Here is a 110,557-nt window from a genome sequence, read left to right as displayed (position 1 = left end):
GCATTGTTTGGTGTAGGTTTCGCGCACCGCATCCAAGATTTTCGGGAGGTCGTGCCTTACCAGTTCAAAAATTCTCGGAGCCGCTATGCACGTTGACTATCCTCTGGAACATTCGGTATGCGGGCCAACTTCAGAGAAACCTGTGAGTGTCGGGGTATGCATGCCGAATTTGTCGGCGAGCACATCTCGCAGGTCACCACTTGGTCCTCAGTTAGGTCGGCAAGCCCTCGAGAGATCATGCCTCGCGTCGAGGTCACTTTCGCTGATGGCGAGGTGCTACAAGTCGACCTAAGTTGTGGTCGAGGCCACCAAGTCAACGATAAAGGCAGGTCGTCAGGTCGGGGCAAAGACGAACTACAGTTTGGGACTCCAAATCATCGCTTACATGGCATCTGGGTGTCGTTCAGCTGTTTCGGGATTCCATGTGTCATGAGGTTACTGGAGGGCCAAATCCACCCTCATCAATAACAGGCGTTTCAAAATGCCCTTTCATTTTATTTTAAATATATTAAAGTTTACATTAAATTTTAAATCAAATAAAAACAAGGGATAAAGGTTTAAAGGCTTTCTTATTCAAAATATTTAACGCCATTGGTGGGGAAAGACCAGCTAAATCACACCGGATATATTATTGTAAGGCTTTGACTTTGGACTAAGGATCTCTACTTTTTTTTATTCTGCTCCCTTTATTCATTTTCAGGATGTGGAAATTATGAAAGGGGAGGAGTAATTTAGTTTCTGTAATATATCTGAATCAACCCAAAAAATTAGGTGTTTTTGTTAGTGTAAATCAAATATTGTTGAACACTTTTCCATTGTCAATTATTATTCAAGGTTTGAAAATTGTTTATGATGTCAAAAGTTAAATCTGGGAAGAAAAATGGTGGGGATACTAGTAGCAGGAACTTGAGGTGTGGAATAGGGCCCTTTATCTCTACAAAAATTCTTCAAAGGGTATAATTTCGAACTCCAAAGGTAGACCCAAATCTATTGGAAATATCCATGTCCTAAAGCCAAAACCTAGGTTCCTCAAGGAAGACTTGTCTTACCAGAACAAGGACTCGTGTAGAAGGACAGAAGTCTCCATGGGATTGGTAGCCCTTGAAAGTTTTATCACACATTTGGAATTGTAGATTCAATTTCTCTTTGTAAGTACATTGGGTTTTGCCAAATTTTAACGTCAGTGTATGTGTTCACTAGAAGACAAGGGGGGTTGGGTTGCAAATACACAACTAGGGTTTTCAAAGAGACCATTGATTTTGAAGATACATTGACACACAAGGTTCTGTCTATGGTAGCCATAATTAGGGGTGTCCATGAAAAACCGAAAAACTGAACCAAACTAAGAAAACCGAACCGGCCGGTTTGGTTTCAGTTTCAAACTTTTGAAAAATCGAAGGATCAGTTTGGTTTTTAGTTAACCTACAAAATAATCGACGGTTAACCGAACCGATCGGTATATATTTTTATGTATATTTTATATATATTTTTAATATATGCCACATATTTTTTATGTATTATATATAAATATATATTCATTATATATATAAATATATACTTATATTATATTTATAATGATCTATTTATAAATATACTACATATATTATATATTTCTCAAATATTTATAATATATTATATATCATTTATTATTCATAATATAATACTATACATATATTTGTATAATATATATTATAAATATAAAAAAAATTGAAAAACCGAAGAACCGAACCGATTAAAAACCAAAATCGACAGACTGGTTAACCAATAGTATCGGTTCGGTTTCAATTTGGAGAATTGGAAAAATCAGTACCACCAGTTTGGTTTATAAAAAAGTGCCATGGTTCGGTTAACCAAATCGTGGACACCCCTAGCCATAACGGGCCTCACCATTCAAACAAGTATTAAGTGCAACATTTTTTGCTTCATGCTTCCATCAGTGACTTGGTGGTACGCAGTGCTCAGGCATGTAGTTTTCGTTGGTTCATTTCAGATATGTTCAGTTCCTTGTAGAAAGCTTTGAATGAAAGAAGAAACCCTTATCTCTTATTTTTTTATTGGTGTATATTTCGTCTCAAGCATTCTGTTCTAGATCAATGGTATGCGATGTTCAGGCATGCAGTTTTCTATTGGTTTGTTTCATGCCCATTCGTTGAGAAAAGCTTTCAGCAAAAGAGGAAGAGAAAATTTTAAAATAATTTTTAATAAAGAAAAAAAAAATAGAATGTGAAGATGTTTTGAACCGTTAATTCTACTCGTATATAAAAGATTCGTTCATGTTATAATACTGATGTGGCACCTTCTGATTTGATGTATCCGAACGCGTTATAAATAATTACGCATGCCCATTTGACAACAAAAGAATTTATATTTGTTAGTTTTGTTAATACCTTTAATGGATCATTATTTGCTAATTTGACACCATCTTCTGCAATGACCTCTCACTGCATCTTTCTAAGATGATGAGCTATTCGCTGCGATGACCTCTGACTGCATCAAGTCATTTGGCAGACTACCAATTCAATGTATTCAAGGGTTTTTATCGTTCACTCCACTTTAAAAATCTGAGCCTCACCGTACCAGTGGGATGAATGCTGCCCATAGATTAATGTCAAATCCTCGGCCAGGATGAGGTTTATAAGGGGACTAATAATAGATTAGGAGGGGCTGTAATTTCAATTCTGACTTCACATCTACGTATCCCAGTAATTTCAAACAATGTATTTTTTTTTTTTTGTTGCCTTAGGTGCATGTATCTATCTTCTTAGGCAGCAAAATCTGAGTTATTCTCTTCACGGGCTTGATTCATGAATATTAGCTCAGTTAAATTCAGATCTTAACCGTTAAAGTTTAGACATACTTTCAATTATCAATTGTCTTTTACCGAGTTAAAATGATAATTATTAACCTCTTTTTGGCTGTATATTTTCATCTTTTTTTTTGTTTTATCCAAAAGAGGAACAAAGAAGAAAAAGAGAACCCAACTCCTTTACTTGGTAATTTTAGCTGTCTCTGATTAGACCTAACTAATGATTGGAGAAGATACTCATTTACCCGTATCATTTTCCTAACAGGGTACCTAGACGACCCAACATATTCTGGAAAGCAGAAAGCAGCTATCATCATAGCAGTGTTAAGGAGCAGACAGATATGATGTCTAGACTCGAGAGTCAAGAAGGGTAAGTCCCCATTTGTTGAAAAAATTATAATAGAAAGAGAAAAATAAAATGAGGCTTTTTTTCTAAGCCAACCATGACCATGTGGCCACTGGCAGGCCAGTCCTTACTCTTTGATCAAATAGTGGATGCCATACTTAGACCATGTGATCGTTTGATTGTTTCTTCTAACAAACGCCATTCTTTGGTTAAATGCCACCTTCGTTTGAGGGATTCGTGAGAGTTGTGGATGATGGTGTTTCATCACCCCCTCAACTTCCATTGCATTAGGAAACCATAACATGATCAGCACAACTCTTTGTTGATACAATCTTGATGAACTGCACAACAATCAAATATTGCCATCCTTCCGATTTCGACGGAAAAGAAAAGGAGGGGGGGGTTATAGTCTGGCGCAAAACTCAAGACATGCATCTCGTGAAGTTGAGAAAAGATGAATGAACCATGAAAATGAAGTATTGGATTCTTCGCCCTCGAGACGTAGCGGGACCCCTGAAAATGAAAAGACAGGTGACCCACATATTTGCTTGTAATAGTGCTTCTTGTATCGCCGTGGATGATTACATACACATCATGATCGGAGAAAGACTTTTCATTTGTCCTTTTTTCTTTGATAAATATTTCACTTGTCTGATCTATCGACGAGGTCTTGTGTGTGGTTGTGTCACATGTCTCCATGGTCCAGGTCACAAGTAGATCAAAATTAAACCAAGAATGTTATAGGTGCTATGCTAAAGCGTAACGCATCATATTACTATAAACAAATGATTTACTGAATTACAGCATTGCCATTATGCTCAAAATGAAAATCCAACCATATAATAAAAAGCAAAAACGAAACATCAGAACCCACAACTACAGGAACTACTCATGAGATAGACAGGAGAAAAAGAGGACGGACCCAAAAGAAAAAGAAGATACATAGACCCTATAGCAAGCAAGCTTTTGTAGAACATCTGGGGCAAGCCATGTGCAAAAAGTATCATAAAAGCAATATAACGATGCATTGCTCAAACCCACTCCTTTTCCCCATCTCTCTACTATTCACTTTTTTATTCTCTTTGTGGTCTAAATGACCGGGTCAAGGACTAAAGCTCGGCCGATCTGCAAAACCTCTGACTTCAGTTCTATCTAACATGTGGGTTTTCTCTTCTACTTTATGTTATTATTATTATAAATTTGCTTTGGCTTTATTGATTACTATTGAGCTTGGTAAGGTAACCAGTAATTTTCAACTCTTCTTTATTTACTCCTTTTCATACAGAAATTATCCGTACTTTTGGTGGATTTTGGCTATAACTATAGACAACCCATTTGAGAATTCTGCACTTTGGTTGTCGACGTGAAATGGGTCTCACCGGTGAGCTTGTTAGGAGTGTTTTCTCTAAGAGTCGGTCTGTGAGTGGGCATAATGGCAATGTGCGTTAGTTTTACTTTTGTTTATTGGTTTTCATGAAACTACTCTGGTCTGGATTTTGATAGTTGAATTTTTCTGTTGTTTGTCAATGTCGGTGGTGGAGGCACTTCGCTCTCTTTGATGGTGTTGTCCAGTTTTTGTTTCCTGAGCATTAAGTGCTGGCATTTCATGTATTTTTATGGTTTTTTTAGTTCAGTTGGAATTGTTATTTTCGGGATTGCTTTGTTCTTGGATTAGTTACTATGGGACATGTTTTTGGCTTCTCGAGAAACTTACCATCACATTTCTGGTTCTGAATTTGATACAACCAGGTAAGAAGTAATGGGGTGGATAAGAGAAGATGGAGTTCTGTCAGATCCTATCTATGTGGGGACGAATTTAACTCAGTCCAAGCTGAGGAAGATTCAGCTTCCAGTCGGAGTTCTGAGGCCACTGTTACACAGCCCGTAGCAGAAGACTTGAAGGAAACAGCAGAAATTCAAAGTGGAACGAAGGAAGAAGTAACCAACGAAAAGCAGAACTTACCTGCTAAAGTTTTGAGCAAAGAGGATGCAGCAATTCTAATCCAGTCGGCATTCAGACGCTTTCTGGTTGATACATGCTCTGTTACAAATAATTCCCACACTTAGTTATTTTCTCAGATTTCTTTGAAAAATAGGAAATTTTGATACATTTTAGTTTAGGATTCCGAAATAAAACTTAATGAATATAGCATTTGAGTTTTCCAATACTTTACACACATACTGAATTTTTTCCTCAGAGAAAGATCAAGATGTTGGAGTTTCATAACAATTGAAGTTGCCATGATGGAAAAAAGGAAATTTATGAACGAGATATTTTATTATGTTAATGCTCAAAAGCTTCGGTTTCCACATAATCTTACTTTTCTTCGTCTTTTTCTATTTTTATTTCTGAAGATATTTAAGTGTATGTGTGTGATGAATTTCAGGCTAGGCGTCAAGATGGAGAAATGAAGCAAATAGATGAGAGGGAGACAGTCCAAGGAATGGAGAGTCCAAGTAGGGAGTCCATGGGTACATCAGTTCTAGTTCAAACAGGAAATTCTGTCGAAGTTCTTAGAGTCCAGGGGAATAGGATGGCTGTTCAACACCGAGTGCAGCAGAAATTCCGTACTCAGGTCTCCAAGCTGAAGGTAATCGATCAACAGTTTAGCATTCTTATGCTCCAGCTATTAAATATAAATAGCCACAAGGAGTAGATTGTCCGTATCGTTTCAGTACTGGATAACTAACTGTAACTCTTCGAAACTCAGCGAAGTTCCAATTGGTAGAGAGATTAACGAGACCTAGAAACGTGAGATGGTTGCAGAGACACCAAAGCACATAGATTTGAATATGGAATCTTTAACCAAGAAGGGTATTCCATGATAAGATTGTTACTTGCTACTTGAATATCATAGTGGATTTCATGATGATGGTTTGTGAAAGCCGAATTAATGTTCTTTGAAGAATACCAAGGACTGAAGGACAAACCAGGGCGGTTAACCTTGTCTAACAATGGCTCAAGATAATGTAGAATATAATAAAGTTATGATAAGATGGCCAATAAAATATTGTTCTTATAGTATATACAAGGTTTTAACTTTGTATGAATACTCTCATGAAGTGCCTATTCTACACCCAACAAATTGTTCTAGTTTTTTTGTAAATAGAAAGAAACAAACTATTATCAAGGGGTATGACTAATTAGTTATACATGGAAGCACATTAAATGTGTAAAATCATATTCCTATTAATATTTATAATGTCATATGGAAAATTGAATTTTCTTGCTGCAGTATTTGGTCATTTTAGTTATTTGATTCAAAACCCAACTTGAAGCAGAGACAACTTGGATGAGATGTACAACCATACCATCTGAATTCATTTTAAGCATTAGTTCTGCAGATATTCAACTCAAAACATATCTTGTAGCCCATGAATTCTGCAGGAAGATTGGGATGATAGCACAGTGAGCAGCAACATGTCAAAATTGAGGATACAAAACAGACAAGAAGCACTTACCAGACGTGAAAGAGCTCTAGCTTATGCGTTCTCTCAACAGGTATGGATGTAACATTTGTATAAAATGAGCATAGATAAGGTTATCAAGATTCTGAAATAATTAAAGTTTTTTTTTTCTAATTTGTTAATAGCTAAGGATTTGTTCAAAGAAAAAGGCAGCCTATTCTGACACCACAGAACCCAACATGGGCTGGAGCTGGCTAGAACGATGGATGGCAACTCGTCAGACAGATTGTTCCTTGATCGAAGTTCGTACGAGCAAGCGCTTCGACCCAATTAACATTGGTCAAAGATGTCTCATTATTAAGAAAAATTTTGATATAGCAGGAGAAGAGAAAGAAAGTTGTGGATCTAATGAGGTACCTGTTGGGATTGATAGTTTCACTATGACTGCACCAAATAGATACAAACCTCTTAAGAACAGTATGAAGGCTACAAGAAGTGTGTCACGAAGAAAAACTGTGCCAAGCTACCAATATGCATCACAATTTACCAAGGTCAATTCCTCCCATTCCTGCTATTCTCAATTATCCAAGTATCAGTACTTGAAATAACTGAAACAGTTCCATAAAAATTGGTAAAATCCAGATTTACTTCCAATTTACCCAATCATAAAAACTTGAACCAGAGGGGGAGTGACAATGCTCCAGACATGTTATGCACTCGAGTCTTGGTTTGTTCTGCTTTATGAAGCAGAGATTTGGTAGCCACATGGGATGAAATCATTTCATCTTAGTTTTCTTTGATACTTAAATGCAAAAGTTCATCTTCTAAATTGTACCCATAGAATGTTTGACAAAACTGAGACGAGTTCATATCATGAAATCCCGAAGTAACTTCATTTGTTGGCATTCCATTAATGAAATCCTGAAGTAACTTCTTTTTTTATTGATGTCCAGGGAATTAAACCACTTTTTTTTTTATCAATAGAATGAAGCCACTTTTATGTTAGTGTAAAATTTTCATTCCTTCGTGCCCATAAATGTGGAATTTGATTATTTCCTCGTGGAGAAAACTTAAGTGGTGTTGATTATCTGACAAAAGAAAGTACTACAACTCAACTGAGTTTCTTTATCTTTCTGAGTTATCCACGTTTCTTTTGTAGAACTTGTTATCTCAACATTAATCTCATTGAATTTTCTGATCATGTCTATTTTCATTCAATTTTGCCGCAGGTTAGCAAGAAAGGCTCTTTTAAGGAAGCTGAGAAAGATAAGAAAAATAAACAAATGCAGCCACAAAGCACAGAAAAGTGAAGTGGAAATATGCTCCATCGAAGGCAACATCTGTTCCACTGATCATGGCTTCAAGTGAGGTCTTTGAATCAGAAGACATGAGTTTCCAATTTCCTCTTTGTTGGTAATCTACTAATCTATTTCAGCTTCAAACAGACATATGATGCAAGTTGTCCTAGCATGCAAAGTGCAAAGTGCAGACTCTAAGGCCTCGGTTAATAACACTTTTCAGTGGTCTGGTGTCTGAAAAACTTGCTTTTCAGACACCAAACTGTGCGAGAAAATCAATATGAAATCTTTTTTTTCATATCTGAAGTGTGTAAAAGACATAAATGCCCTCAAAGAAATTTTAATATTACATGCTTTTGTCCTTCATGTAACTCGAACCAAACCCTCATTACGACCTACGAAGCTCCACTACCACCACCACTGCTGCACTCTCTCTCTCTCCTGTATTCCCGCCATTGCCGCTGCAACTTGTTAATAGGTGGTCATGCAATATTTAGCCAAATCCAACTCAACCTAGCCCTACCCAACTTAGTTTGAGCTTGGAGCCAAGTCCAACAATGAGCAAACCCACATCGGTTAGCTCCAAGGTTTAAAGTATCGATACGTATCAGCCCTTATCAACCGATATGTATCGTTCCAGGACCCCTCCGATGCACCCCTACAGTGGGTGTACCGGAGGTCGGACTGGTTCAAGAGGTAGAGGAGACCTAAACTGCCCCCCTGAACCGGTTGCGAAAAAATTAAAAAAAAAAAAGCAATAAAGATGTATCAATTCGCCCGATACGCCCCTACCGGCGTATTGAGTGTATCGATATTTTGAACATTGATTAGCTCAGCCACACCACACCTGGGGCATGCCTGAATTAGAAACAATGGAAATTCTTTTGAGCTAAAAGTCTAAAATTACCCGAACCCAACCACAACCTCCGATCAGTGAGATTCTCTTTGTTGCTCTTGGCTTGGATGCAGACCGCTGCTACAGTAAAACAAAGAACGAAGAACAGAGGACGGTAAAAAACAGAAATTCATACCTTGTCGTCTTTCCTTCTCGCTCATACAAATTATGAGTAAGCAAAACATACATTATTAAACTAGCAAGGGAAGTGTAACAATCATTTGAAATCAGAATTGGAATGGTCTATTCCCAGTCTATTTGGTTCAGACAGGAATGAAAATGAAAATTAAAATAAGCATGAATGGGAGTGGCAGGAAATGGTCATACCCTCAAATGGGGGAATGCCATTCCAGCAGGAATGGGAGTGAGATTCCAATTCTGCCCAACCAAACAGTTGGAATTGGAATAACCCATTCCAACTCCGATTACAAACCCCTATTCTTGCAAACCAAACAAGGCCTAAGTGTCGAGTGTTATGAGAACCCACTTGATCCATCATCAGCAATGTCTATGCCATTGTCCGTGACAGTACTTGCCTCGTGTGGACAACCTCTAGAAACATTGCTTAAACTTAAAGTGCACCTCTGATGGATGACTTTATACATTGCTTAAGGTGCACCTCTGTGGGGTAAACCTTAGCTGCTTGGGAAAAGACAGCAACCTAGGCTGCTTTGGAGCATCTTATGTATGACATGACCATGGCTGTGGGGAATAAAGAGAAAATGAACTGTTGCTTTACAGTTGAGTGACTGTACCAAGGTATTGAAGATATCTTCACGTTCCTTTGGAGCTTGCAAGTAATCCCCTATGAAGAAATGGTGAACACTCTCAATGGCATAGCATAAATTGTTCAGAGCCTAAATAAGATGGACAAAACATTATATTTTTAACCGACTCAAATATGCAGGTAATTGGATTTTGATCAGATCAAAAATGTTTATAGTTAGATAATTTGTTCTCAAATTGCTGAAATAAAAGCGCCTCCGACAGCAGTCCACAAATGTCAATTATCAACATTTGAGCCCGAACATTTCACCATAACTTCTTCAAGTGATTGAAGGTTTCACAGAGTTCAAATGGGGTTTTTGACAACTTCTCCTATTTGCATGAGTTGATGAGGGTCACTTCTGTGTAAAAAACGGAAATTGGAAGCTTGCTGTAAGTCCAATTCTGGGGCATACGGTCTATAATTGTCTTTTTGCATAAAGAGAAAGATTTGCCAGGAGAAACTACAACACGAGATCCAGATTTGGGTATCAAATTCACCAGAAAAACAATCACAGCATTGACTGAAGAAGCTAACAATATGACAACGAAAACTAGCGATCTACGAACCTAAATTTCAAGGATAGAAAAAGGTTTCACATGGAGAAGAAAAAATGAAAGAGGACAAGTAGTGGAAACTCAAACCAACCGCCATAGGATAAACAAACCCTAGTTTCATATGCCAAATACCAACCCCGAATCCAACCTTACCTCTTACCCCCGATATCGTATAATTAAGGTGTTCAACATAAAGACAGACAAAATTCTAATAAAGCGGAGAAGAAAAATAGCGTAACTCCTAAGTAGAGCAAAGGGAGAAATTTATGAAACCCAAGCATAGAAACGATACTGGACTGGATCAATTTGCTATTACTTCCATTCCATTTCACCCAGGAAACTTTCATTCGTTGTCATCTGATATCTCGTCTGTGAAAAAAATATCTGATACTACAATATCCAATTCATCCTTATAAGTGTAAGAAAGAAAGCATATAAACTCTAGATGGTAATTCCAAAACCTAGATCTTGTCGATGTCCTCGTCCTCAAACTCGATATAATCGTCAACGGCTCCATCTTCCTCCTCGTCGAGGCCGGCGGCGATACCTTCGTTAAGACGGGTGCTATCCGGGAGTTCTCCGTAGGCCTTCAAGAGCCTGGCTTCATCGGGCATGTACTTGAGGATGACATCCGCCTTGTCGTCCTGATAATCACGGAGACCGACGAGTATGATGTCGCCAGCGGCGATCCAAACCTTCTTATGCATCTTGCCCCGGATGTGGCAGAGACGCTTGGTGCCGTCTATGCACATGGCTTCGCAACGGCCGTTCCCGAGCATACGAAGGACTTGCGCATACTCCTGCCCGTCTTCCTTGAAGACGAGCTCTCGCTTCTCGTCATCTGCTTCGTTCTTTCCCCTCTTCCTGTTCTTACCTCCCTTACCCTTGTTCTTCGGCATGTCAAAGAAGACCGGTTGCAGAAACCCTAACCCTAGCTTCGACTTTCTTTAGTAGATTTTCTCTGGTTTCTAATGTCTAGTTGCTTCCCTCCCGCGGGCTTCTCTTTCTATGTGGACTGCTAAGCTCGATTGTTAGGGGAACAAGACTTGCACGGTTGCACCCCCGAACCCGATGAGGTTCCGTTTCTCTTTCTCTTAAATAGCGAAGCCTCTTCCCTCTTAAAAATTCGACTAAGGGGCCCCTTGCCCATTTGGTTCGTGGGAATAGGGGTGTGGAATTGGAATTCAAATGGGTCCGACTGGAAATTTCGATTCAAACGGTTTGATTGGACTAATTTGGAATCCCACTCTTATTGTTCATGGAATGGCTATTTCCTACATTCTAAAATTACCCCCTTCTCATCAACTTTAGGGGTGGCAATTTTCCCGACGTGTACCTGGGCTCCCCTACCTAATGGGGTCAAGGATGGGGGTACCTTGGCGGGGTTGGGGTCGGGAATGGGGCTATTCTTGAATCCCCAATCGGGGATGGGGATGAGGACGAGGAGAGAGAAGAGATTAAAACTTAAAATAGTAAATAGTATAATAATTATTATTCATTTTTTTAAACGATTAAAACTTAAAAAATAGTAAAATACTAAAACCCTCGATAGTAAAACACAAAACACTTTGACAAAGAGAGGAGAGAACTTTGTCTCTTAACCTTCGTCAGTGACTTTGTCTCTGAACCTTCATTGGCGACTCTATCTTTGAACCTTTGTCTTCTACTCTTCCTTCGTCTTTGTTGCCAGTTGCCGATTTGCTGACCGTCGTCTTGTCGTTGTCGCCACTCACCCATCGGACAGAGGATATACTCGAGTGATATAGAGAGAGCTACTCAAAGAAGAGTCGTTGTTGCCACTCGCCAACCGTCATTGTTTCAACCTTCGTCTACCATCGCCGAGTCGCCATCGCCCATCGAACTCTCTCTCATCGCCGACCTCAACTCTCACAATGTTTCTCTCTCTCTCTCTCTCTCTCTCTCTCTCTAGTGTGCATACATATCTCATCAGGGATTCAGGTCTCTGATGGGGAATTCATCCATATTGGGGTCAGGGATGGAGGGGATCCCTATTGGGGATCGGGGACAAGGATGGGGGGTGATTTGAGGGTTGGGTTCGGGGTGAGGGGATGAGGAATGTAATCCCTACCCTAAACCCGCACCGTTGCCATTCCTAATCAACTTTACTCACTTAACCATTAGCCTACTGGGTCACTAATAGGTTGGTTAATCCAATAAAGGGCTATTTAAGTTGAGTTCAACTAAGTCATATATCTAATGGGTAACCATTAACTTTAACTATATCAAGATTTCCACTTTCCTCTCCCCCTCCCTCTATCTCCCTCTCTCTCTCTCTCGATCAAGCATATTTCATATAGATTACTTGGCACAGTAAATAGAAAGAATCGATTATGGGGTTGTTTGGCACTGTTGCTGTTTCCTGGAGCAACAACGCCACATCGAAAAAAATTATGCTCCAGGAAATGGGCATTTGTTTGGAACCATTTTTCCATAAAAAATGGTGCTCCAAGCCACACCTCGGAAATCATATCCAATGGGTAACCATTAACTTAATTGTATCAAGATTTCTGCTTTCCTCTCCCTCTCTCTCTCTCTCTCTCTCTCTCTCTCTCTCTCTCTATCAAGCATATTTCATATAGATTACTTGCCACAGTAAATAGAAAGAATCGATTATGGGGCTGTTTGGCACTGTTATTGTTTCCTGGAGCAACAATGCCACATCGAAAAAAATGATGCTCAGGAAACAGGCATTTGTTTGGAATTGTTTTTCCATAAAAAATGGTGCTCCAAGCCACACCTTGGAAATCAGGAAGCCATGGCTTGGAGCAACGCCAAATTTGGCACTTCTTGGAGCTGTAGCTCATTGCTGCCAACAGGCCAATGATGTGGCACTGATGTTGTATTGGATAATAGGTACCAATGTTGAAAACATTTCCTGGAGCAATGGTACCAATCATAAAAAGTTGTTGCTCTAGGAAACGTCCCACCTGACAGCAATGATTCCAAACAAAAATCGATGGGGGCGGATTTGGCCCTCGAGTGAAATTGTGACACCTGTCACCTCATGCAAACCAAGTGCAGCCTCTTGACAACTGGGCAGCTTGGGAAGCTCGGGCAGCTCGGTAGAGCTTGCCACAGCTTGCCACTTACAGACAGCTCGGCATGGCTCGCCACAGGTAGCTTGGCAGAGCTCGGCATAGCTCGGGGAGCTCGGTATAGCTAGGGGCAGCTCGGCATAGGCAGCTTGCCACAGGCAGCTAGCCACTCCGTAGGCAGCCTAGCGTCTTATGAAGAGCTTGCCACTTAGGGGCAGCTCGGCACTTACAGGTAGCTCGGCATAAGCAACTCGCCACAGGCAACTGGCCACTCCGCAGGCAGCCTGGCGTCTTACGAAGAGCTCGCCACTTAGGGGCAGCTCGACACTTACAGGTAGCTCGGCGTATCGCAGGAAGATCTCCTACCTGACAACCGTACCTGATAGATTCGGAGGCCTGAGCCCACGTCTCTTGCTAGGCGGCACCGTGCCTGCCAGTCCAGAGAGTTGTCCCTTGACTGGCAGAGCCATACTCTACAGTAGCCGCCACCTTAGCTCTGGCAGTAACGGTTGCGGTAGAGAGACAGAAGTTGTTACGCCTGACTTGACAGAGGCTATTACGCCTGATTTGACAGGACACCACTATATAAGGACTCTGACCCCCAAAGACAAGGGGGAGAGAAGAAAAAATGGAGGTAATCCTTGCTCTCTAGCTCTCTCATTTCTCTCCAAGCTCCATACAATCAGAATGCTAACTTAGGCATCGGAGAGTCCCCGCTGGGAAAATACCCCCGGGTCCTCTGATTCAGTTCTCGCAAGTCCCTCAGCTCCCGCCGTCTACAAAGGAGAGGAGATCACCTCATGCAGAGGGCAGTTGGGTTGCGCTACACTAGGGAGCTCGTCACCAAGTAGCTCTCCACCAGGGAGCTCGTCACCAGGTAGCTCTCTACCAGGGAGCTCGTCACCAAGTAGCTCTCCACCAGGGAGCTCGTCACCAAGTAGCTCACCACCAGGGAGCTCGTCACTAGGTAGCTCTCCACCAGGGAGCTCGTCACCAGGTAGCTCGCCACCAGGGAGCTCCATCATCCTTTGAGTCACAGGCCACCTGGGAGCAGGTCAAATAACGAGGTACTTAGCCAAAAAATTGGTACATCACAAAAAAATTGGTACGTGACCAGAAACGGTTACATAAATTGGCGTCGTCTGTGGGAACACACCATAGAAAACTAAGTTCTCATCCTACAAAAGCTAAGTTCTCATCTTACAAAAGCTTAGTCCTCTTCTCCTAGAAAGCTAAGTCCTCACTTTTTAGAAATTGAAGCTCTCGCTCTATAGTTTACATTTTTTATGAACTCAAAGACTTTCAGGGAGCTAACAGACTAAGTAACTTTACTTTCAATTCGGATAAAGCCTCATCAGTCCTCTTCGCAAGGTCCCCCCCTACAAAGATGAGCTCTTCGTGGCTTCCGTGGGAGATGGTAGCCAACAGACTACATAGGCGCCCTTACCGGTCGAGCCTTCCAAGGCTCCCGTGTGAACTGGCAACCTAAAGTTAGTAGTGCTGCCCCCGAAGGTCAAGCTCCTAGTAGCTTCTTGTAGGAGTGGGTGACCGGCATTACGAATCTGATGCAGCACAATCATAGCTCTAAGGCACCCACCTGGTCAGCTCGGCACCATACAGGTAGCTCGGCACCTTATAGGTAGCTCGGCACCTAGTCAGCTCGGCACCTTACAGGTAGCTCGGCACCTCACAGGCAGCTCAACACTGGTCAACTCGGCACCTCACTGGTAGCTCAGCACCTAGTTAGTTTGGCACCTCATAGGCAAAGCCTACGGCCGCATTACTACTAAAGACCCAGTTGCCTCTTTGGCACGAGCAAAGTCAAAGAAGAGTGAACTACGAGTCGCTCCCAAAGCCTACGGGCCACATTACTACTTAAGACCCAATCATCTCTTTGGCACAAGCAAAGTCAAAGAAGAGTGAACTACGAGTTGCTCCCAAATCCTACGAGCAACATTACTACTTAAGACCTAGTCACCTCTTCGGCATGGGCAAAGTCAAGAAGAGTAGAATACGAGTCGCTCCCAAAGCCTACGGTTCACACTATTGCTGAATACCCAATCGCTTCCTCAGCATGAGCAAAATCAGCAAAAGTGAACTATAAGTTTCCCCCAGAGCCTAAGGGCTACACTACTGAACTGGCAGAGATGTCCTCACCTTACAGGCATCTCGCCATTGGCAGGCAGCTCGCCACATACAGGCAGCTCCCAAAGCCTAAGGAATTGGATCAACACTTACTAGCTCGTCGACTTACGGGCCAAAAGAAGAAAACTACTCCCTTCGCTGAGTTACTCTCAGCTCGGGAGTGGGGCATAAATGATAAGGGCGGATTTGGCTCTCCAGTGAAATTGTGACACCTGTGTCACCTCATGCAAACCAAGTGCGGCCTCTTGACAACTAGGCAACTCGGGAAGCTCAGGCAGCTTGGCAGAGCTTGCCACAACTTGCCACTTACAGACAGCTCGGCAGAGCTCGCCACAAGCAGCTCAGCATAGCTTGGGGAGCTCAGTATAGCTAGGGGCAGCTCAACATAGGAAGCTCGCCACAGGCAGCTGGCCACTCTGCAGGTAGCCTGGCATCTTACGAAGAGCTTGCCACTTAGGGGCAGCTCGGCACTTACAGGTAGCTTGGCATAGGCAGCTGGCCACTCCACAGGCAGCCTGGCGTCTTACGAAGAGCTCACCACTTAGGGGCAGCTAGGCACTTACAGGTAGCTCGGCATAGGTAGCTCGGCACTTAGGGGCATCTCGGCATATCACAGGAATATCTCCTGCCTGACAACCATATCTGACAGATTCGGAGGCCTGCGCCCACATCTCTCGCTAGGCGGCGGCGTGCCTGCCAGTCCTGAGAGTTGTCCCTTGACTGGCAGAGCCGTACTCTATAGCAGTCACTTGCACCCACCACCTCAGCTCTGGTAGTAACGGTTGCGACTGAGAGACAGAGGTAGTTACACCTGACTTGACAGAGGTTGTTACGCTTGATTTGATAGGACACCACTATATAAGGACTCCAACCCCCAAAGACAAGGGGGAGAGAATGAAAAAATGGAGGTAATCCTTGCTCTCTAGCTCTCTCATTTCTCTCCAAGCTCCCTACAATCAGAATGCTAACTTAGGCATCAGAGAGTCCCCGCCGGGAAAATACCTCGGGTCCTCTAATTCAATTCTCGTAGGTCCCTCATGCAGAGGACAATCGAGTTGCGCTACACCAGGGAGCTCGTCACCAAGTAGCTCTCCACCAGGGAGCTCGTCACTAGGTAGCTCTTCACCAAGGAGCTCGTAACCAAGTAGCTCTCCACTAAGGAGCTCATCACCAAGTAGCTCACCACCAGGGAGCTCGTCACCAGGTAGCTCTCCACCAGGGAGCTTGTCACCAGGTAGCTCGCCACTAGGGAGCTCCATCATCCTCTGAGTCACAGGCCACCTTGGAGCAGGTCAAATGACGATGTACTTAGCCAAAAAATTGGTACATCACAAAAAAATTGGTACGTGACCAGAAACGGTCACATCAAAAATAAAGGCATCGTTTTCTCATAAAATGGTGCTCCAAGCCACACATCAGCAGAGAAAACGGTGCTGCAACTACAATATCGATGACAAACATATACTATAGTGTTAAAGATTTTATCGATATTTCATATAGAATACTTGCCTTAGTAAATAGAAAGAATCGATTATAGTGTTAAAGATTACATCGATGTTTGCCTGTTTGGATATGATCACTTGCTTGGTTGCTTAACTTGGTTTTATCTATGTAATAACATTGAGGGTGGGTTTTGTTTTTTTTTCTGTTTAGTTGGAGAAATTGAGTTGCAAGGAAGAAGGTTTGGAGGGGAATTAGGTTTCTGTTTTGGTTTAAATAAATTGGGATGGAAGGATTACGAGAATTGAAGATATTCTAGATAATTAGAATTCAGAAGGTAGTATGAGAACATAAACATAGAATGGAAATTATCATTCAATGCTTTCCAAACCCAAAGTATAGAACTATTGCAAAACTGGAACTGAGAAACGCAATATGAGAATGTGTTGTTGTTGAGTCATGCCACATGGTCAGTCTCCTTAAAACTGCATTTGTCCCCTATAGTGCAGCCCGATGAATGCAAATCGGTTTACAAAATGAAACAGTCCACAGGCTTCTGGTAAGCATGCATTCTTAGTCACCCAAACAAACATAGAAGTGTCCTATCACAAAGAGAGATTTCTCTTCATAATAGTGTGCAAGGCACCTGTTCGAAGAGACACACGAAGGCAAAAACAAAGAGACAATAAAATGAGATGTTTTAAAAAACAAAAGTTAAATTGAAATGGCCGGTAAGGAAACCAAATGGTCAAAGATTAAAAATGTTATAATGTGGTGTGTGTGTGTGTGTTTGTGTGTACACACGAACATGCCCATGCACCCGCACCCATGCCCTGACCTGACCTGGCTCGAGGCAGGGTGGCTCAACGTGCACGTGTGTGAAAAGCACCCCCACCCAAAGAGGAGGGATGTTAGATTCTTGAAAATTTGAATTTCCCTCCAACAATCTCCTACAAGATTCAAAATTACAGGAATGACCGGATACCCTGAGCATTAAGGTGAAAGAAGTATTCATGATGATATCCTTTGGACTTCAATCAACATTTAGGTGTGACAAATTATGTTATAGAGTGTGGGTATAGTCGCACTCTTTCAACATTTCCTCTTTATAGTAACTAACCAATCTACCATCCAACCTAACTCACCAATTTCTTAGTAGTTCTTTTGTTTTAGAACATTTCGGCCTTTTTCCCCTCTTGGGATCATGTGCGTTTTAGATAGTCAGGTCTTAGAATTCTCATAAAAACGGCCACACTTCACATTCACTTAGGTCAGTTACTTAGTGTGCACTAAACACACTATTCTAAACTGATTAAGATTTTTACACTTAACCTCCTCAACTTGTAGTGAGCACTATCTTAGTTCAACATCTGTAGTGGGGTACAAACTGATAGTGCTTTCCCAAATCATCTAGTGACTCATTCTTACCCATTCAACCTAATTCCAGAGATCTCTTTTCACATAGGTTGGGTGTCCATCACTAATGACTTATGTAATGGGCTTCAGCCCCATTCCAACTAATACCTCCTAAACCATTTTAGAAGCTTGTGGTTTAGTCAAAAAATCTACAAGGTTCTTTTTAGACCTTAAAAAATCCAAAGCAAATGTTCATTCACTAAGGCATTGTCTTACCAAATTGTCTTAGTCGGATGTGCCTTCATTTACCATTGTAAGTTTTATTATTGGCTCTGGCTATCACAATGGAGAGATATAGATGGAACTAGCCGAGGCCAAAGTGGTATATTTGCTAGTAAGTTCCTTAACCACTCTAACTTGGACCCTACTATCTTTTGAATTTGAAATCCAATTCACATCAGTAAAGCCTTTTAAAACAGGAGGAAAACCTGAACAATGCAAACCATAGTTCATAGCTCCTTTAAATATTTTAATAATCTTACTAGAGCTTCTCAGTATTCATATCTAGGATTATGAGTATGCTGACTTAAGGCTCGTTTGGCGTGTCTTTTCACACGGCCTTTTAGTTGTTTACAAGGCAGGTAGACCGATTTTCAGTCTATTTCCATTTGGTTCGTAGAAGATCTAGCCGTCAAAAGCCAGAGCACCGAAAAGACGCGAGAAACCCATTTTGGGAAGATTCAAGTGAAGCTTTCACATCTTTCACATTTTATTCTCGCGTGGAAAGACACAAAAAGACATGTGTATGCCAAACTAGCTTTGGGTTGCTCAATCTTCATGCAAAAGCTCAATGCGTCTTTTGACTATCAAACTACTAGAAGATTTTTCCAAAAAGACTTGCCAAATGGGCCCTTAGTTTTTCAACAATTATTGCTATATTCGATCTTGTGTAGTTATTAAGTAGGACACAGTTCCAATTACATACTCCTTTTGTGAAACATGTTCTCCTACATGTTTTTTTTAAGTGAATACTACAGTCAAGTGTTATCTTAACAGGTTTATAGTCATAATGTCCAAACTTTTTAAGTATATTTTCTACATTGTGATTGAGAGAGGATAAAATTTTCTTGTTATTTATGGATTTTAATCCCTAAGATTACATTAGCCTTACCCATGTTTTTACTGTCAAATTTGGACATTTAGAATTGTTTTGTTTCTTTCACTATATCTAAACTTGTTCACATTATCAACGTATCATCAATATGCAAGTAGATCATATCTCCTTTATCATCTACAAACTTGTTGTAAACACATCTATCATAATCATTTATGCTATACACATTTGTAACTAACACTATCAAAATTTTCATGCCATTTGTTTGGGAACTTGTTGTAAGCCATATAAAGACTTAATTAGTTTACATACTTTGTTCTCTTGTCTTGGTACTATAAAGCCTTCAGGTTGCTTAATATAAATTTCTTCTCCTAATTCTCCATTTAAGAAACTTGTTTTTACATCCATTTGATAAACCACAAGTTGTATATGGATGCTATAGCAAAAAAGACTCCAATTGTAATTAACCTTTCTATTGGTGAATATGTGTTAAATAAATAAATAAATATATATATATATATATATATATATATATATATATATATATATATATATATATATATATATATATATATATTTTTGTGTGTAACCTTTAGCAACCAATCTAGCCTTAAATTTACCTATTATGCCATATGGCTTTAATTTCTTCTTAAATATCTATTCACAACCTAGTGCTTTATTTCCAAGAGGGAGATCCACAAGTTCCCAAGTGCGATTAGTGATTAAAGAATTTATTTTGCTTTTTATGGCTTCTTTCCATAATCCTTCATTAGGGGAGGTTACTATTTCTTGATATATTATTGGGCCTTTGTCCACCAAAAATATGAACATTCCATTACCCAATTTTGCTTATTTCCTTTGTTTTTTATTTCTCCTTAAATCTGATTCTTAATTCCTATTCTTGGTTTTTATTGGACTTAGGGTGGTTCCTTATTTATTACTTCCATTTTCATGAGAAAATATATTCAAAGAATTTTGCACCTCAAGACTCAATTATGTTGTATTCCACAACATTTTCTATTGTTATAATATGTTCAATTTTGTTTTAATATAATAATAGATAGATAATAAAACAATTAAATTTGTTATCATTTTAAGCAGCATTATATCCAAATTGATCCGAAATTCAAAGATTTGATAATCGAATCGGATGCTGATGTAACTAGACCCGATCCGATCCGATTACAGTTCTATAGAAAACATCGGATCGGATTCGAATTCGCAATCAGATAATTGGATACCGTTTGCAGCCCTAGTTTTCTATCACCTTTACTGGAAAGACAGATACAAACCATCGATGTCTTGTAAGCAACAATTTTTTTTCCTTCTGCTCGGATAAATCCAAAGTGTCCCTCTTCTATCTCCCTGAATCCAATTCCAGGCCGATGGCTTCTGCACTTCTGTAAAATTCTTCGTAATCTGGGTTTCTACTATCCATGGCACCTTCTACTTTGTTCTTTATAAGCGTCTTACTACTCGTTCCTGTAATTGCACAAGTGCAATCCAATGATGAAGGCTTCGTTTCCGCAGTCATCTCTCAGAAGGGTCTTGATTTTGCCAAGGATATATTGATAGAGAAAGCAATTGCATCCTTAACACCTCTTAACTTGCCCCGAATCCAGAAGACTATGAAAATCCCTTTTGTAGGAAATATTCAGCTAGCCCTATCGAACATCACGATCTATCGGGTCGATGTTTCTACGTCGACCGTCAAGCCCGGCGACACGGGTGTAGCAATTGTTGCCTCAGGTGCCACCGCTAATTTAAGTATGAACTGGTATTATTCTTACAGTACTTGGCTCATCCCTCTCGTTATCTCAGATAAAGGTCACGCCTCTGTTGAGGTATACCCCGATTAGGCTTTTCACTTTCTCCCATCCTTCAATATTTATTTAATATGACTGGTTTTGATTTTACTAGCTTCTAGTCCAAGCTTTTAGATTTCAGTTCTGATTGTTTTGTAAAATTTTGTATTTTTAATGCTTATGTTTCATGCAAGGAATTGGACTCATGTGATTGGGAACTGCTGGGTTCAAATTAAACTCATCCCTTTGTTTCACATCTCACCTCAACTGCTAAGATAGGTAGTGAATTAGGGAAGTTTTGACTAGAAATTACAGACAATGGGTGAATGTTGGGCTATCAAACACGGTGCCGTGTTTGGAAGAAAAAATAGCACTGAGCGAATTGTAATTTGCCGAGTCAACATAGAACTGCCAGTTTATCTCAGCTCCTACTGCCTTGCAGAAGTCCTATATGGAAGGAGAATTCCAAGAAATAAACAAAAACACACCTGAGGTGGCTTACTTCTTTAACCCTCCAAAAGATCATTGTCAATCGCTCTGCATGGCATGAATAGAGGGATTCTAACTGGATTTATTCACAAAGCTAGAATTCTTAGTTCACTTTTGATTGGCGGAAATCTCAGTACCTTGCAATTTCTTAAACTCCTATAACTGGTCCTCATTGTGGGACCCGTGATATCCAGTTGCCAGTATCTAATGATTCAAAACCACAAGTTCCATATCCTTGTATGCCCCCTCATTAGCAAACTTGAATGTTATGCTGTTTAACTTCTTTGAACTAGCACTACCAGGCGTACGTTTTATAGTTCTGTACAGCCACTAGTCAAGGCCTGCCAGTGATTGATTCTTGTTGAAATCTACATCTGTTAAGCAGTATTTTTGTATATAATGGTTCAATTTTAACTGAATTTGCCTGATTCACTAGTTGCGGTTATAGCTTTTATTCTAGGTTACCTGATTCATCATTCAGGATTGTGACTAACAGGATTTGGCTTCAATGAAGCCAATAGCTTTGGAGAAACTCATCAGCCTGCTACTGCTTGGGAAACAAGCAAGCCCCGTCTTAGATTCTGGACTTCTCTTGCAACAGAAATGTGCCCTAGGAGAACATTAGAGGGAAAAGAATCACACTGTATATCATAGCACACAATTGTCCCCAGGGACCGAAATATTAAGTATTGTCTGTGCACCTAAAAATCTTAACACATTTATACTCTCATTTTTTTTAACTTAATTGCTAATTTAATGTATTTCACTTTTAAACTTTATTGCATTAAATAACATGGATTGAAATTTAACACTTGTGTGAACATGGGTACTTCTATAATCCAATTGCAAATGTCATTAGATGGGACATGAATATCATTACGTTTTTTTAAGTTGTCCATGTACTTAATTCAGTTTTTCTGAAGTCTGTGTATTTCTTTCCTCCTATATGTTTATCTGCTCATCTTCAGTGTATCTTTCAACAAAGGGAAATTGACGAGTGCTGCTTATGGGTAAGGTTGAAGGCATGGAAGTGGGGCTTACTTTAGGCTTGGAGAACCAAGAAGGAAAACTAAAGCTATCTCTCATGGAATGTGGTTGTTATGTGAAAGATATTTCTATAACTTTGGATGGTGGAGCATCTTGGCTTTACCAAGGGTAAGAAATCTTCTTAGCATTAATCTCTCTCTCTCTCTCTCTCTCTCTCTCTCTCTATCTCACTCCTTCTCATTCCAATGCACAGACATATAAATAAAAAGATAAGTTATATATAACTATTTAATAAAATAAAGTTGTTTTAAAATTAACTGAAAATTTCTAAAAGTATCACAAGGCTGCCTGTTGAAATGCCAGGAATTACATATAGGCATGCCTTCACGCACACACGCATATAGACCACACAATATCATAAATGCACAGGCATTTCCATGTTGACTGCTAATTAGTTATAATTTTTCTTGTCCAACTTTCTAAGGTTTCTTTCTTTCTGTTCTACCTAAGTTGACTATGCCTTTGTTAAGCATGCAACGGAAATGGTGAGCAGGAGGTGACAAGGCATATCTTTTATTGATTTGTTCCAGATAAACACATACATACAGAGGCATTTCCTAATAAATCATCTTATTGATTTGTTATACTACTAAAATAATTGACTATGCATTGAGGTATTTTTTGATCAGCAATGCATTAAGGTATTTATTCTAATAATTATAATGTTTTAGGGGCCTGCCTTGATGTTGACAGAGCAAGGGGAAAAGGGAGCTTGATGCTTGAGTTGTACTATATTATTACCCTAACTGTGGGGTAATAGATCTTGTATTTAATAAAAGATTTTCAAATCTGTTAATGATAGAAAAATACAATGTTTGAACTTTGAAGGCTTAGCTTCTTTGTTCCATGAATAGACATTCTTACAATGTTATATATTGGAGTTCTAAGGGTTTCTTAGATGTTATCTCATCTTATCAGTGAAATCCAGTGACTTGATTACAGAATCTATGTACATCTTATTTGTCAAGGTCAGCAAATGGCAAGGCATATATGTTAGCCAAATTGTGGAGGGGGTTTTATAGGAATGCTATGTATTCTGGATGATCATGGTCTCTATTAGCTTTTCTTGCATATTCTTTTTATTCTCTCTTCCTTTTCCATTGAATTTTTTATTATTTTATCAAAAGAGAAAATTGTAAATATGATTTTCTTTTGCATAATATTTATAAGATTATGGATGTGCAATCCATCCAACAGAGTTAAAATTTCCCAATTTTATTTGCAGCACCTTGTTGCTGACCTTTCTGAAACTAGCAGCAGATTTACATTCTTATCTCTCATGCCAAACATTAATTTGTGCTGCATCTTTCAAGTTACATGAGCTGAGAAAGCATTAGATCAGCATGTGTTATTTCCATTCAATTAAATGATCTTGTACTTTCTTGTCTGTGATTATTTGGCTGAAATGGGAGGCATTTTTTACACTATTATGTTTCCTTTCTGTCCATGGACTTTATACCTTTTCTCTTGCTGATGCATAATGCATTGTACGACTGTTTTATATAATCCTCTTATTTTCCAGATTTGTGGATGCCTTTGAAGAACAAATAAGTTCTGCAGTGCAAAACACTATTACCAAAAAGATCAAAGAGGGGGTTTTGGAGCTTGATTCCTTATTGAATACTCTTCCCAAAGAAATACCAGTGGATGAGATCACCACTTTGAATGTCACATTCGTTAATGATCCTTTGTTAAGTAATTCATCCATTGAATTTGAGATTGATGGATTGTTCATGGCAGCAGATGAGGTTGTAAATCCCAGCTATTATCATAAGAATTCAAAATCTCCAGCTTCCTGCAAAGATCCCCCTAAGATGCTTGAGATTTCATTAGATGAAGCAGTATTTAACTCTGCATCAGATGCATACTTCAATGTAAGTTTTTTCATGTATTATTATGAATTTCTCTTTTATATTTGATTGTGGTCAAACAGAACTCCTTAGTATCTCTCTCTGGGTCTGATGGGAAGACTGCTATAGTCTTATGGCTGGTATTTGCTACGCATTTAAAGCTAGCTGTTGTCAGTGACTTTATTATGGATAAATATCTCTTGGGAGATCTAAGGAATGCAGAAAAATAAATATTCCCATTTTAGTCATGCCTGACTGCCTTCAAAAGCAGTCTCCATGATTTAATTGAGAAACTCTGAAGGTGAAAGCTCAAGTTGAATGGGATCAAGACAGTTGTCTTTGGAGACTGCTGTTTTTGACTTTTTGTGGCTTCAAGTTCCCTGTGGAATTAGTCTCAGGTGGTGAACTAATACTAATCCCAATGAATTGTTTGGGTGCATCATTCAAGGTCTAATCTGGCCAGCCTAGGAATTAATCTTGCCAATCTAGGTTAGATGAATCTGTAATTAAATCAGCACTGGAAGCATTATGTTAATAATTCTTCTTTTTTTTTCATCAGGCAGATTTTATGCACTGGATTGTCGACAAGGTACCAGATCAGTATCTTTTAAACACTGCTGGCTGGAAATACATTGTTCCTCAATTGTACAAGAAGTACCCAAATGATGACATGAATCTGAATATATCTGTATCTTCTCCCCCAGTGATAAGGATATCACCTCATAATATTGATGCTACCATTTATTCAGATATGACAATTGATGTTTTGGATGCTAATGAAACAATACCAGTTGCATGCATCTCAGTGGTAAGCTGGAAGTTTGATATATTTGTTACTATTTTCTATTCAATCCATTGCCTTTTCTTTATTAGCTACTTTGTTTGTGATTATTGTTATTTTTATTCATTTAAGCTGTTGCTGTGCCCAAAATCCAAGGTTAAATGCAAACTGATAGTGGTTATCTAATGAAGATAAAAATTAGTCGACCTAAAATATTTAGTTTGTTTAATAATTATAAATAGAAAATGTAACATTGTTATGTATTTTGAGTTGAAAGATAACTTTAGGGATAACGTGGATCACAAACCAGTTTGTATGGAAACCAAGGAAACTCTTTCCAGACACTCATTCAGCATAAAGTATTTTTAATCTGTGTCACATTTTATGGTAAGTAGATATTCCATAACTAATAACCATTAAACAGTAGATTTCCTTATTGGAAAAACAATTGCCTTTGCTTCTTTAATGTGTTACTTTCAGGTCCAACTTTCCCAACCAACATCTACTAGTAACATTTGGTAGGAACTAGAAGTAAAATCTAGTTAGGTTTGGGTTTAGCCTTTATGAAATTCTAAGACATAGCAGAAGAGGACCTCTAAACTCCCAGTTAAAAGGCTGATTAGATACTCCACTTAATTTATGGTGTTCTAACATAATCAGCAGGCTATTTTTGAATGTTCAGCTACTACCTCTTGCTTTGCAAAAAACCTAGTTTTATCACATAAGGTTTCTTCTTAGTGAATAAGCTTCACTCTCTTCTTCTTTCCCCCTTCCCGTTTATGGGGAAAACTTTTTCATATTGTGCAAACTGGAATTAATGTTTTGTTACTGCATTATTAATGATAAAGCTACTCCTTGAAACAGGTAGTTAGCACATCAGTTTCCTTGGAAATCATAGGGAACAATTTGGCGGGTAATGTTGGATTGAATGACTTTTCTCTCTCATTGAAGTGGAGCAAAATTGGTAACTTCCACATGTACTTAATTCAGGTATCATGATGCATTCGGCCTTGTGTTAGTGCAATTTCACATCAGCAAAATTCTCGTGGTTTTTTCATTCATGTAAGTTATTTAATGCATCGGTCAGAATGACATCCTCATTTGATAGGAAACTGAGATTGTCCTCGTGATAGTGGTTAAATGCGAACCGTAGGGCTATGGTCCCATGACCCTTGGTATATTTCTAAAGAATTGCATCAATTCCATAGATCAAAAGTTTCAATCTAGCAATTTGTGCCCAAATAGGGAAGTCATGCCCTCATGACTCGTGGTACATTTCTAATGTGTCAGACAAAGTTCATGGACTTTGAGTTAAACTCTCTGTGTCACTCCATTGGACACAGTATGATGTCCAATTTTTTTTCTTTCCAAAAAAAGCTTCAGGCCATGACATGCTGGCTTGAGCGTTCCAGCGTCCGCTGAATCAGAGAAATCGCAGTGTCGTTTTCTGTGTTTCCTGTCATACTTGATGGAAGTCAACCAATGACTAGTTATTTTGTATTTCTCTTTGAAAAGTGGACAAGTTTGCTCAATGGTTTGTGCAACAAATGGTCCTAGACTCTTTCATGTTGGGTGTACGTGGTGGCCAAAAAATGAGTTCCACATTTTGAATATCACCCAACTGGTTTTGGACCTTTTGGTGGTTGTCTCCTCCACTCCTTTTGTTTACTGACATTTTAATTTTAAATTTCTGCAGTCAGTGATGTGGACGTTACTCAAAACAGTATTCTTGCCCTATGTGAACTTACGCCTGAAGAGAGGATTTCCCTTGCCTATTCTTCGTGGCTTCAACCTTCAAGATGCTAACATTCTTTGCACCAATTCACGAATAATTGTTTGCAGTGATGTGGCTTTTTCAGGTTTATACTATCCTAAATGATTTCTTCGATATGAATAGATATGTCATATCCTTTGTAATAGGGGTGTAAATGCTGTAAATTTGTGATATAAATAGGGAAAGAAACAAGATTCCTCACTCCAGTTGATTCGCGTTAGCCAAGCAATTCCTTTGTTGTTTAATCTAACGGGTGCGACTGTTGATGTATTATAATGTTTGTAAGGGCGGAAACTGCGAAACATGGTTATCATTGTTTTATTTGAAATAATAATGTGTACTCTGTACCATTTATAAAATTGAGGATGGTGACAAAGTTTCGTTAAAAAGCCTGATTTTTATTTTTCATTTTTACTCTTTATTTATTATATTTTATATTATAAAATAATAATAATAAGACTGTGGAACTTACTCCTTGCCTTGTTCAAATCTGCTTCCCAAACCCTTCTTATTCTCTCGACTCACGGCCTAATGCTTGTGCAACCTTGTACTCTTATCGAATCGTCTCAGGCACCGATGACCGTTCCAGTAGATGCATTGGAGGTACGAACCCAACCCTCTCATCTCATATCTCTCTCTCACATCATTTATTTTCTAACTTTTTTTTTTTCCCAATACAAAACACAGACGGAAGGATCACCGGAGACCACCCGATCCGATCAAAACCATTCCAAATTATCTAACTCCTTGTTCATCTCTTCCAAAATCTTACACTCGATGACCTTCCATTCCCAGAATGCTTTCTCCATTAGAAATAGTAGATCTTTAGCCAATGCCAATCCATAGAAAATATTCAAAGTAGGCTTTTGATTCTTGTCAAGAACATCACTAAAGTCACCGCAATCCTATTGAATAAACCTCAACAGGGAAAGACTCACGCACGTTGTGGCTGATAAAAGTTAAAGCCAATAGAGTAGCTTACTGATGTTTCACAACAGAAACACCTATCCTGCATAGCGAAGCAAGGAGACATCTGATGTTGCCCGTATCCGTGATGGGAACTTCTGCACAACCTGATTGTTGGGTCTTGCTGTATTGAAGCTCTCTTTCACCTGTCGGTTGTGGTGGATCTATAGCCCGATTGAAGTAATTGGATGGAAAATCGCTTTTACAGCTCGAACAATGAAGTGGGAGCTAGATTTTAGTGCCTGAAGCTATATTTCCCAGCATCTACTATCCACCTGGTAGACTGATGTTGCCATTCAAGCTCACAACTTCGGCTGAAAATCCTGGTTCCCTCGATTAAGAGAATAGTGGTGACGAACAAAAATCCATCTTGCCTAGTTTGATAGCAAAACCACCCAGAAGAACAATAGTTGCCCTGATAAAAGCTAAGTCTCCCACTCCATTGGCCGATTTTTCAAGAGTTGCAAGGCGAAGGATAAATAGTGTCAGCTTCTTTTCAGGCACAAGGTTAGCTGAAGAAGCGGAGCTGGAATTGCTGCTCCCTGGTCTTCCAACTGGGCTATGGTCCATCCTGTCAGAGCAGATTTTGAGGAGTTTCTCTAGTTGTGCAAAAACTTACCAACAGAGATGTATGGAAACCATAAGAAATGGTATCAGATCAAGTGCTTCTGCAAGAGATGAGAGAGAGATTTGATAGTTGCAAGCTGAATTACGAAAGAGAAAGACAGTAGATTCATTTCATTGCTCTACTAGTTGTATGAATTGGGTAAGGGTTGGGTGGTCACTGGTGATCCTTCCGTCTTTGTTTTGTATTGAAAAAGAATTAAAAATAAAAGATGAGAGAGAGATGAGATGAGAGGGTCGTGTTCGTACCTCCTGTATATCTGCTGGAACCATAGTCGGTGCCGGAGATGATCGAATCGGAAGAATGCAGGGTTGCACAGGCACCAAGCCGTGAGTCGAGAGAATAAACAATGCGGAGCTAACAGGACGAGCTAATGGCCATCCCATTAGCTCCACATGTGCTGAGGGGAGAATGCATGTGGAAGGACAGTTGGCGGCCTAGGCCGTGGGGTGCAGATTAAAACTCGTCTGATCTTTTCCCAAAGCACCTACTTGACGAACCACTTCATTGATTAGATCCAACACGTGCCAAGTATCAAATGGTTTGGCAAAACCACAAATTTGAATTGAAGGGAGGAATGTATTTTTTTCATTATTGTGAACATCCCATTAAAATTGAGTGTCACTTCATGGCTGAGAGAGGAGTTGCCACCCATCAACAACTTGAACAAGGGAGTAATGGGCCTCCCTAATTTGAGAAACATAAAAGAAGAAAAAACTCTCAATACAAGACAAAGACATGATTCTAGGCACCAAAGGGAGGGGGAGGAAGGTGTTAGGCACCCCTCTCCTTTTGTTATCTTGTGAATGATAACATACCATTAAGTGCTTCTTAGGTCCAACGAAAGTCTTACAATGATAGGGACATTCTTTCATGAGACTTATATCCCCTCCTCTTCCTCTTTCCGGGTATGGGAGGTTCTTAGATGAGCAAAGGGGGAGTTGACTACACAACCACCCCTTTTTTTATCCAAAGCCTCCCATATTCTTATTTGAAGAGGGAGAAGGATTGAATACCAAGGAGCTTGTCTCCCATGGACAGCCCTTCACAGTGGATTAAAGCATGACGTGAGTTAAAGAACATGAGAAAGAACGAATAATAGTAATGCCAATATTAAAAAAAACATAAACCCTACACGAAAAGATCATAAGATAACTAAAAACTATGCACAAAAGACTTAAAAACACAAAAAGAAAAACAAATATTCGACCTAGCCTTATTTACCCAACATTAAGTACAATCATGCACTCAATACTAATACTCAACCAAGAATTCTTGAAAATTCATCAACCCAAAATAAAAGAAATCTAAGGTAATGGAAATATGGATTAAAGCCATTAATTTCAAGCATTTTTCCATGGGAAAACAATAAAAAAAAGGGAAAAGAAAAAACAAAGAAAAATATCATTAGAAAAGTTAGAACCTTGACTGTAAATTATTTTGGAGAGGTTGAGGACGATTACCTCTATGTGCGGCCCTTCTTCCTTTCTGCCAAGGGGGTTATAGGAAAGAATTTGATGGCCGAAAGTAATGGAGAACACCTAGTGCGGTTGACAGTAGATAGGATGGAGAGCTGTGCTGAACTCGTTCAATGCAGGGGGCTGCAAATCCGAACTGGACCTCCATTTGTTGTTTCTTGTTGTTTTGAATTGTTTCCTAAGCCGGAACCTAGTGTGGAAGCTCCAGCTTTTGGGTGTTGCTTCTTTCTCTTGTACCTAAATGTTGAATGGAGGTTGGAGGAAGATGAGAAGGGGGGGGGGGTTCTATGGTTAGGCTTCTTTTGTAAGAAGATGAGAGGAAGATGGGGGAGAGGTTTTAGTTCAGGTGAGTAGAGACATTTGGGAGAGAGGGAAATGAGAATGAACGTGGGGATTTCGGTGGTGGAGAGGAATGGAGGAAGAGAGGACGTGAGAGAGAGAGATGAGGAAGAAGATTAGAGGAAGATTTCGGTGGTGATAGGGCTAAGAGAGATGGGAGTTCGGTAATGGAGAGCTTGAGGGAGAAGAGGGTGTGTGAGAGGGAGAGAAGAGAGCTTGTGGGAGAGAAGGTGCGAGAGAATGGAGAGAGTATTAGAGAGAATGGCACTTGGTTCGTTCGTTCATGGAGGGAGGAGGTGGAAAGGAGAGGAGGAAGGAGAGGACCGTTCGTGTTTTTTTTAGAGAATCAATTCGGTTTTGTTTTTTGGTCTTAGGTTTTTCTTCTTTTTTTTCTTTTCTTAGGTTTTCCTTTAGGACCAAATGGGTTAGGCTATTTTGGTTCGGTTGGGACTATATTAGTTGGGTTAGGACCGAATGGAGAGTGATGGAGGGTGATTTGGCCCGACCTCGTAGCAGGGGTACACGTGAGTGTGGCCTTGTTCAAGCGATGACTCAGCGTGACAGCACAGCAGGCACAGCCGCAACTCCTAGCAAGTGCCAGCTAGGAGTGACCGGATTGTACACCATCATTTGGCGTCGTCTGTGGGAAACGCTTCTAAAAGCCTTCCTCTAAACCTTCACAGTTCTTTCTTCTCTGAAAACTCAGCACTCATGGCTTTCTCAAGCAATATCGGACACAACATGGAGATGGGTAACGCCAGGGAACAACCCCTGGTTCCCACGGTCTGCATTGGGCAGTTCACCATTCCCCTCTCGGTGGACGGAGTCCCCGGCCTGAACATGCCGTGAGCAACGGTGCCTGTGGGTGTTCCCCTTCCACCCTCTGTTGAAACGACCTTTGTTGAACCGACTGTCATCCCTCTGGCGACCATCCAGAACCAGCTCAACGATTTGATGCAGTGCATGTGGGCCATGCAAGACCAAGTGCAGCAACACCAGCTTTACCAGCAGCAAGTGTTGCACCACGTCTCCCAGTACCACTACCAGCAACAATTCCCTCAGTGTCCTCGGCACCCAGCCTTACAGCAAGCTAGGTCTCGCTGCCAGGATGAATGCCCTTCTCGCCAAGAAGAAGCCTCTCAAAAACCCCATAAGAGCCAAGCCTCCTCCCGCGGCAGACAAGAAAGACCGACCACCTCGGTCTCACTGTGGGCGGCCAGGATGGGAGGACCCCAGCTTGCCAGATCTACATCACCTCGACAGTCAAAGTTCGAAACCCCGCTTTTGGAGAACCAGTTTGAGATCCTGGCTGCAGACTCCAAGCAGGATCCCTCTGTCCGCAGCCATCACCAGTGGCCCAAGCTACTTCCTGCACAAACCATTCCTGACAGCACAGAGGTGAGCAACACAAATGTGGAGCCCACCAGGAAGCAGAGACGCCGCCGCCGAGCTCGCCAATCTGCCACCCACAACCTGCCCGAGCTCGGAGGCAAAGAAGAGGTAAGCTCGGGTGAAGTCAAGGCTCCCCTCCTTTCAGTTTCATCCCCCTCTGTCTCCCGAGCTCCTGGCGGTTCCAATGCCTAAAGACTTCAACCCCCCCCCCCCTCTCGACAAGTATAACGGGTCGTTTGACCCAAATGACCACGTGGATGCCTTTCAGTCGCAGATGCACCTGGCGAGAGCCAGTGAGTCGTGCATGTGCATGGCTTTCTCCACCACTTTCAGAGGAGTAGCCCGCACGTGGTACCGGAACCTGGCACTTGGATCGATAAGAAGTTGGGCACAGTTTGCGCAGGCCTTCACGTCCCACTTTGTCACCAGCAAGCAGTGCCCGCAAACTAAAGAAAGCCTCCTCAACATATTACAGAGAGAGGGAGAGTCTATCCGGGGCTATATCAAGCGGTTCAACGATGCATGCATGTAGATACCGCGCCTGGACCCCACCGTATGCCTCGCAGCAGCCAAGAAGGGCGTGACACATAAAGAGTTCAAATGGCATATGGTCATCAACCAACCGACGACCATAACTGAATTCCTTAAGCTCGCGGACAGGCTTATAGCCACGGAGGAAGAGATCAACCAGAAGGGCGAGGGCACGCCCGAGAAGAGGAAAAGAGAAGGAGAGCTTTCCAGCCAAGGGGACAACCAAAAGAAAAAGGATGCAGCTCAGGGGGCAAAGTCGGGTCAGCCATTCCGAACTCCCGTAGCGAACTGAACTGATTACCCCCCACTGAATGCGAAGCAGGCCGAAATCTTGATGGCAATCAAGGATGCCCCGTACGTGAAGTGGCCACCCCACCTGAGGGGGAATCCTAATGAAAGAAATAAGAACTTGTATTGTAGTTTTCACAGAGATCACGGTCACAGTACCGAAAATTGTAAGAACCTCCGCGATGAGATAGAGGAGTTCATCCGTCATGAATATTTAAGGAACTTTGTACAAAATAATAATAATGATAATAATAAAACAGGTCGGCGAGGGGAGCACAGTAAGGACGCTCCCGAGTCCAGCAGCAGGCCAGCCGAATAGTAGCAGAAGCAGTCTCCGGAAGAGAGACCGGTTCGGGGCACCATCCATGTGATAGTGGGAGGCTCGATCGTCGCGGGTTGTACTTCCGCAGCAGCTCGGTCGTCAGTTCGTGAAGCTGCCCGGGAAGAACAGAATCCTCTGAAGCGGTCGAAGACAGAAGAATCAATTTTCTTCACAGAAGACGATGCGTGAGGGGTCCACTACCCCCACGACGACACGCTTGTGATAAAGCTAAGGATCAATGACTTTGAGGTCAGGTGTGTACTTGTTGACTCAGGCAGCTCGACAGATATTCTCTTCAAAGCCGCGTTCGACTAGCTTCAGTTGCAGGGAAGTGGCTTGAGGCCCGCGAACACTCCTTTGGTGGGCTTCAACGGAGAAGAGGTCAGGCCCCTTGGGAAAGTAACAGTACCAGTGGAATTTGACACATGGCCCTGCATAGTCAGACTCAACCATGACTTTCTGGTGGTCGCGACCCCCTTTCCATACAATGCCATAATAGGATGGCCGATCACCCATGTCCTACGGGCGGTGGTCTCCACTTATCATTTGGCAATGTAGTTCCCTACAGACTTTGGTGTGGGGGTAGTGCGGGGTGACCAGCTCGAGTCCCGCAAGTGCTATGTTGCCGCCTTGAAGGGAAAGACCAAGGTGGCTGACGACCTCGAACTCGAGCGGCCTACAGAGCAAGGCGAAGAACGAGCTGCGCCCACAGAAGAAACAGTCGTTGTCCTGACTTCGGCAGCAGATCCAGCTCGGACGCTTTAGATCGGTGCTTCCATCCAGGAACCTCTACGATCCGAACTGGTAAGTTTCTTACTTCAAGATTTAGATATTTTTGCATGGTTCGCGACAGAGATGCCCGATATAGACCCTGACCTTATAACTCACAAGCTCAATACTGATCCTATAGTTAGGCCCGTTAGACAGAAGAAACACAACCTAGCCCCAGAGCGGTGAAAAGCGGTTGACAAGGAGGTCGCAAAGCTCCTCGCAGCTGACTTCATAAGAGAAGTCCATTACCCGAGCTGGGTAGCCAACCCCGTTATAGTGAAGAAGGCTAACGGCAAGTGGCACATGTGCATCGACTACACCGACCTAAACCGAGCCTGCCCAAAAGACTGTTTCCCGCTCCCCAGAATCGACCGCTTGGTGGACGCGACCTCAGGGCACGAGTTGCTAAGTTTCTTAGATGCCTATTCGGGCCATAACCAAATCAAGATGGACCCGACGGATGAAGAAAATACCGCCTTCATCACAGAGTTCGATCTATACTGTTACAAGGTTATGCCCTTCGAGTTGAAAAACGCAAGGGCGACCTTTCAAAGGCTTGTAAATAAATTGTTCGAGCCATTAATTAGCAGAAAAGTAGAATGTTATATAGACAACATGGTCGTTAAAACCCAATTTTCGCATGAATTAATTCAAGATTTGCATTCAGTTTTTCAAATTTTGCTTAAGTTTAACATGAAGTTGAATCCAAACAAGTGTGTGTTCGGTGTTACCTCAGGTAAATTCCTAGGGTACACCGTTAACCGGCGCGACTCCAAACAATAGGTAAATTCAAATTTTGCGTAAGTTTAATATGAAGTTGAGTCCAAACAATTGTGTCTTCGGTGTTATCTGCAGCGAGTCCCAACTCGTGGTCAACCAGGTCACTGGCGAGTACGAAGGTCGTGAGCCAACCATGGTTGCCTACTTAGCCAAAGTCAGAGAGGCCCTGCTCAATTTTCAGTCATACTTCATCAGGCAAATCCCTAGGTCGGAGAATGCTGAGGCCGGCGCCTTGTCTAGATTAGCCAGCACCAGCGACATCACCATGAGAACCGTGTAGATAGAGGACCTACCTTGGCCTAGCATTCTAGGGGGCAGAGGAGGTCGCTCTCGTCGTTCAAGCATAGCTGAGCTGGACTGACCCGCTCACGAGCTTTTTGCTACACGGGACCTTCCCTATAGATCGCAATGTAGCTAGAAGGGTGCAGCATTAGGTAGCCAAATACGTCATGATAGACGAACGGCTATATCGGAGATCCTACCTATGTTGCTTGTGACCCACAGAAGCCGAGCTCATACTCCGCGACACTCATGAGGGTCTATGCGGCAGACACTTGGGGGGCAGAGCCCTCGCCCAAAAGGCACTTCGACAGGGGTATGCCAGAAGCATACCCCTATCATTAAGCTCGTTAGAAAATGTGACAATTGCTAGAAGCATGCCAATATTCACCACCAACCTGCTGCCAACCTCAAGTATCTCACCAGCCCGTTGCCTTTCGCACAATGGGGCATTGACATACTTGGACCGTTCCCGCCAGCAATAGGCCAGAGGAAATTCTTAGTAGTAGTAGTGGATTACTTCACCAAGTGGGTAGAAGCCGAACCACTTGTAACGATCACAGCCCAGAACGTCCAAAACTTCTTTTGGAAAAACATAGTGTGCCGCTTCGGGTTACCTCAGGTACTAATTTCTGACAACGGCAAGCAGTTCGAGGACATCAAATTCTAGAACTGGTGTCAAGATATGGAAATCTGACAGAATTTTACTTCAGTCACACACCCTCAAGCAAACAGTCAAGCAAAAGTCACAAACAAAGCCATCCTCCACGGACTGAAAGCACGTTTGGACCAAACTAAAGGATTGTGGGCAGACGAGCTACCTAGTGTTCTATGGGCTTACCGAACCACAGAGAAGACCACCACGGAAGAAACTCCCTTCAACCTCACCTACGGCATTGAGGCAGTTATCCCCGCAGAGATCGAAGTACCTACGCTGTGACTGGAAGCATACAGTGACCAGACGAACAAAGATGAGTTGTGTACCAACCTTGATCTACTCGACGAAGTAAGGGACCTCACGTACGTCAGGACCGCAGCTTACCAGCAGAGAGTAGCTCAGTACTATAATGCCAGGGTCAAGAAGTGGAACCTCCGCGTCAGTGACCTGGTCCTTCGTAAAGTTATGGTACATGAGCCCGGCGCTAGCAAGCTCGGGTCCAACTGGAAAGGACCTTACCGAGTGAAACGAGTGCTCGAGGAAGGAACATACAAGCTCGAGACCCTCAAAGGGAAATAAGTACCTCGGGCATGGAATATTATCAACTTAAGACAATACTATATGTAACAACTGAGTAGGCTACGAGCCACTCCCCGAGCCTAAGGGCCAAAATGCCGAGCTAACATGGTCTCGGCATTATAAGACCCTGTTGCCTCTTCGGCACAAGCGGACTCCAGGAGAACAGACTGTAAGCCGCTCTTCCAGCCTAAGGGCTAAGACGCTGGGCTAATGAAAGACCTCGGCACCATATAAAGCCTAGTCACCTCATCGGCATAGGCTAAGTACTTGTAATTCCTAAGGCGCAGGCGATTCGGGCATGAACCTTGTGATGTATAGCCCGCCCCAAGTGCAGACAGGTCGGGCATGTACCCTACTATGTTACTCACCTCGGTGTGCATAAGGCTACCCCTACTAAGTATTGGAATACGGTTCGGGGTCACGACAGTTGAGGAACCCTCACTTCGGGTAATTAGCCTGATAGCCTAACAGTTCAGAATAAAATAACCACTTCAGCAAGTAAAGGAAATTACACAAGTGCTTAGCAAAGTAAACTTCTCATTATGAAAATTTCATTACAAAAGTTTTGGTACAAAAAAGCAAAAACGAGAAGACTAAGCTTGTAAATACAGGGACCGAGCTATTTTGGAGGCTTGTTGTCTTTGCCAGGGACCTCCTCGAGCAGTAACTAGGCCAACAGCCTCTACTTCATTGTCGGCGCCTTCGTCCTTAGAGCCTGGATCATCCGCCAACTGACGCACTATGTCATCAGTGATCCGGGAAGTGGTGATTGCGCTTGTGTCCAGATCGGGGTAGAGGTGCCTGATCAGCCACCGACTGAGCTTGAAGCCCTTGCAGTAGGCCTCGATCATCATGTCATCAAACTTCGACGACTGGACGTAATCAATAACAGCCTGCACCTTGGTCTCCTGGAGGGAGTCCTCGAAGATTTCTTTCTCCTTGATGTCATCTCGGAGGAACTCCACCTCGTGCTCTAGCTTTCCTTTGGCCTCCTTAAGGCCCTGCACCTCAAGCTTCAAGGCATCCCAGTTTGCCCTGAGCCTATCCTGATCTACCCTGAGGCCGTCCCAATCTACCTTGAGACTGTCTACCTCGAGCCTTAAAGCTTCCTGGCCGACCTTGAACATGCTCACTTCGGCCCTCAGTCTATCCTTGTCTCGGGCCAGCTCATTCTTCTCCGCCAATAGCACCTCAATAAAGCTCTTCTTAGCTGAGGCGTCGTTCTGAAGGTGGTGGATCTGACCCCGAGCTGCCCTCAGTTCAGTTTGGACTTCACGGGATGACTTCTCTGCTTCCAGAGCCTGTCTCAGGTGCCGATCGGACTAGAAGGTCAAGGCACGCACGGCGGAGTTCAGCTACAAGAAGGCAAGACCAGTTAGTAAAAAAAAAGAAAGAAAGAGAAGAAGAAGAAAGAGAGAGAGGGGGAGAATCTTTCACAAGGAACTCACCACCATGGTATGAGAAGCAGCCCGGGCACCGAATTGACCAGGAGTGAGATCAGCCCATTCTGTGACCTCCTCCGAGTACGCGGCCTCCTTGCTCTTTTGGAGACTACACCGAGGGTTCAGAATACTTTCACCCCCTAACTCTCCAAGCTAGACGCAGTCATCTCTGCCGCATGGGCGGACTCCTTGGAAGCCTCAGCGGCGGCATCCACAGGGCAGGCCCCGGCTGAAGCCCCAACAAGGCGTGCCTCAGGAGCGACTTCTATAGCACCTCTGGCAACTGTCTCGGCAGGCTCAGTGGTGAGCCCTATCGCTGTCTTAGGTCCCTGGGGCATCGTGTCCTCCTCCAGATCGATGACGGGCTGAACACCAGGGAGCTTGGGCTCTATAATCGGAGCCTGTGAAGGCTGAGCCTCGGTAGAGGCCGACGGAGACTCAACGCGTGCCTTCTTGGCCCTTCACTTCTTTCTCTTCATTTGGCGAAATAACCTCTGGCCGTCAATCTTCTCCGCCTCCATGGGACCTATAGTGAAGTTCAACGTTAGTAATCCCGAAGTAAATATGTGGACAAAAAGCTGAAGTGAAGGAAAACCTACCCGGGCTCAAGCCAGCTTGGATGAGCTTCTCCTCGGCTGTGAAGTCTTTGTAATTTAACCTGAGCTGAGCCAGCAACTAGAGTGCCTTCTTGGTATTCCCATCTAGGATGACACCAGGGTCTTGAACGGCCACCCTCCAGTCAGTAGGGGAGGGCCACCCCGTGCTGCTCCAAACTATGAAGTAGTCCCGCTTCCAGGTTGGGACTTTACTCGGGAGCTTGTGCATGAGTTTGAAACCCGGGCGGGGAGACAGATAGTAACATCGTCTGTGCCCGGGGAGAGTGCCCGAAGCACTCTTCTTTATGGCCAAGGTTGTACTGATAACGTCCAGGTCAATGGAAAGAGATCGGTCAAAACAAGGGAAAATGGTCCCCACCACATTCTGTAAGGAGTTCGGGTGAAGTTGGTCCAAAGTGAAGTTAAAGTGCACCAGCACCTCAACAATCACGGGGTGAAGAGGAAGTCAGAGTCCGGCTATCAAATGTTCCCTGAAGACCACGATCTCGTCAGGACCGTGCTCCCATTGGAAGTTGCTGGTAGGAAGATTGTATGAATATTGCCCAGGGAGGTTGAACCTCTGTATGAGGTCCTCGAGCCTCTCTCGGGTCATGGTGGAAGGGCCAAACTGATCTGGCACCCAACCTCGGTGGGAGGTGGATGCCAGTTGACCCGAAGCCGCCCGTACATCAGACGGCTAGGCGGTAGAGGAGCCACCCTAAGCCGAGGTACCCACCTCGGGCTCGTCAATAAGACTATTTACGCTAGACGACATTATGAGACAAGAAGGGAAGGATATTCGGAAAAGAAAGAGGAGCTTGGGGACTCACCACAGGAAACGCGAACTAACTAGAGGAACAAACCGAGCTAGAAGACCCAAGCTAGAAACCTTAGACGCGAGCTCAACTCTGACACTAGAGACTTTTTGGCGAAGAAATGGCCAAGGGACCCCAATATTTATAGCTGTTGTGCCCGAGCATTAACGGTCACAATCAAGGCGATCCAATGGCTTTCAGAAAAACCGGCCATGGGTTCCTCGAGGTAAAATCAGTTTAGCGTGTTTTTTTCGCGTCCGCAAAGTCCAAACCGCATGACGTCCGCGCGTAAGTTAAACGTGACCCGGGTTCCTTTTGACTGAGCCAAGAACTAGACCGGTCCAGCTGGGCGAAACGCGTGACGAAGTAGCATGAGTGCCGAAGCCAAATCCACCCGGCGCAACATGAACTCCCCACGCTGGGTCAACATCGCCAGGGCAAGGAGTGGGGGGCAATTGATGGAGGGTGATTTGGCTGACCTCATAGCACGGATACACGTGGGCGTGGCCATGTTCAAGTGATGACTCAGCGTGACAATACAGCAAGCACAGCCGCAACTTGATGGGAAAGTCGCACCGAGTTCAGTCTGACAACTCCGCAGGATAGACTACTCACCGGGAGCCACCTAGCCCATGCCTCCCCCCGGAGCTAAGGCACCCCGAGCTGCCTCCGAGCTCGGGGCCCCCTGACCTCTCCTAATATCCGAGCCCCACCAGTGGATCTCAGGCCACTCCCTGATAGGAACACACCTACCCGCCTCTAAATGCCCCGAGGTGAAGACACCCCAGGTCAGATAGCTCGGCATAGCTTGCCACAGGCAGCTCGCCACTTACGGGATAGCCCGACACAGGGTAACTCGTGAAAGAATAGTTCAACATATTGCAAGAAGATCTCCTGCTCGACCACCATACCCGACAAATCTGGGGACAATAGCCATCCCTCGTCAGACAGCGTTGTGCCTTCCACCTTTAGAGGGTGCCTTACACCTGACAGGCACGTACCCTGCAATAACGGCCCTACGCGTGCCACCTCAGCTCTGCCTGTAACGGCTGCGGCCGGCTAACAGTGGCGGTTATACCTACCCTGTTAGAGGCCAGTGGGCCTGATGCAACGAAATTCTGTTATAAGGAGCCTATTCTCAAAGAACAAGGTATTATCTATCGCTCGTGCTATCTGCACTCTTAGCCTTCACCTTCTCCTTGCTTCTTCCACAGAATACTAACTTAAGCGTCGGAGTGTTCCCGCCAGGCAAGCCCCTGGGGATTCTTCTTCTTCTTCATCTCAGGTACCCTTCGAGAGCCACGCAAGGGCCAGCTAGGAGTGGCCGGATTGCGCACCATCAGAGAGCGTTTAGTTTAGGGTTCGGTTAGGTTTGATCGAATTGGAGAGGGCTAGGTTTAGTTTGGTTAGGGTTTAAGTGTGAGAGATTAGGGTTTTGGGCTTGGTTTTCAAAAGAAATGGACAGCTAGGATGGTTTGATCCTAATCTAAAGGGTGGGGGCTTCCTAGATTTTTTCTTTCTTTTTTTTTTCTCTCACATTATTCTCTTTCCTTTTGACCTCTTTTTTTTTTTTTTTGATTAATCACCCATAACTTTCCCCTTTGCCCTTTTTTTTCCCAAAGTATTGGTTGCGGGACTTGATTCTGCGTCAATGTTGGAGCAACCCAGCTAACACACCAACGAGCCTGCCTTCGGTTGGTCTTTTGACCGAATTTCAGGCAAGGAGACAATTTCCCTCAAAAGGCCCACCTTGTTTCCTTATTAATGGCCCAAAAGGGGGAGTTTTAAATTTCAATTTAAATTTTGAATTTGAGGGGGGAATGGAGAGGTAGCGGCTAGGGTTTTAAATTTAGGGTTTTGGGATGTCGAAGTGATGGTTAGGCCGATCCTATGGTGGTGAAGCAAGGGGACTCAAATCTAGGGCTATGATTGATTCTAGATTTAGTAAGAGCTTTATGTGATTTCCAGAAATGTTGAAGGACTTAAATGAAAAAACAGAAGGGATTTTTTTGCAATGAGAGGGCAAGTCTAAGGGGTGTAATGTATAGGATTCAAGGGCTGAGATTAAAACTCATGATGTTAGGGTTTATCTCAAACAACAAGATCACACGAATTGGGATCTTTGTAGATAGAGGGGTAAAATGGGGAATTTTGTAATAAGATTTTTCAAGGGGGTTTTAAGGTGTCCAAAAAGGGTAATGATGGGGTTTGATGGCCTCGGGGTGTGTGTTAGAGTGAGAAATCATGATTCAGAGAGTGTCGAGTAATAGGGGGCGTCGAATCAGGATTTTTCTTGATGACAGGGTAAAATGGTCATTTTGGGTCTAAAATGGAAGGGGGTTTATCCAGGTGTTTAGGAATGTGATGGCATGGTCTAGGTGTATCGGAGGGTGTATTGAAATGTAGATCTTGAAATAGGAGGGTAGCGACCAATGAGAGCCCTCGATTTGAAATCTTTATAGATGAGGGTTAAAATGGTCATTTTAAGGTCTGACATTTGTTGGGTTGTCAACCAAGGGGCTTTGATGGGGTTTAATGGTGTTAGATGATGCACGCTAATGGATATTTTGAAATTGGAGAGTATCAGGCAACAAGGATTGTTTATTTGGAATCTTTTTAAATAAATGGTAAAATGGTCATTTTAAGGTCTAAAATGCAATGGATCGTCAATCAGGAGGTTTTGATGGGGTTTTGATAGGGTTTGAGTGTCTTGGGGAAGGTATCGTGATGGAAATCTTGGACTTGAAGAGTGGCGGCCAATAAAGATTGTCGGTTTGGAATCTTTTTGGATGAGGGTTAAAATGGTCTAAAATGGTCATTTTAAGGTATGAAATTTGGTTGAGGGTCAATCGGGGGTTTGATGGAGGTTTTAGGAAGATTTGTATGTCTCGAGGGGGTTGTCATGATGGAGATCTAAGATTTTGAGAATAGCGAGCGACGAGAATAATTGATTTAAAATCTTTTTATATCGGGGGTAAAATTGGTATTCTTTGGCTGAAATTTGGTGGGTGGTTAATCAAGTGGTTGGTGATGGTTTTGGTAAGGTTTGGGTGCCTTGGGAAGTATCGTGATGAAGATTCATAATTTCGAGTGTGGCAGCCAATAAGGATCATCGGTTAGAAATCTTTTTGAATGAAGGGCAAAATGGGTATTTTAAAGTCTGAAATTGGATGGATGGTTGATCAAGAAGTTGATGGTGGTTTTATTATAGTTTAAGGGGTCTTAGAGGGAGTGTCTCGATGAAGATCTTGGATTTTGAGAGGTGACCGATAAGAATAATCAGTTTAGAATCTTTTTGGATAAAGGGCAAAATAGGGCAAAATAGTCATTTTTGGTCTGAAATCTAGTGGATGGTCAATCAGGGATCTAATTAAGGTTTTAAGAATATTTGAGTGTCTCGAGGAGTTGTCATGATAGAGATATAAGATTTTAAGAGTGGTAACCGATAAGAATAGACGATTTAGAGGGGTAAAATGGTCATTTTTGGATCTAAAATCTGGTGAATGGTCGATCAGGGGTCTGATGGAGGTTTTAGGAAGATTTGAGTGTCTTAAGGGAGCTATCGTGATGGAAATCTAAGATTTTGAAAGTAATGATGAGAATAGTCGATTTGGAGTCTTTTAAAACAAGGAACTAAATGGGTATTTTGGATTTGGAATTCAATAGGTGGTTGATTGGCATATTGATGGAGGTATGGTGAGGTTTGGGTGCACTAAGGGTGGTGTTGTGATGGATATCTATGATTTGGAAGGTAATGTGTGATGAAAATTGTGGATTTGGAATCTTTCTAGATGAATGACAAAATGGGTATTTTTTATTCTAAAACTTGTTGGATGGGCATCCTAGGGTCCCTAGAGTCTAATGAAAGTGTCTAATGGCTTTAGAGGCATGAGAATAATGAGGATCTAGATTATTAGTGTTTCGGCTAACGAGGGGGGCTTAAAATGCAATCTTGGTTTGATGAATGGGTAAATAAGGGAATTTTTAGTTGGATTTTGGTGGAATGACATGGATTTGAATTATGAGGCTGTTGGGAGGGTTTGATCATGTCAGGGATGTGTGGATCATAGGTTTTTGGTTTGAGAAGTGTCATAGTGTTAGATGTGTTGAAATTGAATCTCTAATGGATGAATGGTGAAATGAAGGGATTTAGGGCTAAATTTGGTGTGATTGGATGATAAACAGCTTTGTTTCATGTGATAGAGTTTGATCAGGTAGCGGGTGTTGTGGTGTGGCATAATCGGGATATATTCTAAAGATGGTGGTAAGGTTTGATCGAACATTTAGAGTGTGAGAAATGGGTTAGAGAGAAGATCAGGCAAAAATTGGGTGTTGACAATCATGGAACAATCAATTAGATGACTAAATGAAGCATTTTTTGGTTTTCTCCCTTTTTTTTCGATTGTCTTTGTTAACGTAATTAGTTGTATTGGATCAGGAAATGCTTTCAGGTTCATTATATTGATTCATTTTAGAGTGTTTTTTTCTCAACGATTATTGGGCTAATCCGGTAATCTGACACCCTACCAATGTAATTTGCAGTACAAGAAAAGGCCAATAGGTTCCATGCAACTTGGGACCACTCCAAGACACAAAAAGCTTGGATGACGTCATTGATCCAACCAAGTAATCAATTACCGAGTTAGTGCCAGCATAAAACTTCTATCTTAGTTCGAAATTACCAAGTTAGCATTAAATCGTGATTTTCGAATTTTTTTTCTCAGTTAGGACTTTCTTTTTGAAGAATTTTAATAGGATTCTATTATGGAGTATTTTCATAGATTAGGAAACTTTCTTGTAGGATCCATAAGGGTGTAAGTCTATATAAAGGCTAGCTATGACAAAGCTATGGCAATTTTGATGTTTGATTTTCTCTTAAGTATTTAGTGAAGAGTTATTATTCCTATTTATTTTGGCTTTAGTTCTTTTCTTTGAAGCTTTTCTGGACGTGGTTTGTTTTCGTATTGCGCCATTTGGTATCAAAGCTCAAGTTTGATCATTCTTTGGATTATGGCTCCTAAGAAGAAACAAGTGGCTCACATCATGGAGCAGGAATTCAACAACAAAACACAAGAAGGGTCGCAAAGTTGAGAAGACAAGTCAACACTTGCTCAAGAGTTGAAATCAGTGTGTTCCCATTCGGAAACATGGGACAATGACTCTGACACAAGTATCTCCACGTGTTCCTTTTCATCATCAAGGCAGGAAACCAGGTTGGTTGTAGTTGCGGGTGGTGACCAAAGACAGTGGAAAGTGGATCTCAAGGTTGAGATCCCGAAATTCCATGGAGGTATGACCCCAGAAGAATTCATTGATTGACTTTTCGAGTCTTCGTGGTGGAAGAAGTTCTTGAATTCAATGAAGTTCCAAAAAATAAGATTGTATCATTAATAACCACTCGGTTTAGAGGGTGAGCAATAGCATGGTGGCATCAATTGAAGATTATGCGACAGAAAAGAGGCACGGAAAAGATTAAGACATGGGAGAAACTCAAGGTAAAGATGAGGTCAGAATTTCTACCCCATAATTATATTCATTTACTTTATAAAGAATTGCAAAATCTAAGGCAAGGAACCGATACAGTAGATGAATATACAAAGAAGTTTTATCTATTAGTAGTCCGGATTGAGTTAGCTAAAACTGAAGACCAATTGGTGGCTAGGTATATAGGTGGGTTGAAACCAAATATTTGGATGTATTAGACCTACTTGACTATTATGATGTTTCTATGCATGGCACACCAACATGCTTTAACCATAGAAAGACAAAGCAATCGACCTAAACAATTGGGTCGAACCCAAACGAATGTGGCCAAACCGCCCCCACATAATAATCCCACTCCACTTTTAAATTCAACCACTCAGCCACGGTCTCGTGGGCTAAACCAAAACCAAGGTTGTGGACCTAATCAAAATTAGGTTGGTTCACTTGGGATAAAGTATTTTAAGTGTGGTGAACCAGACCATAAATCTATTGATTGCTCAAGGGGTGATAAAAGAAAAGGGACAATGTTTGTAGAAGACGAGTGAACCCCAAATGGAAGCATTTGACTATTCAAACCCACCTGTGTTTGACTCTTATAATGAATAAACCTTAGAGGGAGAACTGGTGTATAGGGATGTGGGAGAGGCCTTGGTGATGCAATGATCATTCCTAACTCCTAGGGATGAATCGTTGGATTGGCTAAGAAATAATATCTTCCACAATACATGTATTATTGGTGGGAATGTAACAAGCCTTATAATTGATAGTGGGAGTTGTGAGAATATTATAGTAGAAGTAGTCGTCTGCAAGTTGAACCTAAAAACTCAACAACACCCTCACCCTTACAAGTTTGCATGGCTAAAAAGAAAGAATGAGATCTCAATCATACAATGGTGTCTAGTAAGCTTTTTTATTGGTAGTAATTGTAGTGATCATGTGTGGTATGATGTTGTATGCATGGATGCTTGCCATTTGCTACTTGGGCGCCCGTGGTAATTTGACTGCCACGTAGTCTATGACTAAATTCACAAATGCCTCTTTGTCATTACTGAATTCTCAAATTCCTTAAAAGAAATGGGTGTTTTTATGCTTTAATTGACAAAGGGCTTGATCTGAAAGGTATAGAGGTTCTAGAAGAGGTGAGACCTTTACTTGATGAATTTAGTGATGTATTTCCTGAGGACTTACCTGCAAGATTACCACCATTAAGGGATATCCAACATTACATAAATTTAACATCGGGTGCTAGTCTCCCCAACAAGGCCCATTATAGAATGAGTCTCATTGAACATGAGGAGTTATAAAAGCAAGTAGATGAACTGATTGCTAAGGGGTTCATATGAGATAGCATGAGCTCATGCGTAATTCCCGATTTGTTAGTGCCAAAGAAGGATGGCACTTAGAGGATGTGCGTGACAGCTAGGCAATTAATTAGATAACCATCAAATACCGGTTTCATCATGTCTTATTCCTTGAGTATGCCATCTCAAGAGAAGGAGTTTCTATAGACCGAGAGAATGTTCGTACCATTGAGTGGCCTATCCCCAAAACACTTACTGAAGTGCGAAGTTTCCATGGCACCATACACAGATTGTATGAAGACCAATATCAATTTTGCGTTCAATACTAAAGCAAAAAGGGCCTTCATTGAGATTAATGCACGATTGACAGTTGCACCCGTGCTAGTCCTTCCCAAATTCGAGCAACCCTTTGAGGTTGATTGTGATGCCTCTAAGGTTGGAATCGGTGTTGTTTTCAATCAAGGTGGTCAGCCCATAGCCTACTATAGTGAGAAATTAAATGGATCATACTTCAACTACTCAACTTATGATGTAGAATTCTATGCCGTGGTGCAAGCGCTTCGGTGTTTGCGACATTATCTCATCAATGAAGAATTCATCTTATATTCAGATCATGAGGCATTTAAGCATATTGGGGGCCAACATAAGTTGAATGCAAAGCATGCTAAATGGGCAACATACCTCCAAGAATATTCGTTTGCATTGAAACATAAGTCGGGTGTGCACAACCAAGTTGCAGATGCACTTAGCCGAAGGAAAGCCTTATAATCCACATTCCAAGCACAGATGTCAGGGTTTGATACTTTCTATGAATTATTTTTCACTGACCCTTATTTTGTTGGTACCATGGAGGATGTGCAATTAGGTAGTAGGACATACTTTGTGGCATATGATGGCTTCCTATTCAAGGGAACCCACCTATATATACCTGATTGCTCATGGTGGTTGAAAATTGTCAAAGAGCTGCACAATGAAGGACATTTTGGGTGAGACAAAATAATTCAATTTGTCTCAACAAGTTACTATTACCTATTGGCCCAAGATGACGAGAGACATCAGGAGGTTTGTGGAATGTTGTCATATATGCCAAGTCTCTAAGGGGACAATAACCAATTCTGGATTATACATGCCCCTCCCAATTCCTAAAGGACCTTGGGTAGATATATCTGTGGATTTTGTTCTCGGGTTGCCACGTACCCAGTGACAAGTAGATTCTATAATGGTGGTCATAGACCATTTTTCAAAAATAGCTCACTTCATGGCATGTAGGAAGATAATAGTTGCCTTACTTATTGTTGGTTTATTCTTCAAGGAGATTGTCAAACTTCATGGCTTGCCATCTTCATTACAATTCAGTAGTTCATTTCCCAAATGGATGGTAAAATAGAAGTAGCCAATAGGAGTTTGGGAAATCTTTTGAGAACCCTTACATCTAGCAATGAACGACAATGGAATCTCTTATTAACACAAGTTAAACTCGCCTACAATAGGTCAAAAAACAAGAACATGGGATACAACCCATTTGAGGTAGAATATGGAGCCAATCTTATAGCGTTCTTGATCTTGCTACTAGTACTTAGCCAGGCCTAATTCATGACAAGGCTGATGATATGGTGCAGAAGCTTAAGAACCTCCAGAAAGAAGTCCACAACAAGATGGAGGTAGCTAATTCTAAGTACAAATAACATGTTGATGGAAAAAATGAGGAAAGTAGTATTTGATGCGGGAGACTACATTTGGGCCATTTTAACAGAGAACTGTATACCGATTGGGCAATGTGGAAAACTGGCACCAATGATGGTTGGACCAAGTGAGATAGTTGAAGTCATCAATGAGAATGCTTATAGACTAAAGCTACCCATCCATATACATACCCATGATGTCTTCAATGTCAAACACTTGGTACTATATGTCGACAATCATTCAAATGATGATTTTAATCCGATGATGGATTCTCTCCAACTCGAGGAGGATGATGCAATACAAAGAAGGCCAATAATTTACATGCAAGTTGGGACCACTCCAAGACACACAAGAAGCTTGGATGATGTCATTGATCCAACCAAGTAATCAATTATTGAGTTAGCGCCAGCACAAAACTTCTATCTTAGTTCGAAATTACCAAGTTGGCATTAGATCATGATTTTCAAATTTTTTCTCAATTAGGACTTTCTTTTTGAAGAATTTTAGTATGATTCTATTATGGAGTGTTTTCATAGATTAAGAAACCTTCTTGTAGGAGCCATAAGGGTGTAAGTCTATATAAAGGCCAACTAGGACAAAGCTATGATAGTTTTGATGTTTGATTTTCTCTTAAGTATTCAATGAAGAGTTGTTCTTCCTATTTATTTTGGCTTTAGTTCTTTTCTTTGAAGCTTCTCTGAACATGGTTTGTTTCCGTACTATGCCAGTAGGGCCATAGGGGTTTGGTCATTTGGAATGCATTTTGTTGGCTGGAGATTTAGACTAAATTAAATGGTTGTTTGATTCGAATTCAAATATAAATGAATCAGGATCAACCTATATCCAGACGCTAGCCGTTATATATGCAAATACCGGCCCCACCATTGACAAGTAGAATGGTAGGAGGAAAAAGGCCAAATGTCACCATTCACACGTGGAGCGAAGACATTAATTCTAAAACCCCAGTTCTTTCCTTTAAACCCCTCTTTGCATAGTGTATATCTTATCCATTCCCCCTACTTTACAATAGAAAGGAGGAAGCAAAAATTGTCTCTCTCTTATCCTACACACCTTTCTCCTCAAAATAAAGAAAACAATATAAGTTACAAAAAAAAAAACAAAGGAATACACAAAAATATAGAAAATCATAAAAATTTATATACCATATTAAAAAAAATGAGAATGTTGCAATTGGTTTGGTCAAAACACCCTAATTTTACTTTCCAACTTTACCCTCAACTTTTTATTTTTCCCATTGTATTTATTGTCATTGAAAAATAATTATGAAAAACATAAAATGAAGAAAACAATATAAATTACAAAAAAAAGAAAAGAAATACATAGAAAAATTACAAAAAATATAGAAAATCATAGAAATTTCCGCACCATACTAAAAAATGAGAATGTTGCAATTGGTTTGGTCAAAACACCCTGATTTTACTTTCCAACTTTACCCTTAACTTTTTTATTTTTCCCATTGTATATAAGCCATTGCAAAATCATTATGAAAAAACACATAAAATGAAGAAAATAATATAAATTACAAAAAAAACAAAGAAAATAGAGAAATTTTACAAAAAAAAATATAGAAAATCGTAAAAATTGAAGAAAAAACATAAATTACCAAAAACAAAGAAAAACCATAAATTACAGAAAAAATGAACAAAAGTTATAGAATAAAATAAAAGTTTATATCTACTACCATATATAAAAAAAATGAGAATGGTTCAATTAGTGTGGTCGAAAGACCTTGATTTTTCATACTAATTCTACCCCTTAGTTTTTTGGTTATTCCGACATATCCCAATTCTATATGAGGGTGCATGATAGTTGTTGGCAAAAAAAACCATTGGCTTTTCTAAAAGAAATTGAGTGGGTTAGGTACTTAGGTTTGGGTTGAGCTTTAACCCAACCCACTTGACCCATCAACCCACTAATGACCCATTTTGGATTCGACCCAAACCTAACATAACCGAACCCATTAATTTTTCACATAATACATAAATTCTAGAAAATATGACCATAAAAAATGCATAATATATAAATAAAGATATAAAATGTAGAAAAAAAACATAAATTAAAGAAACTAATATAAATTAACAAAAACAAAGAAATACGCAGAAAATTTACAAAAAATGTAGAAAATCATAAAAATGATGAAAAATAACAAAAACTAAAAAAACAAAGAAAACTATACATTATAGAAAAATGAAAATATAGAAATTTTATTCCATAGTCCCTAGACATGTTTGTCAATTAGGCCCAGGTCTTATAAGGGCATTTGGCCACTAGGACTATATGTTGTCATGTGTGTGGTTGTTAAATAGGGCCTACAACTCATGCCCTTAACCGTATGCAACACTGTGACACATTATGAATTGTTCGAGTGTTTTATTCTTGAACAAATGTGCGGAGGTGCTTAACATGCCTAGAAGGTGTTTGCATACATGTTACTTTATTAGTTGGTTGATAAATTTTGCTTTCAACTAATTTCTTTATCTCCTCTTAGTTAAAAAGTAAGAAGAAAATGTTTTTAGGATTAAATGTAAGTTATTTAATAGTCATTTTAGATAATGGTTTCTGCTATTCAATGGTTACTTGTGTAAATTAACATAATAGCTTTATTTACTTCTGACCATTAATAGTAATTATTTTATAGGTTTTAGGTTATTACAAAAGATAGGATATCATTTAAGAGTGGCATCTCCTATTCTCCATAGATTTTGTGTTTCATTGAGATGAATTGTATGTATATATAATGTTGTTGAATGTAATTTTATCATTAATTTGGTGCATTAATTTTCAATCTAATGCATTTGCAACCAACATTATATGCATATTATAAAATTTAGATCTTGACATTTTGTAAGGATAGTCTTTTTTATGTATTATATAATTGTCTTAGGACTTGAATGGTATGTGAACTTTCATCTATGCCCATGATATAAAAGCATAGTCAAACATCACCAATAATATCAAATACCCCATGCATCACATGGGCCATTCCAGTAGTAATAATAACAAAAACTTTTGTATCTTAACAAAGAAAACTTCTTCAAGAGGTGGTTAAATGACAACTAGTTGTGTGATTCACCATGTAGATGTGGCTATCACTTGGAACCTGGTGTTGAAGGTGAAACTATGCATTGTAGGTACAAACTCATTGGCTACTTTCTTAAGGCTGTGTTTGTTAGTAAAATTAGGGGTGTTCATTAAAAACCAAAAAGTTTAACTGAACCGACAAATTTGAACAAAAAATTCCAGTTAACTGAACCAATAGGTTTGGTTTCAACTCAGTATGTTAAAAAATTTGAAGGTATTGGCTTGGTTTTGGTTAATTAATATGAATTATGTATTATATATATATAATTTATATTTTATATTATTTATATATCATAAATAAATAAATAAATAGATATGCATTATATATAGATATATTTATTTATAGTATATATTATAAATATAAAAAAACCAAAGAACGACCAATCAAAAACCAAACCGATCAATCAGTTAACCATTGGTTTTGGTTTGATTTTGATTCACGGTTTTTTAAAAATTGGTTGTATCAGTTCAGTTTGGAAAATAGGCCCACAGTTAGGTTGGGCACCCCTACGTAAAACGAAACTCATTTCTATTGGCGTTTGGAAGTTTGAATGGGAACAAGCTTTTGTGGCCTGCATGCTGATGGTCATCTAACTGATATGGTAGTGGTAAGCATCACATTTGAAAAGGTTCCAACGGTTCACTAAAATATTAAACTCATGGCATTGAACTCCATCGATTGAGTTCTACATCGATCAAGTTTACACCGAAAACAAATGCAGCCTTAGCCAATTTCAGTACATGTATGTTTTTTACTTGGGAGAAGGCCGAAAGGGGAAAGGCGCACTCCAGCAAAAGGAAAATTAAAAGTTTCCTGGAAATCCATTATCATATTCCTGGCAGAAGTATGTATGAGAGTAGAAGTACTAATGGTGGAGGAATCAAAATGAAGAACAGGAAACCACAGGAGATCTAACTGCAAACAACAACAATAGGCAAGCCTTTTACAAATAGTAGCTTCCTGCTTGTGATGGTTTCAACCCACATATTTAACTCACAATCTAAAATGCTTGCAGGACAAATTTGCATTTCCAGAATAAAACAGCAATAGAAATTTGCTCAAAGAGAAGTCGGAACAATTTTGCCCGAGCAGGTCCCAAATCCTACGTTGTAGCCATTCCCCTGCATTTGATTCAATTTCCAAGAGTTACACATCAAGAAGGAAAAAAATGTTAATGCATTACTTTAAGATATTTATATTCCATTTAACCATATAAGATACTAGAGATATGAAGATTCCATAAATGTGTTGCATAAGTATGGGGATGTGTGGATCACCAGTTCATGGAATAAGGGTGGTTTTGCTAGATTAAACACTCCAGATGTTAACAGAGAAAGAAACAGAAGAAGAAAAAAAAGAAGAGAGGAGTTCTTTCAATTGATAACCCAAAATAGCTACATTGTCTGCCAGTTAAACATGCACTACTGCTAAATCAGAATTCAAGCTTCAAAAAAGGCCATGGAAAAAAAATGCCAAAGGTTAGGACCATATCTAGTCTACCTCTTCCAAGACCCCTCATATAGCTGGGAGCCTGGGACCAACATTGGGTAATGGCCTTTTTGTTTCTACCCCTTGCATGATCAAATATAGACCCTTTTTCTTTTTTCTTTTCTTTTTTTGGGGTGGGGGGGTAAATTCAAATTTAGAGTTTACTTTTCTATGCACAAAAAGAAATGAAGGAGAAGGATTTGGCAGATGAGGCTGTGGTTGGAAGTCTCACAACTTAAATGGTCAAGAATGCATGCAATGCTGAGAGGAAGCTAATTCATTGTGCATGTTTCCATGATTCACGAAGAATATAATCACATCAAATTCCAAGAAAAACAGAAAAAGATAAATGTTAGGAAGAACCTTGCAATAGCCGGTAAGAATGACTTCATCACCATCTTCTAAAAACTTGCGAGTTAAACCATTTAGAGAAAGTGGCTTTTGCCCATTCCATGTTAACTCTAGCAGACATCCGAGGGATTCTGGTTCCTGTAAGAAAATTAAATGGTTGCATAGAACAATCAAACAGCATAAGGAAAACGTTCCACAGGGTAAAGAAGTATGATAAGATACAATTATACAGAATTGAACTACATCTACTATGCTCCCTAATATTCCATTTTACATAATAAATGTAAATCCATACAGGTCCACTTATGGTTCCTGTTCCAAGAATATCCCCAGGCCTGAGGTTGCAACCATTGATTGTGTGATGTGCAAGTTGTTGAGTCACTGTCCAATATCTAATTCACAAGATAGAAGAGTTAGAGATGTTGTGCTTGATATGACTCTAGCACAGTTTAAATCAAAATAATACATGAACTATGAAATTAGATGTTGTACTTCTTGTAGGAATATGATTGACCAATTAGCAGAATATATGAAAGAATGCAGTTCAACAGTATAATTTTCTTTCAGTACTTTAAGAATAAATAAACTTATATGGATGGTTGAGCAAGGCCCATTAGATATCTCTTTCCTATATGGACAGTAAGGTGATGACAGATAAAAATACCGAGTATAAGGAGCTTATATGGCCAACATCAGCATAGAGTACACCTATACCAACCTAAATGCATCACTAATGATTTCTAATCAAATGGGTGGTTGGTCCATGTCCAACTGATATAGTCATATGTAATAAAGCAATGTAAAATTAAAGTTCAGATAAAGCTAGAGTATGTTTAATCTCAAACTCCTTACAGGTGTTTGAAGTTACTCTTGGTTACAATTGATGAATGCTCCTGTCCAGCAGGCTTTATCCAAACCTGTCAGCACAAAGCAATATAACCATCACAGTTCATTAAGGTAAAAGCTAGAGCATTATATTAGAAATGTGAAAATATTTTTATTGGATAGTCCAGACGGGCCTGAACCTAATAAGGTCTATCATACTGATTACTAAAATTGCAAGAAAATAAGCCTAAAATCTTGATTAATGACAGAGGGAAAGGATGAGTAATCAAGTATAAGAATACACAGAAGCAGCTATACACTACCTCTAGAGAAATGTCATAGTTCTTGGATTTCTTTTCAGCCAAGTATGGCAATGGATGGGGTTCCTGCAATTTATAGCAGTTTACTTAAATAGAAGGAATCCAATGGAAGAATATAAGGCTATAATTTTAATGGTTTTGGGTACTGAAATAACTAAGTGATGAATTACTTGTTTGGGTGCATCACAGGCGAAAGGTTCCAGAGCATCTAGAGTCACAATCCAAGGAGATATTGTTGTACCTGCAAGCATCCGAGATGGATAGGTTTTCAGCCCTCAAAATCAAAGATAGAAAACACAAAAGTAACTAAGTAATGCAAGAGCGTAGGCCCTAACCCTGACATATCCTAGCTTTCTATAGAATGTAATGGAACTCAAACAAAAAGTTGAAATTAGATTCTCACCAAAACTCTTCCCTAGAAAAGGACCAAGTGGCACGTATTCCCATGCCTGGATATCCCTAGCTGCCAAAACCAACAAATAACCAGTAAATTATTCATAATTAAGCATAACAAGTAATTTCCATCTGTAATAACAAAAATAGTAATTACCACTCCAGTCATTCATCAGTACAAGACCAAAGATATGATCTGCTGCCTCATTAACATCCACAGGTTTTCCCAATTGGTTTCCTGGACCAACAACAACAGCCTGTAACCAAGATAAGAATGAAAATTAAAAAAAAAAAAAAAGAAAGAAAAAGTAGGAAATGCCTCTCTAATCAATTGAATTTCTAGATGGTGGCATTGACAGCATAAAATGAGTCTTTAATTGAACCATGAAAGAACTGGAATTAACTGAGGTTCTGCCGCTCTTATACAGCTATGTATTTGTATTCACATATAAAAAAGAAATCAAGCAAGAATATCTTTCACCAAATAAAAATCTAACCATTTCTAGCTCAAAATCCAGCTTCTGTGAAGGTCCAAAATATGGTGGAGAATTGCCAATAGGATGACCTTGACCTCTGACAAAAGATAAAGAATAATATGATATGAAAAACTCTAAGATGAGCAACTAAAATATACAGAAATTAGTTCAACAAACCACATATTTTAATATGATGGATGATTAACGGTATGAAACTACCAGATAACCAGGTCCAAAAAAGGTTCCTAACTTGTTAGAAAACTTGGGATTTCAATCTCTACCTTGAAAGTAAATGGCTATGCAAAGTAGGAAGCTGAGAATTTCTTAGTTATACCATGCATATTAACTCTATCGATTATCAAAATGGTCCTAAACTAATCAGATAATTGATATGATTGGGAAGCTATTATAGTTTGTTTTATTTAGTAAACGGTCTTTCAGTGTGACCCGATGCTTGAAAGATTAGAAATTCAAGGCCAACTCCTAAGTAGTGAAATATCTAAAGAAAACTTTCATACCTTGGTCTGATAATATCAGTTTCTGAGATAACAATTGATGATGCACGTCCATGATATGCAATGGGGAGATGGAAACTGAAAAGCATAGACTAAGATTATCAACTAATAGGAAAATTAGATTCAGATATGATGAATAGAAGTTCAATGGTAAAAAAGAGTAGTGAACAAGACATGGAATAGCTGCAAAATTCAGATCTATATGGAAGTAAAACAATCAATTTCTTGTTTTTATTTTCCATCTTAACAATTTCGACAGAGCTTTATGCACCCTACATCATTGGCGAATGCTGATGTATCCAGGAAACTACTTGTCACAATTGAAGGTGCTATAGAACATTATGTAAAAAAAAATTACTACCCTTGGTCGGTCTTATCAATACTAACTGCATAAACTACATACTTCTTTACCATTCCAATTATGATACATTTCATTTTTTTTTTTTGAAAATGATACATTTCAAAATAATTCAATGACTCGTGATCAGGAAATCAAAATAAAACTGTAAAAGAAACAAGCACTCCCCAATACCATTAGGTATAAATGATTGAACAGCTAAATTATAATGCACTTGTATAACTTTTTCAGCTAGGGGTGCAACTTGGGCAGGCTTGGGTTAGTTAGGCTTTGACAAAATTTGAATGGGCCTGGCCCGAAGACCTGAGCCCAATGCAGTGTAAAATGCTTAGGCCAACCCGAGTTGCACCCCTATTTTCAGCTATACTTCTGCATCCTTGTGTAGCAACCATTTGTATATTCATCACTGCCAATGGACCATTCATCATCCCATCTCCCCTGTCTGTTCCACGGAGAAAATAAGGAAAACGGAAAAAGAAAATTTGGGGCGGATGATTGAGTAAGCAACCTTATGACAATTGCACAACATGATATAATCACACCACGCAAATCATCCCCATTAATTATTTGAGAGAACGAATCATTCATATTTCTCATATAAGCTTCAAAAGCAGAGATTACCAGTTCAGTGGAATTGGATTCTTTGGTCCAAGAAAAATGGTTCCACAATTCTTCGCATGATGCATGGAGCAAAAGAAGTCTGTATAATCTCCTATGACAGTAGGCAGAAGCATTTCCACCTTGTTCTGTTCATCATAGTACAACAAAACATGAATAGCTTACAAAATTAAATGGTAGATTCAGAGGATTGGAGTTAGCAAACCATTGGAAAAAGCGCTTTCTCCCTTAAACTGCCATTGTCACGTAATGTTGGCTCATCAGCTGCATTGGAGAATACTTGCTAATAAATTAACTGTTACAGTATGAGTTTCTACACAAGAATCTTTGAACAATCCAGGTATTTCCCTTTAGTTGCCCGTGACAAACTCCAACGTTCCATTGTCAGTTTCATGTGGATCGTGACAAAATTTCAGTTTAATATTTGGGTATCAGGTAAAAGTTGTAGCTTTACAGATAGTCTTAAACAATGGGAAATTCCTAATTGGGGTGCAAATCATTGAATCAGAGAAAAAAGAGGACAATAGCCTCTGTGTGTGTGTGGAGGGGGGGGGGGGGGGGGGATAACTTGAGCTTTGGATGCAAATAAAGGGGAGACCCATAGCCTTTGCATTTCTATTTAACAAATAGAAAGATAAAACGTACAGGACAATAGCCTTTGGATTGTCGCGCGAGCCTCCTTCCACGCAGGTCGTCCCATCCCCACGAACTTGTTTAGAGAAGGCTGGTCGCATGGCATAATGCGCGTTAATATTCTAAATCACATCTGAAAAAATTCGAAATTTTGACCAAAAAAAGAACGGTACATAGTACAATTTTTTTTTATGAACAGAGACGCAAAAGAAGTGATCAGTAGTATCAGAGAACAGTAGTAAAGAGAAAGCTACAGTGGAGGAAGACACTTCATTTGTATACCCAGACCATTATCGAACTAGAAAATCTGCATGGTTGTTAGAGACTTAAGAGAATCACTAATTCTGTGCTGCTAACCACCGCATAACTCCACTAAATGTAAATTAAAAAAAAAAAAAAAAGCTTGCAACCGGAATAAGCGAAGGAAACTAAGGGTCCGTTTGGTTTACAGTCGGAATCTGAATTAAAATCTCTTACAATTGGAATTATAATAGTCTATTCCATAGTCTGATTGGTTCAGACAGGCGGCCAGGAATCAGAATGGGAATTGGAATGGGATTACATTCCCGGAATGTCATTCCACCAAGAACGGAAGGCCCATTCCTATTTCGATTCCAGACCTCTATTGCCTCGAATCAACGGGCCCTAAAGTTAGACGAACCTGAAGGAAGCAATCGGAGTTCTTGAGGATCGGTCCGTCGAAAAGACCAGCATTAGCGATGGCGGAAAGATCGAACACGAAGTCACCGATGGCGACGGCGGGACGAGCTTCTCCGCGATGGTGGGGCTTGAAAACGCCGTAGGGAAGATTTTGGATTGGGAAATGCGAGTCAGGATGAACGTCAATGAATGATTTAAGCGCCATTACTTGTTGAAGTCGAAGTTATCAGTTCTGAAGCAGCTTGGAATTGGATTAAGCCACGAGGTTTGAGTGTCGACTATGGAGTTTTATCGGGGCAGAGCCGAATTTGTAGTAGACATTCGTCAGGAAGAGACAAAGAGCCTGGTGACCCGGAATTTGAAAAAGGGTTAGTCTCAAATGTGGCAACTTGCATGAGGTATTGAGGTAGTTAGAGGTAAACGCATGGTTAGTTGTCATCTACTCTTCCAACGTTAGACGATGACCATGACCAGCTTGTGCTTTTTCCCACGTGGCTAAATGATACCAAATAGTAATAGTACGATTAGTGAATGACACGTATTAAATACGGACTAACTAAATGCGCGTATAATTAGTTTGGAGTTTATTAATCAATTATCAAAAATTAAATTAAAAAAAAAAGTAATATGGATCTTGGACTCTTGTATTCTGACCTATTTTATTTGAAACTCACTACTAATGTAAGTTTTTTTAATTTGATTTAAGATATTAAACGAGATTTTATTAGTAAATAATAACCCACTTTATTTGGTATTTACTATTTATCTAATAAATTTATTTTGAGTTATTTCTTTTTAAATGTTAAATTAGGCTGCTTACTTAAAAGTTAAATCAAGTTTACAATTAATAAAATATTTTCTTTATTAATAACGATCATAATTCTAACTATTAATGAGTATTGACAATAATTGTAAACTTCAAACTAAATTAAGTAATAATATACTCTTATTATGTATGTACTTAATCTGTATATATTAAGTAAATAATTTGTTATAATTAATTTCTTTGGTTAATTAATGAAATAATAATTGCTTTTATAATAATAGTATTAATTATAATAATAGCATTAATTATAATTACTTATAATAATAATAATAATAATGTAAATAATAAACACTAATTGTATATGTATAAAATAATTAATATAAATATAAAATGATTATATCCCAATTAATAATTAACATTACTAAAATACTTATTAATTAACATTCCGAAGTAATAATTATCATTATTATAAATAAGGAATTAATTATCAGTAAGTAATTATAATCAGTAATTAATTTTTATCAGAAATCATTATTATTAGTAATAATTAATTATAATTATTGATAATAATAATATAATTAATTATTTCATGTAACTGTGTGAATTATAATTTCTGGTAATAATTCTAATGTAAATAATTAACATTATATATTTATTTTCAAAATAATTAATATGATTTAATATAAATATAAATGATTAATTTTGAATTATTAATTACCATTATGAAAATCATTAATTAATTATTATTTTGAATTAATAATGAGCAATATTATCAGTAGTTAAGTATTAGCAGTAATTATTATAAGAAATATTATCAATGAGTTATTATTATTAGTAATTAATACCTGGAATTAATTAATTAGAAGTCATTAGTTATTATTAGTACCCATCTCTTTCAAAAAGTTGACTCATCATCATCGTCATCATCAATGACAACTTGATAAATACATAATTTGATAAAAATACGTGAATATCATTAATTTATTTTCTTATCTTCCGGAAAACTGAATAAGAGAAAAATAAAAGGGTTAGCATTGCACATGAAAAATTATTTGGATTTTGCAAAAAAAAATATTGAACATAAAAAACCAATTATTCAAAAATAAGGTCGTTAACTAAAGAGTAATTAAAATTATTCAATAACTAATAACTTTAAGAAATTAAAATTAATAATTAATTATCCATCCGAATTAAAAAAGGTAATGTCAACAAATAATTTTAAGTAATTAAAATTTTTTAATAATAATCAGTATTATTAATAGATTAATAATATATTAATAATTACAAAATGAATAATAATAATAATAATAATAATATTATTATTATTATTATTATTATTATTATAATTATGACTAGCACCATGTCGTAACAAATGTTGGGCCCACACGGCACGACCCAAGTGCAACCGACAAATAGTGCGAGCCGTCTCGGGCCGGTCTTCCCTCTGTTGGGATATTTTGGGGGTCGTGTCGTAGAGGCACATCCAATGGGATTTAGTTTCGTGGATTTTGGAATGGGGAAAAATCATCCAATGGGATTTTGATTCCCATCGACCAACTCTCCCATGTTCTTTTTCAAGATTTAGGTGGGACCCATAGTAAAATGCCTTTCCCTTGGGTATCACTTACTTGGGAAAGTGTTACCCTTCTCCCACTTGGAAAGTTAAAGTGAGGAATAAATGCTCAAAATATAATATATCAAAAATGCCCATTAAAAAAATATAATTCAAAAAGCATGGACTTGGACCCAAGGGTAAAAATGACAAGACAGGAAAATTAACCACTTGCCTAGGAAAGTGGGTGAGGCAAAATAACATAAGGAAGTTGAAAAGTCACATTTACTCAGATAAATTTAACAAAAAAAAAAAGGGTAAATACACTTACCTAGGTAAATGTTTCCTAGGAAGCACTTACCCGGGTAAATGACCTCTTTCTAAATGAGCAAGGCCTAAGTATTAACACTTTCTCCAAACGATTGAATGGTTACCCGTGCCTGAAACACAATCTTCATGTTGTATTCCAATTCCATTAGGCTGTTTGGTTGCAGTGCAATTTTATTTGCACTAGTACAAATGCATGAGTGTGCAAATTAAAAAAAAAATGCAAATTCTTGTTTTGGGTTTTTTTTTATTCTGCTTCATGTCTTAATTGACTTCATTTTTAATGCAATCAAACAAAATAAGCTAAAATTTGAAACAAAAATAGGTCAAAATTTACACTCAAATTATTTGCACTGCCATAGTGCAAATTTAATTGCATTGCAACCAAACGTAGCCTTAGGGATTATCCCAATAACCGATGCAAAGAGCATTAATGGCTTAACGCCCAATGACACCAAATTATCTTTGGCGATAATTGATAACCTAACATGGTTTTTAAAACCGACCCGGTGACCAAACCGGTCAAGGTCCAGTTACCGGTTCGAACAGTCTGACCGTTTAACCCAAACGGTTGGCCCGTTCTGACAAAAAAATAAAAAAATTTGAAAATTTGAAAAACGGTCAAAACCATTCGAATGGTTTGAACAGTTAACCAACCGGTCCAACAGTTTGTTGACCAAAATCAATGATTTTGGGGAAAAACAGAACCGGTTAGGTGACCGGTTCCCGTTTTTCCAGTCCGGTCCAGTTTTGAAAACCATGCTTATTTATTTATTTGATGGCATAGATAACCCACCTCTCTTAAGCAGTTAATATATGATGTAAGTATGTAAGACATTTAACTATATGCGCAAACCATTAAAATACAGTGTTGTAGTTGTAGTATAAATCTGATAAAGGTCATCACTAGTTAAAAGATTTGATTAAAGAAAAAAAAGAAAGAGGTCTGGATACAACTATGAATACATCGATTTGAAGCCTTCTGCTAAAGCAACCACCTTAGTAGACAACTTTGGTTGCAGTTTCGACACAGCTTCACGAATGTCCTATAATTGACAAAGGCATCTGTTAGATTTTTTGATGGAAGAGCAAGGTGGAAAATTCGTCCAGTCCTATGCTAAAAGCACAGAGTGTTGGTTTCATGGAGGAGCTACACCATTCAAAAAGACCCACTTCCTGAGATTCCAATTACCAATCCTCTCGAATGAAAGCAACCACCCAAACTTTCGTTACAGATTGGGGGCAACAAATACGCCCAATAGACATTTGCGAAAGTTTGGGAACATCTGATCAGGTTGACAATTGGACATGGGATCCATCAAAATGGTGGGCCATTCCTTTGCATATGACTGACTATACAGGGTATGTCACAGCCAATGCATTGGCATAATATCAACAACTAAGAAAGGAAACCTAGATTTCTCCATCTGAAAAAGGCAATAGTTATTGAGGACTTGGTTCATTACCTCAATTTTGTACCGGGAAGAGAAGTGAGTGAGCAAAATTACTTTGTTCCGGATCCATTGAGCATTTTCAATAATCTACATCATTAACAACCCCATGTTTCAGAATAACAGAAAAACTAACATGATGAAAAAAGTTGCGGTTAGATGGGTTCTGCAATTAGAAGTTCTCCAACTTGAACAGAAAAAAAAATGGCATTGAGCTGCTCTTCCTTCTATTATGCACACGGCACACATTTTGGGGTTGAGACTGAGTGACCAACCATAAGGTAGATATGGTGACTAAGAACTCAGGGTTGACAATTCTTTTTATAACCCCTTAAATCATGGGGTCTCAAACAACTTTTCTGTGTGCCACATGCTGGAGGAGTCCAGAAGACACCACCTTCCAGTCTTCCACAAGTTTTCTCTCCAGTTTATAGGTCCATAAAATGCACCTGTATGAAGGCAGGCTAATCAAGTATATGCATAAAAAAAGATAATTAAAGTTCTTTTCATTCAATGTTTCATGGACCTCAAACAAGTGAGTATGGCCATGCTGTCGTGCATGCTCAATGCTGATCTCTTCATCTAGGAAAGTTGCCTGTCAAAAGATAAGCACCATCATAAAAAATGTGGATTGAGTAGCACCAATTGAAAAAAAAAAAATAGTGTATTGAGTAGTTCATCAATGGGAAATAACAAGTTTGAATTCAGACATCTCAAAGACACTGGCTTGGTCACATATTAGATGCATTCCTAGACTTTAGATAGATAGCAGCTCATTTTACGGTCTATTTCCTTCTACTCAACTGGTTTCCATGGACTTTGTAACCTTCATAACACCATCTTATTCCAAGCAGAACCATCTAAATACGTGAAATAAACTGTAAAGCTCAATGGACTTTTAGCTTTCTTGTGTTCAGCTTCTGAAACACTGTTTCATGCTGAAATGTTTACAAATCTGTAAGTAATGCATGTAGAATTTTGATCTGACAAAAACTTGGGATCACCCAATACCCTGTCCTGTGGGAAGTTCATATAGTCTATCAATGGAAAGCTGTTTACATAGCACATATGCAAGATTATAACTTAATATCATAAAACAATTATATGACTATTACATGAATTACCTTCTTATGGTTGACTGCAAGAAGTATAGCAATACTCCACAGTACTAAAATTAAACTTGGATATACTCTTGGTGTAACTTTTTACTAAAGTCAGTATCCATAAATACCTGCTTTTAAGGTGTACAGCCCAGAACATAATTGATAGCTGCACATGTGGTTTTACATATTAATACTGAATTAACCATACTTTCACCAAGTTACATTGCATAGATGAGGTAGGCATCTTCTATTCCCCATCAATATTCTAATGCATTAAACAGAATGCAACTTGATATTTAGGTAAGACTAGCTTGAGCCACCATAGGAGCTTGTTGTGATCTTCTGGACCTTTTCCAATTCTTTTACTGATTAACCACATTAATGTGCCTCTTGTTCCTACATGGATGGAACTGCACAATTGCAATGCTTATGTTCTAGCTAGTTTTGTCTTTTCAGGTGTATATTTATGGTTGTCAAATTGAACACTCTTTGCCCAAGAAGATTATATATAGTTTTGCAGGAAAAAGAAAAAATAACAAAGTTGCCAAGCTGCTACCTCAGTTATAAGAATTTTTGCTCTCAGGGCATCAGCATTTCGTGGTTCAAGCATAAAATCAGATGTCGTATCACCCGTAAATGCCACCTCTGGAGACAATATGGTGTCTGTAATCTAACAAGGAAGTTCAAAGTCAAATAAGTCATAAAACCACATGATTAAACCCTAACAAATTATCCCTTTCTATCCTTCAATATAAAGCAAAATAGGTTGGTTCAGTGCTAAAGTTTGTAAAATTACAGACCTCGACACCAGAGTTTTTCAACTTCTCAATTTGTTTTCCTTTTAAATGAGCATACTTCTTCTTCAGCTTCTTCCTAATTGAGTATATGACATATCCCTGAACAGGCCAACAAATTGCATAGTGGATTCAGGGCAATCCCAGGTTTAAACACTTGGTAAATAGTAAAAACCATATGGTATAAATTCCAAACCAAAGTTTAATCTAATTGAAGAAATTACCTGGCTGGGTATGACATGGTGTGTTCTAAATGGTCTTACAACAAGATCGTTCCGTAATTCATATGTTTCCCCTGAAGTTGAACTGTAAAATGAAGCTTGAGAATGAAAAGAAACAGGAAATACAAACCAATAAAAAGAACCACATACCCACATCCAACGCCACCAAATCGAGTTTCAACTCCACTTGACTCATGGCCCTGTGAATGTCAAATAGCTTCTCCACGTCCTCTTTTATACATGGAGGCACAAATACTGTGGGAGGCTTCAAGCTATAGAGGCCACGAGTAGCAACATACATTGGAAGCCCGCCCTGCAGTGAATTTGATGTAAAATCCATTAGATTTTCAACTTGAACTGAACCACAACAGAATAAAGAGATATTTAGGAACTTGGTTTAATCCGAAATCCAAAGAATATATGAAAGTTAGCACATGCATATCTGTAAGAATTTACATGAAGAAGGGTGAAAAAGCTTACAATATGATCAAGATGAGCGTGGGTTATAAAGAGGAAATCCTGATGAACAGCCCTGGAAGGGCACCTTCCAATGTCGAAAGCGGCGTTTAATCTAGGAATTACGATACACGTCTCGTGCCCTCCAACAGAAATCCCCTCGATTAAGTACCCCTCAAGGTCGACGCCTCTGCGGTTAACCTCAGCTCTAGCCTTTCTGTATTCCTCTTCTTCAATTGCTCTGTCGATAGCAGAGAGGAAGCCAGAACCTTTGAAGGCACACAAACCCCGGCCATGACCACTTACTGAAATTTTCTGGCCTAATCTTTGAAACGAAGGGAAAGGGAATTTTCGGGAGGGTTCCGATGCGGGTTCGTGCAGTGGCAGTAGCGAAGGCATGTTTGAGGTCGCAATGCTCAAAGAAAACCGCATTTTCTTTTTCTAGATAAGGTTTTACACCAAAAAAGACCGAATAAAACAGAACCGCGGAGAAGTAGAGATTAGAGAGAGTTGCAGTTACAGACTTACAGTGTATGGCGTGTAAGGAGGTTGTGTGCGCGGAAGAAGGTGAGGTTTTGAAAGACAGGAACAGTTCCAGACTTCCCGAGTTACTGTTATCAATGGAGTTAGAAGTTAGAACCACGGAATCCTTGCAATATAAGCACTCGGGCAGGTGTGTTTTATTTTTTAAAGGTCATTTACTAAAACACCCATAGGTTTATTAAAACCTATGGGTTTTACTAAAATTCTCCCTATAATTTCCAACTATTTACTTAATCCACTTCTGTCCATAATCTTTTATATTAGTGATAGGGAAAATTTCAGCTTAGTACCCTATAGTTTGGGTTTAGTGGCATTTTGGTCTCTAAATTTTAAAATGCAATAATTTAGTATTTGAATTTTTAAAACGTGTTAATCTAGTATCTACCATTAACCTGCCATTAAGTGCTATATGAAAAGACACAAATACCCTTCAAGTGTCATTTAATTCTCTTTATCAACCATCTAAATATTAACAAAAAATGAACGGTCCCAAATCCTTGTTTCTTCTGTTCCAGAAAGTTGGGGTCACCAGAATGTCCATTGTGAATGGTTTATAAAGAAAATTAGATGACACTCAAATGGTATTTGTGTATTTTCAAATGTCACTTAACGGTTGGTTGATAGATACTGAATTGATACATTTTGAAAGTTCGAATACTGAGTTGTCACATTTTAAAGTTTAGAGACCAAAGTGGCACTAGGCCCACAGTAGGTATTAATGGGGATCCCTTATTGAATAAGGTCAAAATTATCAATTTTCACTTCAATCTAATTAAAGGTTAAGTGAGGGCCTCTCTCTCTCCTTCCCCTTTTACAACTCGTCTCAAATCTACCGAGTATCTGAGAGGTCTCACATTTGAGATCTGAGAGATACTCAGATCCACCGTCGTTGGTCAGAGCAAGGGTTTGTAAACCCTTATAGAGAGAAAGGGTCAGAGCAAGGGTGGCCTCAGCTCCTCCTTTCTCGTTCTAGCAGTCACCCTCTTCTCCCTTTCTCTCTCTTCCTCTCCTTTCTTTCTCACTTCTGTTAATCCGACAAGCTTTGCTCTACCATTTTCAGGAAAAGCAGTCTGTCTCTTGGTGGCTTTATCGCTGCATCCCGTATGGTAAAAAAACAAATATTCACATCTCTTACATTCATCTACTATTTAATGGCGAAATTGCTTACCATAAGAACATACCCTAGCTTAATCTTTTCCTCATGGCGCATAGTCTTTGCATTGACAGTAGTTACTGATTGAGCAGCAACGACGACACCTCCTGATGATATATTATCCCCTTGTGGCTCTCAATTCTAGTGCTTGGATTGCAGCAACGTCATTCTTATCGACCGGAATACCTCTCATTGTTACTGTCGTTGCTTTGAGTGCTTCCCCAATTGTTTTTCGGTCATGTTTGAATTGCCCCACCACCTGTAAGAGTAGCTTCTACTCGTTATTGGATCAAGTACAAAGACGTATTCTTAGTTTCCAGGGAACTTGTAGCCGAACCCGTCTCACCTCAAGATGTAGCCAAGGTGTAGTTGGTACTTGGTCAAACCCAAAAAGGCAAATTGGCCTCTATAATGTTGACGCAGTGTAGAAGCACTAAACTGGGCTGGCTATGCAAGCACTGGGCGAATTGTCTTTATTAGCTTGGAAATAACAATATTTATAATACATCTGGAAATTGTAGAATAACTAGGAAAGAAAATTTGTAATTGATCTAAATATCTCAATCTTGTAGCTAGGATCAAACTCTCCTTGATGTTGCCTTGCTTGGATCGAAATCTTCCACTATCTGATCTCCTTGGATCTTATCCATGCATGGGTTATCCTAATCTTAGTATAAATCTTGGATTATCTTGAACTCTTGGTTTCTTGGATTATCTTGAATTCTTAAATTCTTGAATTATCTTAGACTCTTGAGTTCTTGACTTATCTTGAATTCTTTCTTCGTATGGACTATCGCCCATATGGTGAGATGGGCCTCCATCAAATGCAATCAGTGGTGGCACACAATGAGAGAGTTGGTCATGTTGGTCACCATGATGCCACTGATATCACCGCTAATCCTCTATAATGTACACTGTGTTGGAGGTTTGCTTCCAAAAAATGGTGAATCAATAACTCAGTTGCAAAATTTGAGAGGGTGTTGCTTACGGGTTGAGCTTAAAGTGGCCACTAGGCGTGCTGCTCATCACCAACTCATGGTCCCTCTCCCAGTCGTGGTGCCCTGAGCTCCGATTTGAAACTCTATAGCATCATTGACTTACGAACCGCCTGATGAACACGGAGAAGCCAAATGGAGTTTCCAACAAACCATTCCAATAAGACAGGGGAAACCATTTCGGTGATACAAGAGCCTTCCCATGCCTCCGACTACGGAAGCATGTGTTGCCCAAGCCTTCCCATGCCTCCGATTTCTGTTGGAGGGCACGAGACGTGTATCGTAATTCCTAGATTAAACGCCGCTTTCGACATTGGAAGGTGCCCTTCCAGGGCTGTTCATCAGGATTTCCTCTTTATAACCCACGCTCATCTTGATCATATTGTAAGCTTTTTCACCCTTCTTCATGTAAATTCTTACAGATATGCATGTGCTAACTTTCATATATTCTTTGGATTTCGGATTAAACCAAGTTCCTAAATATCTCTTTATTCTGTTGTGGTTCAGTTCAAGTTGAAAATCTAATGGGTTTTACATCAAATTCACTGCAGGGCGGGCTTCCAATGTATGTTGCTACTCGTGGCCTCTATAGCTTGAAGCCTCCCACAGTATTTGTGCCTCCATGTATAAAAGAGGACGTGGAGAAGCTATTTGACATTCACAGGGCCATGAGTCAAGTGGAGTTGAAACTCGATTTGGTGGCGTTGGATGTGGGTATGTGGTTCTTTTTATTGGTTTGTATTTCCTGTTTCTTTTCATTCTCAAGCTTCATTTTACAGTTCAACTTCAGGGGAAACATATGAATTACGGAACGATCTTGTTGTAAGACCATTTAGAACACACCATGTCATACCCAGCCAGGTAATTTCTTCAATTAGATTAAACTTTGGTTTGGAATTTATACCATATGGTTTTTACTATTTACCAAGTGTTTAAACCTGGGATTGCCCTGAATCCACTATGCAATTTGTTGGCCTGTTCAGGGATATGTCATATACTCAATTAGGAAGAAGCTGAAGAAGAAGTATGCTCATTTAAAAGGAAAACAAATTGAGAAGTTGAAAAACTCTGGTGTCGAGGTCTGTAATTTTACAAACTTTAGCACTGAACCAACCTATTTTGCTTTATATTGAAGGATAGAAAGGGATAATTTGTTAGGGTTTAATCATGTGGTTTTATGACTTATTTGACTTTGAACTTCCTTGTTAGATTACAGACACCATATTGTCTCCAGAGGTGGCATTTACGGGTGATACGACATCTGATTTTATGCTTGAACCACGAAATGCTGATGCCCTGAGAGCAAAAATTCTTATAACTGAGGTAGCAGCTTGGCAACTTTGTTATTTTTTCTTTTTCCTGCAAAACTATATATAATCTTCTTGGGCAAAGAGTGTTCAATTTGACAACCATAAATATACACCTGAAAAGACAAAACTAGCTAGAACATAAGCATTGCAATTGTGCAGTTCCATCCATGTAGGAACAAGAGGCACATTAATGTGGTTAATCAGTAAAAGAATTGGAAAAGGTCCAGAAGATCACAACAAGCTCCTATGGTGGCTCAAGCTAGTCTTACCTAAATATCAAGTTGCATTCTGTTTAATGCATTAGAATATTGATGGGGAATAGAAGATGCCTACCTCATCTATGCAATGTAACTTGGTGAAAGTATGGTTAATTCAGTATTAATATGTAAAACCACATGTGCAGCTATCAATTATGTTCTGGGCTGTACACCTTAAAAGCAGGTATTTATGGATACTGACTTTAGTAAAAAGTTACACCAAGAGTATATCCAAGTTTAATTTTAGTACTGTGGAGTATTGCTATACTTCTTGCAGTCAACCATAAGAAGGTAATTCATGTAATAGTCATATAATTGTTTTATGATATTAAGTTATAATCTTGCATATGTGCTATGTAAACAGCTTTCCATTGATAGACTATATGAACTTCCCACAGGACAGGGTATTGGGTGATCCCAAGTTTTTGTCAGATCAAAATTCTACATGCATTACTTACAGATTTGTAAACATTTCAGCATGAAACAGTGTTTCAGAAGCTGAACACAAGAAAGCTAAAAGTCCATTGAGCTTTACAGTTTATTTCACGTATTTAGATGGTTCTGCTTGGAATAAGATGGTGTTATGAAGGTTACAAAGTCCATGGAAACCAGTTGAGTAGAAGGAAATAGACCGTAAAATGAGCTGCTATCTATCTAAAGTCTAGGAATGCATCTAATATGTGACCAAGCCAGTGTCTTTGAGATGTCTGAATTCAAACTTGTTATTTCCCATTGATGAACTACTCAATACACTATTTTTTTTTTTTCAATTGGTGCTACTCAATCCACATTTTTTATGATGGTGCTTATCTTTTGACAGGCAACTTTCCTAGATGAAGAGATCAGCATTGAGCATGCACGACAGCATGGCCATACTCACTTGTTTGAGGTCCATGAAACATTGAATGAAAAGAACTTTAATTATCTTTTTTTATGCATATACTTGATTAGCCTGCCTTCATACAGGTGCATTTTATGGACCTATAAACTGGAGAGAAAACTTGTGGAAGACTGGAAGGTGGTGTCTTCTGGACTCCTCCAGCATGTGGCACACAGAAAAGTTGTTTGAGACCCCATGATTTAAGGGGTTATAAAAAGAATTGTCAACCCTGAGTTCTTAGTCACCATATCTACCTTATGGTTGGTCACTCAGTCTCAACCCCAAAATGTGTGCCGTGTGCATAATAGAAGGAAGAGCAGCTCAATGCCATTTTTTTTTCTGTTCAAGTTGGAGAACTTCTAATTGCAGAACCCATCTAACCGCAACTTTTTTCATCATGTTAGTTTTTCTGTTATTCTGAAACATGGGGTTGTTAATGATGTAGATTATTGAAAATGCTCAATGGATCCGGAACAAAGTAATTTTGCTCACTCACTTCTCTTCCCGGTACAAAATTGAGGTAATGAACCAAGTCCTCAATAACTATTGCCTTTTTCAGATGGAGAAATCTAGGTTTCCTTTCTTAGTTGTTGATATTATGCCAATGCATTGGCTGTGACATACCCTGTATAGTCAGTCATATGCAAAGGAATGGCCCACCATTTTGATGGATCCCATGTCCAATTGTCAACCTGATCAGATGTTCCCAAACTTTCGCAAATGTCTATTGGGCGTATTTGTTGCCCCCAATCTGTAACGAAAGTTTGGGTGGTTGCTTTCATTCGAGAGGATTGGTAATTGGAATCTCAGGAAGTGGGTCTTTTTGAATGGTGTAGCTCCTCCATGAAACCAACACTCTGTGCTTTTAGCATAGGACTGGACGAATTTTCCACCTTGCTCTTCCATCAAAAAATCTAACAGATGCCTTTGTCAATTATAGGACATTCGTGAAGCTGTGTCGAAACTGCAACCAAAGTTGTCTACTAAGGTGGTTGCTTTAGCAGAAGGCTTCAAATCGATGTATTCATAGTTGTATCCAGACCTCTTTCTTTTTTTTCTTTAATCAAATCTTTTAACTAGTGATGACCTTTATCAGATTTATACTACAACTACAACACTGTATTTTAATGGTTTGCGCATATAGTTAAATGTCTTACATACTTACATCATATATTAACTGCTTAAGAGAGGTGGGTTATCTATGCCATCAAATAAATAAATAAGCATGGTTTTCAAAACTGGACCGGACTGGAAAAACGGGAACCGGTCACCTAACCGGTTCTGTTTTTCCCCAAAATCATTGATTTTGGTCAACAAACTGTTGGACCGGTTGGTTAACTGTTCAAACCATTCGAATGGTTTTGACCGTTTTTCAAATTTTTAAATTTTTTTATTTTTTTTGTCAGAACGGGCCGACCGTTTGGGTTAAACGGTCCGACTGTTCGAACCGGTAACTGGACCTTGACCGGTTTGGTCACCGGGTCGGTTTTAAAAACCATGTTAGGTTATCAATTATCGCCAAAGATAATTTGGTGTCATTGGGCGTTAAGCCATTAATGCTCTTTGCATCGGTTATTAGGATAATCCCTAAGGCTACGTTTGGTTGCAATGCAATTAAATTTGCACTATGGCAGTGCAAATAATTTGAGTGTAAATTTCGACCTATTTTTGTTTCAAATTTTAGCTTATTTTGTTTGATTGCATTAAAAATGAAGTCAATTAAGACATGAAGCAGAATAAAAAAAACCCAAAACAAGAATTTGCATTTTTTTTTAATTTGCACACTCATGCATTTGTACTAGTGCAAATAAAATTGCACTGCAACCAAACAGCCTAATGGAATTGGAATACAACATGAAGATTGTGTTTCAGGCACGGGTAACCATTCAGTCGTTTGGAGAAAGTGTTAATACTTGGGCCTTGTTCATTTAGAAAGAGGTCATTTACCCGGGTAAGTGCTTCCTAGGAAACATTTACCTAGGTAAGTGTATTTACCCATATTTTTTTTTTGTTAAATTTATCTGAGTAAATGTGACTTTTCAACTTCCTTATGTTCTTTTGCCTCACCCACTTTCCTAGGCAAGTGGTTAATTTTCCTGTCTTGTCATTTTTACCCTTGGGTCCAAGTCCATGCTTTTTGAATTATATTTTTTTAATGGGCATTTTTGATATATTATATTTTGAGCATTTATTCCTCACTTTAACTTTCCAAGTGGGAGAAGGGTAACACTTTCCCAAGTAAGTGATACCAAAGGGAAAGGCATTTTACTATGGGTCCCACCTAAATCTTGAAAAAGAACATGGGAGAGTTGGTCAATGGGAATCAAAATCCCATTGGACGATTTCTTCTCGTCATCTTCTAAAATTCCTATAAATTCCTTAAATTCCTCTATAATGTTTTGTACTTTTATCTACTTTTAATTTTTTCATATAATTATTGTCTTCATGAGTTGATATTCATATGTTGAACCTCTAGATGAAAAAATGCTTTTATTTCTAAGTCAGTTTTATACCATTAGAATTATGAGAGATTTAACTAGTAAATTTTATTGGAAATTAGTGGAATTGAATAGTGATAAATAAAAATGTTTTAAATATAGGGTTTAATGAAAATAATGAGAAGTAAGAAAAAAGTGTTATATATAGGGGTATTTTAGTTAATCAAAAAGTCCAAAAATGTGAGATCCATTTGCAGTTTTGATAGTACTACAAATATAGATTGTTATTGCTTTTTGTACCAATGTAGATTGTTATTACCATTATTGTTTTTATTATTATAGCTATTGTCAATGTTCTTACTATTATACATATTGCTGTCTTGAAATAATCTTATCTTAGGCCATGCATTTTTCTCAAGCAATGTGGCATTGGCACAAATTAATGGGTTTTACCTTTTCACTTATTAAGTTTTATATTTAAGGTATTAACTCTCATTATATTTATTAAAGTTTGTTTTTGACTAAAACACCACTATTTTGAATTTGATCTGCTTTTAATTGTGAGGGCAAAAGTGTATTTTAAATTACTACTTTTCACCCCATTCATTCTCATCATCATCATCATCATTATCATATCTCTTTCTCTCACTAAATCCTATATTTAAGCATTTTTTGCCAATAAATTCTATCAATTAGATCTTGTTCTAATACTTTTAATAATATAAAACCAATGTTTTTTAAATTGACTAAAAAATGGAACCATTTTTCTGATTGGTGGTAAGTAAGCAATTAAACCATTCGAGTCAAATGGATCAATCCATGATGTCATAGTTAAATGATAAAGTTTTTAAATAGACATAAATGCATAAATTTTATATATATAAGAGAGAGAGAGAGAGAGAAAGAGATAATTTGCCACATCTCTAATATTTTCTATGAGGTTAGTGACAATACCTCTTGAACTATCATCTGCGATAAAAGCCCCCCTTGAACATTCACTTTACAATAAATATTCCCACTCCATTAGGGTTTTGTTAGTCAATTTCAAAAAAGATCCTCATTAGGTTGTTTAAAGCTTTCTATAGCCAAAACTATGATTTTCTTATTTATTTGGATGATTGTACCCTTTCACTTAGAAAGCCTTGAGATCTTATTCTACTAATTTGTGCTCTTTAATGGCTTGTTTCTTTTCTACTCAACTTCTTTTGCTATTTGATTGATTTATTCTCTGACCTCAGAACCCATGCTATCTTTTAGTTGTATACATTTTCCGGTGAGAGGCAATGGAGGTGCAACTATAAGCTTTAGTTTGTTCTTCTTTGACAACAAAGAAGAAACAACAAATAATTTCTTCTATGGCGCAGCATAACAGATTCCAAGGAGATTTTTCTTCGCTGGAGATTTTTTCCTTCCCTAGCGACAACATAATAGAGAGCTGCTTTACCAATAAGACGATAAAAAGTATTTCCCAACAATATATGCTGAAGGCATGGGGAGCATTTTGTTATCTAACGCATCATGTCATCCAAACTAACAACCAAGAGGTATTTATTGCAAAGTGAAAGTTGAAAGGGTCTTTGTCTCTAATGAATGTTTAATGAGGTAATTTTCGTTAGGGGTGGCAACGAGTCAGGGGTGGCGGAGGGGAGTCATGCCCCCCCCCCCCACCAAGACCCATTTAAATTCCACTTATATTTTGACCCCCTTATCATGTTTTTTTTTAGCTTTTGGCCCCCTTTATTTATGTTTTTTAGGTTTTGGCCCCCCTTAACAAAAAATTATAGTTCCGTTCCTGAGTTCGGCTTGGCTTAATTTAATATTTTTATAGATTCATTTGCTAATCGAGTCAAGCACGAGCCTAATAAAGCTCAACTTGTGAGGCTTGCGAGCTTAATCGAGTTTCTACATACATACATACAGACATGCATACATACATACATATATACATACATACATACATACATATATACATACATATATAATATTTTTATTTTAATATATAATAATAATAACTAATTATTATAGTTATTAATTTTTTAAATATCAAATAAAAAATAATTTTTTTATATATAACTTTTTACTTTTATAAAGCATTTGACTCATAGTCGAGCTCAAGCTTATGAACTTTTGACTCGAGCCGAAATTGAGGTCAAGTCTTTAGCTTGAACTGAGCTCGAGCTTGAGCTCAAGCCTCATACTATCTTGGTGAGCCAAGCTCGGCTCAACTCGAATCCACCCCTAATTTCCACTAGCCTCACAGTACAAGGGGGTCTTTGTATTATTGATGTTAGAAATGAAATACAAATTTTAAACTTGACCTAAATATGAAATTGTTTTCCTATTTGGTGGTGGACCAACAATTCAACCTTTTGGGTCAAGTGTGTCAACCCTCCGTGTTAAAGTTAAATAATAAAATTTAAATAACATAAAAATATAAGAAATATAAAAATTTACTAATATCATATATTAAAGGAAAATGAGTAATAAACAAAAAAATTGTTTTTGTTAGTGATAGAAATGAAGTATAGAATTTAGAACCAACTGAAAATGAAACATTTTTCTTGTTTGGTGGTTGGTCCATAGTTCAACCTTTCACTCTTTTAGGTTAAATGTGCCAACCCTTGATATCATAATTAAATAATGAAAGTAAAAATAAAAACAAAAAATTATAAAATTTGTAGAAAATTTTTGATACATTTCTAATATTTTATATTAATCATATTAAAGAAATTTTGTTTTTATTGATGGTTAAAATGAAATACAAATTTAAAATTAACCTAAAAGTGACATTGTTTTCTTGTTTGGTGAAAGGCCAATAGTTCAACATTTTGGGTCAATTGTGTTGTCCCTTGATTCATAATTAAATAATACAAGTTAAAAAGATAAAAAATGTAAAAAAATATAAAAATTGTAAAAAAATTTGTAGAAAACATTAAATAAAATCTCTAATATCATATATTTATCACATTATAAAAAAAATAAGTGTGATAAATAAGAATTATTTTTGTTGATGATAAAAGTAAAACATAAAATTAAAAAATCCACCAAAAAATTGAATTATTTTCTTGTTCGATGGTGGGTCAATAATTCAACCTTTTGGATCAAAATTTTCAGCCCTCAATGTCATAAATTAAATATTAAAAATATACAAATTTCTGTAGGAAATATTAAATAGGGTCATTTACTAGAATACCCCCTGTAGTTTTATGAATTTACTTAAACTTATTCTATAGTTTTCATTTACTAAAACACCCTTATAGTTTGTAAGCTATTTACTTAATCAACCTTTTACTAAGAAGTGTTTGTTTTGCCATCTAAAAATAGTAACATGATTACCTAAACTGAGTGGAAAATTTTCAAGGGCATAGACCCATGATTGTTTATTTCAAAAGTACCCCTAATACTTTTTCATGCAAAAAACAAATTTGACCAAATAGAGAGAAATAAGGTGGTTGTTCATATCTTACTTGGGGCAAAACTAGTATTTTTATCTTTATTTTCTCTAGATTAAATTTATTCAAATGAACATTAGTGTTAAAATTGTCATTTTCCATTATCATATAATGGAAGGCCAATTAAGTAAATCGATTGCAAACTATGTCGGAGGTGTTTTAGTAAAATGCAAAATATAGGGTAGGTTTTAATAAATCCATAAAACTATACAAGTATTTTAATAAAAGGAGATAGGGATTTGCTACCAACAAAAAACTTCCCAACACTATCCCAATAGGAGCATTTTTTGGTGGCCTGTTGGGATAGTGTTAGGAGCATTTTTGTTTAATATGATAAATATATTTATTTTTGTTTATAGACAATTTTGTTGTGTTTTCTATATTTTATTTTTATCTATTTTTTGAGTTTTTAATATATAATTATGATACCAGGTGCTAGCCAATCTGGCTTGAAATAAAAAGCAACTCATTGTTGGGCAACTTTAAATTTTTTATTTCATTTACATAATTAATTCTAAAAATAATTATTGTTTATCGAACTTATTTTTTCTTGATGTGATAAGCTTATAATATATTAGATATCTCAAAGTTTTCTATAAATTTTATGTAGTTTTTAATTTTGTATTTTTATCTATTTTTAAATTTTTATTATTCAATTATGACATCACTTGTTAACTTACTTACCCAAATGATTGACCATTATGGTGCAAGTCAAGTAGGTTGGGCTGAATTTAAGCTTAACCCAGGCTTAACCTTATACATTAGACCTAAGACTTCAAATCAAAGTCAAACTTAATCTATTCAACTTGGGCCCAACCTTCAACTTGCATTGAAATTTGATGCACTTGGGTTAGCCTTGGACTTCGGTCTATCAATTGGCCCCATGACAAAAATTGGTATAAAATGTGTTTATTTATGTGTTATATGTGTATGTATATGAATGTATGCAAATATGTGTTATATGTGTATTTATGATTATATGTATATAATCAGGCTTGACTTTAGTTACCTAAGGGGCAGTCTTAGCCCAACCCAAAAAAATAAAAAGCCTAAACTTTTGAGCCTAGGCCCCCAAGTTAAGGACCAAAAATCAAAGTTAGATTATTTAAGATTATGAGCTAGGTCAATTCGAGTGTGAGTTAAGCCCATCTAATTTTTAGATGCTTGTCTAAAAATAACTCTTATCTATCACATTTATGCACCCAGATGTTTTTTTTTACAAAAATTTTATGTTTTAATAACTTTTGTATCCCTATCTTTTTTAAAATTTTATCATTGACCCACCACTTGAATAGAAAAATGGTTTCGTTTTGGGGTTAGTTTTAAATATTGTATTTCATCTCCATTGAATAAAAACACTTTTATTTAACATGCTTAATGTTATTTGATATGATAAATAGATGATATTAGTAATGTGGCTAAATTTTTCACTTTATTTTTATAAATTTTATTATTTAACTATGAGAACATTGGTTGGTCCATTTGATGCTGATGGTTAAACTATTTACTTGTCACTCAAACAAACAAAAGGAGGTTTATTTAATTATTTTTCATGTTGATTTTGAACATAAATTTACATTATTAAAAATATTAAATAGGACAAATTTCTTAAACTACCCGTTTAATTAATTAATTAACTCTACTCCCAACTTTTCTAACAATCATCTAATACCTCTCTTAGTATCACATCCAACATCACATCACTGATATATTTTTTAAAATTTCTAATATACCCTTTTATGGTTCGACTCCATTTTAGGTATTGGTCTCCGACTCGTCTCTGTCTCCTATCTTTGTCTCTCACTTTGTATACATCTCCACTGTTTCCAATTCTGTCTCCGTTAAATGATTCGTCTACATCTCCGACTCCATTTCCGAATCAGTGTTCATCTCCGACTCCGTTAAATGACGATATTACCATTTTCACCATCTTTATCAAGCCAGGGCGAGGTGGTTTCTATAAATCGTCGTTACTTGACCTTTATTTTCTTTTTCAGGTTTTTGAAATTCTTTTTCGTTTTCTTTAGTTTAAACGAGTAGAAGAGAAAAAACAAAAAAAAACTGATAATCGATTGAGATTTGGGGAAAGACCAGTTGTAGGAGAAGAAATAAAGGAACACGAGCTCTGCAACCATCCGGCCAGGATGTTTTGCGCGGACGAGTTACCCTAATCTAGGTTCATGCATTGATTTTCCACACTTCCCTTTTAAATGCCACTTAGCAATCAGATTTGATTGGGGTCGGGTGACATTTTCTCAACCTGATTTTTATATTAGGCCAGGTTGAAATTACACGGAAACATCTATACTTCCTTGGATAGCAACCAGATCCTACTGAGTTGCAAAAGTTGCAGGCTATGGAGAGACATCTGAGCAAATGTGTTGATGACAGGAAGGTTGGTGATTGGAAAAGTGCATTAAGGGAAGGCAATGCGACCATTGGTGTTGGAGCAGAGTCTTCTCCTCAAGTAAAACCTAGTCAACATTTTTGGTTTTTTTTGTTAGTACTATTGTTCCAAATAAGAAAATTGGATGGATTGAAATTGGTTTGAAATGAAATTTACAGCTTTTTGCATGCAGAGCGAGGCCTTTTGAAGCTCCAGCAACCTGAGGATGCAAACTCTGGACCATATAAAATACCTAAATTTGAAGTGTCTACACCGAGTTCACATCGTCTGCATGCGGGCAACCATAAAAAAAGGCCACGTCACTCCATCTTATTAATCACAACTTAACGGAGTCCAAACGATTTAACGGGAGTCTGGACTCCAAAAAAAAATCTGAAGTCTATTAATCCCGCCTTCATTCTCCCCTCAATCGTTCACTTCCCAGTTCCCACCTCTCTCTCTCCATTCTCCAACCCAATACTGCCGTCCGATCCATCGCAACCAGCAGCGGCTGACGACGAGCAATGTTTCTCTCTCTTCCCTGTTATTTCTCTCTCTCTTGAGATTCTCTCTCTCCCCCTCCGTTCTCCTTCAGCCGCCACCCGAACCAGTACAACAAAGATCGCTTTAGATAACGCTTTTGTTTAATCCCATTACAGAATTGCTAGAAGGTTGATCATGTGTTGGATTCAAGTATGAGAGAAATCTCTTAGTGGCACAATCCTTTTGGCCCCATGCTTGCCTAGGTAGAAATTCAAGTTGAAAACCTCGAGCAGAGCAATTTATATAACAGACAGTTGATGGGATCTCTTCCACGATCCATCAAAAGCTTATTTGGCAAGCAAAAACTCCTTGACAGGAATTTTTTTTTTCAGGTAGCAATACGACTGAGATAGTAAAGATTGAAACAAGATGGATTTTAGCAAAAACAAGTTCTCAACCCCAGTCACCTTAGAGATCAACCAATGCAAGCTGCTAACATTCATTGATCAGAATAGGAGTGAGTTACCTGGTGAGATTCCACATAAGATTAGAGGTATACGAATCTTGGATCAACTGAATCTATTGAGGAATATGAAAAATCATTTTGCAGGGAGCATCCCTGTGTATATCTTTGCAGTGGCGGCACTAGATGGAAGGTTGGGTTGCCGATTCCAAGGAAGAGAGAAGAAACAGGAGAGAGACAGAGAGTTCCGACGGCGCACCAGTAACGGTGGACGCTGGACGGTGATAGGTTGTAAGAACTGAGAGGAGAGAGAAAGCAGGGAGCTAGAGAGCGAAGGAAAGTTAGGGGAACAGGACTTTCGAGTCCAGACAAACAAGAAAGGGGATTGGGATTTGGGCAGGTTTTACCAACGTCCGTTAAACCTGGCCTCCGTTATTCTTGAAACCTACAAGTGACGTGGTGCTTTCGATCTTATGTCTTCTCCGTCCGAGCATATGGCATTGGGAAGGTGAGCTCAAATATATAAAGTTCCATCATCCATGAGAGAAATAGGTAAAGGGTCTTGGGGTGAGTGAGGATGGATGATTGATGTATTGCAGGTTTGAGAATGCAGTTACAGCTGCTGCTGAGATTTGCATTCTCATACATCCATTTCAACAATAAGGCATCGACGACACTATTGGTGCTGTTAGAACAAAGTGCAGCGATTCCATTCAGATTCAGTGTCTGTTCATGTTTGATTTTGAAATTTTGAATAAGAATAAGGGTAGAATATTCTTTTTATTCTCTCCGTTAATTTAATCAATTAACTAAACCATAAGAGTAGTTTAAGAAATTTGTACTATTAGACATAGATTTATTTTATAAAATTTATAGGTGAAAAACAAAAATATTTTAAATTACATTAGATTACATTTTTTGCTTATATAGTTAAAAAGAGATTAAATTCATAAATAAAATTATTTTAATCAAGAAAAATCCATAAAATTTATTTATTTAATGTACCTTAAACATAAGATTTAATAAAAGAAAATCAAACTTAATACTTTAAAATTTAAATATAGGATTTAATGATGAAAAATCTAATTACTTTAATAAAATTAATAGTTTAAATTATATTCTTTTCCTTATTTAAATATATTTAAATATAGGGAGACTAAGTTCATATTTTAATTAAAAAAACTCCAAAATCTATATCTCATTCGTATTATAGGTGATACTTATTGACTGGTTGTAAATTTTTGTGATACTATGTATTTCCGATATCATAATTGAATCCTTTATTGTCAAAATTTTGACGTACAAAAATTAAAACACGTGCACATTTATTAGAAACAGAGAAAAAAAAAAAGTTAAAAACCTTAATTATCCTGAACAGATCGTCCCAGTTCCGCCACCAGGTCACCACTATATATTAAAATCTTTTTTTCCCCGCCTCGACGACTCGACTCTCTCTCTCTCTCTCTCTCCTCGTTTATAACCCGGCCTTAAGCCCGCGAGCGAACGAACGATTTAATCTAATCTGTTGCCCTGCTCACAACTCCATCCCCCTCTTTCACACGCCACCATACCACGCACAAAGCTCTCTCCTCGAATACCCGCCAAAAGGTATATAAACGGTTCATTTGAAAATTCTTCTTTTTCTCTCGTCCAGTCGTCCTGCTCTCTCCTCCTCACCTTCTTAGGGTTTCTGCTTTCTCACCTCTTTCATCAATGGCTCCTTATTATCTCCCTTGCAGGTTTCTCCTCCGGTTCAGGTCAGTTGGAGGTCGAATTCGTCAGGGAGAACGGCAATTTCAGGTGGTGGAGTTCGTGTTTCGTCTCCAGCACTGCATACGCCAATTTCAGGCGGTGGAGTTCGTGATTCGTTTCCATCACTGCATAAGGGTGCTTTTTCTTTGAGTTTGAAGCGATGATTGCATGTAGTGGGTGAGGGGTTTGAAGGATTTCTTTGGAGATGGATCCTGGGGGAGCGAGGCCGGAGGGCCCGTCAGCTTCCATTGGCGAGAAGAGGCCGACGGAAGTCAGAGATGGAGATTCTGATGATCAGTTGCGGAAGAAGAAGAGAGGGGCTTTGGATGGAGACATGAAGAGGGTTGCGGAGATTGTTCTGGTTCTGTCAGCATTGGGGAAGACGAGAGGCGGGAGGAGTCCCACAGCCGTGGAGAAAGGTTTGATGGTGGAGGCTCGGGAGAAGTTGGTGGAGATGTGCGAAGTACTGGCTCCTAGGGACCTTCTTTCGAGTAGTGCCGTCAGAGCCGTTATTGAGGATCTTGGGCTCAATAGGTCCAGAGATCAAAAGTTAGGGTTTCGTCCTCCAAAAATGTCTATTGCCGAGAAGTTGTTGCTTACGAAGAGAAAGGTGGGGTTTGGAACTTCTGCTGTAAATCTAGTTGTTTTGTTGATTTTTTTTAGACTTGTATCCTCATTTTGCATTCCTTATTGACTGTGGTTTTTGTAGAAATTTGACTGTTCTTCTCTTTCTTTCCAAGATCTATTATTGGTTATAGAATTTTCTCCCCAAAGCAACATTAAGTATTACGAATGTTAGAATAATAACTAAATTATGAGGAGCCCGGATCTCCTGCAGGCAAAAATGTTGCACACATAGCGTCCAGTCGCACATTGAGAATATCTCCCATCCATGTGTGTTAAATTCATGGTGAGATGTTCCCAATGTGGGCCTGGATTCCCATACTTTCACTACAGAGCTTTTTCTTGTAGAGAATCCCGTTGCAAGTATGAGAAGCAAGATTGCTTGGATGCTGTTTGGTGCAAGCAGGTGTTTGGATGAGATATAGTTGCGATGCTTCCAGACGGTTAATCAACCAAAGACATAGTTGGTCTCTTTCAAAACTTACTTCAAATGGAATATGGTTTCTTTCCAATTTCTTGTGAACTTGGTGCGTGCCTTGTGATTTTTGTCCTCTATGCAGGCCAGGGGTGCTTTTATCTAGTGCCTAATGCCTAGGTGACACCTTGATTACTATGATCTGATAGCTGCTTGAGGGATAGTCCTTCGAAGCTAGCTGCTGGTGCATCTGTATTTGATTTCTTAAGTGTAAATATGCTGATTTAGAATCAACCTAGGACCTTTTTCAATCTTTGCCTGTGTTTATGCTGTGCTTCTTTTTTATGACGATAAATCTCTTTGGTCTCATTTCAAATGGCTGGGTAAATGGATCCAGTTCTGTGGCAGACTGGCAGCAGGGATTTGATAAAAGAAATCAAATCAATGTTCAGGGCCAAATGGGTGAACATTATCTGCCAATGCAATGGCAGATGCATTGGGAAAACAGGGGGATAATAGAGATCACTATTTTATTTTTGGGAACTTCTGGGGTCTTCCTGATGTAACAAATACCAAGTCATGTCAGTAGGTCAGGCAGCCTTGCTGGTCTGAATCTTCTCTGTAATTGTAATTCTTTTTATACATATCAGTAAAGCTTAAAGTTACCAAGCAAAAAAAAAAAAAGCTCTTTGATCTCACTATCAATAAAACCATCATCATTGTTTTATTTGCATGCTTATTTTACATGTGAAGTGTATGTGTGTTACACTTTTTGGTTAGTGAATTGTCTAGATCGTTTATTCTCCAAAATTATTGATTTCCAACTCGAGTTCATAGTTTTCTAAACTTGGTTTATTCGATATGCAATCAACTTATTTTTAATTTTTGATGTATGAAGTTATGAATTGAAGTCATCTTTGAAAGTTTGCCTATAAAAGATTGATTACTAGATGGGGTTTTGTGTTGGATCACTCTAATCTAGGGGTTAAAACATCCTTGATATATTTAATGTTATCATATTCAGTTGGATGTGCTGCTATTGCTTGGTCTTCATATGCATCCATAATCGGCACAGTGTCTTCATTCACTGGAGCATTTATTTCTCTTCTAAAGGATTTCTTTTTTTCTATATTCATCTGGGTTCTGGATAGGACGTTTGAATATGGAAATGCCTTAGTCTCCATGCTTCAGGCACCTCTTTCTATATATGTAAGTCATGCTTTTGTTGAGCCGTTAGTTCATTTTGGTTTGATATTCTTTCTTGCAATCTTTCTACAGATGAAAGAATCCAAGGAATTCACTGCACAACCTGCAACATATTCATTGCCATTGTTGCAAGTGGGCTTTGGTGCAACAACAGAAAGTCGTGGTTCACTATTACATGCTGGTCATAGATTTCCCCCGGAAAAACCAATTCATACACCAGTGACTGCAGGAGCCTTTCAATCTGTTTCATCTACAATTCATGTTTCTAATCCATCTTCTACATCCTCATCGAATCAATTGTCAGTCTGTGAAAAGGGTTCTTCTTCTCTAGCATTGCCTCGAGTTGGAGCAGCACATTTCCAACTAGATGAAAGATCAAATGGGTCAGGTTATGAATCCCAAGGTGCACTCTCTCTCTCTCTCTCTCTCTCTCTCCCTCCCTCCTCCCTGGGGCAGGGTGTGGTAAAGTATGGCAACCATTCTCGTGGTGACCAGAACATGGAATAGAGGTGGAGAGTGGAATGGAATAATTGGAGCTGTCAAATAGAAATTGATACATTTTGTGTTACATCATTTCATGTGATTGTATATTTTCCAGAATTTTATTCCATGCATGTGATTGTATCTCAGAATATAAATCATTAGATGAATCCTGTGTCCTGATAAATTGCATGAAACTTTTTCATGGCTTAATGCATTCTGTTTGGTGGATAAGTTGAGATTAAGCTCCAGTATTTACTGTTTCACTCTCAGAGGTTATGCTGTGAAGTTAATACTGTAAGACTTTTTTTTTTCTGAGTCAGTTTATGCTGTTAGACTTTGTGTTTTCTTTTCCTTCTTTCGTGCCTGACCAAAAGTTTATCCTGTTTCATTTGCCATCTTTTGCCACATAATTTTATCTGCATGTACTTTCACTTTTTTATGAAATACTATATATCTATTCTGTTTGCATGCAGCAAATCCTCCTGTTGACCACTCCTTGGACAAACCTCAAACATCCTCCTTGCAGCCCCAACCAGTAGCTAAACTGGGTCAAACAAAAGTGCCGAATCATTCTCCTATTAGAACTGAGGAAACTTCTCATGTTGGTAACACTTCTAGTGCTTTTCAAGCAGTAAAAGATCAAATCCGTAAACCTTATGTAATTCAAGCTGCATCTGGAAACCTGCCAAGTGTATTCCAACCTTCAGTTGGTATGAATTTTATGCAAGCTTCATCACTTCACAGTAACCATAGTGACATTGCAAGGAATGTTCAGAAGTTTTTGCAACCAAGGGCTCCTGAGCACCCTAACTGGATTCCTCCTTCAATAGATTACATGAACAAGACATTGACTTGCCAAGTGTGCAAGGTTACCATCAGTGATTTGGAAAACTTACTTGTTTGTGATGCTTGTGAGAAAGGAATCCACTTAAAATGCCTTCAGTCATACAGTCTAAAGGGCATTCCTAAGGGTGAGTGGCACTGCCCTAGGTGTTTGATGTCAAACAATGGGAAACCTTTGCCCCCTAAGTATGGTCATGTAATAAGAAGTATAAATGCAGCAAAGGTGTCTTCAACTACCACTGGGGCTCAGTCTTCTTTAGAGAAAGTGGAAAGTTCAGACCAAAAGATAAATCACCAGAAAGTTACTAATGGAAACTTGAGTTTACTGAATCTTGCTCATGTTGGTGATACAGAGAATGACCATATTGAATCAGCATTTGATTTGAAAACAATAATTGAAAAAGAAGCACAAGGGGCTAACATCACAGTGAACAGTACAAAACATGATTCTTGCCAAGCTATGTCAAGTGAAACTACAGGGGCAATTCATGTTCTTTGTTCCAAAATTCCAAATCAAAGTTCTATCCAACCTACTCAACATAGTGGATCACCTCAATGTGACACACAGAAACTATCTGGTGCAGATATTGATTCCTCTCATGGTTTACGGGCATTATGCAATTCAAAGGATGCTAGCAAAACTGGGCCACTGAACTATGCTGAAGTTTGTGAAAATCAATGTCATGTTAACAACCACTTCTTGAAAGAGAATGAGATTTCTGGTTTAAGAGAGACTTCTGAATGCAAGGCAAGCTGTAATATCAGGGGAGATGCTCAAGATGTTGCTGAGCCAAGAATTGGGACATTGACTGTTGGGGGTGGAGCCAGAGATTGCACTAGGTCTTCACTAAGTGGCTTGCATAGCGTAGATTGGATTGGTAATATACTTCAAGTGGTAGATGATAAGGCATTTTATCAGTCATGTTGCATTAATGGAATTGTGTACAAGCTGCAGGATCATGCACTTTTTCTTTCTAGTAATGACAGTCTGAGACCTTCAAAGCTTCAGGTATGCTATTACAAAGCTTTGATTAATTGATTCCTTTAGGAGAGGTGGTCTCTAGACCAAAATCCCCATTTGCCTACTGACATTGTCCTTAATGCTCATAGTGTTGAAAGTGCCAAATCTTTTGTTTGTGGAAATAACTTCTTTCCTCTTGCAACACGGGAAAAAATTGTTGGTTTAATGTTCTTCATGTCTTCTGTTAGGCTTTGCCTTTATTATAATGGGAAATCTGATGTTCTATTGCAGTCACTATGGGAGGATACCAGAACCAGGTCAAAGTGGGCTGCTGTGAACCTATGCTACTTGCCAAGTGACCTTCCAGAGGTTGTTGGACAACCATGTACCCCTGAGGTTAATGAGGTAGAGATTTTGAAATTTCTTTTGTATTTGGATTCTACTTGTTAGATTTCTATCCTTGTGTACCTTGTAAACTTAATCAACTGATCAAAGACATGATTGAATGATGAGATGGATTCTCTCTTTTTTTGGCTATCATCTTTCTGCATGTCTTGTACATATTTTTTCATATAATTTCCTTGCTAAACTGTTGCAGGTCTATGAATCTAACCATGACAGCACTGTAATGGCTGGCTTAATTCAAGGCCCATGCGATGTGGTTCCTTCAAACAAGTTTAAGGAAGAAGTTGAAAGACAGAAGCATTTAGAAAATGGGGCACATGATGGGTTACAACGAGTTTTCCTATGCAAGTATGCCTCCCAACTAACTATATTATATTGCACATCATTTGTGGTTACTCAGTTATTGCTTTTGCACAAAATACCACAGTCTATATATAGGCTTGTTATGCATGACTTACTTGATGTTTAGTCTTTAGATACAGTGGTTTAATAGCTCCTGCTTTGGATGGTATGGCTGCTCCTACTATTTTCATATATGCTTGTATCTCCTGTAATATTCTTTCTGAGAGAATCTAATATGCGTACATATGCACGTAGACATATGGAAGGAAGTTTGCTAGTTGGGCCTTTCATTGATCTTCCACAAAAAATCAAGAATTCTTCCTCGTGCCATTTAGTCGGGAGCCCAAAGCGCCCTATATGTTGGTTTGGGTGGCCTATATTCATGGAGCAAGTTTTCAGCATAAAATCATTTGCAGTGTGTCCACAATAAGCCCTTTTTTGGAAAACTTTTAGATTATAAACCCAAAATTTTGAACAGAAAATGTTTGTTGAAAAAATCACTAATACATGGTGGAGTACAAGGCTGATTTGGAATGGGGGATTGAAGGGCTGTTTGATAATGGCTGAAGTGGCTGAAATGAATGACTTATTAGTTGTTGCTTGCCTTTTAGTGAATAAGTCAATTAAGTACGTTGTGACCTCCTTGGTGGTTGAATGGAATATTGCGTTGATTACTAAACCCTTAATATTTTATTTATATAACTATTATAGCAACTAAGAAACACATCATTAAGCCATTCAGCCTTTATGAAACTGCTTGCCTAGCCAATGTAAAAAAAAAAATTCCTGAATGTGGTGGATGATTTGAATCTGCCACATTGTTCTCCCTAGTGACAGAACTAAGGTTTATTGTGTAGGAAGTTTCCCACTTGACCCAACTAGTGAACCTTTATATATTTGTAACTTGGATGAGTTGGCTCTTACCATTATTTTGTGTGTTCTATGTGTATGTAACCTAAAGTTCGTAACTTGCTTTCTGAGACGAGCATGGTTTTTGCAGATGGTTTTATGATGAACCAAAAGGACTTTTCCGGGCTGTTACGGATCAATCTCAGTGATGTTCATTTTGTTTCATGCTGTTTTGTCAGGCTTTCAAGGCCAAACAATTCTTAGACGCTTCATGTAATCAGGTCTGTTTCTTTCTTGTGGTTACCCTTTTATCTTGTTTTCTTTAACGGGATATCTTCTGGTTATTTCTCTAGTGTGTCAGGATGTAAATTGCTAAACCACTTGGTGGTCCTTTAATTTTCACATAATACTTGTGAAATTGGACTTGAGCAAATGGACATGGTTAGAAAATCAACCAGATTAATCGACAGCCATTGGAGACCTACAATCATACAATCTGTTAACATTTGTTTAATTTTTTTCTTATTATTCTGGGGAAGGAGGGGACTGGAGGCCCGGGGATCCAAATATCCAATGAATCAGAATCACGCTATGACTTTTACGTATGGCATGTATTTCCCACTTACGGTCAATTGTAAAGGCATGACTTGATGTATTCGTTGTGAAAGCAGCAAAAGGTAATGCCATCTTAGTTTTTTATTTCATTACCCTCTGTTTTTCAGTGATTTTATTTGTATTCCTTTCTGAGAAAGTGTGTTTGTATCACAATCAGGCATTTGACTACTAGACCTTTCAACAATCTACATCAACTTTGAACTGTAAAGGACCTGCGACCTGCGTGAAGCCATGTTTTGTACAATTTATAGCTCGAGTCCCGTTTGTATTGATTTCCTTTGGGCTCAGTTTGGAAGGAGTACAAATACAAATATTTACAGTGCAAAGCCTTGTATTTTGTATGTATTTATACTGTACATGTTTGTATTTGTACTCTTTCCAATCTGAGCCTTATCCTTTTCTTTTTCTTTTTGTGGCCTTTGAATTATTAATTTATTTAATTAAAATTCTAAACAATCGAATGGGATGTCCTTGGGCTTTTTTCAACTTAGATGTTTTTTTGTTACTTTTCAACTTAAACTTTTTGCTTTGATTTTGAATGGTTGTGTAAACTGCTGTAGCATTATTCGGTTGCTCCCTGTTGGAAGGCAGATCCGATGTCAGATTGCTATGTGATCAAGTTGAACTTCAAGATAAGTAGAACCAGAGGTCCCGGGGTACTTCACCCGGTTTGAGAGAGTTGATATCTTGTATTGGTAGCAAATGAGAGTTTAATCGTGTACCATGTGAGGCTAGAGGTGATGTCTTTATATAGGCGAGCTACCGTAGGCTTCATGAAATGTGTTTGAGATCATCGTCCTGTTTACTCTGGAGTCTGTTTCGCACTCGAAGATGTTCACTATGTAATCTGATAAGGCTTATCCAGGTCCATTTGATTTGAGCTGAATAGAGGCAAGACTCATTGACATATGGCGTGATTCTGAGAAGATCGGAGACAACTGTCTCGCTTCTAGGAGGTTGTGTGGCACCTTATCAAGTCGATGGGTGTGGTAAATTGCTCTGACCCCAATACTAGGTAAGTGACTTGAGGTGCTTGAGGTGACTCAGATTATTGAGGCATCCAAGGATGCTAAGGTGTCACCAAGTCGATGGGTCGTTCTACATGTCATTGGTTGGGTCAAATTATCCCTCATCAATTGCCCTCTATTTCCAAAATTGAGGTAATTGACTCTGGATGGGAGTTTTCAACAAGTTTGATGGATTTGGCCCGATCTTTGGTTCAGTCAAGGTCCAATCAACAGGTTAGACTGGAATAACCCAATTGGCTCGACTTTATGGGGCGAGGTCGTGTTTTAGGTATGCATAGATGTCGTGCGATCCATCAATTCCACGAACGTCAAAAATACCCTAAATCGAATTTGTCCTCGGAATACGAATAGTCACACCCTTGGGAGCCTTCAAATCTATTTGATTTGGATGATCCACAATCAGTTAAGGCAGTTATAAATAGGGCCCTTGGGACCCATTTTTCTTTGTCCCATTTTGAGCTCTTGTGTATTCGGAGGTTATGGAGCTTGTTGTCATTGGTGTCATCAAGTCAGTTGGTGAGGTTGGTTTTTCCTTCTCTTCGGTGTCTTCTTCCCTTGCTCGTTTCCTTTCTGTTTGCTTTCAATGTCTGGTAGTGAGTCTAGTGGAGAGAGAGCCTAGTTGGGTATGGACGAGAAGGGGGCCTCAGTTCGAAATTGGCGGGTTCCCACAAAAGGGCCTCATCTTCCTATCAGCCATCTAGGCCTAGGGAGCCAGACCACTTCAGTCATACCCAGATATCTACTGAGGAGATTTGCAATTTGACGACTTGGTATAGATTCCCCAACCATTACGGTTATTCCCTTCCATTGGTGGCTTTCCATCGGAGCACGAAGAGAATGAGGTAGTCGTCTTTGAGAAGGCTCTGAAGGCAAGTCTTCGGTTTCCACTTCACCCATTCATTCCCGAGGCATTGAAATACTATGACATCACGCTTGATCAATTGCACCGAAACTCTATTTGTACCCTGGTCGATACAATCTCTTTTCTTCCACCTTGGCTTTATACTTGACATCAAGACCTTCTCAGCCCTTTACCAAATAAAACAAAATATTGTCACTCCCTGGACAAGTTTAGCTATTATTTGTCTTACCAGCTAGGGTATTTGTGTGTCGTGGCGACTAGGCATAGTATGGAATATAACCCAAATTGCCTATGTGCCTATTGGGCATAATATGAGATGTTACCGAACCGCTTATATGCCGAAACAACTAGGCTTTATCGAAATGCTGAGGTTGTTACCAAATTGGCATAGGGAGCCTTTAGGCTTAAAGTGACTTGGCGTCCCCTTTGAAATGTAATTTAGTCGGCGTGCGCTCTACGCAGGGTGGGTCGACGAGGTCACCGAGGTGATGTGGTTGAAGTCACGAATGCTTGACTCTCGAGCTCACAAGTAATACTTTCATAGGTTGTCCACATTCCAAGCACAGGGCACCTGCTTCCCTTCCAACGTCTCGAGCTCGTATGTCCCTTCACTGATCACCCGTAGTACTCTGTAGGGACCTTCCTAGTTCGGGCCCAACTTACCTACACCGGGCTCAGGCACCATAACTTTTCGAAGTATAAGTCGCCAAGTCAGAAGTGGCATCTCTTGACTTGGACACTATAGTACTAAGCTACTCGTTGTTGGTAAGCCGCAATCTGAATGTAGGCTAGGTCACGCACTTCCTCCACCAAGTCAAGGTTTGTTCGTAGCTCTTCGTACGCCTCTAGCTACAAGGTCGGTACTTTGATCTCAGCAGGGATGACGGCCTCTGTACCATATGTCAGGTCGAATGGGGTCTCTTCGGTCGCCATTTTAATTGTAGTCCGATAGGCCTAAAGGACACTAGGCAACTCGTCTACCCACAAACCCTTAGCTCGAGAAAGTCGAGCTTTGGGTCTACGAAGGATAGCCCTGTTCGTTACCTCAACCTGTCTGTTTGCTATGAATGAGCCACCAAAGTGAAGTTATATAGGATCCCCATCTTGGCAAACCAATTTTGGAACTTAATGTCATCAAACTGCTTTCCGTTGTCGAATATCAACACCTTTGGGAGTCTAAATCTACATACTATGTTCCTCCAAAAGAAGTTCTGTACATTCTGAGTTGTGATTGTCACCAGTAGTTCAACCTCCACCCATTTCGTGAAATAATCAACCGCCACGACCAAGAACGTTCTCCCTACTGGGCGAAGGGCCACGGGCTGGTCAGGTACTTGAGGTCGGCAATGGGCTGGTGGGGTATGTTGGTGTGCCTCTAGTAGTTGTCACATTTTCGAATGAGCTCGAGTGCATCCATCTTCATCGTATGCCAGTAGTAGCTTTGCCTTAACATCTTTTGGGTGAGCACCCCTCCAGGTGTCCTCCACAAAGACCTTCATGGATCTCATGTAGCACCTATCTTGCCTCTAAAGGTCACAAGTAGCACAAGTAGGGGAGCGTGAAGGATCTCTTGTACAACTAGTCACCAATAAATGATGTAGTGAGCTAATTAACGCTCTACCCTTCGAATTGCATTGCGATCCATTGGTAGGGTCCTGTGGAGCAAGATAATCAATGAGCGGGTCCACCCAACTCAGCTCTGCTACCAACATAGGACCGACCTCTTCTGCCACCCTCTTGATGCTAGGTCATGGTAGGTCTTCAACGTATACCGTTCTCCATGTGACATTGGTTGCGTTGGAAAGCTTTGAAAGTGCATCGGCCTCTACGTTTTTTGTCATCAGTATTTTCTGGATATACCAGGAGTGGAAGTTGGTAGGAGCTCCCTCACCTTGGCCAAATACATTGACATGGCGGGCTCCCAGGCCTCGTAATGCCCATTCACCTGGTTCACAACCAGCTGAGAGTCACTATACACCATGACGTGCTTTGCTTTAACCTCTCTCACCAAAGTCAACCCGGCTATCAGTGCCTCGTACTTTGCTTCGTTGTTCGATGCCTTGAATACAAATCGGAGAGCATACTCCAATTTCACCTTGCTATGCCCATTAAGTATCATCCCAACTCCGCTTCTTCATTGGTTATATGAGCCATCAACGTGGAGGATCCAGGGCTCCTCATTCCAAGTCGGGACGAGTGCCACGTTGGTTGATGTCTTTGACATGTTAACTAGCTCAACCACCCTAGGGGTCCGTGTGTTGAATGTACCGTCGGCTTTTTTCATGAGCCCAGGGTTGGCTACCCAGCTCAGGTACTAGACCTCTCTAACGAAATCTACTACAAAGAGCTTCCTGATCTCCTCATCTACTACCCTCCACCTCTCTGGGGTGAGGTTCCTTTTCCTCTGCCTGATTGGCCTGACTAAAGGGTCCACATTAAGTTTGCGAGTAATCACAAATAGGTGTATGTCAGGCATTTCTGCTGCCGATCATGCAAAAACATCTAAATTTTTAAGTAAAAAGCTTATTAGTTGCGACCGAAGTGGTTCTGCCAGGCGAGCTTTGATCTAGACCGTCTTCTCAGGCTCAATATCAGAGACTAGGACCAAGACGTTGTCTCCATAGGTCGAGCTCGCTCATCTATATTCTCGGGGGGTGGCTCCAGCTTGACGTTGTTCGCCAGCTTCCCTTTGCCCTTAAGTGTCATGATGTAGTACTTTTGTGACTCCAACTGGTTGACCCATACAACACTTACTCCGTGCTGTTAGACAATGCATGCCCTTAACTCCAATCAGCATGATGTACATTATGGCATTTATTGTAAATGAATAAAGTACAATAAACACACCACAATTTCGACTCTTTTGTTATAGATACCAATATGTTGGTCACTTCTGCCTCCTGGTGTATTGACTTTGAGGCTTCTACTCATGCCTGTAATACATTGCAAGGGTTCAGGACAAGCAAAAGACTAAGTAATGGAGAAGTGAGTATTTACTTGGGGACTTTTGCAAGTGTTGCAGCTACAACCATAAGAACTATAGAATTGCATTTCAGAGAATGAATAATTACATTAAAAGATTGTCTTTATGTACCCAATTTGATAAGAAATTTCATTTATGTTTCAAAACTGTGTGTAGATGGTTATTCTGTTCTTTTTAGTAATGTGATTACTATCAAAATAAATAACAAATTCTTCACATATGGAGAACTTGAGAAGGGTCTCTATGTTCACCATTCTTCTCTAAAAACAAATATAACAGAAATTACATCGGATAATAAGCCCAAGAAAAGATCCCGTGATACAGTTAATCCTACGTGCCTATGGTATTACCAACTTGGCCACATTAACATAGATCGTATCACAAGGTTGGTAAAGGATGGTCCTTTGGATTTTCTAACTGTAGAAGATCTCCCAACCTGTGAACCTTGCCTTCAGGGTAAGATGACGAAATGACCATTTAATTGTAAGCTTGAAAGATCAACAGTAATGCTTGACCTTATACATACTGATGTATGTGGTCCCATGAATGTTAGGACACGTAACCAACATGCTTATTTCATAACATCTACCGATGATCACTCTCGGATTGGTTACGTGTACCTAATGAGACACAAGTTTGAATCCTTTGAAAAATTCAAAGTGTTCAGGCAAGAGGTCGAGAAGCAGTTGGGGAGACACATTAAGGCCATTCGATCAGATCGATGAGACAAATATCTCTTTAATGAATTTATGGACTACTTATGTTAGACAGTTTTGTATGCCCTTAGCTTTAATCAAATTGATGTACTTTATGAGTTTATTGTAAATGTATAAAAGTGCATATTTGATTCATGTTCCCTTGGTATGTTTCTGTGTAATACCCTTAAACTGGACACTTAATGAGACTCGTGTTAGTTTAGAATGTTCACAGCCAGTGGGTCGGTCTGGGGAGACATATCCTGACAAAGCTGACACTATGGTGCCACCAAGTCGGTTGGGGTGGCTTGTCTCAGCTACCGGGGTGAGACCCTAAGCACATACAGTGTGGGATTAATTGAATCTTTGAACTGAACCAGATTTCCAGTATTGCCCTGGACCTTGGAGATTGATGGGCAAAACTGAAAAGTTACACCCGACCCCTAGACTCGATTATGATACTGCACTAGGTGTCGGATTGGGTTATCTTTGATATACCAATCAGTGAGATCCTTAGCGGGGGTCGAAACCTGGGTATGTTGGGACAGTCTGAGAATTCATCTGAGTGGGTGATCATAGTGACAGGGTCAGCCCCTTTGTCAGACAAAGGTAATGATCGGGGATGCACTCTCACTGATGGAAACCAAGACTACCGGCAACCGATTTCAATCGTTGAGATTTGTTTTGCAAAATATATTTTATATGAGATATAAAAAGTATATATATATATATATATATATATATATATATATATTATGGTTTTGAAATGTTTGCAAAAGGTTTTAATTCCCGGGATCCATACTTGAGAGAGTGCAACACTGTTCCTTGCAGCCGAGGGAGAGGTCATCTCTTGTCGGGCTGTGTATGATCATTATGGGCTGAGAGGTTAAGTGTAAGGCCATTGAGGATAATACCTGATGGGCTAATCTTGCATCTACCCACAGTCCCTGGGTGTTATAAGGTGGCTTGGCCCAGGGACCACTTAGGGTAAGTGTTGGGCCCATAGAGCCCATCTGATGGGTTTCAGGGGGTGCACTGTCCATAACAGTGTATTTGGCCAGGCCTTGTAACAAAGGCTGGGCTGAACCCATGTGGCTGATGTGTAGATCAATGTTTGGGTCCCATGCCATACAAGGAAGCCCAACTGGGCAGCAATTTGGAAGGTTTAATGAATACATAACCCTAAATGGGCCTTAAGCCCATTTTGAACTGGGCTAATTTGATTAGTCTTTAAGGGGCGAATTCTGAGATAAGATCAGCTGATAGGATTGGGCCCACACCCTATCCACTCAGAGAGTCCAAGATCTAAATGAGATTTAGATTTAGAAACTTCCTAATTAGATTAAGAATTGGCTGATCTAATCTGCAGATAAGATAAGGTTTATCCCTTATCTTAAAGGGACTTCTAATCCAAATATGATTTGGTTTAGCAACTCATAATAGGATTAGGAGCTGATCCCTTTAAGTCTATAAAAGGAAGAGGGGGCGGCAGCCTTTAGACGCACAATCACCAGCAACAGTCTTGTCTTCAGAGCTGAGATCACAGAGGAGAGAATTCTGCACCCTGCAAATTCTCTCTAGCCTCCTCCTTCCTGCAGTCGCCACCTATAGCAGTTCGATCTCCATTGCTTGGGAGAAATCAAGATCAGATCTTGATTCCAATCTTTTGGAAAAGATTGGTAGGAGTTATATTCATTAGCCGCCCAAGTGATTCTTGGGAAGAAACAAGTTCTTAGGAAGGACACTGTTGATTCTGCTCCACCCTGCACTACACCATCTTTAGTGGGAGCAGATTTTGGTTTCTACTTTGGGCGTGAACACCTCCGTTGAGAGATATTAATTCTTTGTATCATGTATTATCTCTCTCTCCTCCTTTTGGTTCAGATCTGGTTCAGTTTATGATTCAAGAATGATCCTTGAAAATATGATTTTCTAAATAGGGAATTCGATTCCCAGTTGAAGGTAAAGAAAAATTTTTGAAATTCGCCCCCCCCTTTATTCCGTAATCTTGGGCGTCCATATGATGGTTTCCTATCCCTTCTACTTAAAGGAAAATGGGATAATATCACAACTATCTCCTCTTGCTACACCATAATTAAACTGTGTGTCAAAGAGGAGGAACCAGACTTTATTGGATATGGTCCGATCACTTCTCATACACTTAGAATTACTCACATCCTTTTAGGGTTATGCATTGGAGACTGCGATATACGTCCTGAACCGGGTTCCAACCAAATTCATTTCGAATACTTTGAGCTTTGGACCAGTAAGAAACAAAATGTAAGACACTTGAAGATTTGGGATTGTCCAACACATGTTAAAAGAACAAGTGCTGACAAATTGGAATTTAAGACTAGTCGTTACCTATTTGTAGGTTACCCAAAAGGCTTTGTAGGGTATTTATTCTATGACCTAAGAGAGTATAAGGTGTTCTGTAGTTGAAATGTCCATTTCTTGGAGGAAGATTACATCCTGATCAATGAGATCTACCCAGGCATCTAGTCTTCTAATTCGTTACGGCTATGACCAAGAAAGTTACTTAGTTGGTTGCAAATTGATCTATAAGAGGAACAAGGGCCCCGATGGTAAGGTTGAGACCTACAAGGCTCGTCTTGTGACGAAAGGGTACACTCAGAAAGAGGGAATCGATTATGAGGAAACCTTTTCACCCATAACCATGCTTAAATCCATTAGGATCCTGCTAACTGTAGAAGAATACCATAACTACGAGATTTGGCAAATGGATGTCAAAATCGCGTCATGCAATGAAGATCTTTCTGAAAATATCTATATGCAGCAACCATAAGGTTTATAGTTGCAGGTTAGGAACACATGGTATGTAAACTTAATCGATACATATATGGACTTAAGCAAACTTCTAGGAGCTGGAACATCCGGTTTGACTTTGAGCAGAATCCAGATGAGCCCTGTGTTTATAGGAAGACTAGTGGGGATAAGGTTATGTTCTTTGTTCTATATGTAGACGACATTCTACTCATTGGAATGATGTAGGAATGTTGACTAGGTAAAAGTATGGCTTTTATAGCAATTCTCCATGAAAGATCTTAGAAAAACCTCTTATATCTTGGGACTTCAATTCTATGAAGATAGATCGAAAAGGATAGTAGGATTATCCCAATATATTTACATTGACAAGATAGTCAAGAGATACAACATGGAGAACTCCAAGAAAGGAAATGTTCCTTTTAGGCATGAGGTCACTCTCTCCAAGGGTATATCTCCCAAGACACCTGAGGAGATTGAGGACATGAAAAAAGTTCCCTATGCCTTTGTTGTAGGGAGCATCATGTATGCCATACTGTACACTCAGCCAAACATTGCTCAGGCCATGAGTTTGGTAAGTAGATACTAGTCTAACCCAAGACAAGAACATTGCACCACTGTGAAAAATATACTAAAATGCCTTCGAAGGACAAAATGAGTTTTTTCTGGTATTCGATGGTAGTTCACTATAGATTGTTGGGTATACTGATACCGACTACCAATCAAAGCCATATGATAGAAAGTATACATTTGGTTACATCTTTACGATGTGGTCCTATGTAGTAAGAAAAATAGTCCACAACCCAAGCCAAACACATTGTCGTAAGTGAAGTTGCCTAATGAGTGAAGGTGTTCATTCTGAAATTTAGAATTCAGCACATCACCCATTCCACTGTTGTGTGACAATACTCTAAGAAAGGTGATTTGCAGTTCGATCAATAAATAGAGGGGACTTTGCGCAGGTTAAGGAAGGAAGCTCGGAGTCATTCTGAAGAGAACAATCCAGATCTTGATTCCTTATATGTTAACGGTTCTGATTTGATAGAAGAAGACATCATGGCTGGAAACCGAACTTTGAAAGAACTTGTTGCACCTGATTTGAATCAGCAACCCTTATGCATAACTTTTCCTGCTTTAGATGCTTATGCTAATTTTGAATTGAAATCTGGACTGATGCATCTCTTGCCCACTTTTCACGGTCTTGCAGATGAGGATCCTCACAAGCATTTGAAGGAGTTGCATGTGGTATGCACGAGTATGAAACCCACAGGGGTGACTGAAGAACAAATCAAATTGAGAGCCTTTTCCGTTTTCTCTGAAAGATTCGGCTAAGGATTGGCTCTATTATCTACCCTCCGAAAGTGTTACCACATCGAACAAGATGAAGAGACTATTCTTAGAGAAGTACTTCCCAGTTTCAAGGGCGGCCAACATCAGAAAAGAATTTTGCAATGTAAGGCAATACAACGGGGAGTCCCTACATGAATTCTGGGAACGTTTTAAAAAATTATGTGCAACTTGTCCCCATCATCAAATCAGCGAGCAACTACTTATCCAATATTTCTATGAGGGTCTTCAAACCACTAATAGGAGCATGATTGATGCTACTAGTGAAGGAGCTTTAGTAGATAAAACTCCCGAGGCCGCGAGAAATCTAATTACAAATATGGCGGCCAACTCTCAACAGTTCGGCTATAGGCTCAACCCTCCATCAAAGCATGCTAATGAGGTAAATATCTCTTCCCTTTAACAAAAAATTCTGAGTCTGACTTCTCTTGTTCGTCAAATGGTTATAGGTAACATGCAAATGGTGAAGGCTTGTAGGATATGTTCGGTAGTAGGGCATCCAACTGATATGTGCCCAACTCTTCAAGAGGAGCCCGTTGAGCAAGTAAATGCAACAGGTGGTTTTCCAGGGCAACCGCAAAGGAAGTATGACCCCTATTCAAGCACATATAATCTGGGATGGAGGGATCATCCCAATCTCAGCTACGGGAATCCACAGAACCACCCAAGTTTCCCGCAATATCATCCAACTTTCTAGCAATATCAGCCGCACCTCCCTAAACAACAACCAGCCCAAACTTCTAATTCAGGTATGTCTTTAGGGGATATTGTCAAATCTCTTGCCACTAACACCTTGCAAATTCAGTAGGAGACAAGGGCCAGTATCCAACGTTTGGACAATTAGATGGGCCTAATGGCAATGACAATTAATTGGTTAGGGGTGCAAAGTTCTGGGAAATTACCCTCTCAAACGGTTGTGAATCCAAAAGAAAATGTAAGTGCAATCGTTTTGAGAAGTGGTAAAGAGGTTGAGGCACCAGCAAAGGCAGCCCTCGCATTATCGAATCAAGAAAAGGAGAAAGACATCACTCCCGATGGTGACGAAGTACCTAAGCGTAAGTTTCCGCCTCTTTCTGATTATAAACCGATACCTCCTTTTCCTAATGCTCTAATAGGTTCTAGGAAAGATGAGCAGTTCAAAGATTTTTATGAAACTTTTCGTAGATGCGAGGTAAATATTCCACTCTTTGATGCTATTAAACAAGTATCTCATTATGCTAAATTTCTAAAAGAATTGTATACACATAAGAGGAAACAGAAACTAAAAGGATGTGAAATTGTGAGAGTAGGGGAGAATGTTTCTGCGGTCATTCAAAGAAAACTCCCTACAAAGTGCAAAGATCCAGGTATGTTCACTATCCCTTGCACGATAGGTGGCACTAAAATTGAGAAGGCCATGTTAGACTTAAGAGCTTCTATCAATGTCATGCCATATTCTATATATGCTTCTTTGAAACTCGGACCTTTAAATAAGACTAGTGTAGTGATCCAATTGGCTGATAAATCTAATGCCTATCCTAAGGGTGTAGTTGAGGATGTTCTTGTAAAAGTAAATGATTTGGTTTTTCCTGCTAATTTTTATTTGATATGGATATTGGTGATCAAACCACTCCTATTTTTCTAGGAAGACAATTTTTAAAGACATCCAAGACTAAGATAGATGTTCATAATGGCACACTCACCATGGAATTTGATGGTGAAATTGTTAAGTTTAATATTTATGATGATATGAAATATCCTACTAATGATGATCCTATTTGTTCTGTTGATGTGATTGATTCTTTGGCACAGGAAATCTTCAAACTTAATGGAAATGATGGATTATAAGTTTTCATTAGTAAACATCTTGAGAAAGATGAGCCAATGCTGAATGTTGATTTGCAGGAAACTATTGCAGCATTGGATGATTCTCTAGAGTTACAACAGTCAGGTAATGCTCCTAATAGTATGTTGTCGATTTCTGACAGGAAGCCTTTACCCTCTGTTTTGCAGGCCCCCATTCTAGAATCGAAGCCACTTCCTAGTCACCACAAGTACGCATTCCTTGGAGACGGAGAGACATTATCAATGATCATCTCTAGTATCCTTAGCGCACCACAAGAAGAGCAGATTGTGCAGGTTCTCAAGGAGCATAAGATGACTATCGGTTGGACGATTGCAGATATCAAAGGAATCAGCCCGTCTACATGCATGCATCACATCTTATTTGAAGAGGAAGCAAAACCTTCTTGTCAACCACAAATAAGGCTAAACCCACCCATGATGGGTAGAAGGGGAAAGAACCGGAAGTTGCAACTACAAGAGTTAGAGGATCCAGTTTATGAAGATTAAAAACAAGGAAGTTTGTTTTTTTTTTTCTTATTTTTGCATTTCTAATTTAGTTATTTCTGCCTTTTCTTTCCATTTCACCTTACATTGGGGACAATGTAAGTTTTAAGTGTGGGGGAGGGGATTTAGGTTGTGTTTTTCTGCATTTGTTCAAAAAAAAAAACTCAACTCTTTTGGAATTAATTGAAACAGTGTTCTGGAACAACTCTTGTGAACTTAATAAAGAATATAGTTAGGGAATACAGGATTCACCTGAAGCCATCCCCTTTTTGAGCTAGTCCTAAATCCAGGTTTAAGTAAATAGGATACATATTTTACCATTACTACAATTGGTAGGACGGAGCATAAAATGCACCTACCAACCAAGCAATTCAATAATAGGATGGAGCATAAAATGCACCTACTAGCCAGCAATTCAAACAGTGGGATGGAGCGTAAAATGCACCTACTGACTAAGTAATCCTAAAAGTGAGATGGAGCATAAAATGCACTCACTTCCACCAAAAAAAATTGTTTTCCTTAGTTTACTTCTTGGTTTGTAGTAGCAAAAAATTGGATTGGTTAATGGATGAGTCGTGTATAACTTGGTCGTGTTGATTCAACAGTTTGCAATAGTTAACCTAGAATATTTGTGGAAAAAGATGAAGGAAGATTGAGTTTAAAGTTTGGAAGAATATTTTGCTTAGTTTGCTTAAGTTTTGTCTTTCCCGAGGACGGGCAAGGTTTAAGTGTGGGGGGATTTGATGAGAATGAAAACTATCATATTTTGATCCCTTAATATTTAGTCTTTTATACTTATTTAGTACCTAATTGGACTCACTATTCTTATATTTCGATTTAGGACACGAAATAAGGCATTAGGTGAAAAACAAGGCTAATTAGGTAATTTTGCACAGTTTCGGCACCGCATGGTAATTTGGGCATAACTCTTCCATACCGACTCTGATGAGATGATTAAAGATGAATTGGAAAGATAAGGAAAATATATACAACTTTAATGTTTTGAGTTTTGATAAATACAGACTGCAGTGAGGTCAAAATCGGGCCCGAAGTCTCTGCAATCACATTGGAAATCACGATTTGGGCCGAAAGAAGTCTGCAGCAAAGCCCAGTTCGCTGAAGAAGCTTATCACGAGTCCAACATGCAAGAGAGTGTAGGATTCGGCTGACATAGAGGCTGAATCATCAAAGAGTCTTGTTAGATTCAAATTCTTGTTGTATTTCTAAAAAGAAGAAAAAAAAAAGAGTTAGAGTCCATCTTAGTTAAGGATTTCTGTTTAGAGATAAGGATAAGATTATATCTGAATTAATCATTATCCCATTAGGAAATACGACTTTCTATTTTTGAAAAAGAACTCCAAAATGGAGTTGGAAACAACCCCTCCCCCAAAGGCTATATAAATGGGGGCAGAATAGCACTCAAGGACCACTCAACCTTGGAGACAAAAACTCAGCAAGCAAGGGAGAAAGAAAGCAGATTTGGAGCAGCCGAACCTCTCTTCTCTTCTCTATTCTCTGATTTTTCTTGAGTTTTCACCATGATCATGCATGGCTAAACTCTAATACTTGGTCGAAGGAAACAAAAGCCTCATAACCCACCAACTGTGAGATCTAATTTGATTTTTATTGTTTGATTTATGCTTTGAATATTGAATGTTCTTCTATGTTCTTGTTCATGATTGTTCTGATTGCTAGGAGGCCTACTAGTTTATTATTTGTTACAATCTACTGCTAGATTAGATATCAAAGCTGTAATTGTTTGATCCCTCTAATCTGCGAAGCAACTAGGGTTTAATGATTTGTTGCGTTAGAAATCGCTAGATCTTAGGAAGAACATTCGACTAAATTAAATGCAACCACTTGTGTTTGTGTTGTTTATCTTCATCGATCTCTAATAAACTAGGAGGCCTACTAGTTTATTATTTGTTACAATCTACTGCTAGATTAGATATCAAAGCTGTAATTGTTTGATCCCTCTAATCTGCGAAGCAACTAGGGTTTAATGATTTGTTGCGTTAGAAATCACTAGATCTTAGGAAGAACATTCGACTAAATTAAATGCAACCACTTGTGTTTGTGTTGTTTATCTTCATCGATCTCTAATGCTTAAGGCTATTGCTGGATTAAATCTTTAACGCTTGTGTATGGGTTGTTCAGTAGTAAGGGTTAAGAGGATCGCTTGTTTTTCGATTAACTATGGTAGGGAGATACAGGAAACTAACTCCTACAATGAATATTCAAAGTCTGAATGGATTTATTTTTGCATCGATGAGCAGTAGTGAAATTCTGATTGTAGATGTTATCCTAGACCAAGACTAGTTCTTTGGGTTAATTTTGACACTCTGAATTGCCTTGTTTCCATTTGAATTTTGTTCTTTTCAATTCTGATTTTTTTTTTCTTTTTAATTCTGATTTTCTTTCTTTTTAATTATGATTCGTTACATACAACCCCCCTCCATCTTTCTTCACACAGCACACAAACTAGGTTAGATACTCTCTATGGAAACGATCCTTAATCGCACTATTGCACTTATTTTTAGGAGTAGGTTTTATTTTTGGGTGCCTATAACAGCACACCAATGCCCTTAGCTCCAATCAGCATGATGAACATTATGACATTTATTGTAAATGAATAAAGTATATATTTGATTCATGTTATTGTGGTGTGTTTCTATGTAATACTCGTAAACTAGACACGTATGAGACTCGTGTTAGTTTAGAATCTTCACAGCCATTGGATGAATCTAGGGTGATTTATCTTGTCAAGGCTGACACATATGTGCCGCCAAGTTGGTTGGGGTGGCTTGTCTCAGCTGCCAAGGTGAGACCTGAGGTACATGCAGTGTGGGTTTTCTTGAAACCCTGAATCGGACCAAAATTCCAATATTGCCCTAGACCTTGGAGATAGATGGGCAAAACTGGAATGTTACACCTGACCCCTAAACTCGACTATGATACTACACTAGGTGTCAGATTAGGCTATCTTTGATATGCCAATCAGTGAGATCCTTAGATGGGGTCAAAACCTGGGTATGTTGGAATAGTCAGAAAATTCATCTGAGTGGGTGATCATAGTGACAAGATCAGCCCCTTTGTTGGACAAAGTGAATGATCGGGAAAATGCACTCTCTCTGATAGAAACCTAAACTGTCGACAGTGGATTTCAAATGTGTTTGAAATTTGTTTTTGCAAAATATATTTATATAGAGACATACTTATATATATTATGGTTTCAAAATGTTTGCAAAAGGTTTTAATTCTCAAGATCCATGTGAGTAGAGAGTGTATCACCACACCCTGCAGCTGAAGGAGAGGTCCTCTCTTGTTGGGTAATGTTTGTTCATCAAGGGCTGAGAGGTTAAGTATAAAACCATTGAGGGTTATACCTGATGGGCTAATCTTGCATCTACCCATAGTCCTTGGGCCTTCATAAGATGCCTGGACCCAATGACCATTTAGTGTAAATGTTGAGTCCATTAAGAACCCATAGTGATGGACTCAGGGGTTCACTGTATTCAGTAGTGAATTCAGCTAGGCCTTGTAACAGAGGCTAAACTGAGTCCATGCGACTGATGTGTAGATCAATGTTAGGGTCCCATGCCATACAGAGAGAGCCAAGCTAGCCAACATTAAAGGAAGTGAGCCTAAAAGCTTAATGGGCCTAAAAGTCCATTTTGAACTGGGTTAATTGGATTAATTAAATAGGGGCAGATCTTGGTTTGGATTAGGAGATAAGGATAAGAGGATAGCTCCTATCCACTTAAAGAGTTTAGATCCAAATAAAGATTTGGATTAGGAAACTCCTAATTTGATTAGGAATAAGTTGATTTTGAACTGCAGATAAGATAAGGAATTATCCTTATCACTTAAAGAATCCAGATCCAAATAAAAATTTGGATCAGGAAACTCCCAATCAGATTAGGAGGTTTCCCTTTAAGGCTATAAATAGGGAGCAGGGTGATCTATCCGGTGATCATATTGTTCACCCATGGTGATCTACTTTGCCTGTTGCAGAGTGACCGGCTTCTCTTCGAAGACTTACTCTTTCGTTGTTTCTTGTTGCTCCCCGCCTCTTCTTCTACTTGCTTCCTCTTCCTGGACAACTCTAACTAGCATCCTAGTGCCTCTTCCGCCTTAGTAAACTTGTCAGCTTGGGTGAGGAACTCCTCCATAGTGGTTGGAGGTTTCAACTCGACCTCCTAGTGCAAGTCGGGGTGTCGGACTCCATTCACCGCTGTAGTGAGTTGTACTATCAAGTCGAGGTTAGGAATTTGGAAACGCTCTAGGTTTAACCTCTTTATGTAATCGCGGAGTGTCTCGTTCATTCGTTGGATGACGTTCAACAAACAAGTCATGGACTTAGGGCACCTCTTGCTGGTGGCGAAGTGCATAGTGAACAGGTCCGCGAACTAGTTCCAGCTCTTGATCGAGCCCGTGGCCAATCCCGAGTACCACATCTGAATTTTTCCTCTAAACATCATTGAGGAGGCCATGCAAAAGCTCGTATCATTCAGCCCATGAAACTACATCAGCGCCTGGAAGCTGTTAGTGTGGTCCATGGGGTCTATTGTACCATCGTATGCCTCCAGACTTGGGGCTTTGAAGTCCTTAGGCCATGGAGCCCTTAGGATCTCTGGTGCCAATGATGCGGTCTGGGTCACATGCAATATTGCTGATTGTGTGATGACCTGGATGACTTCTTTCTCCTCTGCCTCCTCATTGTTGGTGGGAGCGAGGTGGCTTCTCCCTGAGTTGCGACGTAAGTTTTGATGGCATCTCCTCCTTGACACCTCGATGGTGTTGTTTCCTTCTGTCTCGATTAGTGCAATGGCTCTACTATGCTCCTCCACCAAGACCTTGTTCCGGTGGTCTATGGTCTATGCGACGAGGTGGATCTGGGACTTGGTCTTGGTTTCTGACGCTGAGTTGTTGGTCGCTTGGCTGTTGGTGTTGCTGGTTATGGTTGTTCTGGTTCACATTCTACTGTTTCTAGTTGTTCAGATTTGCGTTTTGTTGTTGATGTTGCAGTTGTTGTTGTGGTTGCTACATGAAGGCAACAAACCTTTCTTCCCATGTCCACATCTGAAGATTCATACCGCATACATACTGTACCAATTCATGGAACTGGTGCACGTCGATCCCCACGGGAACCACGGATGACTCAACCAAAGAGAGAAGTGCATTCACTTGGTGGAGCAAGAAGGCTGGGTTCAGCCCTGTTGGAATGTCGGCTAGGGTCAGGGGCACTGTAAGTTGCCCAATGGTCACAGACGGGACTTCAGGGTTTACTGCGGGTTGTTCTTGCCCCACTGTGACATGGTTGTTAATGTTGGTGAGCTGATTGTTGCTGGAGGAAGCCATTGATCAGTTGAATCAAGAAATCAAGAATGAGAACTAGGTTTTTGTTGTTAGTTCCCACAAATGCCTCCAATTGATGTAGCACGATCTAGTCACTTTCTACTAGAAGGTAGATCAAATGACAATATATCAAAGATCATAGGGTACTTTACCCAATGCGGGCACTCGAAAGCTTAAGTTAGAGTGGGAGATTTGAGAGAGCTGATAGCTTGTAATGGTAGCAAATGAGAGCTTAACCGTGCATACCTTGTGAGGCTGGAGGTGATGCCTTTATATAGGCAAGTTGTCGTAGGCCTCACGAAATGCGTCCGAAATCATCGGCCTATTTACTCCAGAGCCCGTTTCATACCTGAAGATGAACTTCGGGTTAAGGCTTATCCAGGTTCGTCTGATTCGAGCGGGATAGAGGCAAGACCCGTTGACGTATGGCATGATCCCGAGAAGATTGAAGATAGTTGGCTTGCTTCTAAAAGAAGGTTGCATGGCACCTCGGCAGGTCGATGGGTATGGCAAGCTGCTCAGACCCCGATAATAGGTAAGTGACCCAAGGTGCTCGAGGTGACTCGGACCTCGATACTAGTGGGCTCTATTCTTGAACTACCACTAATCAAAATTTGACATGTGTCCATTTTGTTTAAATCTTTGGAATGACAGGTGTCTGAATGTAAATGAGCCACATGTCTGACTATAGGGAAGCTTTGGCCCGAAATCATTACTTTAGTATATAATATATATATATATATATATATAGATGCCTAGGGTTTAATTCTTGCCATAAGTGGTGTTGCTTAGGAGTCCAGATTTCCTACACATTCATCCCTACAGATCTTCCAATACATCAAATTAGAGGATGCCATGTCAGCACCCTCTTTTGCGTGAATCTCATATGTGCGAGTGAAATTAAAAGATGTTTCAAATGTCCTCCCATCCGATTTTTTAATATATTAAAATTTTTATTAAATTTTAAAACAAATTAAAAATAGGGGTTAAGGGTTTCTTCTTCCTATTTGTCAAATAAAAATCAAGGGTTTACTCTCCAATGGGTTGAATATCACTAAGCAAAAAAAAACAACGAAAAAGAGTTCTGACTTTCGAGAATTAAACGCTTGAGGCTGAGATGGCTCTCTATCTTTTACACATTTTTGTTAGATATCACCAAATACCAAGTAGGATCAGCAATCGAGGTAAGGTATTGAACTAACCTTCTTTGTCAATTTCAATATGTAGATAGACCATAAAAATTCAAAAGTATAGAGAATCTATCACCACTTGTAGTTTTATGCTAACAACATTGACTAAAAGATATAACAGAGAGTTGTCTCGGCTAGGCGTTTGATTATCTAAACTCTTAAGGCGATGGAAATCTAGGAAAATAACTATTGAAAAGTCAACTATAGCTTATTCGAGTTTCAAATCTTGTGAAAATCATTGGTTGTTGAACATAAAAACTAAGAGCTATGATAAATGCCTTGTATTTCATTGATCCCATGTTAGACAGTTATGTCCTTAGCTCCAATCAGATTGATGTACCTTTTTGACATTTATTGTAAATGAATAAATTACATAATTGATTCATGTCATTGTGGTGTGTTTCTGTGTAATACCCTTAATCTGGACACTTAATGAGACTCGTGTTATTTTAGAATCTTCACAGTCATTGGATAGATTTGGGGAGATTTATCATGCCAAGGCTGACACTGATGTGCCACCAAGTTGGTTGGGGTGGCTCGTCTCAGCTGCCAAGGTGAGACCTGAGGTACATGCAGTGTGGGTTTTCTTGAAACCCTGAACCGGACCAAAATTCCAGTATTGCCCTAGACCTTGGAGACAGATGGGAAAAATTGGAATGTTACACCTGACTCCTAAACTCGATTATGATACTGCATTAGGTGTCGGATGAGTCTATTTTTGATATGCCAATCAGTGAGATCCTTAGAGGGGTTCAAAACCTGGGTATGTTGGGACAGTCAGAGAATTCATTTGAGTGGGTGATCATAGTGACAAGATCAGCCCCTTTGTCGGACAAAGTGAATGATCGGAAAAATGCACTCTCTCTGATAGAAACCTAAACTGCTGGCAGTGGATTTCAAATGTGTTTGAAATTTGTTTTTGCAAAATATATTTATATAGAGATATACTTATATATATTATGGTTTCAAAATGCTTGCAAAAGGTTTTAATTCTCAAGATCCATGTGAGTAGAGAGTGCAACACTGTTCCTTGCAACCGAAGGGGAGGCACTCTCTTGTCGAACGATGTTTGATCATTATAGGCTGAGAGGTTAAGTGTAAGACTATTGAGGATAATACCTGATGGGCTAATCTTGTATCTACCCACAGTCCTTGGGTTTTCATAAGGTGGTTGGACCCAAGAACCATTTAGTGTAAATGTTGGGCCCGTTAAGAGCCCATGGTGATGGACTCAGGGGTTCATTGTCTCCTATAGTGAATTCAGCCAGGCTTTGTAACAGAGGCTAGGTTGAACTCATGTGGCTGATGTGTAGATCAATGTTTGGGTCTCATGCCTTACAAGGATAGACAACTAGGAAGCAGGTTAAGAGGGCTAGTGAGCACATAGACTTAGTGGGCCTAAAACCCATTCAAACTAGCTTAATAAGATTAATTAAACAATGAGCGATTCTGGGATTTGGATCAACTGATAGGATAAGGGATTATCCCTATCCACTCAAAGAGTCCAGATCCAAACAAAGATTTGGATCAGGAAACTCTTGATTTGATTAGGAAGGTTGATCTTTATCTGTAGATAAGATAATGGATTATCATTTTCTCTTAAAGAGATTCCAGATCCAAATATAAATTGGAGAGCAGGGAGGACCTCCAAAACATTTCATAGTCTGCTAAATTGAGAGAGAAGACAACATATAGTTTAACTGCTCCTATCTTCTACTCTTGTTCTTTCCTACTCTTGCCGCCCTATCCAGTTCGATCTCCACCAGTAGGAGTGATCAAGAACGGTTCTTAATATTGCCTTTTGCTAGAAGAGGCAATCTGAAGTCATGCTCATCGGCCCTCCATTATATTCTTGTTGAAGAATTCGGTTCTTGCTGAAGAACCATCCTATTGATTCTGCTTCACCTCACACTGTGTGATCTTCAATGAGAGCAGATTTTGGTTTTCTTCTTGGGCGTAAACACTTTTGTTGGGAGTTACTGTTACTCCGTATCAAGTATATCTCTCTCCTCCCTTTTGGTTTCAGATCTGGTCCGGTTTGTTTCAAAATCGATCCTTGAAAATGTAGTTTTCTAAAATAAGGAGTGTGATTCCCAGATGGGAGAGAGAGAAATTTTTGAAATTTCGTCCAACCTTCCTACAGGGTTCGGTCATCCATATGATGGATCTCTCATCCCTTCATCCCAGTTGGTGTTTAGTTTATAGTTGATACTTAACATCATCGAGTGAAAAACATGAGAGAGAGTCGTCTCAGCCAGGCATTCGATTTTCTGAACCCTTGTTCTTGTTTTTTAGCTAACGTTATTCAATTCGTTTGTTGAAGAAAGATTTGAACAAAAGAGGAAGAAGAAATCCACCCTTGTTTTTTATTTGTTTTAAAATTTAACATAAATTTTAATATATTAAAAATAGGATGGAAGGACATACGAAATGTTTGTTAATCCCACTCACACATGTGAAATTCACTCATGAAAGGGTGCTAACATGGCACCCTCTGATTTGATGTATAGGAAGATCTGTAAAGAATGAATATGCAGGAGATCCAGACTAGTTGTTTAGTCTTGTGTTTCTATTGTTTTTTTCGTTTCTTTTCTTTGTTGTTCTTTGTTCTATTAATCTTGTTTTCCAAAAAAAAAATAAAAGATCTTGCCATAAGCATTTTACGCGAATGTATATTTAAGCATAAGTAGCAAAATGAGTTACTGATAACAAGCTAACTTGGGTAATTAACAAGTAATGAGTTTGAATCTCACCATTGATATTTTATGCTTTTGAGCATTTATTGACCCAAGTGGGTCATTGAAACTGGTTAGATTGTTAAAACCTAGTAAGTTTTAATGGTTTTATCGTGTTTTGATTGGTTCTACTAATTTTCCAAAAATTTAAAACCTAAGGTTTTAAAATATCGGAATGGCCCCCGAGTTCTCAGGTCTAATAGTCTGACCATCCGGTCTAATCTGGGTCTTGAAACATTGCAAGTTTCTGTTGGAGTCTAAAGCCTAAATAAAGCATAGATGCCATAGTAATTAGACGATCATCCTTGCCCCTATTATAAAGGTGAGAAACTTCTTGGTGAATCTCTTATTTCTTGCTCATGGAAGCTAAGGCTGAGGTGGAGAATACTCCTGGGTTTGGTCCATTTCCTTGATAACACCAAGTGCATCTAGCTTTCCAAATATTCTAGCATCTGAGTGTTAGCAGAGAAGGCCACCTCCTTGATTCTTCAATATTAATTGGTCAATAGAGAACCGGGATGAGATTCATTCCCCAATTGAGTTAACTATAAATCTGTAACCTCTTGGGCAAGAGAACCATACTGCCTTGACAACATGATGGCGAAGGAACAAATGCACTAAGTCTTCCTCATAGATAGGGTAGTATGAGTTAATAGGCATTCTCCAGTGGGATAACTCCTAATTGACGGTTAGAGCTTCCCAACTGATTCTCCAGATAAAACTTTTGATCTTATGGGAAACCTTGAGGTTCTATATGACCTTCCAATATTGAGTTGGTTGCACCATTCTTCCTTCCCTATTAGCTCTATTGTTCTTTGTTCTCTGTTTTACCACATGGTAACCTAAGCAAATAGAGTACTCGCTTGATTTGGTAAAAGGCCATGTCATCAGATTAAAATGAGGATGTTTGACTTGGGGGATATCTTGAATAACAATAGCCTCCCTTCTCAAAAATAGAGAAATAACACTTTGCACATTTCAACAGGGGTGGGAGTGGAGCAAGGTTCAAAGTATCAATACGATACACATATCGGCAGTATCGTATCGGTACTTAAGAGATCTAGGTAGAAGCAAATCCGAATACCATCTCCATCTCCTATCCACTATATCAACCCTTCTTTTAAGAGATCTAGGTAGAAGGAAATACCACACCAACCCCACGAGGCTCTCTAGTGAGGACGAACTTGAATAAGGGAGGCTCTAGGAAAATGTATATGGATTGTAGATGGCTCTCCACAGCCTATTCTCATTATGCAACAATCTCTAAGCAGTCTTCATGAGAAGTGCCTAGTTAAAGGCATTTAGGTCCCTATAACCAAGACCCCTTGATATCTTGCTATTGCATAATTTGGGCTAGCTTAACCACTTCATCTTCTTTCCATTAGATTTTTGGCCCTAGAAGAAGTTTACATTTTTTTCCTATTGATTCTGCTACAAACTCTGTTTGGGATCTTGAAGTGGGCCTTTGTATAAGTGGTTTAAGTTGTGGAGACTGCTTTAATTAACACTTCCCTACCTACCTAGTTCGAAAGGATATTTTCCAACATGCAATCTTGTTACTAACTATATCCTCTAAGGATTTGAAAATCTCAGTCTTGTTCTTATCCATAGAGTTTGGGAGACCAATATACATTGAAAACCCTCTAGCTTCTAGAATACAAATTATGTGAGAGTGTGCTCTTTGAAATTTGGCATGGATATTTGTGTTGTTTGGACCGTTATATCAGTATATATGCCAAACTAAGCTACGGTTTTGTAGTTGAACTTCAAAAATTTCTCAGTCCGAAAACTAAGAATTGGATTCTCTGGTTTTGGATAATCAAATTCTCATATGATTGATCTAATATTGGATCGAACTAGATTTGATTTCAAATTAAAATATGAGCATACTTGATATGAAGACCACAGATTGCAATTCCCAGAGTAGTGGTTCATGCCCAAAATTCAAGCTCAAATTGCCCTCCCAACTGAAAATGGCACAATTGATCTGAAGACATCAATCTTGCAACCAGTAATAGCTGATTTGTTTCTCCAACTTGGTTGGATATGTGTAGTTGTTAACCATTTAATTTCTCTGATGTTTTGCAAGGTGCATGAAAGAGGTGCACTAGTGTAGTTCGATCTCTACCTCATCCCAATTATAACGTAATTAGGACAATCCAAGTATGATTTGGTTAAACTTCCAATTACGCTAGTAGTGGCCTTTGTGATGCATAGACTACTTTAATGTATTTTTAAGAGAAAAAAAATGAAGTAACATTGACTCACCGAAGTTTTTATATATTTATATTTCTAGTTCTTCACTAAAGTAACAAATTTTTTTTTTCTTTTTGTTCTTAGTTATTGGTTTTATTAGAAAGTAAATATGAATTTTATGAGAGACAATTAAGACTCATAAAGGTTTTAATTTTGCCTTATTATATTTTTAATAATTTCACTATTGCACATGTGTCACAAAGGAGAGTAGGAGGAGGCACATGTGAGCTATGTGATGAGAGGACTCATCACCTCCTCTCTTACCTCTTTCTATTATATATACTAGTGGAGGGACTCCTACATTGCAGGGGCAAAACATGATGGTAAGTGGCTTGTCAAAGGTAAACTATTATATAGGAAAAAATTTTGTGAAAGGTAATTTTTTTTAATTAAAATTTTATTGGAAAAAAAGATCTACTTAAAATAAATAAAAAAATTATGGATAATAATATATTTAATTTAAT

General features: G+C 39.2%; 6 protein-coding genes, 1 long non-coding RNA gene and 2 pseudogenes across 16 annotated transcripts; 5 read left to right on the top strand and 4 right to left on the bottom strand.

Annotated features, from left to right (window-relative positions):
- Nucleotides 1-4,204: 4,204 nt before the first annotated feature.
- Nucleotides 4,205-8,207, top strand: LOC148878395 (protein IQ-DOMAIN 33-like; annotated as a pseudogene). Its single transcript, XR_016102118.1, has 7 exons — nucleotides 4,205-4,311; nucleotides 4,438-4,592; nucleotides 4,902-5,180; nucleotides 5,540-5,743; nucleotides 6,541-6,654; nucleotides 6,746-7,111; nucleotides 7,790-8,207. The product of XR_016102118.1 is annotated as a protein IQ-DOMAIN 33-like (transcript).
- A 2,161-nt stretch (nucleotides 8,208-10,368) lies between these two features.
- LOC148878394 (eukaryotic translation initiation factor 1A pseudogene) lies at nucleotides 10,369-11,293 on the bottom strand (annotated as a pseudogene). The gene has a single exon (XR_016102119.1). The product of XR_016102119.1 is annotated as a eukaryotic translation initiation factor 1A pseudogene (transcript).
- A 9,115-nt stretch (nucleotides 11,294-20,408) lies between these two features.
- LOC148878393 (putative BPI/LBP family protein At1g04970) lies at nucleotides 20,409-27,322 on the top strand. 4 transcript variants are annotated; one of them, XR_016102109.1, is made up of 8 exons: nucleotides 20,409-21,031; nucleotides 22,497-22,636; nucleotides 24,051-24,402; nucleotides 24,938-25,186; nucleotides 26,024-26,072; nucleotides 26,150-26,221; nucleotides 26,856-27,018; nucleotides 27,114-27,322. XR_016102109.1 is itself a non-coding variant. In XM_088954089.1 (7 exons), exons 1-7 carry the CDS (start codon nucleotides 20,624-20,626, stop codon nucleotides 27,152-27,154), a joined length of 1,479 nt encoding a protein of 492 aa, XP_088810215.1. In that variant the 5' UTR covers nucleotides 20,409-20,623; the 3' UTR covers nucleotides 27,155-27,322. The 4 variants fall into 4 exon arrangements, 2 of the variants coding, with proteins under 2 accessions (XP_088810215.1, XP_088810225.1); XM_088954089.1 differs by lacking the exon at nucleotides 26,150-26,221 and having other exon boundaries at nucleotides 26,024-26,149; XR_016102108.1 differs by lacking the exon at nucleotides 27,114-27,322 and having other exon boundaries at nucleotides 26,024-26,221; nucleotides 26,856-26,931.
- A 232-nt stretch (nucleotides 27,323-27,554) lies between these two features.
- On the bottom strand, nucleotides 27,555-30,672 carry LOC148878392 (uncharacterized). Its single transcript, XR_016102113.1, has 3 exons — nucleotides 29,988-30,672; nucleotides 28,773-29,011; nucleotides 27,555-28,567 (listed from the first exon to the last, which is right to left on the bottom strand). It is a non-coding gene; the product is annotated as an uncharacterized LOC148878392 (long non-coding RNA).
- Nucleotides 30,673-51,162: 20,490 nt separating this feature from the next.
- LOC148878391 (fumarylacetoacetase-like) lies at nucleotides 51,163-57,400 on the bottom strand. The gene is made up of 14 exons (XM_088954076.1): nucleotides 57,004-57,400; nucleotides 56,355-56,433; nucleotides 55,915-55,973; nucleotides 55,713-55,837; nucleotides 54,737-54,811; nucleotides 54,240-54,315; nucleotides 53,900-53,999; nucleotides 53,753-53,812; nucleotides 53,520-53,590; nucleotides 53,353-53,415; nucleotides 53,057-53,121; nucleotides 52,500-52,596; nucleotides 52,217-52,342; nucleotides 51,163-51,486 (listed from the first exon to the last, which is right to left on the bottom strand). The coding sequence occupies exons 1-14, from the start codon at nucleotides 57,205-57,207 to the stop codon at nucleotides 51,424-51,426; spliced, it is 1,263 nt and encodes a 420-aa protein (XP_088810202.1). The 5' UTR covers nucleotides 57,208-57,400; the 3' UTR covers nucleotides 51,163-51,423.
- Nucleotides 57,401-60,462: 3,062 nt separating this feature from the next.
- Nucleotides 60,463-64,343, bottom strand: CPZ (Metallo-hydrolase/oxidoreductase superfamily protein). Of its 2 annotated transcripts, none has more exons than XR_016102103.1 (8): nucleotides 63,697-64,337; nucleotides 63,367-63,529; nucleotides 63,220-63,290; nucleotides 63,002-63,097; nucleotides 62,758-62,871; nucleotides 61,625-61,693; nucleotides 61,114-61,547; nucleotides 60,463-60,693 (listed from the first exon to the last, which is right to left on the bottom strand). XR_016102103.1 is itself a non-coding variant. In XM_088954061.1 (8 exons), the coding sequence occupies exons 1-8, from the start codon at nucleotides 64,102-64,104 to the stop codon at nucleotides 60,604-60,606; spliced, it is 1,086 nt and encodes a 361-aa protein (XP_088810187.1). In that variant the 5' UTR covers nucleotides 64,105-64,343; the 3' UTR covers nucleotides 60,463-60,603. The 2 variants fall into 2 exon arrangements, 1 of the variants encoding a protein (XP_088810187.1); XM_088954061.1 differs by having other exon boundaries at nucleotides 61,114-61,188; nucleotides 63,697-64,343.
- A 1,605-nt stretch (nucleotides 64,344-65,948) lies between these two features.
- Nucleotides 65,949-69,981, top strand: LOC148878389 (tRNase Z TRZ2, chloroplastic-like). 2 transcript variants are annotated; one of them, XR_016102099.1, is made up of 8 exons: nucleotides 65,949-66,747; nucleotides 66,915-67,077; nucleotides 67,154-67,224; nucleotides 67,347-67,442; nucleotides 67,573-67,686; nucleotides 68,751-68,819; nucleotides 68,897-69,330; nucleotides 69,751-69,981. XR_016102099.1 is itself a non-coding variant. In XM_088954047.1 (8 exons), exons 1-8 carry the CDS (start codon nucleotides 66,499-66,501, stop codon nucleotides 69,838-69,840), a joined length of 927 nt encoding a protein of 308 aa, XP_088810173.1. In that variant the 5' UTR covers nucleotides 65,949-66,498; the 3' UTR covers nucleotides 69,841-69,981. The 2 variants fall into 2 exon arrangements, 1 of the variants encoding a protein (XP_088810173.1); XM_088954047.1 differs by having other exon boundaries at nucleotides 69,256-69,330.
- A 9,432-nt stretch (nucleotides 69,982-79,413) lies between these two features.
- On the top strand, nucleotides 79,414-87,013 carry LOC148878388 (uncharacterized). Of its 3 annotated transcripts, XR_016102090.1 has the most exons (10): nucleotides 79,474-79,640; nucleotides 79,772-80,394; nucleotides 82,102-82,432; nucleotides 82,986-84,233; nucleotides 84,311-84,364; nucleotides 84,608-84,721; nucleotides 84,915-85,069; nucleotides 86,064-86,193; nucleotides 86,452-86,589; nucleotides 86,685-87,013. XR_016102090.1 is itself a non-coding variant. In XM_088954014.1 (7 exons), exons 2-7 carry the CDS (start codon nucleotides 79,990-79,992, stop codon nucleotides 86,119-86,121), a joined length of 2,442 nt encoding a protein of 813 aa, XP_088810140.1. In that variant the 5' UTR covers nucleotides 79,474-79,640; nucleotides 79,772-79,989; the 3' UTR covers nucleotides 86,122-86,256. The 3 variants fall into 3 exon arrangements, 1 of the variants encoding a protein (XP_088810140.1); XR_016102089.1 differs by having other exon boundaries at nucleotides 79,414-79,640; nucleotides 82,986-84,364; XM_088954014.1 differs by lacking the exons at nucleotides 86,452-86,589; nucleotides 86,685-87,013 and having other exon boundaries at nucleotides 82,986-84,364; nucleotides 86,064-86,256.
- A 10,072-nt stretch (nucleotides 87,014-97,085) lies between these two features.
- On the top strand, nucleotides 97,086-98,557 carry LOC148878387 (uncharacterized). The gene is made up of 3 exons (XM_088972404.1): nucleotides 97,086-97,572; nucleotides 97,851-97,996; nucleotides 98,111-98,557. The coding sequence occupies exons 1-3, from the start codon at nucleotides 97,086-97,088 to the stop codon at nucleotides 98,555-98,557; spliced, it is 1,080 nt and encodes a 359-aa protein (XP_088828530.1).
- The last annotated feature ends 12,000 nt before the right edge of the window (nucleotides 98,558-110,557 follow it).

This window comes from Nelumbo lutea, chromosome 1, assembly GCF_056320005.1.
Source record: "Nelumbo lutea isolate HS-2025 chromosome 1, American lotus-T2T, whole genome shotgun sequence".
In the NCBI taxonomy this organism is placed as follows: domain Eukaryota; kingdom Viridiplantae; phylum Streptophyta; class Magnoliopsida; order Proteales; family Nelumbonaceae; genus Nelumbo; species Nelumbo lutea.
The sequence above is the reverse complement of the archived record's forward strand: the minus strand, read 5'-3'. Positions and strand labels throughout refer to the sequence as shown.

Excerpts from the sequence above, each read along its gene's own strand:
- LOC148878393 (XM_088954089.1), top strand. The coding sequence starts at position 20,624 with ATGGCACCTTCTACTTTGTTCTTTATAAGCGTCTTACTACTCGTTCCT. Across the intron at positions 22,637-24,050 it reads GCATCTTGGCTTTACCAAGG|ATTTGTGGATGCCTTTGAAG; the intron begins GTAAGAAATCTT and ends CTTATTTTCCAG. Across the intron at positions 26,150-26,855 it reads TCCACATGTACTTAATTCAG|TCAGTGATGTGGACGTTACT; the intron begins GTATCATGATGC and ends AAATTTCTGCAG.
- LOC148878387 (XM_088972404.1), top strand. The coding sequence starts at position 97,086 with ATGACAATTAATTGGTTAGGGGTGCAAAGTTCTGGGAAATTACCCTCT. Across the intron at positions 97,573-97,850 it reads TACAAAGTGCAAAGATCCAG|GAAGACAATTTTTAAAGACA; the intron begins GTATGTTCACTA and ends CTATTTTTCTAG. Across the intron at positions 97,997-98,110 it reads ATCCTATTTGTTCTGTTGAT|GAAACTATTGCAGCATTGGA; the intron begins GTGATTGATTCT and ends GTTGATTTGCAG.
- LOC148878388 (XM_088954014.1), top strand. The coding sequence starts at position 79,990 with ATGGATCCTGGGGGAGCGAGGCCGGAGGGCCCGTCAGCTTCCATTGGC. Across the intron at positions 80,395-82,101 it reads TGTTGCTTACGAAGAGAAAG|ATGAAAGAATCCAAGGAATT; the intron begins GTGGGGTTTGGA and ends ATCTTTCTACAG. Across the intron at positions 82,433-82,985 it reads GTCAGGTTATGAATCCCAAG|CAAATCCTCCTGTTGACCAC; the intron begins GTGCACTCTCTC and ends GTTTGCATGCAG.
- LOC148878389 (XM_088954047.1), top strand. The coding sequence starts at position 66,499 with ATGGAGTTTCCAACAAACCATTCCAATAAGACAGGGGAAACCATTTCG. Across the intron at positions 67,225-67,346 it reads ACCATGTCATACCCAGCCAG|GGATATGTCATATACTCAAT; the intron begins GTAATTTCTTCA and ends TGGCCTGTTCAG. Across the intron at positions 68,820-69,255 it reads GCCATACTCACTTGTTTGAG|ATTATTGAAAATGCTCAATG; the intron begins GTCCATGAAACA and ends TTAATGATGTAG.
- LOC148878391 (XM_088954076.1), bottom strand. The coding sequence starts at position 57,207 with ATGGCGCTTAAATCATTCATTGACGTTCATCCTGACTCGCATTTCCCA. Across the intron at positions 53,416-53,519 it reads CCTGTGATGCACCCAAACAA|GAACCCCATCCATTGCCATA; the intron begins GTAATTCATCAC and ends TATAAATTGCAG. Across the intron at positions 52,597-53,056 it reads AAGAGTAACTTCAAACACCT|ATATTGGACAGTGACTCAAC; the intron begins GTAAGGAGTTTG and ends CTTGTGAATTAG.
- CPZ (XM_088954061.1), bottom strand. The coding sequence starts at position 64,104 with ATGCGGTTTTCTTTGAGCATTGCGACCTCAAACATGCCTTCGCTACTG. Across the intron at positions 63,530-63,696 it reads ACGCTCATCTTGATCATATT|GGCGGGCTTCCAATGTATGT; the intron begins GTAAGCTTTTTC and ends AATTCACTGCAG. Across the intron at positions 62,872-63,001 it reads TGAAAAACTCTGGTGTCGAG|ATTACAGACACCATATTGTC; the intron begins GTCTGTAATTTT and ends CTTCCTTGTTAG.